The sequence below is a fragment of the Agelaius phoeniceus genome, chromosome 2 (assembly GCF_051311805.1).
Source record: "Agelaius phoeniceus isolate bAgePho1 chromosome 2, bAgePho1.hap1, whole genome shotgun sequence".
Taxonomy (NCBI): Eukaryota; Metazoa; Chordata; class Aves; order Passeriformes; family Icteridae; genus Agelaius; species Agelaius phoeniceus.
The window spans coordinates 87,246,866-87,371,703 of NC_135266.1; the positions used below are offsets into that span (position 1 = coordinate 87,246,866).

At 42.7% G+C, this 124,838-nt stretch overlaps 3 protein-coding genes across 14 annotated transcripts in view; 2 read left to right on the plus strand and 1 right to left on the minus strand.

Annotated features, from left to right (window-relative positions):
* The window catches only part of CLNS1A (chloride nucleotide-sensitive channel 1A), a 12,446-nt gene extending 4,347 nt beyond the window's left edge, over positions 1-8,099 (plus strand). The window contains exons 3-7 of the mRNA XM_054655032.2: positions 746-850; positions 1,594-1,704; positions 2,142-2,315; positions 4,671-4,755; positions 7,299-8,099. Of these exons, the coding sequence (XP_054511007.1) occupies positions 746-850; positions 1,594-1,704; positions 2,142-2,315; positions 4,671-4,738 (458 nt within the window). The 3' untranslated portion in view covers positions 4,739-4,755; positions 7,299-8,099. The remainder of the gene's footprint in view (positions 1-745; positions 851-1,593; positions 1,705-2,141; positions 2,316-4,670; positions 4,756-7,298) is intronic.
* A 2,191-nt stretch (positions 8,100-10,290) lies between these two features.
* On the minus strand, positions 10,291-22,425 carry AQP11 (aquaporin 11). Of its 2 annotated transcripts, XR_013180992.1 has the most exons (4): positions 21,831-22,425; positions 17,607-17,723; positions 11,360-11,683; positions 10,291-11,258 (listed from the first exon to the last, which is right to left on the minus strand). XR_013180992.1 is itself a non-coding variant. In XM_054654967.2 (3 exons), exons 1-3 carry the CDS (start codon positions 22,423-22,425, stop codon positions 11,631-11,633), a joined length of 765 nt encoding a protein of 254 aa, XP_054510942.1. In that variant the 3' UTR covers positions 10,291-11,630. The 2 variants fall into 2 exon arrangements, 1 of the variants encoding a protein (XP_054510942.1); XM_054654967.2 differs by having other exon boundaries at positions 10,291-11,683.
* PAK1 (p21 (RAC1) activated kinase 1) lies at positions 22,396-121,324 on the plus strand. Of its 11 annotated transcripts, none has more exons than XM_077174103.1 (16): positions 48,458-49,000; positions 76,255-76,349; positions 91,980-92,190; positions 96,945-97,045; positions 98,504-98,651; positions 99,786-99,823; positions 101,708-101,824; positions 102,138-102,312; positions 105,256-105,319; positions 106,199-106,247; positions 108,554-108,666; positions 113,921-114,038; positions 114,477-114,576; positions 116,362-116,558; positions 118,091-118,228; positions 120,111-121,324. In XM_077174103.1, the coding sequence occupies exons 3-16, from the start codon at positions 92,001-92,003 to the stop codon at positions 120,195-120,197; spliced, it is 1,635 nt and encodes a 544-aa protein (XP_077030218.1). In that variant the 5' UTR covers positions 48,458-49,000; positions 76,255-76,349; positions 91,980-92,000; the 3' UTR covers positions 120,198-121,324. The 11 variants fall into 11 exon arrangements, with proteins under 11 accessions (XP_077030224.1, XP_077030218.1, XP_077030214.1 ...); XM_077174099.1 differs by having other exon boundaries at positions 48,459-49,000; positions 76,255-76,333; XM_077174105.1 differs by lacking the exon at positions 48,458-49,000 and adding an exon at positions 49,158-49,304.
* Positions 121,325-124,838: the final 3,514 nt, after the last annotated feature.

The window sequence follows — 124,838 nt, forward strand, 5'->3', positions numbered from 1 at the left end:
GTGTGATTTTGAGTGGTGCCACTCTCAGTGGCACAGCCTCTTCTCCTGTAGAAAATAATTGTGCACTTCTGAGGCTGTCAGTGCCGTGTCCCCAGCCCCGAAATGAGGAACTGCAGCCATTTCTGTGCGGTTTTTATTCACAGAAAGTAAAACATTGATGCTTATTTATTCACGTAGATGGTGTACAGAAGTCAGGAAGCACCGGAGTTGTCACTGGTTCTGGGTGCACTTTGTATTTCTGAGATCTTTCTGGCTGACTAGGAATGTTGGAAATGGAGCAGAGATCCTCTGCATATGTCAGAGTCCCCTGTGAGGGGCCACACTGGAAGCTGGCTGATTTTGTGACAGTAATGTTAAGGATCCATAAAAAAATCCATGTGATTTAAAAAATGATAACAGGGAGTTTGAGCATTGTTGTTTGTAATAAGAATCAAGCAATTTTCCTGAAATACTTGAGTACATTGTGTGACCAGTACAGAAATCTTTACTCCTTAAGTTATAAACAGAGAAGTTTTCACATGTGTTGCAAGTGTTGTTGAGATGCTCTGAGAGGGCCTCATCTATCCATGTGGGTCTTGGAGTGTCACAGGGTTTTTTGGGAGAACAGAGTGGAGGTTTTGTGCCTCTCCTAGGTTGTTTCTGATTTGATTATGTGTGCATTCCTGAAAGAATAAACAAATGTGATTTTTTTTTTTTTTTTACAAAGTAAACATGTTTCTTCTAAATCTTTCAACTTTTCTTAAAGAGGAGACAAAAGAGGCTCCCATGACTGAAGGGGAGGGGGATGACAGCGATGATGACGTCGAACCGATTGCGGAATTCAGATTTGTACCTAGCGACAAATCAGCCTGTAAGTGCAAGTGGGAGCTGTGTTTTACTTCCAAGTCCTGGTTATATGTGGGAGACACTTGGGTGCAGAGGTGTAAATACCATGATCCTTCAGTGTCCTTCGCAAGTGACTTGATTCCTGTGTGCTGGAAAGAATAAAGCAAATTGTTTTATCTGGCTTGAAAAATGGACTCTTTCAAGCAGCTGCTTCTCAAGGAGAATTCTAGTGCTTTAAAATAGAAACTGTTGAGTATAAATACACAATATGGATAATCTCACTGTATACATTTGCAGAGAATATGTATGGGAAATGTCTTTTTAATTACAAATTCTGTGATATTTGAGTCAGTGACAATTTCATTAGAAACATTCTAATGCCTTGGCACTACTACTGGAAAGCTGTTGTATCCTGTGGATATGACAGTGGAGCTTACAGTTGGATTCAAGTTTTAGGAATCTGATGGTTGAGATGCTGCAAGTTTTCCTGCAGTAGGTAACCACAGACATAACTGTCCAGAGATAAAGCTTTATCATCAATGAAATAATGCAAAAGTGCTGTTAAGAGGCTAAAGCATCAGGCTGGATCTCTGAAACCTGATTTGTTTCTTACATGGCTTCTGGCTTGTTGGATGATGTTTTCAAATGCGAATTCAGTTGTGGTTCTGCTAAAGGAGTATTCTGACTCCCTCTGATCAGTCAGAGGGGGTTTCTTTTGTGTTGCTTTGGGGTGTTGGTGGAGGTTTGTGTTCACTTGTGTTCCTGCAGTGGAAGCCATGTTCTCAGCAATGTGTGAGTGCCAGGCCCTGCACCCAGACCCGGAGGACTCGGACTCGGACAACGATTACGAAGGGGACGAGTACGATGTCGAGGCCCGCGGTTGGTAACAGTTGCTTCCTTTGAAATACCTGCCAGCACTTGCATAACTGGTATCTGTCATAATTGTTTATTACTCATTTTGCCTGTACATCCCTTTTGTCACAGGCACAGTATAGAAATTCATAAATCTGCAGAAAACCTGTCATTCCTGTCACAATGACAGAAATTCAGCAAAAGCATTGTTCTGGCTCTCCAAAGCCCACAGACACAAGGAGCAGCCTTTCCCCTTCCCAGTGGCTGTGCTGGCCCGGGTTCAATGCCTGTGCTGCTCTGTGGTCAGTTCACATTGCTCTGTGTATTCTGTACCTGTGTAAGCAGCTTTTTAATGTCAGTTAATCTGGGCATAACTTTATGCCCAGCTGCTCCCCTGTTCCTTCACTTCTGCATGTTTCTGGCTCCTAAACTTAAGTCTGCTGAACATAAACTTGTTTTTGCAGAGCTAGAACAAGGGGACATCCCAAGCTTTTACACATACGAAGAGGGATTGTCACATTTAACTGCAGAAGGGCAGGCCACGCTGGAGAGGTTAGAAGGCATGTTAGCCCAGTCTGTCAGCACCCAGTACAACATGGCTGGAGTGAGAACAGAGGACTCCATAAGGGAGTTTGAAGGTAAGGCTTGCTTTTGTTTTACTAAACAATATGTCTTCATCAGTGACACTGCCAGTGGGATTGAGTGCACCCTCAGCAAGTTTGCAAACATGAAGCTGAGGGGTGCGATTGACACTTGAGAAGGATAGGATGCCATCTAGAGGGTCCTGAACAAACCTGAGGAATGGATCCATGGAAACCTCATGAGGTTCATCAAGGCCAAGTGCAAAGTGCTGCACCTGGGTTGGAGCAACTCCCATTATCAATACAAACTGGGAGATGAAGGGATTAAGAGCAGCCCTGCCAAAATGGACATGGGGGTGCTGGTGGGTGAAAAAGTTTCACCTAACCTGGCAATGTGCACTCACAGCCCAGAACACCAATCATGTCCTAGGCTGTAGCCAAAGCAACGTGGCCAGCATGGTGAGGGAGGACAATCTGTTCCTCTGCTCCACTCTGGTGAGACCCCACCTAGAGTGCTTCATCCAGCTCTGGGATCCTGAGCTTAATAGGATAGGGACCTACTGCAGTGAGTCCAGAGGAGGTCATTATGATGATCAGGAGTCTGGAGCACCTCTGCTATGGAAACAGGCTGAGACAGTCGGGGTGTTCAGCCTGGAAAAGAAAAGGCTCTGGGGGGACCTTACTGAGGCCTTTCAGTACTTAAAAGATGGGCATGGACTTTTTTGTAAGGCCTGTTGTTGTAAGACAAGGGGGAATGGCTTCAAACCAAAGGAGGTGAGACTCACATTGATAAAAGGAGAGATATTTTACCATGGGGGTGGTGAACTGTGGATGCCACCATCCCTGAAGTGTTCAAGACCAGGCTGGATGGGGCTTTGAGCAGCCTGGTCTAGTGGGAGGTGTCCCTGCCCATGGCTGCAAGGTCCCTTCCAACCCAAGCCATTCTGTGGTTCTATGATGTGGAAGTAGTGACTCTCCAGTTTGGCTAATCATAAAGCAGGACTGAGTGAATGTGATGCCCTGGGTGATACCTCCCTGCAGAAGGTGAGGGATCACCCACATGCTTCTGGCCCTGTGGGCACCATGTTGCCTGCTGTGGATTGAGGGCTGCTCTGTTAGAGTGAGCACTTCAGTGTTGAGAACACTTGATTCTTCTTGGTAGGATTTTCTGGAACAGTGGTAAGGTGAAGTTGATTTAGGATTAAAAAAAATTAAATTTATCAGTCTACACCAGGGTTGGGAAGCATTTTTCTACTCTAAATGAGTTGTAGTTTTTATTTGGGTTTTGATTTTGGGTTTTTTTTCTTTATACCCTAAATTATAAGTTAACAGTTATCTTAACAGAGTTCAGGATGAATTCTGAATCATTCAAACACACTGAAACAGAATTATTAAAAAAGATCTATTTTTGTGAAGGATGGTGTCTCTTAATTCTATTGATTATTCAAGTGTGTATTTAAGGAGTAAAATTTCTTTTTTTGTTGGGGGAAAGCCACCTGATTTCTCAGACTGTCTTTTCTGTGTGCTGTTTTCACTAGAGCAATGTATTATCTGGGAGAAGAACAGGGAAGTAGTTTAGTAGTGTTGCTTCTTTTTTTAATATAGAAATTGCAGTGCTTTTTATATGCCGTCATGTTTTTGAAAGATGGAAAATGATCCAGCAGTTGTGGATATCTAGGAAATAATAACTAATTTATTTTCATCCACAGGGAGAGGTTTTTAATCTTGTTTTGTCAGTTGTGTTCAGGTTTACTTTGTTCTGCAGTTTTGAATAAATTTATGTAAAGACAACCATAGGTGATAGGCTCCTGTTTCAGCAGTGCCCTTTGTTTGAAAATTTAGTCAGGTTTCTGAATTCCAAAATTCCAGAAATGAATATAAATTGAACAGCAGGTATGTCACGTGTCTCAGAGTCATCTTCATCAGTTTTGTTTACTTTTCTAATCTTACTTGCTACAGTACTGGTGCTTGGTTTGCTGCAATTACAAATATCCCCAGGGCTGCTCAGAGTTACTTTATTTTTTGACATTGTAGCATAGAGCAATCTTTCTTTTCAATTGTTTCAGAACAGGATACTAGAATAAAGTTATTCGAAGGAATCATGAAATTTGTTACACCAAAACTTCATTTACAACATGAAATAGTTAAAATCCAGTGTTTAAGTCTTTTAATAAGACAGGGTGAGGTGAGATTGTAGGAATCGGTGACATCTGTAAACGACTGACCAGCAGTGCTGGAGCAAACCCAGAAACTTGTGAGCTCATCAGTGTTTCCTTAGGCTGCTCTCAGAAGTTCAGTGAAGGGGTTTTCTGTCCTGGCTACCTCTCGTCAGCAGAGGGCATCCGCTCTCTTTCCCGTGAAAACGTCATCCCTCATCCGCTCGTTTACGGAGCACTGGCTGGTTTTTTTCAGATGGGATGGAGGTGGACATAGCACCAGTAGTTGCCGGGCAGTTTGAAGATGCCGAAGTCGATCACTGAGGAGGATGGGTGCTGCTGTAAGTTCTTCTGACTTCTCACATCAATGCTTTTTAGTCCTGCAGAGCCTTCCCTCTCTGGAATTTGTGTAGTGTATGTGATCCTACAGGAAGTGTCTCATGATGTCAGGATGATGGTGATATAGAAGAAGGAAAAGGGAGCTGTAGTTATCACAAATGTAGAAAGATGTTTAATGATCTGTGCCAAAATGCCTATTGGCATAAACCATTACCCTGCAGAGGCAGCCTGCGTGGATGTCCCTGTCTGGAAGACAGGTCAGCTTTTTAGTTGATTTAAGAATTGTCTCAAAGGCTCTTGGATGCTGATATATGAACACTGGAGGCAGCCCTGGGAAGTTACTGTCTTTAGTGCCTATTGTTTTGCCCTTGGTGTGTTGGATTTCCCAGGCTGTTCCAGGGGGCAGGACATTTCACAGCTCTCCAAGTCCATCTCTTCCTTCATTATAAGCAGAGCAGGAACAGTTCCTGGTAAAGTTACTGAGCTGTCTGGATGGGGCTGCTCTCAGGAGTGAACAGCTAAGAGACAACACCCTGCTCAGGTGGATGTGCCAGTGTGATCCCTTGTCTTCCATCACCTGTGCTTGCTTTTCTCCTCTTTAGTAGCTTTACAAGACGTGCCAGTGGTTCCTCGCTGGTGCTGGGAGGGAGAGTTAGAGCAGCTTTTTCTGGGGCTGTCTGCAGAGATGTACAGGCACAGTGGGGTTGTGCTGCCATCCTTACTTCAGCAGTACTCAGTCTGTATGTGCTGCTCAAGTGGTGCTGTGTTGTCCCAGTTCTTCAGCCTATCTCAGAAGGGAGACTGACAGCTCCTACCTTAAAGTGAGTGTCTAACTATCCCACTTGAAATGCTGGAGAGAGCAGCTGTGGAGCAGACAGCCACAAGCTCAGGGGAGGAAGAAGGAGAGGGATAGAAAAGGAGTGTGACACACTGAAAGAAAAGTGAGAAAATAGTTGATATAGGATTACAGTGTCACAAAGAAAGAGGCTGCAGTCCCTGAGGAGGGCTGTTGTGGAGGGGTGCTGCATACCTGCATTCCTCCTCTGTTGCTTATTTTTCTTTGCTGCTGCAGTTCTGAAAGTCTCAGAGTAGTCTGGTGTTCTCTTACTGACCTCCATCACTGCCACTGCTCCTGAATTGGTTTTTATTGTCTGGTGTAAGAGCTCAAACTTTAGTAGTCGCATTTCTACCCTGGGAAGGACTCTGCAGAACAGAGGAGTTCTTAAAAAAAAAAATATTAGATACTGGTTGTCCTGCCATTGGCTGGTCTGCCAGTTTGGTAAAGGACACACTTAAAAATCAGAGAGGAGCCTTTAGCTGTAGATCAGGTGCTTCTTAGTAAGTGAATGGAAATTTAGACTGATGACTCCATCTCCAAGATTACTTTGGTCAATGGTTTATTAAAAATAAATCCTGATGTTGAAAAATTCAAATTTGACTGCTTTATCTGTTATCCTGGTTAGAATTTAACTGGATTAAGGAGAGTTAGTAGCTGATAGCAGATCTCTAAGAGGCATGAAAGTGCTGGTGGAAGTGTTGTAGGCTGTTCTTCTAGAAAAGGATAAAATACACGCAGTAAGAAGTAGTGTTGGTTAGTGGAATTGTTACTCTGCCTTCCATGGTACAGCATGTGACTGTGGGAGATTAATGCTGTGAGAGGTGACTGGAGAGGATTTCCTCCTGTGCTTCTGCTTGTGCTGATCTCAGCTGAGGGGCTGATCCCTGGCAGAGCAGATCAAGTGACCTGCACGTGCAGTGTCAGGTGCTTCAGTGACATCACTCCAGGTAGCAGTTTGGGATGGCCCTTTTTAGAGTAACCACCAGCCTGTGTGGAAGTAATCTAAGGAAGTGTAGGAATCTAGGATCTAAGGCAGCAGCGAGGAACTGAAGGTAGAAAGTGACAAGGACAGCTCTTGGAGGTCTGTGCTAATCGCCCTGCTCAGAGGGTGACTTGGCTCTGCACTCTGTATGTAGGGGTGGAGAGGGAGCATGCTGTGATCCTGTGGGTACTCCATGGAGCAGCTTGGCCCTTTTAACCTCCTGAACTGCAAAATGATCTACAAGGAACATCTTGTTGGTGATCCCTTAGAGAGCAGTGTGCTGCTCTCCCTCCCAAACAATGCCCTTGTGTGATGCTGATGTTGCATGCGACCCAAATGAGATGTGACAGTCTCCTGCTGAAGCCCCTGGAGACTTGCTGGCAGTTGGTGCAGGACATTTCCAGTGTTCCTGCAATAAGTGGTGTTTTGTCTGTGGCATCACGAGGCTGCAGCAATTGTTCTGAAGCAACTGGTGTGTCTGCATGTTGGTGCAGCGGGGTCTGCCAGGCCACCCTGGTGCCTGCTGTGAGCACATGCTGTCCTTAGCTGACCTGAGTTAGAGCTGCTGTCAAAGGCAAAGATGCTCAGCACTTCTGAAAATTCATGGGCTTGTAGTAAAGTGCTGTCCTCTGACTGCAAGCAACAGATAGCTACTACTCTATGCTGCTTAATAACCTTTTATTTTAATGCCAATTATGTAAACTTGGGTGTCTTGTGTCTTTCAGATCCCTCTTGTGGCACTTCCAGAATAAGCTGTAAAACCGAAGGCATTGCAGTGACTATCGGGAGTTAACCTTTCTTTTGATGACCTAAGTTTAGACACCTAGGTCTAAAAATGCTTGTAGAGATGTTTAAAACAGGGTTTGACATTTGTGACCACTATGGGGTTATTTAAAAAAAAAACAAAATAAACAAAAACAATAAAACCTCTTGCATCTAACAGTTGAATGGGGCTAATCAGGGGTCATTTCATAGAATCACAAAATGATTTGGGTTGGAACAGACCTTAAAGATCGTCTGGTTCCAGCCCCACCTGCCATGGGCATGGATGCCATTGAGTAGATCAGGTTGCTCAGGACCCCATCCTAACCTGGCTGTGAACACTTCCAGGAATGGGGCAGCCACAGTCTCTCTGACTTAACTCTCTGGCCTTATAAAGAAGCCTTTGTAGGAATTCTAGGACTTCAGAAATAAAACTATAAGTAGAACAGAATTTTAGATGGTCCTAGAATTTTCCATATTTTTTTACCTGTCATTGACTCTGTGGAGTAGAAATGGGAATAGAAATGTTATGACTAAAAGGAAATAGGGTTGGCCAAGGATCAAAAGAAAAGCTAAATTAAAACCCCCTCAAGTAACTGGCTTTACCTTTCAGTGCTATCCCTTTCATTTCTCTGAGAGCTGAGCTTGGGTGGTAGAGGAGATGGAATAAGGTCTCTGAGGTCCGGACAAAGAGAACTGTTTTGTGTCTTTGTATTAAATGTTAACATTGTTAAATAAACTAAGATTTTTGTATCTCACAACCAGCTCGCTGTTGCAGTTCTCCCTCCTTTACTTCAGCAAGCATCTTGAGCCCTTGAGTTTCAGAACTCTCTTCTGTAACAAAAAAGTCTTCAGCGAAGCGAAAGCCATTTTCATCATTCACGTGGATGTGAGGGATAAAAGGGCAAAGCATTTGCAGGGTATGCCTGTGACAGAGTTAGCCAGACACATCCCAAACTTAGGAACCCAGCTTTAGATTGTCCTGCTGGAGCTTTCCCTGTTTCGCCTCTTGGTGGGAAAATTGGAAAATTTCTCCGTTGGAAAATATCAGGAAATTCAGGTTGTGCCTCTCTTCCCCCACTATTGAAATGAAAGTCTGGACCAAACTTCCTCGGTTTTCTTTTACTTTGAAGTTGACCTGTGATGTTTTGGGGAGGGGGTGGGGGTGAGGTATTGCTGTGTTGGTATATGAACAGTTTACTAGCCCTACACTCTGCTTACACGTTAGGATGTGATTTGGTTCCAAGGTCCATGCTAATTATACCCATTCTTTGTTGAATATTCATTAGGAATGCCAGTCAAATTAGGGATGTCTTAACAGTGTTGTGAACCACTCATGTAGCCGAATAAATGAGGTATTCAGCGTGTTATGCAACAAGACATCCTACAGGAATGTCTTTACCAGCCCCTTTGTATACATACAAGCGTTATTGTTAGGGATTCAGGGTTACAAAGGAGGATACAGAGTTGATTTTTGCACTGGCATTTGGAGAATCTTGGCACAGTGAGATTTTGGGACAGGTAAAACTTACTGGCACCATAATTCAGGCAAAGGGCTCATTGAATTCTAAGTCACCGTCCACTGTTGAAGCAGACTGGTGGGGGTTTTTTGGTGTGTGAAAATCTGAGTTGGGATGTGGTGTGTCTGTTGTCTTCCACATTAAATGGCAGCCTGTTACATACCCTGGCAGGTGGGCAAAGGTAACTCCAGGGCAGCTGGACTGTTCACAGTTCCTCTCAGCACTCTCACTACATCCAAAAGGAGAATTTGTGTTGTACTAATGTGGAGCACTAGGAACAGACATTTTGTGATGCTTCCAGTCAAATCAGTGGAGCAAGATTAAATGAGGTGAGGTAGAAACAAACCTGGATGAATGCTGAAGGTAGCATTGAGAAGTGTCTTGTGTGGATTGACAAGTTTTATTTTCAATAAAACTTTGTATTTAGGCAGTGGGTAAATGTTCTGGACTTCATAAGCATTCATTAACTCAAATGTAAAATATTCCTTTTTGCCTGCACTACCAAAACCAGTTAAATTCTTCAGTTCCTAGCTAAGGTTTATTTTTCGTTATTTCTGCTACTTTTGTTGTTTTGTGGTTTTTTTTTTTTTTTTTTTGTTTTGCATTAATTTAGTCAATTTAAGGCTTGTCTAATTCCTAGTGATTTAAAAACAAAATTTATATTCTAGTGTCTGTAAATACAGCAGCTACTTGTTAATAACCCAGATTTGTACCAATTTCTTTTAAACTATATGTTGTGCCAAAATAAACAAGGCAGATATGGAGAAGTCAGATCTGATTTGACCTCTTCACTTTATGGACTTGGCTTTTGCAGGCGATCAAAAGTGATGTGGAAGTAGGGCCTCTAATCTAACAAATCTTGGCTGCCTGTAGGTTTGTATATCTGTTTTTCTCTTTTCTTTGTCTGTTTTTATGCTCTTTGAGGTTTATTTTTGAGACCTTTATCCTGTGGGCTTCATGGCTTCAGAGGAGACATCAAATAATTCAGATTTTGAAAGACTTGTTTCCATAAGAAATGAGGTTAAAAAGTGGGGGGAAAAGTTATTAGGTATGGATCACTTTAAAAGGAGGTAAAAGAATAAAAAGCAGTAAAGCAAGAAAGGGAAGGTAGAAACCCCCAAAAGAATCTGTTTTAGAAGCAGAACAAGGTATATAAAAATATGTATTTTCTCAGAGGATCATATCTTTTCAGGCTCAGTGTATGGTCCTTGCTATGGAGAGTTTTAACAAGGAGAATTTTCCTTTAGTAGGTCTATCCACACTGCAATTGAAGAGCTGCTGAATGATAACTCAGCAGTTCTAGTTCTCTTCAGCATATTAGCAGGCTAATTGTTTTTATTATTAATAACTGAATACAGGGTCATGGATTGGACTCTTGTATGTAAAGCAGGTTCATACAGTTGATTTAATTTTGCAATATAATCTTACAGATATCTTGGAAAAATAAAACAAGAAAAGATTTTATTGCAACAAGGAAGAAATTACATGGAAATATTTACTTCCCCAACTCTTGCAAAAAAGATAGCTGACAATAGTAGCTGTTAAAGACTTCATCAATTTACTGTGAAAAACCCCCCATCTGATTTCCTTTCTCTTAAAATATGGTTTGTAAGGTGACTTCGATGATGAGGTGAAGGACATGATACTGAGATCATTGTAGAATTTGTTAACCATCTCTCCTTTCAAACGAAGTAACCATAAAAAGAAAAACTGAATTTACTCTTAAATTTGAGAAATATATTTTGGCATTTTTAAAAATTAAGCTACAGCCAGAAGAAGAAACCTTGTGCTAGAAACAGAGTTTCAGAGGATAGTACCCATCAGTGGTGTTTGCCTCAGCTGGGGCTATAAAGGGCATGCTTGTGTATGTAGTTTTCCTGTAGTTTTTATCTCTGTTATTTATTCTTCTGCATTGCAGATTCTTCTTTTTTTTTAAAGAAGTTGGTAAGAGCTCCATAAAAGCAAGGACAAATTGAGTACTGCATGATTCTTCCCTATATACTGTGCCTATGTGAAGAGACAGCAGTAATTGCTGATAAAAAGTTGAGGGTTTTGCCTAAAATACCATTTGATGTGTGTGTCTACAGAATTTTATGGTATTTTATTACTGCTTTTTCCAACCAAGGTGAACATTCAACAATCTCCAGTGGGACAGGATGTGACAGAGACTTCCTGGTAGGAAGTGAGGGGTTACTTACCTGCACTCAGGTATTAAAATTATCATTATTAAAAGAATGTTGGTCATACAGGCTTTAATTTTGGTGTAGGGTGCCTCTAGAACAGAGCTGTGAAGATTCTTCTAGGGAGTAGTGTAGCCTTTCTTCCTCTCAGAGGTAGGTATATGGCAAGCAGGAATATGATGATGTCAGTATAAGAAATCTTCAGCTCCCTTTTTGCAGGTGCCTTCAGTGGGAAGAAATCCAATAAAATCAAACCTTGAAAGGACAGGGTATTTCTCTAAAATTAATTTTGCATGCTAATAAAGGTCAGAAAATGGCACTTACGGCTAAAGTGACATATTTGTTTTTTAACAGTCCTTCACATTCATATGGCTTAACTGAAAATGGTGGCAGATATTCCCAAAATCCCAATACTCTCATTTACAAAATAATTATTTGAATACAAAGTGGTAAGTCAAATATTTCAAACATGAAATCTGAAAATACAGCATAAAGATGGCATGAAAGTCTGTCAGCAGTTCTCTGAAAGCTTTATGTCTGCAGATGTTGAAAATATTTTTTAATGTAGTGCTCCCAAATTTCAGGATTTCATGTCTCAAGATTTCCGAGGAAAGATTTCATCCCATATAAAAACCACAAGTATTGTACCTGAAATGAGAGGTTACAGAAAGGACTTTTATTTAAATGCATTTGAGAAGGACACAGTACTGGTATGGAAAACAAACATTGTGTTCAAGTATTTGAGTCTACCACAATACAGCGTTACCTTTTGCAAAGGAAGCTTCATCAGGCCATGCAAGTGCTCCCTGTGAGATAATAATCTTGTTTTTCCTAGTGCACTTAATGCTTTGATCTGTGCAAGCCAAGCCAAAGGCAGAGAGTTTGACTGGGTGAATCCACCACGGGCACCTTCCTGTTCCTGGTCAGGGCTGCTTTCTTTGTGGCTGCATGTACAAATGACTGAGCCAGCAGCTTAACCTCCATCCCTCACCTGAGATTGTTAGCTATGCCTGTTTTGATAACCACATCATTTTTAGGTGCTGCCAAGTGGCTGTAGGACAGTGGGTGTTTTTTTGAAGATCATTCTGATTTAGTTTATTCTGGAGCTGCAAAAATATTAGTTAGAGATAGTATACAATTCTCATAAAGAAACTTCTATCTCAAGTTGGAAGGGACCCATAAGGATCACTGAGTCCAAAGGGCATCCAGATACAGTTTATTTCCTTCAGTAAAAAAAAAAATCAGATTATTCTTTCAGAGGAAAAGAGGATCCTGCTTGAGGGTGTTGCCCACACATAAGCTTGAATTTATGAAACTTCTCAGATCACAAAAAAAGCTTATTAAAAGGGATTCTGTTTAGTCCAGTCTGCCACTCAGTGCCTATGCTGGATGGGTCAGTGAGACTTACTCTGGCTGAGTCCAAAAAAACCTCCGTGCTGGAGACTGTAGCATTTCTTCAGGAAACTAATTTCAGTGTTGCTGCACCCTTCCTCCTGAATGCTTTCCTGGAATCTAAGCTGAACTTCCCATGCCCCAGTTCGTGGCCTTGCTGTTACTTGTTGCCAAAAAGAATGGTTAATCTCTGTTACCCTTGTAACTTCTCTTGAAATAATGCTTGACTGTGCTTAAAACACGCTTTCATCTTATTCTTGCAGCCTAAACCAGTTTGGTTCCCTCAGCCTTCCCCCTTAGATCAGGTACTCTAGGCCCTTCATTGTCTCTGGTCCTCCACTGCCTGGATCCTGTTTTTTGACACATTGCTCTTGAACTTGGGGACTCCAAACCACCCATGCTCCAGATGTCACCTCACAGGCATTGAGTAGAAGGAGGCAATAATCACACTAGCATACTCTGCATGGTATTGGCCACCAGCCAGGTGTCAATCCATTGATTGTGACAGTTTGAGGTCAGTGGTTTAGCCAATCTTTATTCCATCTAACAGTCTTTTTGTGGGAGCCCACTTTGAACCAAGAATGCCGTGGGAGGTGGTCTCAATAAACCTTACTGAAGTGCAGGTACAGTGCATTCCTGCTCCTTTGTCATTCCCAATGCATTCATTACAGAAGGCCACCAAGCTGGTCAAGCATGGATTGCCCTCACTAAGTCTGTGCTGACTGTTCCTGTGTTTATCTTTGTGCTGTCTTCATGGTTGGAAATGGATTCCAAGACTAGATACTCCACCGTCCTCTCACTGCCTGAAGTGATACCAACTATCTTGTAGTTCCCTGGCTTTGCTCTCCTCCTCCTTAAAAGCAGGCATAGTATTAGCACATTGCCCATTGGCAGGAACCTCCTCCAACTGCTGCAACTTCTCATAAATTAAGGACAATTCCAACACTGGCCAACTCTACCTTCATTTCTAGGTGAATCCCACTAGAGTCAATGCATTCACAATCATGTATGTTGTTCCCATTTATTGTTCCCTATTTATTGCTTCTTTTCCAAAACCTTACTGATGTACACAGAGATTTGGGAGCAAATTTTGCTTGGGAACACTGAGTGGTACCTCAGCCTTTTCCATGCCATCCCTCTCTAGGTTGTCTCCCCCATCCACCAATGGACTTGCATTTTCTCTGGACTTTTTTGTGATTAGTAGATTTGTAACTCTGCATGTCCTTTCTCTTAATTCCAGTTGAGCTCTTCCTGGCTTTGTTTCCAAGTGTCTGTGCAAAGCTCTTATACTCCACCTTTGCTGCCTTTCCCAGTTTCAACTTCTTACATGTTCTCCTTTGTTGAAGGAAAGCTCTTTGTCTAGCCAGCAGGGAAAAGCTTTTTGTACAAATTCCCAGTCTAACACTATGTGACAGATTCCTTCTGCACATCTAAATCTATTACTGAGCTCTCATGAGCTTTTTCTAAAAATCACCTTTTCCCATTTATAGCAGTTTCCAAGGGAATTACTACTGACTTAGCAATTCCCTAAATAAGCAGAATTTTGTTTTGAAGTCCAAAGTCTGGACAGCTCTGCTATTTACCTTCCCAGTCTTCCTCTGCACCCTGAACTCCTGTGAGAACTACAACCCAAGTGGCCACATTCGGGATCCATTTTTCTCGGTAGGCAGGTAAAGTTCAGCATTACCACTCACTGGCCCTTTAGGATTTGAATTACACATAATTACTGACAGTTTCTAGGAACTTCATGGATTACATCCACTCATTGCATAAGAGTTTTTGCTCTGTCAGATGATGTCTGTGGAGCTGAAAACCCCTATGAGAACCAGGGTCTGGGAATAGGAGCAGTTTGTTTCCAGTTGTTTGTTGAAAACCACCTTTGCTTCCAAGTCCCTGAGATACTGAACACTTCACTAGACACAGACTTGGAATTCTTGTTTCTTTGCTTAAGTGTTCTGAACTTGCTGGCAGCCTCAGAATAGCCTCTCCTCTGAGCAGAAGGGTCAAAGTCTCACCTGTTGCCTTCTCCCTTGCTTACCCTCCTCCATTTACATCTACTGCTAAGTGACTGTTGTGGCACTTATTTTCTAAGGAATAGTATTAGTCTTTCTAGTAAAACTGATCTAAAGAAGGAGGCCTTCATTCTGGTTTTATAGTGTTAGAAATATAGCAGGAGGCTAGGCCAGGCTGGATGGCTTTGAGCATCTTGGTCCAGTGGAAGGTGTCGCTGCCCATAGCAGGGGAGTTGGAACTGGATGGTCTTTAACATCCCTCACTCTACAATACAATTCTATGATATGCTAAGCTGGCACCTGTCCAGGAAAGAGCATTTCATTTTATCAGCCTCATGATTATCTTGTCACCAACTCTTCCATTCATAGCTGCCATCTCCCTGGTACTGAAAGAGCAGCATTAGCACAGTCCCCATCATTACTGATGGTATAATCACGCCTGGACAACTAACATGAATTCCTTTGGCAGTGAAACAGAAACCATCTTTGTTCCACTGGTACTTACTGAGTCTATCTTCACAGTGCAGAACTTAGGCCTGCCTGTGCTAAGTTATAAACACTTGCTGGCATTATGTTTATTGCAGGAATCCAGAGTTTAATGCTGCTGTAGAATCACCTTCACCAGAACATTGGTGAGGCCATTTTGAAAAACGAGTAATTAACTACAGTTTCAAGATTAAATTCCTGAAAGACCATAAACCACCAGTAGACTTGTTTATCCTAAAAGAAAACCTCCATTTCATCCTTGTCTTGTGAAAGTGGTAATCAATCTTCCTTTTCTTCCAAGTGTCCTTTCTAAGAACAGTGTTTACGATGTGCTTCAGCCAGATCAGGATTCAGTTGTATTCTGAATGCTCTCCATATCCTTGCCCTTATGGATTTTTACCACGGCCATAAATGAGAATATATTGCACTTTCCACTGGGAATTTAAAGTTTCATGATATGTTAGTCCAAGGTACTACTGTGAGGTAGTTATTACAGCAAAACACAAAAAAAGCCTGTTGAAAGTATTTCCCAAAGTAAGAACAAAGTAATTTAACCATCTGAGAGACTGATGCTGGAAGAAGTAAGACATCAGATTAGCATAACATTGTGACTCTGCCAGTTTCTAGGAAGTCTTAAACAGCATTTCTGCTGACAAATGGATTCTGAAAGTAATTTTTACAATTGAATTTAAAATATCCCTTCCCTCATCATCTACTTCCATGATTCTGTTTAGAGGTTCTTTCTACAAGAATTTATCATCATAACAGGTCATTTTCTTAGATGCCTCATTATTTTGTCCAATCGTGAAAGAAAAAATGCTATTTCTATTATTTTCTTATTTTCAAAAAGTGTCAGAAAAAATTCACTTCATGTTAAAATTTGTAGATCTGCACTCCTGTATTCATCAATTCAGTTTTCAAATACAGCAATCTTCTCTATACTTGTACCTCAGACACTATTATTTGTTTTGAACTCTTGATTTATAAGGTCTCTTAAATGTATCCATGAAACATCCTTATTCTGTAATGAAATATTTTTATCACCAATAGATTACTCAGTCCTTCAGATGATCCACAGACCTAAGATCTGTCACTAAATGTTGGCTACAGTTGTGACACTGTGCAAGAAGTGAGGTGTCCTGAGTATTCACTTTTTAAAACTGCTCAGTCTGGAGGAGTTCCTTTCCCTCATAAATCAAGAGACAGCATTCAATGTATTTTGTGTGTATATTCTAGATGTTAACTTATGACAAGCCACTGTTTATGAAATTTCCTAGAAAGGTAACATTGCTCCCTAACCACATTTTAAGTTCCTCAAGTCATGGGTCCATTTCAGTTAACAACTGTTGATTCTCAATCACCTGGAGGTTTGCTGCAAAGCTGTTCTGCAGGACACATCTTGGCATGTAAGTAGGACATGGGGTTTCAGAATGCCTCCTGTTTCTTTAAATCACTTGCCAAAAGATTAAATCTCATATACTTACAACCTGGGAAATCTTTAAATGGTTATGAGGTTGAAATCAGTTAATGAAAGCTAAAGCTGAGAAATATTATGTGGTCTGTCAGGACCCGAGCAATGCTGATCAGCTGTGCCTATGACATTTCATTTATTACTCACTGGACAGTTACTCTGTTACTCAAGTTTACTCTATTGTTCAGTCATCCTGTTTAGAGATCTAATTCAACAAGATTATATCTAAGTGAATTTTAGTTAGGTTTAAACTTCCGTCTTTGTTTTTGGCTGACTAAGAGTCAAGGCAAGTAGAACACACACAGACATGAACTCAAGAAAAGGAAGTTTTTGGTCATAACAGGATCCCTTTCCAGTGTTTCCTGTGTATATTTTACATCCTGCTCTGCCTTCATCACTCTTCTACCTTCTAATAGGATTAACAGTCATGAAAGAATTTGGTATTAGCAGACTGCTTCTTTATATACCCTAAGCAGAAAGCTCAAGATTTGTAGGGACCAACTGTAAACAAACAACAGCATGAAGTAAGTATCACATGGACCATTTTCATCTGCACACAGCTAGAAGTCAAAATCAATAGCTTCCAAATTAAAACCAGAATTTAAGTTAGGAAAAACCTAGTTGCTAACACTTCTTATTCTTAAACTAAGAGCAGACCATGTCGAACAGTGACTAGGGGACAAACACAGAATGAGAACTGCAAAGCTTAGACACTATGGGGATAAAATATTTGATATCAAAAAAGTGGTAATTGAGAAAGCATATTTAAGGCACTTGTCCCAATATCTGTGGGTCATTTTTTTTTCTAAAATTTATCATCCCCATGTTTTCGTAAACTGTCACAAAACAAGACAGACACTGTGTGGTAACCAGTATGTTTCTCTTCTTGAAGTTAATCATGCTCATACTTTCAGGTAAGGACCATATGATCTTTAAATGACCTCCCTAATCCAAATAATTCTATAATTCACTAAACAGTGCTGCAGGTACTCTATACAGAGAATTAAAACATGTTAAAAATACACAGCCTGCATTTGCAAAATGAAACCACAATTCTGAATGATTTCAACACATACATTATAATTTACTATTTTCTGGATTTATTTAATGCAAAAGTCAAACACTCTCAAATAAAGAGCACTTATTTCTTGATTTATGAACCAAGTACTAAATAACACTTTCTCAAACACGTGAAGTATTAAGAACTTACCTAAGCATGGTGCTAGCCAATATACTAGTGAGTAACTCAAAAATTTGTCATAGAAACAATCTGCATGTAATGAAAATGCCAGTGCTGGGTTAAATATTGCTCCTGTGAGATTTCCACCTGCAATAAAATGTAAACAGCATTACATCAAACCATATTTTTAAATACTTACTTTAAATTCAAATGCACGATACTACAAGAAATCTATACCCTGCAATAAAATGAATTAGCAGAAACAGTTTGAACAGGTAAAACTCTTCTGAAGTTATTCACCTGACGACTCAGTAAACAGTTTAACTGTTTTCTCAAAGGCTTTAAAACATATGAAGGGTAAGCTATAACTTCCTTTATCTCTTTCTAGCAAATATTCTTTAAAGAGATAGGTCTGGCTAATGCTGAATGTTTCTATTGATAAAACTAGAAGCTATTTCTGTATCATGATTTTGGAGGAGACAGAAATTACATAAGCCATTACATTATAGCCTCGTGTCACATGAAACACATATGCAAGATAAAAGAAAAAACTTTCAAGTATTGTTCTTGCTAAGCTGACCTCTATACTTTCTTATAAGAATACTAATATTATTATATCAATATACAGAATGTTAGGATTTTCACATGGTATACAAACTGTGGAAAAACTCTATATGTTGTTCAAAGAAAACAAAAGCAAGTGCCACTCCACTGTCTTGTAGAAGGAAGCCAAGCATCTTTCCTTGCCTCTGATTTCAGATGTAAATGAAGTTGCCTAAACATTTCCTAAATAACAAGATCCAAACACGTTACACTGGGGAGTAAACTGTAATTACACTGCAGATGAACCTGGAGCTAAGTGTGTTTAATTCTGACATGTGTTGTTCCTCTCATTGCAATGCTGCAGAAAAAGCATTACTCATAGCTAAATTACCTGTATTCCTGTACTGTTAGCTACTAACCACCCCCTACCTGTTTTATCTATTAACCTATTACCATAAACTATTCTATAATTGCATCTGTATAATTCCTTACAGTTTACTCTTGACTCCTCCCCAAATAAGCTTGTATGAGCTTTGAACTTACCCTTTGTACAAATACCCTGCTGCTGTAATCCTCATTTGCTATGACTGTGCAATCATTTATCCAAAGTTTCAGTAAGGTCTTTGTCACTCTTTTTCGGTATTTCTCTTTCCATATTCTCCTTATTATTTCTTTCACTATTACTACAGTTAAGGAAAATCTTAATCTTTGTTTGCCTACTCAGTTTACTGTGGTTTTGCACTTGTTCTCAAGAACAAGTCAGATTTACTGTGCAGTCTGTTTTTCTGCACACTGACATATTAGCAATGTCCACGGTTGCCAGGAAGCCCAGCTACAATAATTTACTTTGCTTTAATCTGTTTATCACTCCACTGCTTCTGCTGTTCTATCCATAAATGTACAATTGAAAGCACAACTTCACTCTCAGGATGCAGTTGATAAATATTAAGCATTAGACAGAGTTTTAACTGCTGTATTTCTTCAATATTCATTACTAATAACTACTGGAATATCAACCATAGGCCAGGGGCACCACTATAACCTTACTTAAAATTATTCATTTAGCACCTCAGTCTGTGTAACAGAAAAGACAAATTGTTTTATGGCAGAAGAAGTGTAATCTCTTTGATGGGGTGTGCATAAAAACTTTAAAAGGGGAAGTAATGCCACACAGTGCCTGAGAAAGTATTTTTATGTTTTTGCCTTTATTAAAGGCCAAAATTGGGAAGAAACTCAGAATTAAAAATATGTATGTCGTTTGTACCCTGATATGTTAGGTTCAGAAAAATCTAACCAATTTCATATGATTCTGACCTAACTGTAATGCTGCCTGTAAATGAAAAAGCTCTCAAAAGGTGTATTTTTTAACACCTAAATAAGTACTTTCCCAAAGGAATTATACAAAAATATTCTTTACCATTTGTATATGGTCTGCATTCTTAGCTAATGAATCATTATTAAGGGTAATATGTAAAGACATAATGTTCTTTTTTTGGCCTTTATTTAGTAGAAAACAGAGTGAAGCAGTATGGGAGCTTCTGTGTACAGTATGTAATACTATAAAAATTTGGTTTGTGTAGGATAAAATGTAAAAAAAAATATAAATATTTTTAAATATGAAAAAGCATAAGAAAAATTAAAGTAACAGCTTGTGATTTTGAAAATACTGTATAACCTGATGTTATTTGTTGGAGTAAGGTGCATGGCAGGTCTATAAACAGTAAACTACGAGGTGCAGAAGATTTCCTGAGAATGATCCAGACCAGCTAAATTATGCATCTGTTTGTCTTCTCAGCCTGCAGATGAGAACCCACTGTGCTGGAGGCCACTATTTGTGACACTGGATTTGTAAGTGACTCTCCCTACTGCATGTAAGCAGCAGAGGTGGGACAGACATGGCTGCGGCTATGCCATGTCATCCACAGGATATATGGGATATGTGCAGCAGGCATCATCCATGGCCACTTACCAGGCGCCTCATTACCGCCCCAGCCACGACAGGATCTCAATACCTGTATATTTTTATAGTAGACAAGCAGATTGTAGTTTAAAAGAAATGCAAAGAAAAATGTCCAGGTAGCACAGGGTGTTGTGCACGTGATGCAAAAGAGGCCTGAGGTTTCCTAGAAGTACGTGCAGATCGATTGCACCGGGGAGTCCCAACAAGGCCAAGTTTATGGCACAGAAGGGCACTTGGTACACTCAGCCTTCACGTGGCACACTTGGCCTTCTCCTGCTAGGAGAAGATAGGAACCTGGCCAATGACACTGGGAGTGAATTCTTTGTATGAATTAGCTAAAACAAAGGCAGTGTGACACGTATTATTTTATATGACTGTTCGCTAAGCAGGAGAAGAATGCTAGGAATCAGGAATCCAGATTTCTATGCTTGTAGAAGAGGGAGGAGGATATTTGGCTACACTTCCACCAAGCAACTCAGAAATATATTTAATGTCCTCAAATGCACTGACACCCTACTTCTGCTTTTAGAAAGTAGTTTAAATTGCTAAGTTAATTTTCAAAATTCCCCAACGACTTTCATCTTTTAGGTATTAGCTAATCTCAGCTAAAGATAATGAGTAAAGATTTTTACATTACTACATCTAAAAATGTGACTGTACACTGTTCTGGATGCTATTATGTTAAATAGCATTAATACAGCTAAGCCTTTAGGACAAGGCATCAACAACATCCTGGATGTTTGCAGGTAAGAGAAGTGATCTCCCTCTCTCAAAGAGATTTGGTGATTCCCTAGATGACTTTTTCTGTGGTGGGGGCAGCAGCAACAGCAAGAGTTCTGTAATCATCTCTTTCACTTCTCCAAGCTACACAATCTCCTTGCCAGTAGGAAAAGGACTCCCAGCAGGGCAGTCAGTCCTTAAGTGACCTAACAACTCTTGTCACTACAGTGGGGACAAGAGGGAACATCAACAGTCCAGAACAGAACAGAAGAAAGAAGTTCAGACTGACTCCCCTCACTTCTCCCTTCCCATTGGTCCAGAGGGGATGCACAGGTGACAGCATCTCAGCTCTGGAAAGCACGAGGTGACAATCAGATAGGAAAGGCTACCTATATGGATTCACATGGCATTACAGACAAGGAAGGCTCTAATAAAACAGGCACCTATTTTTTCCCTTTTTTTTTGCATTTGGTCTCATAAGGTATTATTTCTGTATGCATTCCACAAATAACCATTCCCACTTATGATTTAAGGAAGTAGTTAAATAAACACTGATATAAATTATGCATTATTTAAATACAGAGCTTCCATATTACCTACCAGTCTGTACCCTGGTGTTGCACAATCAGCACTTTCTCCCGATGCAGCCAGCGGTGCTCTCCCAATGTCACTTACTAATCAGAGCACATAGTATGAAATCTCTCATGCTGTATAAATAGTTGGATTATGAAACAATCCTTCACTGAGATATTTTAACACTTAACCATATGTACTTGCAGACCTGACATCACTCTAACTGCATAACTCATTTCATTCTTAACCCCATACTTGCCTGGAATGCAACCAGGCATACTTTATATAAACACCAAATGAACTTTGCATACGTAGGACGACACAAAAAAAAAATCATCAAGAAAAGTGTAATTTAAGAAAAAGCATTTTGCATCTTAACACTTCTAAGAAAACAGTAAGAACCCCTTCCGTTACAGCTTTATTGCAGGAACAGAAGAAGAGAAAGTAAAAAGACTAACCTGCATACACGAGCATGGTGATGAGAAGAGCAATTAAATGGACTCTGTATTTGGGATTAACGCTTTCGGCTTGCAGGACGGCCAGCTGGAAAACGACAGAAAAGAGCAGTTCTATGCAGAACGCCTGCATCTCTGTAGTCTGCATGGGGCTGCTGCAGCCCTGTGAGAGTGCTCCAAGATGTGGCTCTGCCATCTCCAGACTCCAGATAAAGTGCATGAACACTCTGGCGAGCACTGCAGCCACGAACTGAGCGGCGATCTTGAGTCCCCCCATCCTGAGCGAGGTCCCGCCGCCCCACATGGGCTGCAGGGTCCCGCAGGGATTGCATGTGCTGCCGGCGAGGCTCAGGCCGTGCAGGACGGTGAAGCCGTAGGTGAGGGTGAGGGCGGTGTGCGGCTTCGGCTCCACGTTGCCGAGCAGGCTGAGCTCGTTCGTGCAGGCGCAAATCTGGAAGGTGCTGAACATCTCCACAAGGAAAGCGAAGAGGTGCGGGCGGGAGCGCAGCCGGCGCCGGGCCAGCCTCCGGCACAGCCCCACGGTCACCACGACGCCGGACATCAGCAGCAGGGAGCTCCCGACCCCACCGACAGCCATGCCGGAGCTTCACAGGCCCGAGGGCTCGCCGAAGGTCCAGCCCCACCACCTGCGGGGAGAAAGAAAGCAGGAGAGAGAGGGAAAATGCCCCCGCTTTCCCTTGGAGGTAGAAACCAGCTTCTGCTGGCACCTGCCAGGAGCCTGACTCACCCTCCGCTCGGCGGAGCAAAGGGCAGGGGTGAGGGCAGGGGGATCCCGCTTCCTGCCAGGGCACGGCTTAGGACAGGGAAGCTCTCTCCGCTTAGGACAGGGAAGCTCTCTCCCGGCGGTGGGAAAGCACGGGGAGGGGAGCGGGGGCAAGGGGGCTCTGCTCCCCCCTCAGCCCCTCCGCCGCGGGACGAGCTCCCCTGTCCCCTCAGCCTGCCGGAGGACAGGGAGCCGACGGAGGGCCTGGGCTCCCGGCCGCGGGGGAACGGGAGGGGAGCCGATTTTCCCGGCGGGATCGGCGTTGCGGTGTGTCCCTGGCTGCGGAGCGGCTCCAGCTCCAGCGCGGAGCCGGGTACGGGCTCGGCCGCGCCGCCCCCTCCGGCGGGCGCTGCGCAGCGCGCATGCGGGCGGGGCGCGCGGGGCGCTGAGGGAGCGGCCGGGCGGGCAGGGGGAGCCCGGCGGGGCTCGGGCCGGCCCCGGCCACGGCCCCGGCTGCCCGCGGGGATCCACGTCCACGTCCCTCGCCCCGCGGTTTGCAGCGAGCTCGAGAGAGAGACATTGGTTATTTATTTGGAGTTGCGCAAGCCTGCGTGCTCGGTGGTGTTCAGCAAAAGGAGCACGCCAACTATCAAAACTTTTTTTACTATTTATACATTGTAGCACACACAGGAATTACAGAATCAAAGAAACAATAAGGTTAGAAAAAACCTCTAGCATGACACGAAGTCCAACCTGTGACCGAACACCACTATGTCAATAAACCATGGCACTGAGTGCCACATCCAGTCTTTCCTTAGACACCTTCAGGAACGGTGACTCCACCACCTCCCTGGGCAGCCCATTCCAATGTCTAATTACCCCTTCTGTGAAGAAATTCTTCCTGATGTCCAGCCTAAACTTCCCTTGACACAGCTAAAGCCTATGGCCTCTTATCCTCTCACTTGTTACCTGGAAAAAGAGACCGACACCTACCTGGCTGCAGTGCTCTTTCAGGGAGCTGTGGAGAAATAAGGTCCCCCCTGAACCTCCTCTTCTCCAGGCTAAGCACCTCCAGTGCCTTCAGCCACTCCTCATAAGATTTGTTCACCGACTACAAGTTGCATAGTTCTCTTATTAATTAGTACTCTGTCTTCTATTGGTTAATGATTCTCTCACTTCTCATGCTAATTAATCTGCATGCTCAGTGTTTATCTTTTTGGAGTCGGTGTGTTTCTTGGGTCAGGGGTGTATGAGCTGGTGGTCGGGATCTCGCCCTGCCAAAATTACCTTTTACCCAGCTGGAGCTGATTCAGCACAGTTGCTGAGTTGTCTTTATTAGTTTCTTCCTTATCTTCCTTATCTTGTGAGTTCTGCTAAATGGCCTTGTGGCCCGTAAATTCTGCGTTGTGTCCACTATCAGCAGTACATCCTTCTTCCCAAGCTCCCCCTAGGTCTGAGGTCATGGAAACACATTAAGCTCTAAACCTTTACAAGGCAATTCTACTGACAATTAATTTGTGTTTCTAACACCTGGACATCACTTAGAGCTTGTTGGCTGCTCTGTTTCATGGATAAAACCTCCTTTTTTTGTTGATCAGGCTTGAAATATACAAAGATCAAACATTAAGGAACATCCTTTCTTAAGAAAATTTTTACATTCACCACATTTTGTAATCAGAGGGGTTTCTTTCCAGTGTTTTTGGGCACCTGGTGGTGCAAACCGCAGGTGCACAGATTGATTCAGCCTCTTCCTCCCACTCACTTGCTGGGAGAAGGGTGTTTGACAGAGTGCCCGGAGGAAGCAGGTGCTGATTCCCAGGCTTCTCCAGTGGAAGCAATGCTAAAAATAGGCATCAGCCTCATTCTGCTGAATGTGGTAATGTTGGCATTCATAGCAGGGCCCAAATGGCATCAGGACTGTCCTGGAAAAATAGGCTTGGGCTCCTTTAGGATAATTCTTTGGGCCTGGTAACTGAGAAGGGTGAGCCCAGCATGAGATAACTGGGAAATCCTTCCTGTCCTGTTAGGCTGGGGCTGAATTTTCCTTCAGTCTCTCCCTGCAGTGCTATTTTACAGTATTTGGAATGGGTTGTACCTCTTGCCACTGTGTTTTTCTGGTGGGAAAAGAGAAAAAAATGTCCAAGCTCTGAGCACATGAATGGTTGTGCCACGTGACATTGGTTATACTGATTTAGTTTTCACCCTAATAAAAATAAATCTATTTTGTGGTGCTTCTTCCTATTTTTCCTCCTCTCTTTTACAGACCGATGATATGTTTTTAGGAGTGTCCAAATACTGATTTTATGAACTCTAAAACTGAAGCACTGCAAGCAGCAGTAACCACTGTGCTGCTATTCAATGCACCTGCAAGGAGGGGCAAATGCTGAATGTTTTTCCAGAATTCCAATATCCAGTACTTTTGCCACAAGGTGGCATCAATGACAGTGTATCAGACCTTGCAGGAATGACTTTTGCCCAATCAAGGTCCGCAAGGAGGCAATACACAAATCTATTACTTCCAAGCAACAATAGCCTGCCTTTAATTCAAGGTCAACCTACCAAAATGATCAGTTGAAACATACACAATTGTTTCCCTAGAAGGGAGTGACATGACAAGCTCTTCCTCATTTCCAGTAGTGTAGGACCCTTGAGACATCTGGGCTTAAGAAGTCTGGTGATAAAAGAGTGTTTGGAAGGCTTTGAGAAATAGGGTTGTTTTTAACAGGAGAGGGGAAACACAGTAGTTGAACAGTGATGATATAAAGAGAGGAAAGGAGAAAATGACAGAGCAGTTAGTATTTGGCTTTTACTGTTTGCACAAGATTAGATGTCAAAAAAACCTGAGGCAAGGCAGGAGACAGAACTGCGTTAAGTCTTCACATAGTCTCAAAGCACCTCCATGAAAACTATGCATTGAAACAACTGTTTTTCCCATCAATGATGTTCTGTAGATGTGATCTGGAAGAAAAAAGGCCCGGTCTCTTTTAGAGCCCTGGACAGATACTTGTGCAGATGATCAGTCATGAATTTTCATTTTAAAACAGACTAATAAGATGTTTGATTTAACAGCACGGTCTTGAGGTGGATTATTGGAGTGTGGATTGGAATTGATTGTACCTTTTAGTTATCTGTACGGCCAGCTGTGAATATGTTACTTCCTGGTGTACATATAACTGGATTTTTTGACCACTAGAGGGTAGTGCCATTCCAAACAATTGTTCTTGGAGCGCTCCTGTAGGAGCTTTATTTTGTATTTTGCCACAAGGAGATGAGAATACTAGATCCCGTATGTATAAGTTCAAACCCTTAATTTTGTAATTTGTAAAACTGAGTGTTCAAGCCTGAAATGTCTCTTAAAATTCACTTTACAACATACAGGTTTTGGTACTAAATTAATTAGGCTCATCAGTTTCTTCTTCTTGGTGGCATTGGTGGCTCAGTCTCATTCCAGGTTGTCCTTGTGTATGCTCTCTCCTCCCTGAACAAGATTCTCTCATGCTCCTGCCTGCTCTGTACCAGGACATATATAATTTCCCTTTGGTCTGATTTGTCCCATTTTCTTTTCCCCTCATTTCAGAATCCCTCTACATTCTTTTCTCCATGTTCCCTTCCATGCAAATAAGTCTTTGTATTTTCCTGGCTATTTGTCTGTATTCCTACTTTCCTTCTTTGCCCAAGCCCTTGTATTTCCTGCTTTTTCTGTATGCAGTTAACTATTCCTAGCTGTGTGTATGGTTTCAGCCCCTTTCCTTCCTAAAATTCCCTCATCTACTTCCTTTTTCTATGGCAGGCTGAGTCATTCAGAGGGTATCAACATGCCAAGAATTCTTGGGTGGGTTTTGCAGGGGTGAAATTGGGCATTATCATGCTGGAAAATGCTGGCAAACACTTCCATCCACATTAACATTAAGGAATAATTGCAGAGGAGCTGAATCTGTAGTTCAGGTAACAATATACCAGGGAATCTGTGTGCCCTGTTTTCTCTCTTGTGGTTCAGCTGGTTTCCCCCAAAATTAGTCTGACATTTAAAGGTGCCTTGGAAATACAGAAAGTAAAAGTAGTCATAGTGCTTCCAAACAGAAAATCCTTGTTGAGCAGGCCCTGGCAAGCTCAGGCACAGCTTCAGCACAGCTTTTCTTAGCAAGCAGCTGTGGAGGTTTGGGACATTTCCCCTTTCTGGCTACATTTCACAGCAGTTGGATGCCAGAGGCAGGATTTGCACCAGAGGGCAGCTCTGGTGTGCAGAGAGAGATCCTGGTGCATGGGCAGTAGGGAAGAGCCAGGGATCACAGCAGCAGGGGATTTGCTCAGTGCACAGGAGTCTGAGCTCTTAGACAATACACCCAGGACTCTTTGATTTCAGGGCAAGAAATGCCACTGCCTGTGAGGGCTCTTGCCATGAGGACTTGGTGAGGGCATTGGCACAGATCAAAGTGTGGGAATTGTAGAGACTCTTTTTAAAGCTCTGCTGATACCAGCAAATTAAACAGCACCAGGGATGTTCCTGAGCACTGAACTCAGCTCTGTCTACTGATTCTCATAATCCTTACATGGTTTTAGTCTCGGCCAATGAGCAGTATCCCAAAATATTCCAGGGTGTGGGTTAGGGGATACATTACAAATAGGCAGACTGTGCTTTCACAGACTTTTTGGGGCTTTCATAGACTGGACATTGGATCCCCTGTGCCAGTTGGCCTCAGGGGCAGAGACTAGTCCCAGACTTGTTTAATTTACTAATGTGTGTATAATCACAGTGACTAGGCCTGGCCACTGGACTGAAAATCTGTTTTTGCAAACCCTGTTTGGTTTAGACACCAGGAACTGAAGGGACCTTGCTTCCATCTGTTCCCCTACTCTGCCCCCAAAGGTTACTGCCTCATACAAAATGGCCAGAAGGTTTATTTGCTCTGTGGTCATGACTGGCCACCTTGCACCTCTAGCACTGAGTTAGTAGACCACTGATTTTTGTTTTCTAATCATGCTATTTGCTTTGATGGGAAGGACTTTTTTTTTTTTCCCCTCTAAGTATAAAAAGCAATGTTATTTTATGAGGTGAATCATGGACACAGGAAATCACTAAACCACCTGATGTTCATAATCTCTGAGGTAACAAGATCACTAAAGGCCCACTAAATCCACTCTAATCAAAAAAGATAAAAGTTTAAAAAGCTAAAGGTAGAGAAGAAGCTTCACATTTTAGATGCTCTTGTTTTTCAAGGCCATTTCTCTTTTTTTGTTTGTTTTTTCCAACCCCTCTTCTGGATTATGTAATACAAAAATGATGCTTAGCTTTGCATTTCTTAAGTGTTGCTGTTAGCTGCCATAGCCTATTCATGACAGTGAAGTGACACTTGCTAACAAAATTGCACAGTGTGCAGTCCTTCATTTTTTGTTCCCATCATGTTGCTTTCCATCTGTTTGAAGCTTGTTCCAGAATCAAACTGCTTGCCTTAAAACAAGGTCCTGTATTGAACGGGGAGTCCATCAAGTGAATGCTTGTTGTCTCAATATGTCTGCTACACCCAACTTTAAAAGAATTTTTAAGTTACTTATGAACATACTTTACTTGATTATATGAGGTTACATAGAACCATATTTTAAGAACTGTAAATGCTGAAAAAACAGTAGAAGGCCCTGAGCTGAAATGACTAATTTTCAAGTATGTTTAGGACTACAATTTCCAAAAGAACCAACTTAAATCTCTGCTGCTGTTTAATATGCATAGTATCATAGATCAACAAAAAATATTGTTTTGTTTTCTTTTTACCTGTGTTTTTTTCCAGGAAAAAGAAATGTGTAAGTGCAAAGCACAATGTTCTACTGAACTTGTAAAGAAAGATCCATTTCTGAATTGTGCTTGCTCTCACTAATACTTAGCTTTCTCTCTATGAAGTACCATGAAAACCAACAAATAAATTACCACTGTGATTTAGAGTAGCTCCAATGAATATTTTTGTACCAATACAGTTACTAGGGACTATATTGTCTCATGTAGCACTGAAATATATTTAGTATGTCTTTGTGTTTGCAAGGCTGGGTTAGAGGCTTGAAACGCAGCAGTCTTTTCAACACTCTGTCTTTACACTCTTTGGAAACTTTTCAACCTGGTTCACACTCAGTTTTGTCTTTCTCCTTTAAGTATCTGGGTTGTGAGTGGCATTCACTGTATTGTATGAGCAGGAAGGCCTGTGCTAGTAGTGCTCCCTTTTGCACTTGTTACCAAAGCACCTTGGATTTGAGTTTGATTGTAGGTAAACTGTGTATTCAAGTGTAAATCATCTCTCTGTATGATGTTGGTGCACACCTGCCAAGCGTCCTTCTGGACCACTAATCAGACATCACATTCCCTCGACATGTATGAAAGCATTTATCAAAAAAGGTGTTAGCAAGCGTGCCAGAAGTTTCTTTGTGGGATAGAAGGGAGCTCTTTTGTTCTCCCTCTCTCAATTGTTACTGATAATGACTCATGTGTTGCTTACAGCCTTGAAAGTACAATAGCAGTAGTTCAGAAAGCAAAAGGGAGCTCTGCTTTTCTTTATGAACAGGTGATGAAAGATTTTGAGAGAAGGAGGCAGCCCATCTTAGAAGGATTTGAACCAGACAGCTACAGTAGCAAGCTTGACCAAAGGTGATTGGAGAACCAGATATAAAGGGAACAATCACAACTTGCAGTTGGCTCTGATGTTGTCTGCCTCTGTGCCAAAGGAAAGATTGTGGAACTGTGGAAAAGGAGCATGACTGATATATGCCTGTTTTTGTGTTTGCACCTTCACCTTGAGCTGTACCATGCCCATGTCCATTGTGGTTTCCTTCAGACAGAGCATTTTGTAAGCTTGTCTTTGTTGGAATTGCTTTTGATAAGGTGTGTTTGTTCATTGTCTGCTCCTGATGCCATGAAGCTGAAGCAAAGGAGAACTTCAGTGTCAGACAGGCAGATCATTTTGAGTGAGTGACTAGTGAAGTTGTTGCTTCTAGTACTAGGAGACATCTCATGCCTGTTTATCATTGCATTCACATAATTGCTTTGAAAGTTTAATAAGATCAAAGCCTTATTAACACAACTGGGTTTCTTTCAATTCACTCAAGCAGATATAGTATTTTTTTCTATGGGGGATTATTTTGTTTGCTTATATTTTATATTTAAATCCATGTAATTTTTTTGCAGCATAAGAAGAAGCATTGAGTGGTATTCCTTCCATAAAGAAATCATAACTCATTTGTGAGAGATGAGGTCATCTGGTTGCAAAGCATGCATGCTAGTCAAGAGATGTGCAGTCTAATGCTTATTGCATAACCATGTGTTGTGGACTTGTTTTGAATCCAGCTGAGCCTGTCTGCAGCCTTCTACTTGTCAACTGTCACTGTCAACACTTGGGTGTATGGATCATCATTGCCAAGTGGCATGCAGTCACATCTCAGATGGGATCTCTATCCCTCATGTAATACAATTAATTAGAAACAACAGTGATACCGGAATATTACATGAGCATTAAAAAGTGTGTTTCACAGCACTATTACAAGATGCAGTGAAACATTGCTCATTTTACTGGGTAGTAAATCAACAGATTTTTAAATGCCTTGGCTGAGATGACAGGAAGGCTGTGGATTATGTGGAGCCTCCTGACTACCAGGTTTTAACCTTAATCACAAAATCAAAGTATTGGCACTCTTGACAGATACTCCCTCCAGCCACCAGTTATTGGTAAACCCAAGAACTGTGACACCAGAAAGTGTAACAGATTTCCCGTGTGTAGAGCACACAATCTTGCTCAGGGGACTGGCTATGATTTTGCTGGGTTTTCTTTATCTTCAACTGCTCCTACTCAAGTGTTCTGGGCCTAAAAATTGAGCAATGGCTTTGCTATTTGCTGTGGACATGCTGGGCCCAATCTGAATCAAATGGAGCTTTGAAAGTTTTAATGAGGTGAGATGAGGACACTGATTATCAAGAGACCCTTTTTCCTCAGTAAGATGTTAGACATCATACTTCAAGACAGATAATAAGATGTTACTTGAAGGGTAACACTGAGACAGAAGATCTTAGAAACAAGTACTGTGTTAAGCCTGCTGCTTCTCAGTTATTCTACCTTTCTATGAGTTTTGACCTGTTGAAGGGTGCCACATTGAAGTCTCTCAAGCCTGAACTTCCATGTCACCTGGGGTCAGGTTCAGCCAGTGCATAACCACAGACAACTACTAATTTTCTGTAATGCCACTGGTTTCCCAGAATTGAAGCTTTTGTTATAAACACTCATTTTCTCCCACCTTCTTTGATTTCTAGTCTGCAGGATTTCAAAAAACAATTCAATATGTGACTGAAATGAGTTTCCAGAATTCTTAGGGAAAAATAGTCCTGAGAACCATGAACAGATGCCTTTCTTCTCAGTAGATAACATTTCTGAACTTAACAAATGAAATAGTTTTAGTTACCATATTATCAAGGAATTTGAGTGAAGTGCCATAACAATTTCCCAGTCCACCTAGGGGCCAAGTAACCATGAAAAACTACACTTTTAAAGTTTATAGAAAAAGTAACAACTCTGCTAACTGCTTAGATAACCACTTAGATCTCATAAAGAGAAATGTTTTTATAGGCATGTCAAGAGAACAGTGATACAATACAAACAAAAACCTATAAAAGCAATAAATTAACAATATTTTCAGGGCTAATTTTCAGGCAAGAGAAAATTTACTAATTAAATTTAGCAATGACATAAAATTGGAAGACAAAATCAAAACAAAGAAGAATTGGAACATCATGTAGGAAGCCTGCATAACCTTGAGGACTGGAGTAATAGAAGTCATATGGTCATGTACTGGGGACTAAGGAAAAAAATCTGATAGAAGACAGGAGATTTGCAGAAAGAGTAGAGGTAAAACATCTGGATTCAGTTGCCAGCTACCAGTGTACTGTGGACCAGCTGTAAGATGTGCCTAGATGAAGGCAAATGAAATCTTGAAATGTCTTTTGTTGCTGTTTCAGAATACCTGGAAGAAGCTAAAGCTCCACAGAAAGATGACCTGTTCAATGTAAAAAACAATATTGACACAAGAACAAATGGAAAGATGTGTGAAATGTGAAGTAGGCAATCATTGCTAAGCCAGAAACCAAACACATTTATTTTCAGCTCTGATTCCCATGCTTGTAGTAGCAGAGAACACAAATTCATGATTCAAGGATTCCTTTCCAGTCATGTTATCAGTTATGTTCTGAGAATCACAGCTGAAAAATGTGCGGGCTCATTTACTGTCAGTAGTACTTCTCCTTGCTAAAATACAACAACCTCCAAGAAACCTGGGAAGTAATCTTAAAGAAAAGCCAAAGTCAAGTTAGCAGTTACATCAGGGTTCATTAGGCTGTGCCAGAGCACCACTGACCCTGCACAGTTTGTCTAAACAATAAATATAAACAGGAAGAGGAGTTTTAATTGAGCGGAGGATCAAACAGACGATTTCAGTAATGCAATGTCTCTCCAAGTCTGCTCTCAGGAGATTCTTCAGCCCAAACTCTGAAAAGTGAAGTTGGACCCAAATCACACAGGGGAAAACTGACTTGCATATAAGAGCAAAACTGAAACTGAAGGTCAGGAAAGTGAGAAAGACATGTTTACTTTCAAAAGTAAATGTACCTTAAAAAGACAAAGCCTGAGCCTTTCTTAATGAGCTAGGGCTTAAAAGAAATCTTGGTTATGTAGGATTCTGCATCAATGTTTGCAAATGTGCTCACTCCAGACAATCCCATAATCTCCAACTGGTAATCCACCAATAACAAGGATAATCAATGCTAAAGATTTCAAGACACACACTTACGATGAGCCAGGGAACTAGATGTGGTAATGCTACATGGAAATTGAATTCTACTGCTTCTAATGAAAAGGGAGTATGGAGAAAAAGAAAGGTAGCCTTTTGTATGCTAAAGGATGCAATGCATTTAAAACAAAACATATTCAAAACATAATAATTTGCTGCATGGATACCATTGGGTGAAGCATTTAATAAGAATGTGTGAAAACCTAATTCCCTCCATGTTTACAATTTGAGATAAATCTACTGAACTGATATTAAGAGTCAGTAGACCATAACTGCAAATTTCTTCAGAAATGTGACTGATATCTTACCAGGGTAATCACAGCTCATATGGAGACCACAAAAAAGCATAACTTGCAAAAATATAATCTATTTCCTTTAATGACTTGTAATGGGGCCTCTGTTTGAGACTATTTAGTTTTAATTAACTCTAATGCTTTTCAGCCAGGGGTCTGTTTTGGGCTGACTCATCCCTACCTCTCCCTGAAATTTCAGAGATATTTAGTCATTTCCCAGTATGAAAAGAGAGGAATAAGTTGTTTTTTGGTGTTAAAATATCTTAGAAGCCCAGATGCTTTTGTGGTGTAGTTTTTTTGTTGTTTGTTGGATTTCGGGTTGTTTCTTTCTTTTTTATTTGTTTGGCAAGAGGATGGGCTGTGTGTCAGGTCTGCACTTCTTGTGCCTGTGAAAATTGACCTAAATTTGGCCAAGTCAGGAGCCTTCAAAAAAGAATCTCACTTTTCATGTTCTGGGGAGTTGTGCTAAACTTCAACAGTAAAATAAAACAGTGGGTGGGAGAATGACAGAGGCTGGGTGAGATGATGGGAGAGAGGGGACATAAACAGGAAACTAGGACTGGCCTTATGAAGGTGTTGGATTGGCTGTGGGGGAGTAGAGAGAGATTTACCTAAACAGTTTGATGTGTGTGGGGACAAATATATTGGACCAACAAAACAGAAATGACAGGATGTATGGGAAGTGAGAAACTGAGACTGAGCAAGAGATGTTCCCTATAGGACTGGAGAGATTAACTCCTCCATCTTCTAGGATATTATAAAAATAAGAAAGAAATGCCGAGGTTCTATCATGATGAAAATCAGAGAAAATTATACAATAAAGTAATATTTTCCCTCTTCAGTTTTGGCCAGCTTACAGTGAATAAGACTTTGGAACATGCAAGAAACTGGGGGGAAAAAAGGAATTGAGCTGCTGTTGCTTTAAAAGGTGGATTACTGACATATCTATGAGATATCTAAATTATGGTTTTGTAAATTCATTGTGGTAAGCTCTGTATTTCCAAAGAAGACTCAGCTTACTTAAGACTCAGATTGCATAAACTTGGTGCCTAAAGACAAATGACATCAATCTCCTCTTGAGCGAGTGTTCTTTTTTGAACCAAATGAGGAAGCTGGGACCTGTGGAATAACAGCACCAACTCAGGTAATTAAAATTCACCATAAGGAATATAGTCAAAGGGCAATAATTAAGGTGGTGCAGCTGACGTTCACTTTGGCATTTTGATGCCTTCAAATGCTTAGATTTGCAAATTTCAGGAGTGTTCTTTCAGCCTCCTTTTTGTGCGTTTAATTAACATTGTGTATTGTTTGTATGGAGGTAGAGCCTGGAAGCCCTAGGCAAGGATTCCAAGGCTTTGCAGTCACAAGACGGAATAGCTGTCAGAAGCCCAGATTTTTCAGTCACTACTGTCTTGGACTACATTTGAAAAATTGAGATGTATGAGCTTTGGAGCTGGGAGCACAAATAGCAGCGTGTAGTCCCTGATTTGTCTATTTAGACTGTGTGCTTTTTCGAACTGGAGATATGTTCTCTTTGCATAATCTCTTCTGTCCTTTGTTACCACCGTAGAAGTCTAAATTCTGTGCTGATAAAGATGGTTAGTAATAATTTGTACTATAAAACGTTTTAAAATCCTTAAGCCTCACTGCTTAGAGCTCCCCAGCTGAATGTTGCAGGCTGAGTGCTGTTAACAAACAATAGAGATTGTAATTTTGTTTCGTTGTAAGTGCTTGTGGTTTTGAAGACATCCATTCTTCTTTTCCTTCCCACAGAGCTCAAAGTGACTTGGGCGTGCAGTAGTGACTGTGAAAGTTTCTGGCTTCCATGCATTTCTTACAGTATTAGATAAGCTGCTTAGTTTTGTAGCACATGAACCAGGTAGAAATGTCTCCCTTGAAAATGCTTCGGTGAGTGTCACTCCTTGCCTTAGGCAGGCAGGCAGGCTGTCAGGGACAGTCCGTCTGTCTTGCTCTTCATCTAGCAGTCCCCTCTGACTGAGCTGTGGGAATTGGGCTTTCTCAGGTCAGGGAACTTGTCTGAGGAGCTCAGTCCCTGTGGATGCCAGCCATCGTTCTGCTACAGCTTTCTTTAGGTCTCTCTTGGAGGTCGGTGCATTCTTTGGCAGCTGTGTCTCACCTTTCTTCTTTAAACTTATTTGGTATGTTTAATACAGGGAGGTTTTGTGATACGCTTTGCTTTCTGCAGCATCCTAGAAGCCTGGATAAAAGATTTGGTGAAAAGGAAAAACAGATAACAGTAGGCTAAATACGTTGTGATTTGATTGTATGGAAGTCTGTAGACTTACACCTGGAAGGACTGTGTGACAAATGTGTGACTGACAGGACAATTTGGCTCAGATTGCAGGCATGTAGATGAACTGCAGGATCAAAACTTTCCATTCCAATTGGAATAATAAGAAAAGTCATCTCATGTGCTCAGACAAACATCGGTTTCATCAGCTGCCTTCTCTTGATCTGCAGTAAGTACCAGCGATCACACTTTGTATGATTACTTTGTTAGACAAGGGAGAAGTGCTGGTGTAGATGTTCCTAATGACGTCCCTCTCTGCCACAGAAGGTGACACCACAGCAAACAAAAATAGTGGGCATAGCTAACAAAACAGTTCCCTTGCAATCAAAGTGTAAATAACACTTTGACATTATGACTTCATTGCTATATAATACTTTCTTTGGAATTGCATTGCAAGCAAAAAGGAAAATTAGTTTAAAGAAAGCCCAAATCTCTGTGGAGCAGAGGTCTCAAGTGTGCTATTTCTTCATTGGCCATCTTGCAGAGCAACCAGCAAACAGCAGCTTAGCCTGTAAGCCTCTCAGGAGAACTAATCTGGCCTTGATGGAAGCAGAGGCTTGACAACAAATCTGGAGAATTTAGAAACAAGTGGAGATCAGGTAAGAAGTAAAAGGAGTTAACCAAAATAGATAGTATCACAACAAGAGTATCTTTATTTTGTGAAATAACTGATTTTTGACAAGGAAAATGGGATCTCTTGAAACTTCAGTGAAGTAGTTGGTGTGTTGCCACAAAGATAACTGAGCTAAACGGGCGAAAGTGAGGATTAGGGCAAGAAAGGTGACATAAACAGGTGAGGTCAAAGTTTCCTACTTATTTGGGATTTTGCATGATTGCATCCTGTGAGCCCGTTAAACTGGTTGTTTTGTGCCATATTTTCTATGTTAAACTAACAGGTCATGAAGGAAAGACTCATGGAAAATATGCAGGTAAACAGCAAAAGGGGTGAGCCCCACTCTGGTTTTGCCAAGCTCTGTCTGGGTTGACAACTAGCAGCTGTCTACTGACAGCTACACACACTGCATGTGTGTAGGCTGTGCACGGAGGTTTTTGGCTTATTTGGATGTATAAAATTGTATGTGACTGTGTGCTTGACATGGTCTGCTGGTAAGTCCTGGGCAAGTGCCAATTCTGCTCTGTGGTTTACTGTCTGTAAACCTACAAAACATTTTTTTTATACTATTTTATAAAGTAGACCTAGACTTAATTGACTGGTTTTGGAAATAGTTTGCAGAGTGGTCTTGAAAGGGAAATCTCTCCTTCCTCAGAACTTGCAAAGCAATGATTTCAGCTGCATTTCTGCTCACGCTGGATACCTTCAAATAATTGTGCTGTTAAAAAAACAAACCAAAACAGACCTAGAAGGTTGAAGAAGGGGAACACTTTGGAAATAGAGAACTTCCCATATAGGTTTTGAGGACTTGGGTTGCTTGCTGAGCTGATTTATTTTTTAAAAGCACTTAAGGTAATGCATTTCAGTTTATTTTCCCTTATGAAGTAAGCCTTGTAACCTGCTGTTTTTGTGATCTTCTCAGCCATCACATTACCCTCCATGGTTTGGGAAAGAAAACCAGGAAAAGATATAGGCACTGGCCATCTCTGATTGGAATTTGTTTAATAATAGCAACCTGCTTACTTCTTTTTCACGTTTCAACACAAATCTTCAGTTCTAGATTTACTTTTTAAGCCTGAAGACCATCTGCTGAAGGAAATTTAGCTCCTTTAGTAGGAAGGAACCACATGCAATTACTACCTAGACTAACAAAAGCTGAAGTGGACTTACTAGTGGTTTGAATATAGTAGCATATAAGCTGAAAAGAATTTTTTTAATAGCTTTAATTTGTATATATACATGGTGCAGGACAAAACAGAGGCGATGAACTCTTGTTATCCTACTCCCTGGCATGACATAAATGACTATCAAGGATACTGAGCAGAGGAGGATTTGGCCCACTCAGCTTATTAGGTTGTTTTCCTGGGTGTATTTTCAGTGCCTCTTTGTTACAGAGATTAGTCATGTATCTGCAATGTTGGATGGTTTTCCTCCATTTCTACAAGAGGATGTGCTGCTCCCAGTGGAAATAAATAAATAAGCACAGTAATTCCTGCTCTTTGCAGTACCAGTGGGTGGTTTGGATGTGTGTGTGTGTCATGCTGGAGCTGTGAGTTCAGGCTTGGCAAATTATTACTGGATCATTTAGGTTGGAAATGATTACTCATAAATATTGTTATGGTGGTGCCTACAAGCCATGGCCTTGCCATTGTGGGTGCTGATAAAAAACATCAGATGGAGGCCTTGATCTTGGTCTGTATAAGACATGATCCAAGTATGATTTTCACATATGGACATTTAATAGGATTTTAATGACTGTACAGCCTAGGCTGGGTGAATGTTTCATCTGTTTTGTTTTTAAAACTGAAATGCATCAGCCAAAGATTGTGGCATCCCTGTGACTGTACAGATTATACCCAGGCTAAGAGCAGAAGAAACAGGCTAGCTGTTTGCTGTCTTTTTCTGTTCATGAAGAAACATGACAACACAATGAAAAATTAGGATGATTAATAAAACAAACAGCATTGCCAGCATACGGATTGCTTCTTTGTGGCTGAGCATGATGGCACCATCCTTATCTTAAATTTTATTATGGAGGCTGCAGTGCTGTTCTTGTGTATGTTGTGTAGTTCTTCTTGCCAAAGGAAAGCATGGGAGAAAGCATCCCTGTGCTTGAGGGAGTTCCAGCCTGATGAATAACAAATTATATATGGTGATACCTGGTACCCCATTGCTCCAGATACACCACTATGCCCTGCCCAAGGGCATTCAGTGCAGCTGGAGATGCTGCAGGTCCTAGAGAGAAACTTCTTTGATCCATTTGAACAAGAAAATGTAAGCACCGTGCCACAGATATGATCTTTCTGTGAATGTGATTTATTGAATTTGTTTATTCGGTGGCATTCTCTGGCAGGAATATCTAAGGATCAAAATATTAATTTTGAAGCATTATTTTATTGGAATTTAGGTGTATAGGTTCAAAAGCATTGTCCTTCAAAATCATCAGCCCAAGAGATTTCTTTCTGGATGGCAAAGTTTCTTGCTCTCTGAATTTTTTTTGGCGAGCAGTTCAGCTTCTGTGTTGCTCTTAATTCTACCCATGATGCTCAAGGCATTCCTTTATCTGCATCCACTGAGGGTTGTGATCTGGAAGCTGTGCCCCAGGCACACCTGCCTCACAGGGGACAGCACTGACCTGAACAGACATCACAGCACTCACAGTCCCATCAGGAAACAAGTAAATAAATAACCACAGCATTGCAGTAAAGTAGTCAAGATAGCTTGGACCAAGACTAGATGTCCCTTTTCCCTGGGGTGTCTTCTAACCTTTATGCTCCTTCTTTTTGTCAGAGTAATTTCTAAATAGTTTGTTGCACTATGACAAAATTCCTGTAGCAATTTTTCTTGTGATTATTTCCTTGGGCACTTTTATGCTTTTTCGCAATTCTGCTTTAATCTTCGCTTCAGGCACTGCTGGGTACACTCTGGTGATTATTGCTGTGGCAGTTTAAGATGTGTCTGCTTGTTCTGCCCCTCTGGTGTGGGGTACTGCTTCACCTCACAGCTGTTAGAATGAGCAGGTGCTGAGGCTTCTGCCTGATGACAAAACCAAACCAGTAGATAGTTGATAAAGATGCATCTGAATTAAGACACTTGATTTTGGAGAGAAGCAGGCAAAATGTAGGCACATATTTCCTTCTGCTGACTTTGGTGGAGGGATGAGGGCACCCTCAGCAAGTCTGCAGATGACACAAAGATGTGTGGTGCAGCTGATGCACCTGGAGGATGGGATGGCATCCAGAGGGATGTGGACAAGCTCAAGAAGTGGGTCTGTGGGAACTTCTTGAGGTTAAAAAAGGCCAAGTGCAAGATTCTTCATGTGAATTGGGCAGCTCCTGGTATCAATACAGACTGGAGAATGAATGGATTGATTGCAGCTCTGAGAAAAAGACTTGGGAGTGCTGGTGGATGAGAGGCTGGACATGAGCTGACAATACTCACAGCCCAACTGTGTCCTAGGCTGTATCCAAAGCAGTAAAGGCAGCAGGGCGAGGGAGGGGATTCTGCCCCTCTGCTCTAGTGAAACCCCACCTGGAGTATTGAATCCAGCTCTGGGGTCTTCAGCATGGAGGGGACATGGATCTGACTAGCGCTGCAAAAATTATCAGGAGGTTGGAGCACCTCTGCTCTGGAGACAGGCTAAGAGAGTTGGGGTTGTTCAGCCTGGAGGAGAGAAGGCTCTGGGAAGACCTTCCAGTCTCCTGGAGGGGCATCTTCCAGTGCCTAAAGGGGCTACAAGAGAGCTGGAGAGGGACTTTTGACAAGGACATGAAGTCAGAGGACAAGAGAAAATGGCTTTAGACTGAAAGAGGGTATATTTAGATTAGATACCAGGGAGAAATTCTTCCCTGTGAGGGAGGTGAGGCACCCATCACACATTGCCCAGGAAGCTGTGGCTGCCCCATCACTGGAAGTGTTCAAAGCCAGGTTGGATGGGGCTTTGACCAGTTGGGTCTAGTAGGTGTCCCTGCCCATGGTAGGGGGCTGGAACAAGATAAGCTTTAAGGTCACTTCCAAGTCAAACCATTCTGTGATTCTATGGGAGCTCCAGCCTGAGGTACCAGCTAACAGCTGCAGAATGGAAATGTCTTAAACTGATGCAGCTGTTGCTAAGTGACTGAGCCAAATATAGCATTTTAGTTTAGCACTTAATTTAGCAAATTTCATGCATTAATATAGCATACAGGTGTTAATTTATTACATTAGCTATAAATATGTTTATGGTTTTTTTTCACTTTGCATTTGAGACTGTCTAGCAATAATGAGAGGAAATAAATTGAAAATTAATTTGTCTGGTTTCACCATTCTTTCTTAGCTGATCCTGTAGTATGGTTTGCATCTTGCCTTCTGATTCCTTAATTGCAGTTTGCACTTGAGAAAACCATCTAATACTTGAATTGCAAGCTAGCCTCAGTTAGAAGAAAATGACATAAATATTTGGGAAACCAATCAGGAAGCATTCAAATCTTCCTTGGTGACGTGCCTCCTTTAGTTGTACAGCTTGCCTCCTTCTGGATGGCAAACGTCAGTGTTAAGATTAGCCTGGCACTGTGAAAGTGCTTACTTGGCATTTCATCACCAGAGCAAGCACTGCTGGATTTGTGATGCCGCTCCTCTGCCAACGTCAAACGGGTTTAGGCACAGCAGCCCTCACATGTTCATGCTGAAACCTGGTCGGCTCTGAAACAGCGTGTTAAAACTAGAGCCAACAGTTTGATGTACAGCTGAGAACTCAGAGACTGAGACAGACACCTTGCAACTGGATACCCATGAGAATTAAAGAGCTGAACTGAAAGAGATTAAGCAGCTCTTTGTACATTCTCCCCTGCGAAGCGTAAAGAACTGAGAGCTTCATTGTTTTGTAACCACTTGTAAACTAAAGGGGGAAAATAATTACTTCAGCATTGGCTTCTTATGGATATGGTTTTATAGAATATGGTTTTATGGAAAGTAGTCTTCCCAGAAATCTAGCCACACAGGCAAAATAAGAAATCCTCAATACACAGAGGATTTCACAACAGAGCATTGACCATCCTGAAGTTTAAATGTTCCCAAATCTGGTTTCCCTTCAGCAAGTAGCTTTGCCCTTCTGTTTCAAACACAGTCTGCATACATCGGCAGTTAACTCACTTTCTGCACTGTTTTTTGAAAATTATTTACCTTGGACCTCAAGACCCTTTTTCTCTAGACAGCCATTTGCACCTTCATCTCTGTGTGTGATAAAGGCCACTGTCACCAGAGAGCCAGTTTCAGGATCACAGTTTCCTGCAGGGCTGCTCTCTGCAACGCAAAGCCTGTGGACAAAGGCTGCCAATTGCAAATGGCAATATCAAATGTTTCTTCCCTATAGTTCACCTGCCTGCTGAAGATTAGTTCTCTGTATGACTGCAGGCCCACATGCCTTCTACAAGGTTTATATTTGCTGCAATTGGAAGCTTTCAGAGGCAGCTTAAAGGATTGATTTTGTCTGAGAGCAGAAATGGGAAGTAGGAACTCTTGAATTCAAAAAGCATTATTGCAGCAGTTTTGCTGCAGAGCCTGAGGCTCCGGATTGAGCTCTTACCTAATTTTCCCCATCTGCAATACAGCTCCTAGGATGGTTTGGTGATTAATTTATGCTGATGAAGTTAATTACTTGCTAAGTATGTAATAATTTGATGAGAATCTCTGCATATCCCGGAAAATGTGGTAAAAAGAAAGGCAAAATAGCCATCCCAAAACCTCTTAATTAACAAACTGAAACAAGATCGTGAGATTCAGGATAGAAACCTCATCAGAGATCTTATGGCCAATTACAGCCAGTGCAACTTGACATCCCTCTGATTGCAGAGGCAACTTGACAGGAATGTAAAGTTAGAGGTTGGTATGTTCCTGAAACCTCAGTTTTATCCTGGCAATTTTGCAAGACCTATGTGATACGCTGAGGCAGCCACTGAAAAAGCTCAGGGGGTTGTATGTTGTTATTTAGCAGTTCCTGCAGGTATCTACAAGGAATCAATAGGAAAGGATTATGCAATAAAATAATTTATTAAGCTTTCCTGTGTCCTGCAGAACAATCCACGACTCATCAGCAATTTGGACAGCACTGAGATGTACATCATATCAAAGGAATTCTGCAGGGCCAGCTCTCTTGGCAGGCTTGTTGTGATCTATATCTCTAGTGTAACTCTGGTTATAGTGTGACCAACCAGTGTAATTAAATTATCAGTATCACTGTCCTCAGCCAAATTGCCCCGAGCTTGTATAGCTCCCTCTATTGGCTTAGTTATCAAAGTCACTGCAAAATGTGTGTTCCATCTCTCCAGTTTTTTGATGAGTTAATAACTTGAATTATCTTGCTGTTTCTATGATATTTTGTCTGCTCCAGGTCAGTTCAGATTATGTTGCTGAAGATCTTTACTTTGCACTTTAATAAAATTTTACTGCACTGATGTTTGAAGCTGCCATGAAATCTCAAATTCAATGCAGTTTTTCCAAAATATTTGAAGTGAGCTTCTCTATAATCTTTCTGTTGTGATCCACTTGGGTCCTCTTGGACACAATGCAAATAGGTAGAAGTGAAGGACAGAGGTTTCACATTTTCAAAGCTTGCTTGTGAAACATCCAAAATGCCCAGAGACACCATGTCTGTCAGGGCTCTGCAGTTTTTGGTTGCTATTCATGTAACCCAGTGAGGCAGAAGAGCAGAGATAAGGGAAAGAACAGGGGAAGATTCCTCTCTGCAGTTTATTCTCCAGGGTTTTATTCAGTCCAGTTTTAAATGGCTCAAGCTACTGAAGTGATTCAAGCTATGACATTTTGGCAGGGTGTGAAACAAAATCTGGCAGAGGTGCTATGACTGAAGGGCTGGTTTTGTACTCTGAAATGTGTGTCAAATCTTTCACTGGCTCCAGTTAAAACAGAATCAGCTCTTCAGAGTCATTCAATTTGAATAAGCTCAGCAAAACCCGCAAAAGAATCTACTTTTGTGGTGCCATTACACTGTTACAATCTCTCTCAGCCTCACCCTCCTCTATTTACAGTGTTCTCCCATGCAACTATGACTTTCTGCACAGAAAAATGAGCTGCTTTTGTTAGGTTTTGAGTAATAAATAACCGTGGATTAGTAGTCTCTGTCTGATGTCTCATTCAGACTGTCTTTTGCATTACCTAGCTATGCTTTTAAGCCCTGACACTGAAAGTGAAAACTCTCAAGAGGCATTCTTTAAAAAGTCAATAAAGAGAGGAAAACCAAATTGATTTTAAAATTATCTTTATTGTTACTTTCCTTGTATGGTAGCCCAATAAACTTGAGGAGTCCCTAATGAAAGGTAAATTTAGCGCACTCTTCTTTTTCCACACTTCCGGAATTCTGTCCCCTTGATGTTATGCTTTCTTTTTTATTTCTCCCCACTTATAGGTAAAAGGAAAAAAAAATAGCATATTTCAGAATAATTTGGATTGGTTTAAGTTTCAGTAGTGTATTCTTGTTTTCTTACTGGTTCAGCAGGAGTAGTTGAGCACAAGAAATGGGTAAATCTATTTCTACTGTGTTCTTCCACATTCTCACAGAGGAGAATTTTTCTCATCATAAACCACAATAAAATGAATGGAAAAGTGATTCTGAGTGTTTGTTATAAAACCATTGCAATTCTGTAAGCTGAATCCTGAAAGGAAAACCTGTCATAGACTTGTCTGCTGGGAAATCTGTTCTAGGTAGCAAGTTTACATTTTGGGCAGTATTGAGTTATCTTTTTCTGATTTCTTTATATTAAGGAGAGAAAATTAGAGTCATGGTTCTGGGACAGTGCAGAGAACCAGTTCACACCTGAGGCCAGGACAGTCAACCAGACAGTTCTAAGAGGGCTGTGCCACACAGTATCACAGGCCAGGACCTTGTACTGCTGGCTGAAGGAGAGCCAGCAGCCATAGATTGTTCTGTGATTTCTGCAGGTATTCTGTCACTTGGGAGCCAGGCTCTCATGTGCTTTAGATGTTTGCCTGTCTGCCATTACTATGCTACTTTCCACACTTCCTTCATTGGCAGCAATTCCTTCATGCTCCAAAGGCCCAAGTGAATGAGCAGTGTTTACGACCTCCCCCTTCCCTCCCCTCCCTCTCAGCAGTGCCCCTCTTGCTCTCCCTGGGAGCCTCGTTCTTTGTCTGCTGCTGCCTGTGTTTTGTAGAGCAGAGCTGCTGCCATGATTCTTCACTACAAAAGTGGTGAAGCACTGGAATGGGATGCCCAGAGAAGCAGTGGATGCCCCATCCCTTGGAAGTGTTTGAGGCCAGGTTGGATGGGGCTCGAGCGACCTGGTCTAGTGGAAGGTATCCCTATCCATCGCAGGAGAGTTGGGAGAAAATGGTCTTTAAGGTCCCTTCCCACCCTAGCCATTCTGGGATAATTTCCAGTCAAGATGGGACATGGATCCCTAAAAGAGTGTCTAGACTGTTTTCACATTCAGCCTTAGGTTGGCTGGTGGGATCAGGGAGGAAAAGGACTTTCAAAGTGAGGTGAATGATTAAATAAGGCTGAGAGGTGGAAGGAAGGGGAAAGGAGAGGAAGTAGGAATAAGTAGATGTTTCTTAATACAGCTGGAGAAGAATAGGGAAAGGCAGGGATAGGTCTTTTTTAGACTGCAGGCAGAGGGAAGTTTGATGTAGGGAACCGTAGCTATGACTGCAGTTGGGAGATTGAAAGACAAAATTCTGAACCAAATTCCTGGTTTTGGAGCACATCAGTACTGTTTTTAATATCTGGAAACAGGCTCTTCTGTTACGGCACTCATCTCCACAGATTATTGCAAGATGTGGGATTTACACATAAATGGTCAGCCTGTGGTGTGAATTCTTATAGCTCCAGTGACTGCCCCAGTGTGTTTGACGTTTATACTTTCACCCACAATGAAGAGCTCACAGCATTTAAATACGTTTTTTACCTGAGATTACCAGTGCCTAGTGATATTTTTCCAAAATCCAAACTATGAAGATTATTGAGAGAACATACAAAACCTAAGCCAAAGCTATGATCCTGTACAGCTCCAAAGAAACTCACAGCACAGGGTAAAACTCCCCCCTTGCTTTTAAGCTTGAATTAGCAGCATGCCTCAAAACTCAGATATATGTGCTTAAATTCAGCTGTTAGCTAATGAATCAAAGACTGACCTCACTGTTAAGCCATTGCCCATCTGTATTTTATGACTTCCAGAGATACACAAGGCTTCCAGAATCAAACAGTCATTTGTGGCTTCCCTAGTATTCCCCGACTTGCTGACTGCTCACCAAAGCACTGAGTGCTCTTAGCTGTCTCTGTGCAATTTCCTGGCTAAAGGAGATCTGGAATGTAAAAGTGTATTCATCACCAGAGGTTTTGCAAGATTCCAGGACTTCAATGAAGCGGTAAGAGATTATTTAAAATTGGAATGGCATGAAAGTTCCTCTGAGTTTTCAACCAACTATAGGGTAACTTAACCAACAAGTAAGTAACCCATAAGAAGAAGCAGAATTATTCAGGCTTTAAGCATCCAAAAAAACCAAACCAAAACAAACCCAGACAAAAACAAACAAACAAAAAAACCCCCCACCAAGTTGTAATAACTGTTATAACTGTACCAGACAGATCCTGACCCTTTACTGCGAGCCTCTCAGTACAGAAATGGAGAACTAAGTGGCAAGTGGGAACATGTAGAGTATGATGCCTTAACCATTTATCCAGAGCGAAACAACTGCATAGAGTCAAATACTGAGAAATGTTTTTGCATAAGCTGGATTTTCGACTTCAGTGCTAAGATCAAGAAGTGTAACCCAGAGCCAGCTTTGCTAAGATGATGACCCTGCTTCTTACTCCTGTATCTGAAATCATTCTAGGGCAGAGAAATCATAGCAAACCTTTCTACAGGATGGTAGGAGGTGCACGTCCATGTTAAATATGCATCAGAGGTAATGTGCTATTTGTATACATTTTGGAAATGATTTTAACTTCTGTTGTGATGGGTATTACATACCATCTAACATCAGGATATTTAAGATAGGAACCAGATGCTACTCTGTGCTAGTCAGGTGTTCTGGCCCTTTTCTATTTTTTACTTTGCTTTTCTGGCACGAAAACTCCCTAAAATTTACTGAGGAAATGAAAGATTGTTGCTGTCGTGCTTTTGTGTGTTTGTTTAGCAAAAACATTTGTGCATCATAAATTTGTGTCCAGAAACACATTCCTCACTGCTTTAGTGTACTGCATAATCTGGACAAAATGAAAAGGAAATAGTTGTGATTTGAAAGTGTTTTACATACATTTTGCAGAGCTGTAGAAACTTACATGATATGTAGGGCAGTGATGAATCATAGTCTCTCTTCTTCTTCACGTCACACCACTATAACATTACTTTGCTGGATTGACTTCTGATTTACTGGGTGAGAAACCTCCAGGCAGTACTGTGCTGCCCCACCATCACCTTCAGTTTTGCTTGCTGGTGCTTGATGTTTCTTCATCTTCACAATATGATATTTAGCTGAGGAACTCAGTAATTTTGTGTTGTATAACTATAGGACTCAATTTTTCTTTTTGTCTTTTTCCTTTCCCTGCTACTAAAATCTAGAGATCTGTAATTAGTTTTCAAGTCATTCATGAACTCTGTTTTCTTCCATGTAGGCTGAGTCCAATTTGTCTCCATTTGCTTGAGCAGATTAAATGAGTGGACAGGTTATTGCAGGTGACTAAGTGGGCACATCCTAACATGTTACTGTCCCTCAGCTAAGCTTCAGCTCCTGTGATTTCACATGCTCTTGTGTTCCTCCTGCATCGTGTCAGCCAAGGTATTTGGGGATTTGATCTGGGTAAAAACACCTGGGAAAACTCCTAGGTGGACCAGTTCCTTGATCCCTTCCATTACACAGCTGCACAAATAGCTGTGTTGGCACAGTGCAGGGAGTAGCTCAGGAACAGAGATGCACAGCAGAGTAAGAACTATTGATACTGGTGCTGCTGACAAAGAAGAAATCATCAGGCTGGGCCCCACGGTAGAGCACTGCTTGTTCTGCTGTGTGTCTGAAGGGGAGGAAAATGCAGCTCTTATGTGATCACTGTGAAATCAATTCTTCAACTGAGTTGGTCTTTAAGGCTGGGGTCTGGTGCTAGGCTTCTTCCCACAGAACACAGGAAACCCTTTTGAGGTGTAAGAGATCCCCTTTTTCCTCCATATTGGAAAAGGGTCATCTGACTTGAACCTGAGTGCAAGGTAAGATGGATCCTTTGCCTGAAAACCCCTGAACACTTAGCTGTGAGTGCTTAGAAATGCAAATAAAAAGATTTACATTTCACTCATTCCTTTCTGAAGTACCAAATTCTGGTTTGCAGTGGTAGCTTTCTATCCTCTTCTTATGCTGTTCATGGACGTCTTCCTCCTTTCGTTTAGGAACTCCCTCTGAAATATTCAGCAATAGTTTCAGACAAATGAGTCTTGAACTTGGGTAAATTCAGAAATCTCTAAGTATTGTAATCCCTGGATATCCTCTTAGGATTCCACATTACTACAGAGTAGGAAAATAGCAAAACATAAGGATTCTTAAGATTTTGGTGAGATTTGTTGGCAGCAAATATACAAAGGTTTAATAAAAATAATTTCTGAACTGAGTTAACCTGTGTATTGATTGTCCCTCCATTGTCTCAGTTGTCTCTTCTCAAGGCAGAACACGCCCAGCTTCCTCAGCCTTTCCTCATAAGAGAGATGCTCCTGTCCCCTCATCGTATTTGTAGCTCTTTGGGCAGGTGCTTTGGGCAAACACTACAGTTACACAGCCCACTCCAGGAGCTCCATGCTTCTCTTGGACCGAGGAGCCTGGCACTGGTCACAGCACTCCAGATGGACCTCTCCAGGGCTCAGTAGAGTGCAGTACACCTGGTGTACATGGACCAGGCCTTAGGTCAACCACTGTAGTTTCCTGACTTATCCATTCTCCGTGTGGTTGAATGAATGTATGTGGTAAAGCATCTTGTCAAACAAGTATGTTTATGGAGTATTTTGGGCTGTTCTCTTGTCTGGCTTCAAAATTTATTTTTTAAAATTGTCAGCATGCATCCATGCTTCTGAAAAGGTTTTGGGATTTCAAGCATGGTACAAAAGGAAGCCACTCTTCAGCTCTCAGTTCAGGGCCAAAGGGTAACTCTTGGGTTTTAACTCCAGCTTTGATGGAGCCCCCTTTATGGATCCAGCATTTAGGCTGAGCTGCGTGGCTTTTGCCTCAGTTTGTTCCCTCCCCCCAGCAGCAATCCTGTAAATTCCCATGTGTCTCTGGGATTCTTGACACGGTCTGATCCTGCCTTTGAAGTGATGGGACTGATACATATTACCTTGAACTACACAAAAACCTTCGTGCTGAAACCAGACTACGGGCAGAGGATGCTTGAGGGAGCTCATGCAATCTGCCCGTGCGCGTGGATTTGAATCCCATGTTAAATGTATCCGACAGAGGGAAGTGCTTCCGAGTGTGCGATTCCACAGCAGGTTCAGCTGCTGAAATCAGTTCTGTGGCATTCCCACTCTCCCTATCAGTCCCAGACTCGAATTCTCGCTTCCTCCATTTGTTTACTTTTGCGATGTTAATTTTCTGCTGGTTTAGCTCCCGAACAAACTTATCACGGGAACTGATAAATGTTGGTACAAGGGGGAAGGGCGAGACTGTGGCAGCGCTGTCTTAATCTGTCGTGTGTAGGGCATGCTGTCTCGGTACAAAGCTTGCCTCCCTTTTGCCTGTAACTATCCGCTTCACTTCAACATTTCCCCTTCGCACCTCTAGGGAGCACGGCCCAAGAACACCTCAGCATGCCCGTGCTCTCTTCTGGAGAGCCCTGCGCTGTACGGGCAGACAAACCCCTCCTCTTTTTCTCTCCAGGCACAGCCCAAGCGCTGAGCCGAAAACTCCTGTTAACTAGGGTGACAAGTTTCCAGCGAGCTGCGGATCACGGGGAGAGGGAACACCCGGATCCCGGCAATATAAGGTATAGACGCCTCGGCTTGTGCAACACAGCAGCAGGGCAGAGCCCATTTTATTCTTGCCTTTTTTGGATCTGCACGCACACAGACCTCAGCACAATGGAGCCGGCTCCGCGATAGCGCAGCGCGATACGAGCAGCACACACAGAGTCATCGCAGCACACATAGAGTCATCGCAGCACACATAAGAGTCATCGCAGCGCCGCTCGCCAAGGGTGCAGTTGCCGGCCATCCACTCCCCGCGCGGCAGCCCCGCTGATGGCGTGATCGCCAGACTCCCACGTCCCAGGCAGGCCAGCGCCGCTCCCGCCCTCTGCCCGGCGGAGCTGCGGGCCCCGGGACCGCCTGCAGCCGCAGCACGGCCGCAGCACGGCCGGAGCACAGCCCGAGCACAGCCCGCGGCTCCCCGAGCCGGCGCACCACGCTCCGGAGTCCCGCTCTCGGCGCCGCGAAGGTACCAGCCCCCTCCCAAGAAAACTTTCCCCCGCGGGCCACTCGGTGCGATGCCGCGCCCCGGCCGCCGCCGAGCGGGGCGGGAAGGACCTGCCCCCGACCCCCGCTCCGCTCCCCGCCCCGGCGGGCCCGGCTGCCCACCTTGGCGGCAGGGGGGCTGCGGGGCGGGCCCCCCGGAGCCAATGGCCGCGGCAAGGCGGGCAGGGTGCGGGGGGCGGTGCCGGGCCGACAATAGGGGCGGTGTGGGCAGCGGGGCGGGCGGGGAGCCGCGGGAGAGCCGGGCAGCACCTTGCGGCGGGCGGAAGGTGAGTGCCGCCGCGCCGGGGAAGGGGATTTTCTCGCTTGTTTTGTAACCGGGAAGTTTGCGCAGGGGTTGAGCGGACGGGTGCGTTCTTCTTCAGCCTTTCTCTTCCTCCCTCCTTTTGAAATTTTCTTTTAGAAGAGGGTACTGACCCTGCCTTCCCCTTCCTGATTTCCCCCTCCTGCCTCCCCGCTCCTGCCTCCCTGGCTCATTCATTTAACAAAGGGAGTTGTTCTCAGTCCCCGGGCTTTGCGAGCGGGGAGCCCTTCGGGGCCACATGTTTGGGGTCCCGGCGCAGAGGTTGGGGTGGAATCGGGGCTCAGCCCGCAGTTTTTGCCAAGCACCCCGTCCTGGCTTCGGCCGGAGGGGCGGGCGCTTTGGGCAAACACAAAGAATTGAGGAGCTGGACCCATGCTGGGCGATGGGGTGATGAAGCCTCGGGCTTTGTGTGGCTGGTGAAGGAGGGGTGGAGAGGTGGGAGCTTGTCTTACAACCCCTCCGCCCGCGGGTGTGTACGAAACCGTGGCTTTTTTGCTAGTAAAGTACTTAAAAGCAAAGCTGAACTTCGGGATCGCGGCATAATTCTGACTGGAGGGAGTGTCAGGTGGTCTCTAATCCAGCCTCCTTCAAAGCAGGGGCTTCTGCCTGGGGAGTGGGGAGCAGTGAAGGGACATCGGAGATTGGGTGGCACCTCTGGGTGCGCTTGAATGCACCTGGGAGCTCGATGGAGGAGGCAGCACCAGCAGGACGAGACTTCAGAGGCAGTAGCGCTCCTGTCTTCTGCTGTGCATGGAAATGCCCCAATCCACAGCTCTCCCATGCCTGCAATCCCCTGGTTTTGCTGCTTTTGTTATCCAGAGGGCTTAAAATTCATGATTGTTGGGAATAGCTGGCTGCATCCGTATGTGTGTCACGGTGCATCTGCTCCTGCTGAGCGTTCCTTGATTCTTATTTCAACATTGCCTCCAGGAGTTTTTTTCTTCAGGAGCGAGATTTATAAATAGGTGTCAAACCCTGGCTCTTGCTTAGGACTGGCTGTAAGGCGTGTTACTTTCTGTGGTAATTATGTATGAGAGATGCATGTGTGTAAGAGCAACCATAAAAGCTGTTCAGTCAGCCACGCTTTCCATTTTCAAAGTGAAAGCAGGTATTGTAGCCGGGGGAAATGTCGGGCACAGACGGAAGAATGTTTGTTTTCTTTGCTCGCAATTACTCTTTGCCCAGTGGCTTAGGGATGCCTTTCACTGAACCTCCTCCCCCTTCTCCATACTTGGAATTTCCCGGTGCTGCTTCCACATTACCTGGCCAAGCAGGGAGCATCTTCCTGTCTGCTGCTCCAGTATCTCTTAGTGTGGGTGTGCTGATCTTGCTCTCAGCTTTATAGGGTAAGGCTGGAAAAACTCCTCCTTGTGGAACAGTTTGCGTGTGTGTCCACTGGATGCTTGGAGACTGCTTTTCCCTGTGCATTTTTTTGTGGGTAAGTCAGAGAAATGAAGCTCATCTCTGCACGGGGAACAGAAGGTATGGTGGGAATTTGAATATTTCTAAATACTGATTCTGCTTAACTCTGGATTGTCTGTCTTGTGCCACAGAACAGAATTTGTTCACAACTGTACTGTATAACAAAGCTGGAGTCTAAGACTGGGCAATAAACTGCCAGGTGATTTTTTTAGTCTTTTTTAAGTCCTACATCTTTAAGTGGGATGATATAACTGCCATTCTTTGATTTGGAAATGAAAGCAAAAAATAAACTTGAAGAGGAAAATGCTCTTGTAGCATGACAGCAAGAATGCTTTTACTGGTTTCTGAGGAATACTATGTGGTCTGGATGTTGCTCAGAAAAAAAAAGAATAGGGAAAAGTAAGGCTTTTAGTTCATGCTTTTCTGTGCATCATGGGGATATAGGAGACAAGTCCAATATAATTGCCACAAGTGCAAATATATTGCTTGTTTATTGTGTTTCTGATTGCCTTGCTTGCACTGGATTGAAAACTGATGCTAGCTCTCTTTGCTTGAGAGGTCAAAGAGCTGTTTTATTATCTTTTCCAGGTTTCTGAAGGGAGACCTTTTATCTCAGCTTTGATTACAGGGCATGAATTTCACCAGTTTGCTGACTAGTGTCTTGTCTTTTTATGGAGTATGGCTTCTTTTCTTCTTTTTCCCTTTTGTGCACCTGTCTCACTTCCTTGGTGTGGGAAGGTTTGTAATTTAAAAAGCTTGTTGCTATGATCCAATTTCCTTATATGCTTAAGAGCATACAGAACAACCTAGAGCTGAAATAAACTTTTTTCAGTTGAAAAATACAGAAATGATCCAGAGCTCCACCCTCAAAGTGTTCTGGTTTTACAGTTCATCCTGTCAACAGCAGATAACAGAAGCAAACAGACTTTGTAAAGGAACTGACCAGTCTTGGTGAGGATGTGCAAGGCACAGACTGAAACTAGACAACTAAAAACTAGCCATATTTCTTAAAAGGCTAGTCAGCCATTGGCCCTCTGACAGGTACAAGAATGCCTACTGTTGGCTTTTTACCTTCATGGGAAGGAAGAATAATACTGTGTACCAGAATTGTACTGTGTCAAAGAGTGTTTTTCTATACTTGGCCATGAGCCGAACTAATTTTCTCAGCCTGATGTCTTGGCTTGTATAGGAATTGAGGACAATATAAGCATGTTCTGCTTGATGTTCAGGGCTTTCTCTTGTGGAAAAAATAGTCCAGTGTGTGATTCTTCTACTTGCACAGCTGTCACCTGGGAGGAGCTGCTTTGCACCCCTGTTCCCAGAGATGGGAATGGCTAGGTTCATTCCCCTTGGTCTCAGCAGAACTGGGACTGTCAGCCAGTGCTCACTGATGTAGCACAGAAGTCAGTGATCAGTTTTTCCTATCTGAGGTTAAGGCACATGATGCTCTTTGGGAATGAATAGGTTAAAAGTACCTGATGCTGCTTGCACTAATCAGGTTTTTATGCAAACTGAAGTTCAAGTTTGAAATTCCTGCGCTTGGGTGCAGTTATGCACAGCATGTGCAGATGGGATGTTGTGGCTGTGAGGGGTAACACTCAGTGCTCCCGTGGTGATGACTGCTCCTGGCTTTGTGCAGGAAAGGGAGCTGACTTTTGTCCCATCTCACCTCAGGCACATCCTCAGAGGTATGGATGTCTTTGGGTCCTTTAATGGTCTGTCTTCTTTTTGGCACATGACACTGGGGTGCACATCGCAATTTCAGGGCCCTTCATGGGATCCATTTGATGAAAACATGGATGCTCCAAGCTCAAAACATGGTTGCTCTGAGCTGAACATGTCTCCCCAGGCTCCCAGTATGATCTGCAGAGAGAAAAAGGTCCTTTTAGGATGTGCCTCGTGTCACCCTCCTGTACGTGTTTTTAAAAGAGGTCAGAGAGTTGCACTCTAAAAATGCTGATTCCTCTTGCAGTCTCCCTGGTCTCCTCTGTCTCCCATGTGTTGTGTTGTATATTGGAGCAGCTGAGAGGAATTTTACCTGCTCCTCTCACTTTGGGGATGCAGGCAGCATTGCTAACAAATCCATCAGCAAATCCATGTTGTAGCGTGGCTTTCCCCCTTTCTCTTCATTTTAGCATTTTTTTTGTTGGGATGGGGGAAGAGGAAACAAAAAAAAAAAAAAGCCATCTAAGAAGTGGATTTCCAGGGGAATTTGAAGAAAAAGTCCAAGTATTCAGTTCTGGTTTGTGTACTAATACACTCTTTCAGGCTGGCAATCCAAGTGTTCGGCTTCCACTTGTACACTATCAATCTCTTGAATGTAGTCTGAGATGCAGGTTAAACAATAACTTCCCCTCCATGGTTTCTTTCCTTCTTGCAATCTGTACTCTTTGGACCTGCCATACTGCAAGTTTGTTTTACTCTTAAGCTGGTCTAACTGCCTTCAAGCCATATTATTTCTTACTTCCTGTCAAAAGTCAGAAGTGGTGCCGAATCAGGCAACCTTGTATCATCTTAGGTTTAAAGAAAGGAAGAGAAAAAGGTGACTGGTGTAGAAAAAAAAGTCCTAGCTTGTGAAAATTGGGCCAAATCATAAGATTGCAGAAGTAGTAGCCAAATGTACTTTCTGGAAAGAAATAATTTCCACCAAAGTAACCCTTTGTGATTCAAACTACTGTGTGAGAGACAGTGGACAAAGTACATTGTGACTGCCTTGCAGCATATGACATCTAGCTGCAAACATTTCCTTGATCTCACTGGATCTTTAGCTATGGGACTGTGAGGAAGTCAGGTGGGGAGTATGTGCTGCAGGCAGGTGGGGCATAAAGACTTGTGTCATACCTTTTTTTTTTTCCTTCTTTATCCATAAAGTCTGTCCACCTGTAATCTTAAAGGAAAATGGGGGAGGAAAATAATTGCTATTCAGATTGTAAGTGTTTTGGGAATGGAGAAGTCTTTCAAGTTTACCTTAAGGCTTTGTTTCCTGCCCTTGTGAGCTTGCTGCGTGTAGTTACAGTGTCTGTCCATGGCTTACTGCTGATGGCGTTTGATGACTTTCCAGGTGGCAGCAGAGAGAAGGAAAATCAAGTCCAAAAGGTTAGGAGACAGTTTATCAGTCTGGCTTGCTGAGGTCACAGCACTGCTTTGAGTAACTTACCCAAAGCATCAGCAGGGCTTTGAACTATCACCTTTCTTAATGACTATAGTGGCACACCAGTATTTTACGAGATGTTTCCCTTACAAGGCAAAGCCCATTTCTGAGGGCTGATGTTCTATTCATGAAGTAAGAGCTGGAGTGAGAAATATTTTTAATTGAACCAGTGGCTTGCATCATGTGGGTTTTTTTTCCCTGTTTTGTATGTAGTGTGATGCAAAATACCTTGTCACTTATTTAGCATGAAGAAATCACAAGATAGATTATTATTGGTACCTACATATTCCCAAAAGCACATTCTCTGCTGATCCTAAAATAAGAGTGGCTTGGCCTCTTAACCCAGTCTCTTCTGTGGAAAGAGTAGAGAAGTGATTCCTTTTGTAAAACTTGTATGTCATTTCCCCAGCCATCTGTAAGTAAACATTATGCAGTTTTGCCAACAAGTTCAACTTGAAGGCTTTGTACCAGGATGATTCTATGATTTGCCTTTAGTAGGTATGTCAAGAATGTCTCATTTAAATCATGCTTTGAGAGGATAGAAGTCACAGCTGGATGTGGAATTCATGTGCTTCCAGAGTTCAGACTTGTTTGGGGTGAAGCAAAAGCTGATTTCCTTCAGCAGCAGAAGGGAGGGATATTCCAGCCCCTCTTTCCCAGCTCTCTGCACACTACTGAAGCTGTTGGATTCATTCAGCTCAAGGCCCTGTCCTTACCTGTATGAGGTGTTTGAGGCTGTTATGGAGCTCTCTAATGCCAGCATGTGTCAAGGTAGAGGAGGGAACAAAAGGAGGCCAGGCTGGTAATGTATCCTCTGCTCTTCTCGCTCATTAAACTGGTCACCTGAGCCTGAACTCCTGTGTCCCTTCACAAGAGAAGGTGGATTTGTCAGGTGACAGCTGCAAAGACCAGGGAGTGCACAGCACAAAGAGGGATTAGCAGCAAATGGACACATCAGGATTCCAAATGCAATATTGATTAGCTCATTAAAATTAATAAGACACTCAATTATCAAAGTCCTGTTACATTTTGCTGTTCTTCTGGAAATAGAACAATTTATCTGTCCTTATCCTTTCAGGAATACCTCACACAAGACAAATTTTAATGTCATTTTCCTCTGCAAACCACAGAATGTGTTAACTTTTAATAGAGCCCAAGTTTGTCAGTGTTTTATTTAGTAAAACATTGGTTTTGGTAGGGCAGTGTATTTAATAGACTTGAAGATGCAGGCATAGTACTAAAAAGTTTCTTTTATTGTGATCTAAATTAGCATATAATTGAGCTAATGTTGTTTTAGGTAGGGTCAAAAACTAATATTGGGCAGATATTCACATACTGGCCAATTTTAGCAAATCAGACAAATCTGTCTCAACAGCACACAGAGGGGAAAACTCTTTGATTCAAGCTCTGGAACTCAAGGAACAAGTATGTGGTACATAGAAAGGGCATTCTCTTCCCTAAAAGGGAAAAGAGTGAAATTTTCCCCAATTCTTCAGAAATACATATATTACCTCCATAGTACATAAATGCAATTTTTAAAGCTACAGATTTAATTGCTTATGGAACCTTAAATGACTTAGAACTGGATTTGCAATGTGAATTTCTCTGCTTTACTAGGTGTTGTGTGGGATTCTTTTTTTGTTTTGGTGTCTTTTTTTTTTTTAATGGTATCTTTAATAAAGGCTTTGCTTGAGAGGGTTTGAGCTGCCTGACACAGGGCCAATCTTCCTGAAATGAGAAATTGCTCTGGAATACTCAATTTCCATGCAAGAGAGAGGCTGGAGGAAGATAAAGACTAAGATCCTGCAATGGTTGCTAGATGGATGGCTCTTCTCATTGATGTGGTCATTGCTACTTCTTTTTTCTACAAACATTTGATTGAATTTTTTTGCCACATTGCTCAGGAGAGCTAATTTTCCTGTTTAACCACAAAGTGTTAACCACAATCTTATAGTTCCCATCCCTGTTTTACCCTGCTGTTGTGCTCATCTTCAGTCCCACTTTGGAATAAGATGTGTGTTCACTTCCAGTGTTGTTTCTCTGGTCTCATGATCACAGGTGATAACAAAAAAGCTTTGGGAGCTAAACTCAAAGCGAGACCCAGAAATGAAATGGTGATAACACCACGTAGTCCTTCATGAAAACCATCCCCTTTCTGATAATCAAAGTCATTGGTAAGGTTCTTTGGTAAAATGTATGCAGTTGTGGGTGTGCGTTAAGGTGTTTGATGCTTTCTGTTAAGCTCCAAGATTCTGGAGATGTAAAAGTTATGCAAAAATATGTGTCATATAAAAAAGACTTCTCCCACTCCTATCTGTAGAGAAAAATGACAGAATTTGATCCAAATGTTCCTTGAAGACTTAAATAAAGAGATTTAAGTACACAAAGGCTTTGGTTTGAGCCTCCAGTTCCTAATTTTGGGTGAGAAAGTGATGGTATCCACTACCTCTTAGCAGTGAGTTACTAGCATTATAACTTAATTCTCCAAAATCACTAAAGTCATGACTGAGTAGCCTTAAAGAAAGCCAGAGAAGTTGTAAGGGAAGGAAGGAGAAGAAACTGCAGCACCAGCAACAAGTATTGTCTCACAATTAGCTTGATCTAATATAAAAATCTGCATTTTAAATTCTGTCTCATCAAATTTCTTATTGTTGCATCAGCCTATACGTCTTGGTAATCAGGTAATCTGGGAAAAATTGCAGTCTCTTACATTTGTGTATGCTATAAATTCTTTTGTGCAATTTTGACTCCCTTGGTAGCAGAGAGAATGAGTAAAAAGGCTGTACCATATTCACAGCAATCAGCAGGAGTCTCATCCACTACCATGCCACAGCCAAAAGACTCTGAAGAAGTGAGACTGGAAGTACTTTTCCAGGCCTGCTTCAATTCCTTTGCATATATTCCTGAACTAGATTTTGGAGAGTATGAATAAAATTAAACTGACACTTTATCTGGAGCTGTAACCTCCAATGTCAGACTTGTCTCTTCCCATTTCTGGGAGCCCTGACAACAATACTGAACTTAACTTGCAGTGTGTATGGGGGAACTAACTTTTGTATTCTTCCTGTTTGGTTTCTTTTCTCTGCTTCCATTCCTTGATCATATCTCTTAAACTATTGTTTGTCAGTTTGTTGGTTTTCCTTTTGCCTTTCTACGGAAACCTTGTTCATCTCCTGCCTATCTTTACTTTCCCTGGTCACTCCTAAGACTGATGAGAAACAGATTCTTCGTAGTTCTGTGATCCTGAAGATACTGGGCAAGCACAGATGAGCAGCAGGGAGGTGAAATACTTTGTCCTCCATCCCAGTACAAAGCATCTTCTTTGGGGCTTGGGAGGAGGATGAAGACTGGATAGGGGAAGAAACCCATTATCTTCCTCTATCAAGCAGGTAGTTTTGGTGATAAGATATCTGGAAATATTTAAATCTAGATTTCATTAGAAAGGCTGAGGAGGGAAGGGTAGGGCTGGGAATGACAAAAGCAGGACTTGATTCAAGAAGAGAAAGCAAACTACTCGAGATTCCTTCAGGGCTCTCCTGCAAGACAGAAAATATGCAACAGTGTGTCGGCTGTCTTTAGATGGAGGCAGACGGTCACAGGCGGTGTTTGGATTCCAGGTTCAATAAAGGCACATCCTTCCCTTAGAGGAGGCAAAACAGTGTCACTTGTTAGAACTCAAAATCCATCTCTAAATGCCTCAGTGACTTGTCATCAAGTGACTCACTGCACTGTCATAGTAGAGCTTCTGCCTTTCACATCTGAGTTATACTTGCTGAAACAGTGCCCTGCCAGCTCATACTAACAGTCCCCCCTCCCAAGCTTGTTTCCTATTGACTCACAGTGAAAAGGGGATTTGGGGGTGTCAGGGCAGGAGAAGGCTGCAAGGGCAGATCAGAAATCTCATTACCTTGTACACTTCAGAATGCCAGCTTTTCATTTGTTTTGTGTGCCTCTGAAACAAGTCCTTGAGTTGCAAAAGAAAAACATTCAGAAGTGATGAGCTGTAAAAAATTGTAAGAATTTAGTCATTTACTTTGTCCAACCAAAAATGTCTTTTCTTTCAGGCAAAAGCTTCTTTTAAAGTTATTTGCTGCTTTAGAAAAATGCTAATGTTGAAATGCTTTCAGCTTGATTTCCTTTATCTCCTGCAGCTCATTAGATGATCATTGAGATAATTTTTTTTATTAGTTTAATTCACATAATCAATTTTATTCTAGGTGACCTTTGTGTTTTTTTTAAGAGCCAATTCTTTCTAACACTAGGTACATCCTGCAGGAGCCCTTCCTGCCTTCTGATCCAATACTTATTCATCCTGGGACATAGTCCAAATGCCACCAATGGTGTTTGTGTAGGCTTTTTTTTGTTTGTTTCAAAAACATTTCATCACATGATGACATATGGCAGCATTAAATGTATAGATGTGCAGTTTAGGATGTAATGGTCATGAAGATGAAAAGAATCTCACCTAAGCAGCAAGTTGCTTTCTGCTTTTTACATCATACCTGCTTTAAATTTGGTATTACAGTGGATGCTTTGTGTTCCTGATGATGTTGCTTTTTGAATCCCACCCTGTTATTTTGGCTCAGTATTGAGGAGCAGTGACTTCAACAAGGTGATCTCATCCAATGTGTGGTGTAGCTGTGTTTGTTTTTGAAAGCTTGAGATCCTGTTCCATCTGCACTTCCTGTAGCTGTAGGTAAATCATCTGAAATCCAAGATGATGAGCATGCCTGATCTCTGTGCTCTGAATCTCCTTTCTCATGAGTTCATGTGCTTCCCTTCCATGACAGGGCTCTTGTGAGCGTTTCTTCTTTTTACTGGGGTATGAATGGGCTGAGCAGGGAAAGGGTTCTCTGTAAACATAACTTGTGCTTGTTTCAGCAGAAAAACTCTCTCTGTGAGGGCTCTAAATTGCTAATGAATTAACTACAAATTTTGGAGGAGAGTGTGGTTGGCTTAAGATTCTTCTCAACTAGCATATGAGAAGCTTGTGTTTTGCTTTTTTTCTCAAAACCAGCTTGCACTCTCCTCCTCCCCCAAACTATAAAGCAAGGATGTGGTCATTGGCAGCTGTTTTCCTTTTGATGTGGTCAACTCAAAATTAACATTAAAAGTATAATTCTGAACTTGCAATTTCTGGGAGACTGAGTGCATGATGAAAGGACAGGAGGGATCTCTCTCCACCTGCTGGGAGTGTGCTCTTTGCTTGAGTTTCTTAGGAGCTGAGATTGGAGGATGAAGCTTGACACAGCTGAGCTCATCGTGGCACACAGCCATCCAAAGGCAAGGGTGCTTTTCCCTTTCAGCACTTGGCTGTGAGCTGACCTGGCAGGAAACTTTGCAAAGCAGTGTGAGTGACTGTAGCTGTGGTGTAGTGTTAAAGATCACGGAGCTGCCTGCAGGTCTGAGCACTGGGAGTAAGGTCTGTGAGACACACGGATCTGAGATCTAGCGGCTCCTCAGAACTGACACTCAAGTAAGTGCCTTTTAATTCGGTCATTGTGGTACCTGCTGTATACAGCTTTTTATTTTGCTTATTTTGTTCCTACATCCCTCTGTCCCCAGGCTCTCTGAACCTCTAGCACCTGCCCAGTCAGCTCCTGAGGGACCTGCTTATGCTGCAGAACTGAAAGTCCTTAATGCAGAATGGATTTTATAGAATCATAGAATTGCTTGGCTTGAAATGACCTTAAAGATCATCTAGTTTCAACCCCCTTGCCCTAGGCAAGGAATCTTCTACTAGAGCAGGTTACTCAAAATTCCATCCAGCCTGGTCTTGAACACTTCCAGGGATGGGGCTTCCACAGCTTCTCTGGGCAACCTATGCCAGTGCCTCACCACTTTTATAGTAAAGAATTTCTTCCTAATATCAAACCTAAACCCACCCTCCTTCAGCTTAAGCCCACCCCCAACCTTGCCGTGTCACTCCACGCCTTTGTTATAAGTCCCTCTCTAATCTTCTTGTAGCCCCCTTTAGGTACTGGAAGGTGCTTTAAGGTGTCCCTGGAGCCTTCTCTTCTCCAGGCTGAACAGCCCCAGCTTTCTCAGCCTTTTGAGTTTGACTCTTCTCTAGCTGGTTCTCTGTCTTTAATAAGTGTCTTTGTGAGAAAGACCCTGACAAAAAATCATGACTGGATCATGTATTTCTCCCCATCCCTTTGTTATGTTGCTCTGAATCCTTCTTTGATTCCATATGGAGGAATAATTGTTGTAATCCCTGCCATGCTGTAGGGACTTGTGTGCTTTGCTTAGTGGGTTCATTGGTTAGTGTAGCAGAGCACTTTTGGGACTTTCCCATCCCCTACCTGGATAATGTCTTGCGTCGTGTAAGTGTTATGTGTATTCTTGAGAAGTTTTTGAGAATTGAGAGAATGATTATAAGCTGGGCCCAAACTTCTTCTGGTGTTCAGCTGGAGCTATATTTTTACTCTGAGACAGAATTATGTTGCTAATGCTGCAGCCAGTCTCACAAAATTAAATAATCCTACTGTTTTGCTGTTCCCCTTCTACCTTGCAGTCCTCCACTTCATAGCCAAAGTGCTATAGTTTAGGAGTTGTATGAACGTTTGATGGCTTTTTCATGGAGGTGCTGTGATTCTTTGTCACCTTCTACCTAAACACTGCCAGTAAAGGCTCACAGTGAGCATAAAACACAACTGTGCTGGAGAAATAGTATGCTTAGTTCTGTCATATAGGTGTAAAGGGCAAACAGGGAAGGAAGCAGCAGGCACAGGAGGAGTAGGAAAACACATTTCTGATATAGCATAATGCCATTTTATCTCTGAATACCCTGCAATATATACAGAAAGACTTCAGCAACATCTGTGCCTCAGAATTCATAGCCAAGATGAAAACAAAACTTTCATCTGGCAGGAACTGTGCAGGAGGTATTTGGTAAGATCTGCCTGGCATGAAAGAGCAAAAGCCAAAAGTTGTGAAGAGCTTCTTCTTTTTTTTTTTCCCTTTTTCTTGTCTTTTTCCCCCCCTACTTCTTTCCCTTTTCTTTTTTTTTTTTTTTTTTTTCTTTTTCCTCTCCATAACCAGGAAGCATAACTCTCTCAGTAGCCTCTGTGTTTCAGTGGGAACATTCAGGGACTGTCTTAGCAGCACTTGAGAGCCTAACCTTGAGAACAAAAGTAGTGTTTCATGTGGTTACGTAGTGAAAGATGTGGGTAGGCATCTAGTGGGAATCCAGAAAGCGCGTGGGCGCTTGATTCCCTCGGAAACTGTTGGGATTTGGCACCTAAGCTGGTAAAGTATTTTAAAAAACTCTTAAATATCTTTTTGAAAATTGGGTCTGATGTTGCTAATCATTGTGAAGGGTGGGGGGATTTTTTTATTGTGATGTAATGGTGGCTTTGATCTTTGTTACTTTCTAGTAGATAAACAGAAGGAAGTTGAAGGAAAGCAACAGAAGTGACTTTGGGATTGGAGGGATTGACGCAAGAGGAAGATAAAAGCTATGTACTTGTGTAGTTTTTATAAAATGAGTGGGAAGGCAGGACTGCTATGGGCTTCTGAAGGGTATAAATGCCAAGGAATGGAGGGTGTGGAAGAAAGAAACTGAGTCTCTACTCTGCAAGTGCTTGTGCAGGCAGGTAGCCTCACACACAGCCTCATTCAAAAGGAGAATTTTCATAGACCCTTGTGAGTGTCACAGGGACATGCTGCTGAGGAACAGAGACACTTTGTGTGGCAGCAAGGAAGGTGCCTGCTTTGGTACTTCAGTCAGGGTACACCACTAAAATATGCAGTTGTCTGCACTTCAGATTGGTTGGCATCTACAAATGTCATCACATCACACAAAAGCTGCTTCCCATTTGTGCTGGCCTTCCCAGACAGGAGGAGCTTTAGGAAACTCCTGTCCCAAACTTGGATTGTTAGTGCTTGAATCTCCACCCTGCATTACAGCTGGCTGCCATGGTGATACAGTTTAATCTCACTGATCTCTTGTGGTATCTGAAACTTTCACCAGGAGGGAAAAGCAGGGTGACAGCTGCTCCAGGGCACAGGTTGGTAGGAGGGGAACACCAGGTAGGTAAAACAGTCTGTCTTGGGACTGTTCTTCTGAGATGTTAGGACATCTCTTATTATAGTCACTAGGTCATAAATATTATATTTATGTGTAAGGATATAATCCAATAAGATTTGGGCATCTTGGGGAGTGCTTGATGTCAAAGGTATAAGAAAGCTACTTGAAGATGATAAAGCATTAGCAGAGAATATTGAGTCTTAACTGCTGGAGGTGTTGGGGATGTTCCTGTGTCAAGTGCACTTTTTGTAGCCAATAGATCTATAAACTAATTTGAGATAATTACTAAAGGAAAAATTAGACCAAATAGAGAAATGTTAATAAGTCACCAGAGCTGGATGGCATTCAAGAATCCTGAGGAGCTTGAATGTGAAACTGCAGAACTGCTGGCCAAGCTGTTTAATTTATCACTACAGACAGCCACTGTGCCAGAGGACTGGGGAGCTGCCAGTGTGATTCCCAACTGTAAAAAGGGCTCTAGAGGGGATCCTGGGAACAACACAACAAAGAGTCATGCTACCAGGAATGGAAAAGATCTCTGAATATGTAGAGAAACGTTAACTGTTAATGGGAAAGTCGGTGTGGCTTCTGAAAACGAAAATCCTGCTTCCCAATCCCATGAAGTTCTGTGGGCTGTTAATAAGGAAGGGTTAAAGTGGATATAAGATGTTTGGATTTTCAGAAAACTTCTGTCAACACTTGAAGCTCCTGTAAGTTTGGAGGAAAGGCTTTTTTATGGTTTGAAAGCCACATGGATAATAGGAAGTAAAACATTTGGGACAATTTCACATCTTATGATGGAGAGGGAAACATCACTTCAGCAGCAACCACAAAGGCCATCATCCTCATGGGAAAGTGATGAATGATACCATTTGGCTTTGGTATAAATGCTCAATGCACCCATAACTTGTGGGTGATGTGCGGTTCTGGTCTCCACATCTCTTGCAGAGCACACAGTGGCATTGCAGAAAGGGCAATGAAATGGGCTACCTTCCAAGAAGAAGCTAAAATAATTGAGACTTTGATTTAAACCTGTGTTCCTTCCTTTCTTCCCGTATGGAACAAAGTCAGCAGGTAAAGGTAATATGAGCCATCAGCTCTCATGCTTTTACAACCAGGGAACTTTTGATTAAACACGATGGGCTTTGATTTTAAAATAGGTGGAAGACCATACTAGTGCAGTGGAGAATTGGTGACTGTAGCCTCAGAATAGGTAGAATTTGGTGACAGGCTTTCAGGCACTCACCTGTGCAGGGAAAATCCCACTTGCACTTTGCACAACTCTTGCCTTTACAAGAATCTCTGCATGACCCTTCCTTTCCCCAGGGCTCTCCTGTGCAGTTTTTCATAGGAAGCAATTATCCAGGTGGCTGGCAAGTGTTCGACACTCCCTTGTGTGCACAATGAGGTTTTTTTTTAATTATAAGTGACTTATTCCTCATAGAAGTAATTTTTTTTTTTTTAATGCTGCCTTCAGCAGGGTGTGCATGTGAACTTTATTTTAATTAAGGGTGAGGAATCTGTTTTACATAACTATATCCCAGATTCTCATGAGAGAGTGAAAACAGCCCTGGGGGATTGATGAAAAGGACAGTGAAATCGGGTTGCCTCACCGATGGGAGGCCTGATTCCAGTTCTGAGGTTTTCTGTACCTGTGGGACTTGCTCCAAGCTGGTTGACAGCCAGAGGAATTGAACCAGTGCAGAAGCACTGCCTCCTCACAGCTTTATTTTGGGCCACTAATTTGTGGTTCTGGGCAGATACTGGGGTGGCTGTTGCAGCTCTGCCTGAGGTTGTTGTCTCTGTAGTGGGAGTGGCCAAATGGGATGTGAATCTGCTTCCAAGCCCTTTCACCCATGTCCTGTTGCTGGCTCAGACAACTTCTGCCATGTTGCCTGTTGCCACGGTATTGTATTGGAACACTTGGTTTACCCATCTCCTTGGAACAGGGGTGCCTGTTATGATCAAAATGTGATCCCCACCAGCCAGCTGAGTTGCTAATTTACTAGCAGCACTAATGGGATTGGGTCAAGATGGTTCTCTGAATCTTTGAGAAAGAAAACAAATGGTGCTGGAGGTCACAAACAAATGCTCTTGGCTAAAATTTGTTCTGAGTTGTAAAACCTGGAAGGGACAGGGAGCAGATGAGCAAAATGTTTCTGTACCATTAAGGAGGGAAAATCCAGGGTGTGTATGTGGCCTTTTGTTTATCTATTTTCCTGTTAAGAAAAAAAAAGTGATAAAGGTGTTAAAACTCAGCTGTTGCTGGAACTGTACTGGAAGTGGAGCATATAAATAAGAGGATCTCTTTCACTGTGCGCAAAGAGAAATATGAAAAACAAACCACAAACTCTGTAAAGAGGCTAATGAAGTTTGTGAGTCAAACCTGGCATGTTGTTAGCACCTGCTGCTTGTTTGTGGTGACTGAAGCAAGCACCCCTTTCAGGAAGTCTTTCATACTGGAGATAGTTTTGCTCTCCTGTATTCAGAACCTTGGTGTGTTTGAAGAAGCTGAGCTGGTGACAGACTGCACAGCTGAGACCTTCAGCTTGATTCCTGCTGAATCTGGTGGTAACTGGCAATTTTTTCTGATGCCAAAAGCCTAGAGAGATTTGGCATGATGCCACTGCATGAGGACAATGTTGGTTTTGTTCTATTTCTGTTTCTGCCCCAAGAGCTGGCTCTAGAGAGTGTCTAGAAATTGGCTTCTCTTACCAGAATCTTATATGAATCAAAGGAGAGTTTTGATGCTCGACTCCTAATGTTTCATTGAAGTGGCAGTTCATGCCATTGATCTGGAAAGTGTTTAGAAATTAAAATTGATGGGAATTAACTGATGATGCTGGGGCTTTGCAGCCCCAGGTGGGCATCTGCCACCAATCTCCTGGGGAAGGAGAAAACAGATGAGCAAGGAGGTGGGGCAAAGATAAACCTGTGGGAATAGATGTCCTTCAGCTGTTCAGCAGAGCAACATAAATGAGTGCACTTTAGAGAGAAAGGAATGTGATGGTCGTGTCACAGCTTGGATGTGCTTTGCTCTGGGGTGAATTCATAGGCTGGAGCATGTGCTTTGAGTGGAGGTCAACAGATTCAGCCTGATGTGAGGTAAGTGGGGAACAAGGTCAATGTCAGTCATGGCAGTCTGAGGGGATGTGCTGAGGGCTTTAAGCACCTCAGAGTGCAGAAGCTGTAGAGGAATGTCTGATGGTGAAATTTTTTTCCAGAGAAAGAGGCCTGACCATTTTCTTCATCTTAACAGAACTTGAGGAAATGGCCTCAAGATATGCCAGGGAAGGTTTAGATTAGATATTAGGATTTTTTTTCCCTCAACAATGTTATAAATCATTGGAAGAGACTGCTTAAGGAAGTGGTGGAGTCACCGTCCCTGGAAGTGTTCAGAAAATGTATTAGTATGGCACTTGAGGACATGGTTTGATGGTGAATGTGGTGGTGGTGCTGGATTGATAGTTGGACTTGATGATTTTAAAGGTTTTTTTTCCAACCTTAATGACCCTATGATTCTGTGACATGAAAATCCTATTCCTGGCACAGGTGGTTGGAACAAGAACACTGTAAGCTGTGCCAGGAGCAGTGATGCAAATCTCTGCTTTATGCAACTTGTGCCCTATAGGGAGTAGGGTAAAGTACTGTAATCGCTTGGTAGTTTAAACCAGGAACAAATCTGTGAGGCTCCTTCAGGTGGAAAGGCAAAAGAGAGCGAGCAGTGCCAATATCTCTGATTGGGAAAGTTGCACAGAAGATGGGTAAGGATGGCAGAGCACTGCCAGTTCCTCCTGCTCTCTGAGCTGTTTCCATTCTGAGAGTGGTGCCAGCTGCAGCAGCTTCTGCCTGGCAGCCTGTTCCAGCAGCAGATCCCTGCTCCATGCCTTGCTCGAGTCACTTGCAAAATTAACAGAGGGTTGAAGGATTGCAAGTGCAGAACCAGAACAGGACAGAACCCTGGAAGATGTGTTTCTTCTCTGCTGTGGACCTGTGTGACCTTTCTCAACTCACTTCACCTCTCCTCAGTTTATAGAGGGGTAGTGGAGCTACTGTGCACTTTCAGGTATTCTGTGTTACCTGGCAGAAGTTGTTCTTTCACCTACATTAGTAATGTTTTATCACTGAGTAGTGTTTTATGCATGAATACTTTTCTGTGCAGTGCTTAAAATTTAGAAAAAGGTCCTGAAATTTTATGAGCCTCTTGCATAGGCAGAGCTGTCCCAGGGGGTGGAAGAAGGAGGAGTTGTATGCTTTTCTGGAGAAACTCTTGTGCATTTTCTCTTCCAAAATAATTTCAGGGTATTTATTTATATTAAACCTTCATTAATTTACTGTACATTGTGAAACAGCAGATAGTGGGCTCTTTTGGAAAGGTGTACAGATTAGAAGATGCTTCAATACATAAGTCATGAGCAAGGACATAAGAGCACCCTAGGAATCATATGAAGCATGATGCTTTCTGGGCCTGCTACACAGCTGCAAAGCAATCGGTGAAGTCATATTTTGCCCACACAGCTCTCCTAAGCCTCAGTACTTTGAGTTTTACTTTGCTTGCTTTGGCTTCTGAGGCAGCTGGTGTCTGGAGCTGAGGCACTCCGGTGCTTTGCTCAGTGTCCCCAAAAGACCTGCAAACTTAGCCAAGCTTTTGGGCTTGAAAGAGATGAGCTGTGTAGCTTGAATTGCAACTGGTGCCTCTAGTTCTGGGAGGCTGTAATGACTGCGACCTTTTGAGATCTTGTTCAAACTGTTTTTGTTGCACTCAGACAGGAATGTTATGTTCTTTGTTCCATCTCCTAAAAGGCAAACTTTTCTGTATAGGCCGCTTGTGGCTTTTAGAGTTTGATATATATGGGTCAGGGGAGGAAGCAAGCATAGACTGTTGGATGTTTTCAAGCTGCTGAAAAAAATCCTTCTGAGTGCATGAAGTGGGTTTCAAGATTCCAGCTGGATTTTTGCAAATAACCTCGGTCTTGATTAGGAAAAGAAATAAGCCCCCAAATGTGGATTGCTTCCAATTTGTCTGCACACAAGTGAGTGGGCTGACTCTTCTCTGAGACAGACCTGTGTGGTAAAGGGTTACATCTTTAATTATGAACCCCTTCTCCTGGAAGGAGACATGCAACATCTCAGCTACCATTACTGAAATGTCATTTTTTTCAAGCAAAATAAAAATAATGCATTCAGTAGTTAAAATTGAGGTAAAAGCTTGTGCTGTGTCTTGGAAGGGCTCTTCTTGATGCCTGTACACCTTTAGATATGTGTCTTCACAGAATCACAGACTGGCTGAGGGAAGGGAACTCCAGAGGTCATCTGGTCTAACTTGCTGTAATCAAGCAAGGCCACCCACAGCCAGTGACTGTGCCCAGACAGCATTTGAATATCCAAGGATGGAGACTCCACCACCTTTCTGGCCAGCTTGTCAGTGCTTGGTCACCTTCACAGTGAAAAAGTGTTTCCTGATGTTCAGAGGGGCCCTCTGTGTTTCCGTTCGTGCCCATGGCCCCTGGCACTGGGCATCACTGGTAAGAGCCTGGTTCTGTCTGCTTTGCATCCTCCCTGCAGGTATTTATAGACATTGACGGGATCCCCCTGAGCCTGCGCTTCTGTTGGCTGGGCATTGCCAGCTCTGTCAGCCTTTCATCATTGAAGAGATGCTCCCCTCAGCATCTTTGCAGCCCTTTGCTGGACTCTCTCTGGCCTGTGTGCCTCTCATATAGGAAAGCCCACAACTGGACCCAGCACTCCAGGTGTGTCTTCACCAGTGCTGAGGAGAGAGGAAGGATCATCTGCCTTGAACCTGCTGGCAATACTTGGCCTAATGCAGCCCAGGGTGCCATTTGCCTTCTTGGCTGCAAGGACCCGCTGCTGGCTCAACTTGCTGACCACCAGGATCCCCAGGTCCTTTTGTGCTTGAGTGTTTTCCATCTGGATGAACCCAGCACCTGTAGGTGCCTGTGATTGTTCCTCCCTGAGTGCAGAACTTTGTGTTTCTCCTTATTCAACTTGGTGAGGCTCCTGTAGGTGCACCTGTGGTTCCCTGGGTCTTCTGGAACATCAGGATTGACATTTGCTTTCCTCCAGTCTATGGGCCCTTCTGCCAGTTGCTGTGATTGATCAAAAATTACTGAGCCTGGCCTTGCAATGGCATTCCCGGATACATCCTGTTAGGGCCTGTGTACTTATTTAGAGTCTCTATCTGTAGATGTGAACAGAAACTTCTAGAGGAGAGCTAAGGCTTGGGAATCAAGCTGCTCTTTGGTCCTCCTTTCTTCTCTTCTTTCCCTCTCTCCATTGCCTGCTGACCTCAGTCATCAGCTACTGCTAGAGGCTCTTTGCTTGTGTGACAAAGCTATTGTGGGTTTGGCTTTAGATTTAAAGCCTTCAGATAATGTGGCTTTAAAGCTAGGACACCTCTTTTGCAAAGGTTCTTGTGTTGTGTGGGGCCGCTGCTGAGGTGGTGTGCTATGTACATACAGAATTTGGTGTCTCCTGTGCAGTGTTTGCTGTTTATTCCCGGCTCAGGAAGGGGCTCTGCCACAAGGACTGGCTGTGCAAATTCAGCTCAAACTGCCTTAACTCACACTATTTACTTTGGAAATTACAGTTTCAATTGCTGCTGATAACCCAGCTGATTGTTATGTTTTACATTTAGCACAGTTTTTTTAGTTCTTTCCTTAATGACTTATGTAAATAATTTTAGAAGACTTTGCATTCATTTTGGAGAAGCTGGCGTATGGGGCTGCAAGGCTAGCAGCAGGTGCTGTAAGTAATCACTCTTCTAAATTAAGAAACACTTTCTGAGGCAGTAGGTTAATTTCTGGGTAAGCAGCCTGCATACAGATTCTTGGAATCAGCTGGATCTTGACCCAGCAAATGACTCAAGGCTTTGTGTAGATTTGGGTTATCTCACTGAAACCTTTCAGTTTTAGAGGAGACTGAGGCTGTGCTTGAATGTCTGTTGAAACTGTGTTATCACGTTGAAATCTGTGTCACCTGGCTTTGTGCTTGTCTTTGTAGCTCAGTCTTCACTGCTGTTGGAGGTGTATTTGGAGCATGGACAGTGTCACGGCTTAGCCAGGTCAGGCTGCCTGGAGCCAGCGTATCTGTCATAGAATGGTTTGAGTGGGAAGGAACCTCAAAGATCTCCTCATTCCAGCCCCCTTCCTTCTAGAAAGGTCAGGAAAACCTTTCTAGACCAGGTTGCTCAAAGCCCCATCCAGCCTGGCCTTGAACACTCCTAAGGATGGGCTATCCACAGCCTCTCTGGGCAATCTGTCTCACCACTCTCACAGCAGATAATTTCTTCCTAATATAAAATCAAAACCTTCTGCCTTCTGTCAGTTTGAAGCCTTTTCCTCTTCTCTTATCACTACATGCCCTTGTAAACAGTTCCCCTGCACATTTCTTGTAGACAGTATTTGGGTACTGAAAGACCACAGTGTTCATGAGTGGCTTATGCTGAAGTCTGTGCTGCTGTGGGTTTCTCTCATTAGTACAAGAGCAAAGTACTGCTTGAGAGCTTTATGCTGTTTCTTTCTCCACCTTTGTGCCTGTGAGAGGATTTCTGCAAAAGTATTTCCTCTGATATCACTAGTGGAGCTCTCATGGGATCTCCAAGCAGTAACTGTTGACCAGATTGTGCTCAAGTGCTGCTTGTCACTTTTGCATTGTCACAGCTCTGGATAGCCTTGTTCTTGCTCAGGAGTTGAAAATTGCCTGCAGAAGTGTGACCCACTTATTGTAAAACCACTCTTGAGTCTGTGAGGCTGATGGGGCCAGTGGTGTTCGTGACTTGAAAAGTTACATGATTTTCATAGGCTCTGCAGAGGGGGAAACTGGTAAACTCTGAGGAAACTGGTAAAATGTTAATTACTGTTACTACACAGAGTATGATTTTGGAACACTTTGTCTAACTTGTGGAGTAGAAAGGTCCAATTTTTACAAGCTCAAGCTCTCTTTAAAATCTATCTTTCTGTGTGAAGATTATGCCAAAAAGTAATGTGAAAGGTGGAATTTCTACTTACATGGAATCCCATGTAAAGTGGAATAGAACAGGAAAAATGCCCTTCTATAAGGATTCAAGGAGAGACCTTCAGATAGCTGGAGAGCTCTCGGGACTTTAGCTGGTCAGAGTGACCCTGAGATACATTAGAAAGTCTCTTTGCTCAGCCTGGCGCTCGAAGAAGGAGTCAGAACTCTTCAGTTCTCAAGGTTGTTTATTATATCTTATCTGTAAAATTCTTTCTCCTGTCCAGCTGAAGTCCGCTCAGCAAGACAGTCAGAGGCACTCTGCCTGCCCCAGGGCGGTGTTGTCTTATACTAAAAACTACATGTACAATATTTACAACTACTTTCCAATACCTATCACCTATATTAGACAGTGAGCTTCTACTCTAAACCAATCTAAAAGTGCCAACATCACAGCAGAAGATGGAGGCCAAGAAGAAGGAGAAAGGCTGGACATGCCCAGATTCCTCCATCTTGTGTCCTGAACCCCCATTCTAAAAACCCCAAAAATCTATTTTTCACCCCATCATAAATTCACTATCATTCTCCTTAAACTGTCATGGCTTGCAGATCTTCATCTAAGGTTGGTAACTTGCTCCATGGGTCACAATCAAAACCACAGGCATTTTGGGCTCTGTGCCAGGGTCTCTTAGACCCCTGGCAGGGGTCTTGGCAGTCCAGGACAGCCAGAGGGAAATTCTGAATTCTGCCAGAGAGGAAGAATGGTTTTTTGTTGCCTCTATACAACTGTAAGCTGGGACTTGCCTATCTTTGGCTTAGAGTTGGTGCTTCTTGTGCTGTTGGATGTTCAACCTAATATCAAACTGGTGCTTGAAATCATATACCTGCTAAAAAGGTCTGAAGCCACTTCCTGCACCCTTTAGCTTGATTTTTTTGCTATGGTCAATCATCTTCAGACCAAAATGCTCTTAGGCTGGAAAGTCAGTGTTGGGATACAGCCCTTTCACATTTAAAAAAATTAATAATCCAAATGACAGACTCCTGAAGGTAGAACTCATTTCTTGTGAACAGCATAACAGAACGACATGGCTTTTGTAATTTTTTTAGGTCTGTAATCTCTTCTCCCTTTGTAGATTAAAAATTTACTGACTTCTTTGCTCTGAAATGTTGAAGAAGAGGAACAGTTTTACATGTGCAGAGTGTAACAGACAATGTTGTACTTCTTCTCTATAATGGAAACTAGATGTGTAAGCAACTTGGCTTTTTGATAGCTCAGCTTTGCTTGAAAACCGGAATTCTTGGGTAGCTCTGAAGGCAAGCAGTCCTCTTCAGGTGACATTCTGGTTCTGTGGGAATTGGGACTGAAATATTTTTAAAAAGAAACGGTGAAAACACTGACTCTATGAATCTTCTGACAGTGGATGTCTTGTGGGTTTAACAGATAGATGATCCAAATGCATATTGATGCTTTCAGATGATCTCAGTGTATTCTTTGGGATGCTGTGAGATGTCTGTAGGCTTGGAATGGAGAGGTGCAACAGGCAAGAGCTGGATGGACAATGAGTTGGTGATGGGAGCATAGAAACATGCTGATCTTGGACAGGCTTTTCAAAAGGGGTCAGAATTTGAACTTTCTTCAGTTCTGCAGGGAAATGACTTAGCTCTGTGTGGGCCACAGGAATTGACAGCATCAGGTAAATAAGTGACCAGATGTTCAACAGGTGTCTGGAAGGTTGGCTTTCTGAATGGACTACTGAAAAGAAAGCAGAGGATCAAAATTCTCTGCTCCAGACTTGTAGATTTTGATAGGTAGTTTAAATAGGCAATTTAAGAATATTGTTTTGCACCTTTCTCAATGACTGCCCTAAACTCAGTCTATCCAAATATTTTTTCCAGGCGGCATGAAGAATTTGTAATGCTTTCTGTTATCAAAAGCAGAGCTTGAAAGAGTCCTGCACCATACCAAAGATATGAATGCTGTGTTAAGGAATTTGGGCATATTAATAAAAACAACATATTACTCTACCACTCTCTCCTCTGAAATTAAACGTGTCAAACAAATTGCTGAAACAGTAGACGGAAACTTGGCAATTACGTTTGTGTGGCAATTTGATTCTGTTCTCCCAAAATACCTCTGGAGAGCATCCAACTGTAGCTCTGCTCTGATCCCAAGAGTACCCTGCAGATGCCCTGAGCACACAGACATGTAAGCAGCAAGCTCTGGCGGCCTGATCTGTGTAGTTGCTAGAAAGCTTCAAAATCTGCTTTGCTCTCAGAGGACTTTCCATTTGGGAAAGGAACTGATACCATTCCAATTTTAACTCTGGAAGAGGAAGGGAAAATAGAAAATCTTCAGAGAAGCAAGTTTTTGTCTAGACTGTGGAGCCAGCTGGGTGTCTTGTTCTGTCTTGTCAGGCTGCCTTCTTGTTTGAGGCTGTGTCTGAGTGGTTGACAAGTGCATTAACTCTGGGAAAATAAACCCACTTTTGGTGTGGCAAATGAAACCTGGACTCCCGTGACCATCCTCTGCCACAGTTGTTTCAGCACTGCTTTACTGACCCATAAAAATGCACAATCTTCTCTCCTTGTCCTTTCCCTCTCATCATTTGAAAAGCTTTCCTCTGTTTTTGCCTTAAAAACTACTTTTGAAATGAAAGTTCCCTTTTGTTTCACTGACTATAAAGTGTGCATGATAATTACAGGACAATTGCTGTGTAAGGTGAGATACTGCAGCGTTTCTGCAGGACAAAACCTTGCTCCAAGCAGGAGCAATTCAACCTCTCTCACTCAAACCCCAGGAGCCAGGGACGAGGGATTTCCTCAGTTTTGTGCTCAGCAGTGACAGTGGTATCTGTGTGGATACAATTTATTGCACTGTAAGTAATAGTTTAATGGCCTTGCACGAGATAAATGCTGCTTCATGCTGGTGTGTGGTTTTCAATAGTATGGCAGAGAATTACTTAGGCCTTTTAATCTGCATCATTCAAGAAGGCAATATTTTAAAAATGTGATTATGATATCAAAGGTTTGTGAAGTGAAGGGCAGAGAGGCTTTTGTTCCTCCAAAGTTTTCCTGTCTAGAGAATGTAAGTCATAAGCATGACAACTATGGGATTTTTTTTTGTTTTTGCTATTTGATTTGATAGTTTTTTTATTCTTTGAGTCAGGCTTCTTTCCTTCTCCTGCGTTTGGATCCTCTTAAAATGACTAGTTTCAGGGAAAAATGCAAGCATAGCAGAATACCTGCTGTGGAAGTCTTCTGTCATTTGCTAACTAATTGCTGCTTTTAGAGTGGTACCTGTCTTGTTTCTTCAGCAGTATGTCTACTTAGTTGTGCTCTTGCTTCAAAATAGCTCATGTTTCATTCTCTGAAAGCCCACTGTCCTTGACTGTCTTTTAAACTTTTTTTTTATTTTTATCATTTGTTTGGGTTATTTTCTGTTGGTTGCTGTCAGGGAGATGCTGTGGTAGCTAAAGAGGCTGTTCCTCTTCCCTGTTGTATCCCAGTTGTTGCATTGGTTATTTACAAGGATGCGACCTGACTTGCACCATAGTTGTTGACCCTGTCTTGTGCAAAGCCCTGCTGCCTCCAAGGATCCAAATAAAGGATCTTTTTAAAAATTAGATGCTACAGACCCTATGCTGTTGTCTGTAAAACCAGGGGCTTTGGTTTGGGCAGGACCCAGGCCCCCCATTCAGAGCAGCGGTACTGTACAAAGCCTTTGGCCCCTGGAATACCTGAGTTCCTCAGCTCCCTGGAATACCTGAGTTCCCTTGATCCCTGAGGGATCAAGGCCAGATTGGATTGAACAGGGCTCATAGACATGTTTCCCTCAGGAGAGGCACTCAGCTCTGGCACATACTTACCTGGTCAATATTTGCTTAGTTAAGAGTGGGAAGGGATGGGAAAGTTCATCAGCCAGTGGTAAACTGGTTTTCTGAGCATCAATACCATTAGATTTGGGTTCAAAGGCACTGTGTGGGCAGAAACTGGCCTCTCAGCCCTCAGTGCCTCCTGGCTGTAAACCTGTCCACCTTGTCCCAGGTTGTGTTGGGGATGGCAGTAGCTATTTTAGGGCAGTTCTGGAGGCATTGGGTGGGAAAAGATAGGGATTTGGGTGCTAGAAAAAAGTTCTAGAAAAGCTTCTGAAGGTGGGGGTATTATTGCACAAGTTAAATGATACCCTGGATACAACTACTTTGTGGTTGGGGCTGTTTTAAAGTGTGGTTTATTTGGCATTGAACAGCTGTCAGAGAGGTGGTTTTAGCCACTGTGCTTTTAAATTCAGCATGCTAAAGCCCTTTGGAGTTGTGAGAATATGTGTATGTGCAGACTGGTGTTGGTTGAATTCAATTGTTACAAAACACACCCTTGGAAACCTCATCTGGGATGGTGTTGCCATGTCCCTCACATTTTGCCAGTTTTCAGAAGCTGTCAGGTAGTACTGTGTGGGAAGTGTTACAGGGATAAATCCTGAAATCCTAATTTGGGCTAAACTCCCACTGTTTTCAGTGGGTGGCTTGCTGGCATTAAGGCCAAGTACCCCCCGCTATTACAGATGACCTTTCTGTCCTTTAAAAATCAAGGAGACTGAGACTTGATGCCTCTGTCTTGTACTAGAGATCAAACTGCAGGATTGCAGCCCTTAAAGTTTGTACATGTGCTGAGATTTGTGAACAAGAAGTTGGTTAACCAAAAACATTTCCAGTAACTGTTCTTTAGATTCTCAGTAGTGCTGGTGAAATGCCAGAGATCTGGAAACAGAAATTAGCTGGTGACGTAGAGCAGTGCATGAAGAAGACACTAATTCCATAGGGGAAACACTGATGTTCTGAAAACTCTACTTTTCATAAATAGAGAATATATAACCCCATGTATTTTAAATGGAAAAATTTAAATTCTTTCAAATTACCAGCATAAATTTATTGAAATTGTTTGCTCAGATAAATGATTTTTATTTTTTTAGGATAATGTTTCTATGAAATCCCTGCAACTTTTGTCACTATATTGCTTTCCAGCAAAATTGAATTAAATGTATTTTAGAAGTCAAGAGTCTGAAAGTAGGTACCTGGAGTTCCTGACTATCACCAAGTGGTTGAGATCATAAGTTGTTCTGGCTTTGTCTCTCTATGGAAAAAAGAGGGAAGATGTTGTGTTTGTGTTGGCAATGCTTAATAAAATCAAACAATATTCAAACAGTAAGAAAAGAAAAAGGCCTAAATCCCTCCAGAAAATGTTGCTGTGCAAACCTTGGCTGGCAGGTCTTCCCAGCTGAAGAGCTTCTTTCCTACATCTCAGTGGAGCATCAAAATGAAAGTCTGACTGAACCCAACTTGATGTCAGCCTCAAATATTATGTAAGGGTACCCCAATAACTTGCTCAGTTGCTAGTGAGGCTCTGAAGCCCACACTGTATTGTTTTTCTTGCCCATTTCCCCTTAGGTGGTCATTGGCTATTCATATTTCAAGCTCAGGAGGGCTCTTCTGTCCCATCACTTGGACTCCAAGGGGGAAGAAGCATTTTCAAATCCTTCCATGCCCCGCTTTACCTCTGCATTCACCCTCTGGATTGTGTACACAGCTCTCTTTTTCCTTTTTTTCTCTTCCTGAGAATATGTTTCTTGTGCTAACTGAAGTTGCAGAAGCACCTGGAAGGGTTTCATCTCATGCTGTGTGCTCTCTAACTACCTGAATTGCCTTTCCTTTAAAGACTTGATTGAGTGGTAGGAGGAGGGCCAAGCAGACAAGAAGTACTTTGGCTTTCTCCCCCTCTTGTGCCTCCAAGATCACAAATGAGGTCTGTGAGAGCTGGGACAAGAGCTGGCATCTCCCTAGTACTGGAACTGTACTCCACACACTAAAATTCATAATGAGGGTGTTATGGTACTGATCCCAGCTCTTCTGCTGGTTTTCTGCTCAAGGTTGTCACAACCACTTCTAATTTGTCTTCATCACTAAACTGGGGCCTTGGATACTGAGGAGTAAAAACGTGCTTCAGACAAGTAGTCTGAATGATGTTGTGTGTCTCTCTCCTTTAAAGCCTTCCTGTCAGTTTGTGTGGCTTGTCATTGCAGAATTGTAGGTTGACAGGAACCTCTGTGTGGATAGTCTAGTCCAATTCCCCATCTAATGTAGTGGCAGCTGAAACGGCTCAGTGGCATGTCCAGTGGGGTTTTGAGCATGCCCAAGGATAGAGATTCCCATTATCTTCCTGAGCAACATGTGGTTTTCTGAGTTCTCTGGTTTTGTGTCCATCTCCCCTCATCCCCACCCAGAAAAAAAAGTGTGGTTTTGTTGTGGGGTTTGTTCTTACATTTAAATGGAATTTCCTGTGTTTCAGTTTGTGCCTGCTGACTCTTGTCCTGTTGCTGGATACCACTAAGAGGAGCCTGGTTTCATCTTCTTTACATCTCCATCAGGTATTTATGCACATTGGTAAGACCCCTCTGAACTTTTTCTTCTCCAGGCTGAAGAGTCCCAGCTCCTTCAGCCTCTCTTTATATGCCAGATACTCCAGTCCCTTAATTGTCTTCGTGGACCTTTTGCTAGACTCTCAGCAGTATGTCCACATCTCTGTTGTACTGGGGAGGGAAGGACTTGTCCCAGCACTCCAGATTTGTCTCACCAGCCCTGAGCAGAGGGGAAGAATCCCCTTCCTTGACCTACTGGAAGTTGTTTTTCGTAATGCAGCCCACATGCTGTTGAACTTCTTTGCTACAAATATGGTTTGGAGGCTCATGGCACACTTGATGTCCACCAGGAATCTCAGGCCTTTCTCTGCTTTTTCTGCTTCCTTTCTGCCTGTTGGCTCCCAGTCTGTGTTCCTGAGCAGCAGGGCTTTGCATTTTCCCTTGTTGAACTGCACAGGTTGGTGTTGGCCCATTTCTGCAGCCTGTCCACATCCCTCTGAGTGGCCTGCCTGGTCTGTTAGCCACCATTTCCTATGCTGTATCATCTTCAAAATTCCTAAAAATTGACTTTCTGCTGCCACCCATAATCTTTCCTTTATAAAGAATTCAGAGCCCTGGGTGAAGCATGTAATGAATCAAATCTCTCAACAGTTCTAGAAAGTACATTGCTGTTCACTTGGGAAAGTCAGACAGCGATGAGGCAGCTTCACTAGCACTAACAGAACATTAAATGCTGTGCCTTGTAGTAAAGGACTTCATTATTATTATTTAGGACTTTCATTCCTTGAATCTCTGATACTTCATGCAATACCAGCTCTTGCCCTTTGCTAGCACCATAGCAACCTGCTATAAATGTCACTATATAATGTGGCTTGTTGGCCAAAAGCTGGACAAGGAATGCTTTCTAGGGCAGGAAATCCATGGGGTCAATAAAAAAAGTGCAGTAGAATGAGGGAAAAATCCCACTGTTATTTTATAATATTGCAAAGTGATTTTTCTTTTTCTCTCCAAAACTGTGCCCTAGAGGAAATAGAGGCATTAACCAAAATTCTCTGAATGCTTTATCTATATCCCCTCCCCCAAAACCTACATCCTAGGCACGTCTAAACCTCTGGGCTAACAGATGGTGTTGAGAGGGGGAGGGAGGGGGAACAATTTGCATCTAAATAGCTGAAATAAGAAAGGGTCATGTCCCACAGACCAGCTCCACTCACCTGCTGTTTAAATCCCCCTGAGAAACAGGCAAACAGGCTTGGTTTTTTAACGTCTGCCTCGGCTGTACTTGCTCTCTGAAACTTTCTGCCCTAAAAAAGCTGCAATCCTCTGCATCTTGCTGTATGGATTCTGTTCTGCCCCCAAAAGGACGAACTTTTAAGGCTTTAGTTCTCTAAATGGATTTGACAGCTGTGTCACTTCTGTTCAGCCCTCCCATCAGAGTGACTGTTGCTGTTGGTTAGCGTAATTAGCACGAGCACTAATGATACAGAAAAGGTTCAGAGCAAATATTACCTCTTCTGCCAGCTTGCTACTCTCAGGGCTGCCTGATTGCACCTTCAGAGGTGCTCTAGCCATATGGTCCTGTGGACTTGTGATGCAATATTCTGTGCTGGGGTTGTGTGTGTAGGTGGGATGGGCTTTGGCTCTAGTGACCTCCAGGCTGCAGCCCAGTGGGGATCCTGATCCTGCAGGACTGTGGCATGGTGTTGGATGGCTGTGCTTAATCCTGCAGGCATGCAAAGCCAACGTCCTCTGGCTTCCTGACTGTGTCCTGTTACAATTTCTCAGGTCTAAGAGCTTGCTGCTTTGTAATGATTTTGTTTTGGAGTGTAAGGGTCTTTTGCCCATCTCTGTTACGCATTCATGGAGACTACTCTGGGGCTACCCCCCTGTCCTGGCAGCAAGAATTGTGCTTTTGTCTCTTCAGGCAGAGTTTCTCAAAATTTAAGGCTTTGCAAAGCCTGTAATAAGAAAAACCTCCCCCGTTCTTCATAATCATGGACACATTCACAACCCCAAAACCATCCTACCTTATTTCCCAGTGATATTTGGAGAGGAAAGAGGGCTTTTCATGAAGTTTAGTCTTAGTACAAAACACCAAGATGAACAAAACCTGGTTCTACCCATCAGTTCCTTGGGCTTCCACACTCAAATGCTAAAAATAAATAATATGACAATAGTCCAGGTGGTTCAGGAACTTTATTACTGTTGTCTCTTGACAACATCTTCTCTACTTCCCAAGAAGGCAGAGGCATTGAAAGGTTGAGTTTGGCAGACTGGAAGGCTCTGCAGGATAAGGAGTGGTGAAGATGATGTCTGGGGACTCACCACTGTCTGCTGTGTGTTGATCTGGTAGAATAAAATGTCTGCAAAGGAAGTTTTCTATTTCTGGAATTGCAAGACCTTGAATCTCTTCTTTCTTCAGCACAGGCCTGGAGGGAATAGGTGAGGTTAACCTTTGCTAAGCTCCTGGGCTCTCCCTCCCACAAGTGTCTTGGAAGAGAAAATGGCCTTAAGAACTGTCTTTGTTTTTTTTCTTTTTTTTCCCCTCATTTAATTCCCAAGTGTATTTCAGTACTGTGGGTAGTACTGGTTGATGTGCATTAGGGCAGCATGGATCTGAGCAACAGCCTTGTTTACGTGCCTCTGGGGAATAAGTTTATTTATTTTATAATTTAATATAGATTCCACATAATAGAAACAAGATCCAGTGTACAAATGCTTACAGAAATAACTGGGCAATGCACAATACCAAATTATATTATTTTAGAGCAGTCTGTGGTACTTCATAACTTTCCACAAATGTGTTTCTTTTCAGTACTTTGTCACTTGAGGATAACTATGTTTTATAAATGGTCATATCACATGATGCATACTCACTGTCTGGGAGTAAACAAAGAAGTGAGTTAACTCGGGTGGTGCAAGTTACATACACACATGCACACATCAATGTGTGTGGATATACATGTTTATACATCCACACTCTCTTCTGTAGGACAGACCTCTGCCCTGCTCCTTCTGCCCCCTTCCCCAGTTCAGTGATGCAGGCTGGTCACTCGCTCTGGCAGCTGTGCTGCTGGTCTTTGCCATGGATAAAATGCTTGTTATGCAGCAGGACCCCACAGACCATCTAAGAGCAAATCCAGAAATGAAAGATACTATTGGAAATATTTATTTTCCCTGTTTTTTAAAAACAAGAGCATGTAAATTGTGCATCTGTAGCAGAGGTGCACTTTACTTTTTGACAAAGGAGGCAAAAGGGGAATATATGAGGAATTAGGTGCCCTTTGAGGTGAGGTTTGCAGGTAGTGGGATCGAGACTGGGGAAACTGGATTTCACAGACTCCCAGAATTGTTTGTGTTGGAAGGAACCCCAATGATCATCCAGTTTCAGCCCCTTGCCTTGGGGACTGCCCTCTACTGTGCCAGATTGCTCAAAGCCCCATCCAACCTGGCCTTGAAGACTTCCAAGGATGTGATATCCACAGCTTCATGGGCAGCCTGTTTCAGTGCCTCAGCACCATCACAGGAAAGAATTTCTTCCTAGTATCTGATCTAAACCTGCTCTCTGTCTTATGGCCATTCCCCCTTGTCCTGTAACTCCATGCCCCAGTTCAAAGTCCCTCTCCAGCTCTATTGTAGCCCCTTCAGGTACTGGAAGGTGCTCTAAAATCTCTGTGGAGCTTTCTCTTCTCCAGGCTGAACAATCCCACGTCTCTGAGCCTGTCTGCATAGCAGAGGTGCTCTGGGCCCTCTGACTGCCTTTCTGGTCTCTTCCAGTTTTTTTCCAGCAGGTCCACATCCCTCTAACACTGAGGTCCCCAGAGTGGGATGCAGACTCCAGGCAGGGTCTCACCAGAGTGGCACAAAATGGAGAATTGCCTTCTTCTACAGTGGCCTGAGATGTAGGCTGCTTTTATTTTAGCAGGTTTCTTTTATTAAGTGGCTTACCAAGTGGCTGACTGACATCGGAACATTTATTTCTGTATCTTCCCAAGCTATCTCACTGGAAGAGGAGTTTGCTGTACAGAAAGGACCATTCTGGTAGTCTACAGTGTTACTTCAATCACTTTCTCTGTGTGGAAGTAAAATACTAAAGATGTGCTGGATTGGAACCATGCCTAAAGCAATTCTTGGCATAATGGGATTGTTTTACTGACTTTTAATTAAAATAGAGTTCTAACTAGATTGTTTTGAGCATACATACAGCTCTGGTTTGTTGTTGTTGGTCTAACTGCCTCCTAAATTAAAGGTATCAATATTCTAATCCACCTTCTCCCTTGAGATACTGGCATTAAAAGAGGGTGTGGAATGCTATGTAAATGATTTACAGGCATGCAGTATAGAAAATGGTCTTTAAAGGCATTAGCCAAAACTTAGGCCTCCCCTTTACCTGTGATGTCTTGACAGAGAGACTGATGAATTGTTATTTTTCGGTATGTATTTATTTCTCTGTCCTGACAGGTCTTTTAAATGGTTAGAAACGTAGTCTGAGAAAAATGCCAATAATCTCAGCCTTTGAGGAAGAAGCAGTTAATGAATCTTCACGGAAATACCCAGAGCCAGATGCTCTGTGGGGAAGAAAAGGTTGGGAGCCATTGGACCAGGGGTTGGGACAATACATCATCTCAGATCTAAGATGGAAGCTGTCTGCTGACAACACAAGATACTAAAATGGCAGAATTACAGGCTTATTTGCTTAGGACTACTTTTTGAGAGCCCATTTTAAAATGTCATGATCTGGGATTTGACTACTTCTATTTAAGATATATTGGTTAATTTTTGTCAGAAATAAAGCATTACTTTTTTGCAGATTTTTAATTATCTTTACAAATTGAAACCCTTTGGGGAAGTTTCACCTGCGTGGGATGTAAATTCAAACCATGCTGTAAGTTTAAAGAATATATCTTGGGCTCAAATCCAACTTCTTACTTCAAAGCTAAAATGGACCTTACAAAGTAGAAGGCCAAAAGTTTAGATGTCTGTTTTATAACATTTTAATAGAGTAGCAGAGACTGACAAAACTTTTGTCAATGTAGAATATTTAAGCACGTCAGATAAAACTAGCTGTACATTGAAGAATGTTCACAGGAAAACAAGAGTTATTTCCAGCCTGAAGAGATTTTTCTTAAAAATAAAAGCAGCCAAACATGCATACGTTGGGAGGCTGTGAATCAGCACCTGCAAATACCAGCAGGAATAACCAGGAATGGAACACAAAGTTGGATGGGGCCCTGAGCAACTTGATCTGCTGGAAGGAATTGCTGCACATGGGCTGGACTTAGTTGATTTTTAAGGGCCCTTCCAAACCAAGTCTTTTCTATGATTCCTTGAAAACTTGCGCCAAAAGAAGCAACGGGAAAGAGTGGAAGAAGCAACCTCATCCTTGCGAAGGAGACAGTTCACTTAAGCTGTGTTGTGGATTGATTTGAAGGATCTCCTTTCCCTCAGCAAATGTATTTTACTTCACTGAATCCCTCTGCAATGAGTATAAGAACAGGAAAGATGGAGTTAGTGCAGGCTGTGCCACAATATGAGTATGAATTGTTAGTAAAGAGGAAGGCAGCACTTGCCTTGAGACAAGTGTAAATGGCATAAAGTGAAGGGGGAAAAAATGGTTTGGGAAGTGCATCTCCATGCATTGCTCCTGGGTGTGCTCAGGGACCAAAGCTGGGATTTCTTGAGAGCTGTGAAATAGCTGTTTCCAAAACTGACAACCCTGTTTATAGCTTGAGGTTTTTTAGCAAACAGAGCTGTTACTGTAGAGGTGAGAGGTGAAATTATGGTGTGCTAGTTACAGAATTTAAAGTATCCTTTTATATTCTCTTGCCTTGGATAGGAAGAGGGAGTGTGGTCAGGTAACCTGAGGTGGGTGCTGGGTTTGTGTGGCCAAAACACTGAGAGAGCTTTGGGTTGTGGGTAGGTACCATATCTCTATGGCAGCCTGCTGCAAACATTCTTGACTCTTAATTGCTGGATTTAGGGGAGGATGATCAGAAAACTGTACCTGGACTTGCTGCATGCTGTGCTCTCCTAATTCTTATACTGGTGGTCTTAGGAGCAAGTAGCTGTAGGACTTGAGCAAGATGACTTAAAGCAATGGGAGGGAATACTGTACTGAACAAAATGCCTTAACTCATACAACTTCCTAGAGCATCTGTCTTTGGTTGTTGTCTTCATTTGGGAAATCAGTTGAGTTTTATCTACCCCTTAGCAAAGGTACAACATTGTCTATAGAGAGATTCTCGTCTGCCCAGTAGTGGCCATAAAAAGATTGTTATCATTTTAACTACACAAAGGGCAAACTATAACCTGACAAAGCAGTCTTGAGATGAATAAAACATGCATACTGGCAATCCATCGTAATCCATCCATCAGTGAAATCCCAGTTCTGCTGAATGTGCAGTTCATATTGTCACTAATTGTATGATGTAGATGCTTGTCCACTGAGAATTGGATGGAAATTAGCAAGTCACTTGCTTCAGATGCTGACAGGGCTGTGAATGGGAGCTCAGTCAGTCTCCTCTGGGTTGGGTTTTATGGCTGCAGTGTTGCTGCTTCTTGAGAAAAAAATTAATTTTAAATAGGTAGCAGTGAAGATCCATGCATCCTGCTGAAAGCTGCTTAGGTCACTGTAGCAAGAACAGAGGGTAAGGAGATCTGTGCCCCAGAAAAGCACAGATCTTTGCTCAAAGATGTTGAGGAAAACCTTGCCTGCTATATCTAGCCTTGCAATTAACTCCTACTCCTAATTACATAGTGCCTTAAAACGGGCCTGCCACTGTAATAAATGATGTTGTTATATTTCCTTTTGTTCAGTGGAGTAAAAATAGTTCACTTGGCTCATGGGCTTTATTTAACTGAGCGCTAATGCAGACTTGGTTGTAATATATTGCAGGAACAGCAGTTCCTTTGTGCCAGTCCTATAGAGCTTTCTTTTCTCTACTGACATACAGTAAGTATGATTGGAATCTGAGTAAATGATGTGATAAAAGGCTTGATGGTGCTTCCTAAAAACAAACTGCTGCTCATTAAATTAAACGATGATGATTCTTAATGGACTAGTTAGTGCTCTGCAGTGCATTTGGTACAAGTAAGGAAGTCTAGGGATGTGAGACCTTGCCACTGTGGCCCCTCCTGTATGTTGTAGAATCATAAAGCAGGTAGAATAGGGAGTTTTGCTAGCATATAATTATAAACACAGAGGTGGTGTTCTTGCAGCAAAGAAGACCACTGTGACAGTTTAATTAGGGGAGAAACCACAAGCCACCTTAGGCTTTTTCATTTTGCCTTGTAAGTGAACTGCTCATAGAGCATTTCATGTATTGCACTTGAAGGGGTAATCATTGTAAATCTGAAGCAGATTTATGTGCAGTTCTCAAATTGCTTGTCTTCACTGATATTAAATTAGCTCTTGCAGCACTTGGTATTTGATGGTGCTTGTCTCTAAATTCAGTTTTTCTACAAAAACCTCATATTTGATGCAGAGCTTATCCTGTCTTTGGAGAACTATTCATTCTCTCCTCTTTTCCCACCTTTGAAGAACCAAAACTTTTAACAAAGCAACATGAAACTGAACCAATCTTTGTGATTTTATTTAATTGAAATCTACTGCCAGTATGAAAATCCTGGCTTGCAATTAAGGGAATGTGACAGCTTTGCCAGTCATTACATAAATACTATGGAGCACTGGGTTTCCTACTGTCATTAGCTGCAGTCAACACAATGGAGCTATACACAGGAGCAAGAACTACTCTGATGATAAATGTTTGCATTTCCAATTAGCACTGAACTGTTGTGGCATTTTCCCCTCAGTCTAATTGAGGGTCTTGGGTGGTTTCATTCACTAATGATAATTGGGTTGTCTTCTTGCTCTTTACTTTCCCAGCAGCAAAAGAGTTGAATGCGTTTTGCTCTTAAGAACATTGGTTTCCTCCTTGCAGGTCTCTGTGTCTCAGTGTTTCTTCACTTGAGAAAAAACTCAGCTTTTACAGGTTAATGTAAACTTTCATCTATTTATGTCCTGTGGCTTTTTGCTAACCACTGCATTGCAGTGTCCTCTGTGCCTGTGGGATGTCGTTGACTTGATCTGAAAATGTTCTCATTTTCTTACATGTTTCTTACCCCCACCCCCATTGCTAAGTGACAGATCTCTGGATTTAAAAAGGTTCAGTTTTTGCAAATGCTAACATGTATTTAAAGTGTGGATACATTGCACTGGGAATTATTCCACATTAGGAGATAGCAGGGCTTAATTCTGAGCCCTGTGTCCCATGTCCATCTTCCTGCATTGGAAACTTTTGAATGGAATAATGATTAATGATTCAGCTGCTCTCAGTTGCTGTTGCTGCTAATGTGTAGTTAGGACTCTGAGCGAAGTAACTTAGGCAGGAGTAGTGGGGGTGGTTTTAACTGTGTGCATTAATATAGTCTCTTTTTGCTGCTTCTAGTAATTTCCTCTGGAGCACAGATTTCCTCCAGGAAACCTGCTTGTATGGGTTTTGGATATGCTTTAACATAAGAGGCCTTTATTTTTCCCACCCTGCTTAGCAAGCTCTGAGTCCAGCAACTACTTTGACTTGTGTGGTTGAAGCCCTGCCCTCCTGTGAGCAAAAGCAGAACCAGAGCCAAGGCTGCTCTGTGCTGTGCTGGAAAAGGGAGCCTGTCCTGACATCTGCAACAGCCAACTTGCTTGTTCAGGCATGTAGGGGGAGGGGAGGCAGCACTTCTGGAGATGAGGAAATAAGGCGGATGATTTGTGGGCTGAGAACTTTTAAAAATTATACTCTTGGTTCTTTCTGTTGCAGCTTGGATTTTATTTTTTTCCCTCCTTGAATATGGATGCAATTTATTTCTCTTGGGCTGTTTAAAAGCATGTTAGGAGTAGGTAAATGCTTGATGAAAATGAGGAGGCTGCTGCCCAGGGATGGGATCAGGCAGAGCTGATCTCTGCAGTTCTCCAAGTTTGAGTACTGGAGCACAATTAAGGGGAGTTCATCACGTGTTCCAGGTACTTGGGCATAGCTGGCATTGATTGTGAAGTGGTTATTGTTTGACACAGCCATTTATTTGTGCAACAGCTGAAGCCAAGTCTAAACACGGCAATTTAAGCTGGCATTGCCTCTCTGTGGTTTTGGATTCAAGCCTAATGTGGTGAAAAGGGCTTGACCTGCCTCAGTGCTTCTAAAACCCTCAGTGTGCCTGGGTTACTGTCACAGTGGTCATGCATGGGCCCACACTGGAAGATGGTGAACATTGGGCTTTGATTCTTTCTAACAAAACAGAAAGAAGCTTCCTTAACTTGAATGAAAGGAGAACTCTGTTGCTAGGAATCGAGTGGTTATAATTAGTCTGTTCTTCTTTAGAAGCGTATCTGTGCAGTAGGATGGGTTAGCATGGATATCTGCCCAGGGAGAGATTTTGCAGCTCTCCTGCCCACTACAGGGATGTCCACGTCCTCCTGCAAAATCTGGGCTAGGGAATCCCACCTTGCATTTAGCCCAAACTGCTGGGATTGAATGAAAAGCTTTTTTTAAAAGGACCGTCCAGACTTTCGGCTTTTAAAATTCCAAGCCATGGGACTGTCCAGCTTTTCCTGTTGAGTTGTAAGTGGTCAGTCATCCTTTATGTCTGGCACTATGGAAATAATGCTGGCAGTGGAGCAAGACTGCAACTGGTAGTTGGCGATCTGCCATGAGAGTGTCTCCCTTTCCCCTCCTCACACCCACCCACCCACCCACTCGTGCTGTAGCAGTGGATGCATTCTCTTCTACGTTTATACTGATGTTGAGAGATTATTCTTTCATTTAGTTTAGCAATTTCATCTGCATCTTTAGGTGTTGGCAGCACCTGCAGGGATCTAACAGGTAAGTTCTAAAAAGACATCAGTAAACATTGCTGTTTTGTAATTATTTATTTGAACTTTATGCAAGCCCGTATTTAGTCTGTTGGGGTTTTTGTGTTGTTTGTTTGTTGTTATTTTTGTTTTGTGTTTGTTGTAGTTTACATGTAAATGCAAGGTCTGGGCTGGTGCTTTGCTGGTCCTTGGCTTTTTTTGGTTTAATTGGCACGTTTACACAGAGCTCAGATGTGCAGTAACTGGTTGGGGAGACAGCTCCATGCTAGGGTTTCTGAGGGTTTTTTAATCACCTCTAAATGCGGTGATCGGTCTTTCCTCCCTCAGAGTGTGTTGCAGCTGCCTTTTTTGTGACAGCATGTGTTCCTGGTCCCATCTGCTGCTGGGTGGAGGAAGAAGACACCTCTTGCCTCTTTTTCAGGTGGAAGGCGTGGGGTGCCTTTCCTTCAGCGTGAGACTGGTGTTTGAGACTTAGTCCCACGTAAAGTAATAAAAACGAATGACTGTCTTCATCCTGTGTGGAAACCCAGCTGGTAAACTCTGATGTTACTTTTTCTGCTGGGATTTGCATGGAAGCGTGACACACAGGGAGAGAATCTGCTGCTTGCAATGTGTTTGAACAGAGCAGGGCACAGCCTGTGCTCTTTCTCACCAGGGCAGTGTGAGGGGGAAGGAGGTGATTTTAACTGTGTGTGCTCACAAGCAATTTCTAGCCATGGGGTGGAAGGATGCAGGGATACTGGTGCAGAGGTAAAACACTTGTTCTGATAAGGATCAATTCAATTAAAGGTTAAGACTCTCTCTTTTTTTTTTTGTTTGTGAGCAAGACACTCTTTCCTCACCCTGCCAACAACAGAATACTAGTGTCTTGGAAAAATGGGAGATTTCCTTCTGGTAGTAGGCAGAGAGGAAAGAGCAGTTGCTGAGCATCTTCCTCCTCCCCGTCTTGTTTAATATAGTTTATTCTTCTGTAAGTTGTAGTGAGTAACTTACAGCTACTCTCTTGCCAGACTGCATGAATTATAGATGTCTCTTTTATGAGTTTTCATGTTGACTCCTGCAATTAGTATGCATTGGACGTAGTTATCTGTATGGCATCTACTGTAGCGTAGGTTTCAGCCTTTCTGACTTTTTAATTGCTTTCTGTTTTAGCAATCAGTCATCTGTCTGTCTTGCTAAAGAATGCAAAGAGAACACAAGCAGCTTGATGGAAACCTAGAGTTCAGCATGGAGCAGCAGGTTTGAAATGATGTGGTTAAGTGGAAGGAAAAATTACATACATAGAGGGTCTTTGTTCTCTCTTTTTTTCTGCTTGTGTATGTGCTAGAGTAGGGTCAGAATGTCCTACCTACTTTTGGGTCCCACTCTGCAAGGCGAATGTCTCAGGAGGCTGTGCCTGTACTACAGTTTATGCCTGTAGTTTAGGAATAAACTTCACAATTTCCAAGGCATATAGATGTGGCACTTGAGAGTGGTATTTGGTGGTTAACACCATGGTGCTGAGTTAATGCTCGGACTTGATGATCTTAGGGTCTTTTTCAACCTTAATGATTCCGTGATTGTCTTTTGTGTTACATCGTCTTAACAAAGATCAGCGGACCTGCATGGATCTTTGCATCTGTGAATGTACCCTGAGCTCTTGGATGCCACTCTTGGCACCTGTGGGTGCTGTTTTCTGTTCACTACTTCTGCTTGTTCACTACTTCTGCTTGCGCCATCTGCCTACGTCTGTCTTCTTCCTGTCTGCATAAGTGTTTTGTAGGTGTAAAAGGAGAGTTTGACAGGTTTGCTGTTGGACTCTGTTGAGTCTGGGGCAATGATATGTAGCTAATGGCCTGCAAAAGTTGATTGGAAGGGATAGGGGTGCATTGAAGGCAACCATGACTTGACTACAGCAGTCACAGATTGCAGTATGTAATAAAACTTACCATTATTACTGTGTGCTGAAACAACTCAAACTTTCAGTACTCTCAAATGTCTGCAGAAACAATAGTCCTACATTACAGCTATGCCTTCCCTAGTGGTGTCTGTGGAGTTTGGTTTGAGTGCTGGTATTTTAACATATATAGTAGTTGAGAATAATTGTGTCTGCAGCTAAAATGTATTCCCCCATCTAACTCTGGTTGAAAAGTTCATGTGCTGTTTCATTGCTTCCACTGTTCACTTAATCACTCCGTGGAAACCTAAGATGGATTTCTCAAGGCAGAGTCGTGCTGGTGTGAAGAAGGAAATAACTCAGAGCAGCGATGCTTTGCATTCCTGTTGGAATGGAATGGCTTGTGCCAAGCTGAGTGACTCATTTCAGTGGCCTAGCGCTGATGTTCTGCTGGCTGGGGAAGCGACTGCCTGGTGCTCTGAATTCGGGCAGTGCCTACATGAGGGGGTTTGTTTAAAGCCCGCTTACATGTGAATTGGCAGGAGATTATTTTAGGAAGAAGAGAATTTGCACAGCCAGCTGGACTGCAGTGAGGGAGATGGCTACCACTGTAACCACTTGGCCTGGCTCTGGGCTCTCAGCTCTGCCTTGGGTGTAGAATTCTGTCAGGACAGGGTTTCATCTGCCTACTTTGAAGCCAATAGAAGTTGAAAGTATAATGATGTTACATTTGACCTCTGTATTGCAGTGGGAGGATTTATTTAAGCAGGTTTTTGATTTTCCCTTTAAATATATAGTGGCACAAGGCTTTTGGGAACCCTCCAATGCAGCTATTACAGGAGGGAACTTCTGTGGAATCAGTCTCTTAGTTTTGTGGATCAAGGGATTTCTCTTACCCCCCCCATCTCCAAACAGCTCATGTAACTCCAAACATAAGACTTTGATGAAGAGAAAGGTCTGTGAACTTGAATGATGGAAGGAAAACGAGAGGGTGTACTATAGGCTTTGCCTACAGCAAAGGTGCAGTTATCAAATAGTTGTGAAACAATAGTGGTTGTAAAACTTCTCAGCAGTTACTTGCTCTTTCAGGGAATAATGTAAGATAAACAAGAGCTTGTACTGCCAGTTTCTATCCCTCTGGTAAAACAGTAATTCACTTGTGCGCTATCCTTTCTGACTGAGAGATTTTGAAAAACTTTCTTATATTGAAGAAACTGAGAGCAGATGTCCCTGGGGTTACCCTGGTGGAACTGAGGGGGAGGATGCTTGACATCCAGAGACTTTTCTTATACTCTTTTTTTTTGAGGTTTTTCCTTATGTTCTCTTTCTTTCTCCCAACACTAGACCAGCCTCTGCCTGTAATCTGGGGCTTTTTTTATTCTTCCTCTCACTTCTTTTTCTCCAGCCTGGAGCCACATACTGCTCTATTTTGATCTGATGTTGCATCCGTTCCCAACTTAGTTAACTTTACTCTTTCTCCTGCTTAGTTCTGTGCCTCTGACAGCAGGTATACTGACCTCTCTGCTCAGTGGGAGAGGGACCCAGAAGTGAGTCAGTCTCCATCCCAGCCATGCCTGCAGCTCCAGGAAGTCTGGCTGATGGGGAAATCTTTGGATGCACCTTTATTCAGACCCCTGCTGGGGGTAAATCAGGCTGTTAGAGCAGCAAATGTGGTGCCTGGGGAGGTCTGTTTGGCAGGCAGAGGGCTGCTAACATTCCTTTTCCTTCTGCTTCCCTGTTTGCAGTGTATTCCTAGCACCTTCCTGGCAATTTGCTTTTTTGTGGTTAAATAAGATCAAAGCAGAGAATGCATCTCTTGTAGGACACTGCTGCTTATGTTGTTTCAAATGGTTTAGTTGTGCCAGTTTGGTTCCAGCCGCTGACACTAGGATGTGCAAAGCCCATCAGGAAGGGCTCAGTATCTTCATGCTTCACAAGATAGATGTGCAGTAGTGGCTGCCAAAATTATCAGCTGGGTTTTAGCTTAGACTTTTTTCCACTGCTTAGGCAGGGAGAGTATTCATTTGCACCAACCACTTCATGGCTGGCACCCCAGCTGTCACTCTGTTCTGTTCTGTTTTATACCCAAGAATGGCATGAGGCTGAAGTGTGAGTGGTGGGACATGTGCAGGGCACATGTGAGGACACACCCAGACAAGTGCACAGATAATTTCCCCCCACCCCTCCCAAATGCCAAAGCTGTCCCACCATTAAAATCAATCCCCAAATGCTAGTCTGTCATTTAATATTCCTTTGCATAGCTGTATTGGAAGGAGAATGGGGCTAGGGGCAGACCTTTTACAAAGTTCCCTGTGTGTAAAGACTTGCCCAAAGCCTTACAGGCTGTACTACACTGCCAACCCTCCCATTTAAGGGCAGCTGTGAACAAACTGGGAATCAATCAATGGACGCAAAGGTGGAGCTGCAGGCCAGCCATGGCTTGGCAGGCAACAGGGAAACTCTGCTCTTGGCAAAATCTGGCACATTGCTGCTGAGTGACTTCTGTGGGCAGTGTTTGCCTGCCTTAGTTCCCCACAGCAGCGAGAGCAGTGTGCTCTGGGTCCAAAGCTTGCCAGTTACACTGAGGATCAGGAGCTTGGCTGAAGAAGACTTTTATGGCTGGCTGGGTGCTGTGTGGCCATAGGACTGTGGTGTAGTGGTGAGATCTGTTCAGTGTGACTCAGTGTCACACTGAGTCCAGCCTATGGAAAGCGGCTCCCTGGCAGTCAGCAGTGATCTCAGCTTTGTAACTAAACTTCTTACTTGCAGAGAGCAAACAGCTTCTGACTTTTTGCCACGCTGCAACTTTCCCTGAGTGAAACAACTTCCCTTACTGCCTGTGAAAGTGGTAAAGCTGTTGAATTGCTTTTTCCACCCAAACAGAAATTGTTCCCACTTTGGTCTTTATTCAGCAGTTAACTCCCAACTCACTTTTGAAAGAAAACATAGTGCAGATGAATTCTAGTTTCCAGAAGGATCTTGCTGCAGCCAGGCTGTGCCAGGAGTAATGCTGATCTCATTTGGGTGGAACAAGTTAGTTGTTGCAGAATAATCTATTACCCTGTTCCCAAGCTTCCGTCTTTAAATCTGCACAGCAGGGATTATTTACTTATGGATTTAAGTGTGTGTTGGGGATCTGGTTTCGTTTGACCCTCCCAACAGAACAAAATGCAATCAACTTCCTGGCAGTTGGAGTTGCTCCTGAAGTTTGCAGTTACTGCAGGAAGGCTGGGGCTGGCTTGGCACAATCAAGGGCTGTGACAGTGCATCTGAGGGGGTACAGCTCAGGGTTTTATGGCCACTTCTACTTCTGAACCCACTCAGCAGCTCTTTAGCAAAGGAGCCTGAGCAGCTGCATCAAAACTCTGAGTACAAACTTCATTCTCTGTGTTGTGCTGTGCTGGAGGCTGATGCAAACCTTTTGACAGTTTTTAGGAGAACTAGCATGGATCTGAGAGGTATTACAAACTCAGCAACTTGTTGGCTCCTCTCAGGTATCCTTCCTCTTCACTATGCCGTATTAACCTTCTCACCCTGACTTCTGCTCCATAGTTTCTTTGAGAATTTGTTGTATCCTGAAATAGGCTTTTCTCAGTAATCAATAATGCAAATGCTCAAACATAGTCTTAATAACAGGAAAAAAAAGACATCTTGGGTAGAATTTATTGTGTTGACACAAACTTTTATGCTGGGTTCATGTTGCTCGTTATCCTTGGAAGAGTTCAAAAAGCCAGTGGGTGTGGCACTTGGGCATATGGTAATGGTGTACACAGGAGTGCTAGGTTAATGGTTGGGCTGAGGTTGCAGGTCCATCTGCAAATACCCTGCTTGTGGTTTACTTGGTAGTGTGTGGTTCTAGTCCACAATAAATAAATAAATAAATAAATAATTATGGCTTCTAACCTGTTTTCTTTCCCAATTCCCAGTAACGGCCTCCCCAGCTGAAGATGTCTAACAATGGAGTTGAAACAGAAGACAAACCACCGGCTCCTCCAATGAGAAATACCAGCACTATGATTGGTTCAGGAAGCAAAGATCCCGGGACTTTGAACCATGGCTCAAAACCTCTGCCTCCCAATCCAGAAGAAAAGAAGAGGAAGGATCGGTTTTACCGATCTATTTTGCCAGGAGACAAAAGTACAGTATTTTATCTCTTCTTATAAATCTTCTGTCTTGTTGTTGCAGGGTACATAAGGTACAGTCTGTAGATATGTTTTTTCTAATGATTAAACCTGTAACATTTAATCCATCTTGCTTTTTTTCACAGGATCATAGAATACTAGAATTATTTGGGTTGGAAGGGACCTTAAAGATCATCTTGTTCCAACTTACTTGTCATAGGCAGGAATAACTTCCATCAGACCAGGTTCCTCAGAGCCTCATCCAGGCTGGCCTTGAACACTTCTAAAGGGCAGCCATAGCTTCTCTGAACAACCTGTACCTGTGCCTCACCACTCTCACAGTGAGGAACTTCTACCTAATATCTAGTTTAAACATGCCCTCTCTTGTTTTTAATTAATTCACTCTTGTCTTATCACTCCATGCCTTTGTCAAAATCCTTTTGCAGGTCTCTTTTAGGCCCCCTTTCTTGTAGTGGTTTTTTTTTTTTTAATTTATTCTGCCTTTCCTATAAATTATGAGAACAGTGTCCCTGAAAATCTGGACTAGCTCTGGGACTAGCTCTGTTACTTCCCAGCCTGACTTGTCCGTAAACAAAAGGTCTAGAAAATCATAAGGTTTTGTGCCAATTACAAGCTGGCCAATAAAGCTGACATTGGCAATTGGTGGAGAGCAGAGGGAGGTCTTTTGCTTGTTTTGTTGTTTTAAACAGCAAATAATTTGAGTTATACAAGACTAATATACAATTTCCTACTAGACCTGTCATATTTTGCCTCATGGCCATTTACTCTGTTCTAATGTCTGGGTCAGGCATTGTCTACTTGCTTTTAAGAACATTCTGTCACTGAAAATTCTTGCATATTTCTTGTGAGCTGAAGGAGTTTTTCATGTTCAAGGGACTGTAACAGATGGAAAAAGAGATAGGAACTGTGAACTGTACATGAAATTCTAATTTTTAGGATGAGGATATTTTAAAAAAACCTCTCTCTCCTATGAATCTTTTGAAGTGATGCAAAAAAAAAAAAATCTTCATCCCCTAATATGTGCTGGCTTCTTTTTATATCTGACCTATTTTTTTGGAATTCCTCTTCGTAATACATCAGCTTTTTCTGTATTGCAATGATTTCTAAGTCAAGACTAAATACCTTCAACTCCCTGGCCTTCAGGAGAGAGGCTGCCTCCTAATTTTTATTAGTGAAAAGACTAATTTAAATGATAGCTTCACTAATTTAAATAAGCAAGGTGGTGGATCATTTTCTACAAATTGAGTGTGGCATTCATTATTATTATCCTTATCTGATACTTTTGGCAACTTTGGGTTGTTTTACAAATGTGGGGTTTTGAGCCTGCAATCCAGAAACCCGTGAACTCAATGTTAAATTTTGCTGGGTCTGGGTTAGAACTTGCCATTATGAGTATGAATCCTAAAAAAGCTGCAGGATTTTTGTGTTGACTTACATAAAGGAGAGGAGTTTTTAAATCTCCAGGATGAACTGTTCCAGAGATTAAAGAAATCACCTGAAACTTGTAAAGGAGTAAAAGAAGTAGAACCTGAAATGCTAGTTTGAGTTGGATTATGAAGGAGAACTACGAACAAGGAGAAAAATGAAGGTTTGGGGAAAATCAGCAGACAGACTGTGACTGATCCAAAGCTGCCCATGTTTACTGAAGATGGGCCAACATGGCAGATGCTTCAAGACATGAGAGATTTTTGTTTAGCCAAGCCCAGCAGAGCCTTCTGTTGCAATACACCTGCCCAAACGAGAATGGCTGCTTCTGTCCTCTAATTCCTGTTGAGCAAAAAATTCCTTTAACACTGTCACCTTCACTTCAAATTTGTTGATTTCCATCTTATGAAAACAACTTCTAGTCTCATGATGACAGCTAAATTCCTATTGTGTCTTGCTGCTTAAACGTAGGGAAATTCTTCAGTGTTCACAATACTTCTCTTCGGTTTGTGCCTGAAATGACTCGGGTGTTATTTTTTAGTTTGGCTGAACTAAAAGGGAAGTTGGTTTCCATTCAGTTAGAGGAAAGTAATTTTGAGCAAATCTGTGCTACCCCTGTACATGAGCAGAAGTGTTGTGTAAAGGACACATGGGGCATAAATCCAGGGCCTCATGCATGTTTGCACACTTGCATTGAATATATCCCTTGCCAGGCAGCTCTGAAAGTGTCATGCTCTGCCTGCAAAATTTAGGATGTAATTTGTAGTCCTCATTTCCTCTGTCCAAGCCTAAACCACAAATCTGGCATTTAAAAAACCTGTTGGCTTAATACTGGGTGAGTCCTGCCCAATAGGATGCAGGGCTTGTGTGACTTGTTGCTCTCAGCAGGACTTGTGAATATTTTGAATTTTCCTGGGCTCAGGGGACTCATCAGTGCCTAACTGAGGGTGTCAGTCTGGCTTGAATGGGGCACATTTATCTCCTTTGAACTTTGCTGAACTCAGCTGCAGCTTCAAACAGAGGCAAGGATTTACCCACGAGGTGACAGTGTGCAGCAAGCAGGAGCCCTTTCCACAGTGACTGGGAGCACTTGAGTCCATGTTAGCAGTGGTGAAGACCTTTCTCATCTCAGTGTGCTTCAGGATGGCCTCACTGCGTGGTCAGACATCATGCTTCACATTGCAGCTCAAGTTGCCAGAACATTGTAAGAAAAATTTATGGGAGGCTCTTGTAACAGCATTGAAATGGAATGAGAAGGTGATGAGGTGTTTGTGGGAATAAAGCCTTTGGTGGTGGTAGGTTGTCTTAAATATATGATATTATTTTGCTTTTGTATTTTTTTTTTTTAATTAAGATTCTTCAAGTCTTTTTAGCTCATTGCAAAGATAATGCAATCACTTTAAAGGGACCTTAGTGTTTAGCCAGACTGGGAGTGCCTTTCTCTTTAGTTCTTTTTCCCTTATACCACCTGGTTACAAAGGCAATTGTATTATTAATGGTTTAATAATGTTTAGGCTTCTAGATCTGTCAGATCTGCCTGAATGTAGAAATAAAAAAAAACACCTAAGACTCCTGGATAGCAACTTAATGCCCTTAAGCTTTGTTTAGGAATATGTTCAACTCTGCTGTGGCAGCTGCCCTGGACCATGTGTGGGTGTTCATTGTCTGTGCAGAGCTCTTGTGTAGTGGTGCTGGGCTTCTGGGCTGAGATGGCACCTCAGTCTTTGGCTTGGAAGAGTGGACTGATCCTGTGGGCAGACCTATGGGACATGGTGGCTCTGATGGCACTCCCTGCACCTCTTTGCCTCTCGCTTTCCATCCGGCGCTAGTGTGTGCAGCAGCCTCTCTGCTGCAGATGCTCACCATCTGCCAACCAGCAGCTGCTCCTGTCTCCTCCTCGCTCCCTTCTCAGGGATGGCTCCTCCAGCATTGCTCTTTTCCCCTTGGCAGCTCTGTCACTCCTCTGTGACTCAGCTTCCCTCATTCCCTTTGTTTTAAAGAGGGATCAAAAACAATCTGTTCCATCTTCGTGTCCCAAATGGAGCATCTGATCCTTTTCGTTCTCCAAAATTACTCTGTACAACTGTAGCTCTGTAATGATACAGAGAATAGTGCCAGAGCTGGCACTGAAGGAAATTGGATTCAGTCCTTGGGGCCAGCCTTGAGCCTCCCTACACAACTAACCACAGTAGTGTCTTAAAGAATTGCTACACTGAGTGTTAGCCTTGCAGGCTTCTCAAATACCTGGTGTTTAGCCTTCATGTTGCCAGAAGTGCACTGGGGAATGTCAGCCACAAAACAAATTCTGTTTGGCTTTGGATAAAAAAGGGGAGCAGCTGGGAAATGTGAGTGGTTTGCTCACCTTCTCCTAGCTCTGCTGATTTTATAACTGCAAGCAGCAGCAGAGCCAACTAGAATGTGGTTCTTCCTTAAACTAATCTCAATTTCTTGAATCCAATAAATGCTAAAAGGAAGGTGGAGTCTTTAATACATAATGAATATGGATGAACTTAATCCAATGCATAACGATAATCTTGTTTGAAGACCTCTGTTTAATATTTGCAGGGTGCATCTGCTTTGATGTATTTCCTTCCCTGTTTCTTGGTGACTTCTGCTCCTCACCTGCCAGATTCTGCTATCTTGCTCATGTCTTTAAAGCTGGTTATTAAAACTATCTTTAGTTCATTTTGTGAGCGCAAAAAAAAAATGAAGTGCTTTTGCTCATAGGATTTCATAGCAGAATCAAACATATTTAGGTTTCTTCACAAATTTTGCGGAAATAGGATGAAGGAAGCAATTTCCAAGCAGTATTTGTAGTTAATTTTGTCCCTGGCTTTTGAATGAGAGGCAAGTATATATATCTGAAAGCACATAACATTGTTTTGTTGGGTTTTTTAAAAGTTTCTTAAAACAACAAATAAAAATGTGTTCAGAACTGACTGGCTTCCACTTTCTGCCACTGTAGAGCTTTTGACTCTGACCTGTGTAGTTTGAGTGAATATTTTAGGTAAATAGCTCTCATGCTGTTGAGTCTAGATATACCAGTTGATACTTTACATACTGAAAATATCAGTTTCCTTCTTTTATGTTTTTCCCGTGTTACAGGACTTTTATTTCTGTTATCCACTCACTGTGGCTGCTCTTAAGTGTGGACAGAAAATTTTTAAACTTTTTGTTTGTCTGCTTCAGATCAAAATCCTATGACTAGCAAAAATGGGAGGGGGGGGGGGGATTGTGTAGGTGAAGTAGAAGCTATTGGGGAGATTTTTAGATCTTGATGCATGTATGGATTTTTTTTATTGTTGTTGTTTTTGTCTCTTGCAGCCAATAAGAAGAAAGAGAAAGAGCGGCCGGAGATCTCCCTCCCGTCAGACTTTGAACACACAATTCATGTGGGGTTTGATGCAGTCACAGGAGAATTCACAGTAAGTGAAGCTGCAGGAAGAGAGAACTGTGTGGTTTAGCTTATTGCTAGGAGGAGCCAGGGCCCATTAATCTTTTATATATTAATGCTGGAAGGGCTATTACCATCATCTAGTTTGATCTCATTTGAAACACATCTGCAGAGGTTACCCACTAATTCATGCTGAGAGACTGTCAAACTTGGCACATCCCAGGAGCTCAGGTTGCCAGCAAACTTTTCCTTTCTTGGTTTTTTGGCTGCTGTGGTCAGCTATGTGTGGTATATCTGTCTTCCCTTCCCTTCTCTTCCCCTCCCTTCCTCCTCTAGAGCTGAAATAAGTCTATAGTACAGCCTCTGTTCCCCAAGTGGGGCTCTGAGAGTTTTCCTTTGGGAGGCACACAGCTGTGTACAGCTACTTAGGACAGAACATGTATGTGCTGCCCTAAGGCTAAATACCAGATGCTTTTATGTGTGGTGGGGTTTTTTTGTTTATTGACGTGCTGTAAAATACTGTAAAGACAGAGTTGTATTTCATCATCATCATTGTATTTTCACTCTTATTTTGGTTATTAGATAGTATTTCCTAGCAGCAGAAGTTGTTTGTGAACAAGGTGTTTCTCCCTGTCTGTAGTATGCTGCTTTTTCAGGGACTTTATTCCCCTACCCTGAGTCATGTGCTCACATGTGTTTTGCATGGCATCCTCTAGACTTGCCCAGGTTACCCCACCTGTACTAGTGGGCCATTACCTGAGGGGTGCATCCAGCCATCCTTTGAACAGGGAGGATAACTTCATTGCTCATGGATCCCAGTCTCTGCCACTTTGTCCATACAAACTGTTATCCCTGCTGGTGAGGAAGGGCACAAGTCTGGCTGTTTTTCAGGTGTGTTTATCTTTTGGCTGAAATGATGTCCCTATTATGAAATTCTGACCTTCAGATGTGGAGTTAACACCTCTGCTTTCCCAGCTCTGGTTACAGAGGGCACCATACTGCTGTTACCAAAGAACTCTAGTGCTACCAGAAGACCCAAATGGGTGTTGCATGTCCATTGTGCTGGAGGCTATACAGTGCATGTTACTTCTGTAGTCTTTCTTGGGTATACATAAGTACATGAATACCTGTGCATAAAGGATTTTGTGGTTTGTTTTGGTTTTTTCTTGAGGCTTTTCCCAAAGTGCAGCAATTGGTTCTTCTCCTTTCTGGTTTTTGAATTTTGCTCTGCAAAGGACCTGGGAGTCACCCAGAGACCCAAGAGCAGAGTGACATTTACATGCCCAAGTGTGATTTGTAACACAGGCAGTGGCTAGGGACACACACATTCACCACCTCATTTTCTTTCCTCTCCTCTTCTGTCCTCTTTTCTCCCTACTTCCCTCACAATACTGTGTAACTCCAAAAGCTGGGGCAGAACTGTGGCAGTGGAGTTATGTTTTGTGCACGTTAGACCAGCTTTGTGTTACCAAGGTGCCTCTTCCCACAGGGAATGCCAGAGCAGTGGGCACGCCTGCTGCAGACTTCCAACATCACCAAGTCAGAGCAGAAGAAGAACCCCCAGGCAGTGCTGGATGTGTTGGAGTTTTACAACTCCAAGAAGATCTCCAACAGCCAGAAGTACATGAGCTTCACAGGTACATGGTGATGGTCTCATGCGGCTGCTTTTTCCAGCTCTCTGTGGTCAGGGCATGTGGGGCTTCTTTTGTTAATGGACAAGTAGGTCTCTCTTTTCAAGGAAAATGTGAATGAGATTCTCTGGCTGCTCAAGCACCCTTCTTCCTTTAAAATGCTCTTCTGTTAATCTGGATGCCCAGCATAGCTGCAAAAGAGGAGGTCAGTCAACTGTCTGAGCCTCCCAAACACATCCTTTTTCTGATGCTCACAGCCACAGCCAGCATCTGGAAAGCAGATCCCAGACTGCTGGGACTGGGTTCCCCCTGATGAAAGTCCCTGGAGAAAACAGGCAGCTAAATTTTGTACCAGTTTCAGTTTGCAGGGTGGGTGTGGATGTTGCTTTTTGTGTACTTGGGGTGAGAGTCTCTCTGCTCCCATGTGCCATGGTTGAGGAATGGGCCTCAGCTGCCTGGGTGCTTGAAAATTGCTGGCTGGGTTCCTCTAAAAGTTGAAGCTGCCAAGGTTTTGTGGCTCTCTCTATGGGTTATCTGCCCTCTGAAGGACATCTCCAACCACCACTCCTTTTCCTTTCAACTGCAACTCCTTTCCTTTCTAAATATTAACCCCTACTTTGGTTCTTTTAGGGGGATAGAACCATGTCAGAAGATCTGGTACTAATTAGGAAGGCTCCAAGCAGGGATAAAAGCACAAATATTCCCCATATGTGCCTGGATAGTCAAATGAGAAGCCCATCAGTTGACTTGTGGGGTCCTCTCTGCTATTCCAGGAAGTTTAGGTGGCTGAGAATGAACATTTTGCAGTCAGGAGTCAGCTGCCGTGCCTCTGCTGGGGACTTAGTCATTGATAATATTTTGTGTACATGGATGGAGGACAATATTCATTCAGGTTTTGCTCTGGGCAATTCCACCCTCCTGCTGCAGGGATTTGTGACCCCTGCATTTGTCTGCATTCATTTACCCTCTGTTCCTATATCTTCCAGGGTTCAGCTGGTTCTGGGAAGCTGCAGTTAGGGAGCTAAGTTTGGGAGCAGCCTTTTTTCCTCCCTTTTCTAAAGAGAGCTTGTTCCTTGCTCCTCTCCCCACTTTTGCTGCATATATAACTCATTTATAATGGCATTATTATCTGTCTTTCAGATAAATCTGCTGAAGATTACAATTCATCTAATACGTTGGTAAGCTTCACATTCTGTCTTGAGTTTGGGGATTAAAAAACTTGCAAAAACTAGTTAATTACTTGTAAACTTGTAGTTTGCTTCATGTTTTAAAATCTGAACTATGTATATTTGTATAGTGAGTACATGTTTATAAAAACAGGAGTGCTCCTTTCACTTTTTTTTTTTCAACTGGTGGAGAATAAAGCAGATGGAAGTAGGATTTATAGTGAATTAGTGAATGGAAATTAGTGAATTAATTAGTAGAAATAGGTCTGTTTTCATAGAAGTTGGTCTTTTTCTACACCCAGAATTTGATAACTATTCTGCTGTCAGGTTTTATTTCTCTGTAAACTGTTTTATAACAAAGTTTATTTACTAACCTGTGAGGTCTGATTTACTAAAGCTAATGTTGATTAACTAATCTCTAGCAGAACAGGAAATAAAAGGTTCTCCTTCTCTCTGCTTGACCTTTACTCAGTTCTTGCCAGGTCAGACACCACTCCTATTTGCTTTGTTAGGAGACATGATACATTTTTGTTTGTGCCTGTGAGATAGAAGAAACAAAACTTTCAGTTTAAGATGGTTCATAAAACCCCACAATTCCCTCAGCTCTTGTTTTCTCATGGCCATGTCATTACCTAGAATTAGCTTGTTTTTCTCCCTTCCAAAGGCAGCTTATTCAGATCTGATAATTTAGGACTCTGGAAAAAGAAAAGGAAAATGTTTCTGCCATTGTTCATAATTACACGTCATTGTACATCAGTCCTCAGAAGTTTCAATATCTGAGGTTGGATTTTTAAGTAAACACTGACAAAAGCAATAGTTACCAGTCTACTGAGATACCCAATGCCCTCCCTCAGGCCAGTCTTTAATTTTGGGGATATTCAGGAAATTCCCAGTACATAGTTTTTCCTTGTAGTTTTTGACAAGCTCAGTTTTTGTGTTATGGCAAGAGCGTTTTGACAATTATTTGTCAGGATGATGATGACTTCAAGTATTTTAGGCTCGGTGAAATACTGTGTTGCTTTCCCCCTCTTTCTGAGGATTTTAATACTTTTCCCCCCACCACTCTTAGGGAGGTGATGATGCACAAACAGAACTGGTCTAGTGGGTTGAGGACCTTACCAAGTTTATTCTGAAATGTTTGTAGTGTAAAGGATGTAATGAACTTCTAATCCAGTGTCACATGGATAAATTTAAAAGTGACTTTCATTCCTAATCACAGTATTGCAGAAAATTCCAGATAATTTTTTAACCACTTGAAAAACTGTTTTTAAACAAAATAATTATTCTTATTTTTCCATAAATTTTTATGGGAAGTAATTTAAAAAGTGATTTGGAAAGATTTTGCCAGATTCTGCTTCCAAAATCTCACATTAATTAATTAGTTCTCAATCACCATACCAGAAGTGATGCTAACCTGACCTCTTAACCTTTGGAGAAACAATCATTAAGAGTTTGATGTGAATTCTAGCATTTAAAGTCTGAAATCTTCATACTGAATGGTCAGAGTTTGAAGCAAGCAAAAAGCCCTAAGAGACAGTATAAATAGGGACAGATATTTCCAAACTTGGATGTCCCAAAATTTGCTGGTCAGCTGTGTGGGTGTTGGGAAAGCAGTGAGAGAGCCCAGGTCTCCTCAGGTCCTTGGGAAGAGGATTGCTGTCACTCAGGCAGATGAGGAGCATGAACAGTTGTGTCAGGCAGTGTTGGACTGCACATCCATTTCCCATGAAGACCCAGGAACCTTGGGTTTTGAATTTTTCAGACACTATAACTCACCAGCCCATTCTGATTATTGCTTCAGTGCAATCTCTGTTAGGAGCTTAATCCAATGTTTGTGATTTTGTTTATAATGTGTGATTGGGTTTTGATTTCTGCTATTTGTGCAATTCCACGCAGAATGTGAAGGCTGTCTCTGAGACCCCTGCAGTGCCCTCAGTGTCTGAAGATGAGGATGATGAAGACGATGCAGCTCCACCCCCTGTGATAGCTCCACGACCTGAACACACCAAATCTGTGAGCAGAAATTCTTTGTTCAGCCTGCACTGCTGCAATCACAGTCAGGCCTTGGCTGTGGCTCTTTGTCCCTCTGCATGGCTTGATGCTGAGCCCTTCTTGGGAGCAGGAGGGAGGCAGTGGGAGCCATTCCTTCTGGCAGAGTACCTCAGTGTTGTCACCTGCCTAGTTGTGGGGTGCATGAGTCTTTGAGTAGTGATGCTAATTGCTAACAAAGCAGCTATAGAAATGCATCCCTGACAACAACAGTAACAAGATGAATAGAAGTATTTAAATCTTCACCTGACTTGTGTGTTTTTCCCAACAAAATTAGATATACACCCGCTCTGTGATAGACCCTCTTCCTCCGCCTACCAGAGATGTGGCCACCTCTCCTATTTCTTCTCCCTCGGAAAACAGCACAACAGCACCCGACATGCTGGTCAGGAACACGGAGAAGCAGAAGAAAAAGCCAAAAATGTCAGATGAAGAGATACTGGAAAAATTAAGTATGTCCTTGTTCTCTAAAAAAGTTAAATTCCAGGTCCTGCTGTGTTGGTTTCTCAGAATGTCAATAAGCTGAAACGTTTCCCTGTTTTGCAACCCCTTACTGAAGACATGGGCCCACAGTCACAACACAAAACTGGGGGAAGATGTAAGGGGTGAGCTTGAATTTAGGCTGAGCCCCTGTGATACTGGCTGAAGTCTCCAGGGAGCTGCAGATCCTCAGGCTCTGCAAAACAAGCCCTGAATAAGTATCATCTATTTAACTATGAAGTCTGAGATCATTCCACATCTTATTCTGCAGCTCTGAAGCATGAATGATTATATTGTGATGTTAGGCATAAGGTGTCTAAAAGATGGAGAGAAAATTAATGCATCCCCAAGTTTGCCTTCTTCAGTATCATGGTGTAAAGTGGCTTGGTTATTTTTAAGTGCTTTAACATTTTGTGGGTAGCCAAATTGGTGGGTTTTTTCTGAGAAAAATTCATCAAGTCTCTCAGATGTGTCCTCCTGTCTTTAACAGTTTCTACCTTCAGTGCAAGTGCTCCCTTGCTGCCTGGTGGTTTTGGGTTATGCTGTGGTATATCCAACAGCTGAACCAGCTCTTTGATGCAATTGATTGCTATCCTCAGCCTGAGCTAAGTTTTGTTAGAGTAGAGCATTTCTAATTCTTTGAACTACTAATCCTGTATTAGTTACATCCATGCCTTGCTTGTCAGTTGACTTAAATTGTGTTAGCACCTCTATGATAAATCTGGCCTCTTTGGTTTAAGGATATATTTGTCAGTATTTTAGGAGTAAGAGTCTAGTAGTTAGATGAAGACTTAATCTGAGGATACAACTTTAAAAAAAGTTTAAAATATTAAAATGGTATCTGAGTAACTAATTTCTCTAAATAAAGCCTAAATTAACTTGATGGTTTATTAATTGGAACGGCTTGCTGTTGGAAAACTCACACCCATTGTTTCAAAACACCAGCTTCACTAACTCAATTAGCAGGATTTTTGTATCATTAAGGATTCAAGACATTTTTGTGACCAGGCAAGGCGAGCAGCAACTGTGGCAGGAAAGAAAAGTGCTATTCTAATAAAAATACACCCACTTCAGTCATGCAGAGAAGTGCAAGTGCTACTTTTGGGAGTGTTGGGAAGCAGATGTACCTTCTGACACCTTGCTTGCTCCAGGTGTCAGCTTCTATATGTGGGCTAGTCAGAAAAATGTTATGAAGTTTTAATCTTTAGTCTTAATCTAAGCAAAAATGTCTTTCCACTGAGGGCAATGGAGCTGTAGTTGTGCAGACAAGCAATCTTTGGACATTTTAGTTTAACTAAAATGATTAAAACTGTAAAGCAAAAATATATTTACACATACAAAATATGTGCTAAATGGATGCAAAGGTTAAAAGGAGGCTGCTCAATCCTTACCTCTCAGCAGAAACACAGCATTGGTGCTAACATTAATGAATCCTCACCTGACTCTTTGGAAGGTAGGAAATGCAGCATTAAACTGGGCAAAACTGGCAACTGCCACTTGTCATCACTGCATTTTGTCCAGTCCTTGCCTTGGGGAAGCATTTGCAGTCTGAGCTTGTAGCCTGTGTTAGGCTTTGAGGGAAAATTTCTGAGTATTTGTCCAGAAATACCAGTCCTCAGGGCAGACAGCATTGCTTCTGTAATTGTAGAGTGGGTTTTGTGAAGCCAGATTTCTCTTCCTGCCCTCCTCTCCAAACACGGGTGGTATTCCCTACTTCTGCCTTTGTCTGTCCTAAACCCTGTGGGCTTGGCTGCTCTCCAGTGGAGTCTGAAAATAGCCTGCTCCTGCTCTGCTTGCTACTGGATTTCTTGGCTTAATGGCCAGGAGCAGTTTCTTTGGCAGTATTGATCTGTTCGGGCTCAGCCCTGGACCCTGTGACAGCAGCACCGTATGTCGGCAGCTTCGGGGACTTGCAAACACCAGCTCGGGTGCTGCTCTGCGTCCCTTGATCCTTTCAGCCACCCTGGTGCTGTTAGAGAGGAGACTGGCTCCCAGCTGAGCTCTAGAAATTGCTGGCTCTGGTTCCTTCCCCCTAAAAAGGGTGTCATTCCTGCCTGCCATAGGGGAGTTATCAGTATCAGTTAAAGTTTGCAGCCACTTGGAGCCCCGTGCTGCGGAACACCAGGCAAAGTGCTTTTCCCTTTGAGGAAGGCAGTGAGAGACTTCTGGTTTTAGGAGAATGGGCTGAGGTGGTCTCAGGTTGCTCTCCAAAAGCAGAGGGATGCTGGTAACTGCTGCTAAAACCTGTGCTGCCTGTCAGTCTCCTGGAAAAGCAGCTCAGCATTGCCCAGGAGACAGGCAGGGGAGGTTTGGCTCTCTCTGGAGGCTCTCTCTACCTTCTCTCCTGAGTCATGCAGCCCAGTCACTGGGTCAGTAAATGGTTGTGGTTGTGCTGGTACAAAAAGATCATAAATGCTTTTTTTGCTGCTACAAATTGTCATGCTGTAGGGAAATCTTTGACTAGTTTTATAACAGACTGTTGCCTCCAAGATGATTGAGAGCCCAGCCTCCAAATTCATAGACATTGCAGTGCAGGGACATCTTAGATCATCCAGGGTGTTAAAGCTGGGAGTGTAAGTAGCAGGTTTCCAACAAATTACTGTTTTTCCATGTGTCAGGCCTGTCTATCCCCATCCTGCACCTAGTAATGACTGCCAGTGAAGGTTAAATGTTCTTAATGTGTGTGTCCCATCATTTCTGGAGGGAAGTTCCTGATACAGGGGAATGCTGCAGCTGGGATATGTGTAAATAACTGAGGACTTCCTTGGTGTCCATGTGCCTCTGGATTTCTGATGAGTGGCTCATGAGACAGAGTCTACTGTGGTCAATGGAGCTGTTCTTACAGTTAGCTCTTGTAGCTGTACGAAAGAAAGCCTTGAAGAAAATCCTCTTTTTTTTTTTTTTGTTTTTTATAGGAAGTATCGTGAGTGTGGGCGATCCAAAAAAGAAGTACACGAATTTTGAGAAGATTGGACAGGGGTCAGTATATGCTTCTTCTCTGGCCTAAACCTTTCACTTTCTTATGCTAAGAAGAATTCACTGAAACCAGGCTAAGTTAGCTTGCTGGAAAGGCTGTTTGGGATACTTTAGAAAGTTTCTTTTGTTTGGTTGCTTATTTATTTTCTTCTTTTTGTTTTTATTTCTGGCTGTTTTGCTGGGTTCCACATCCCCTCAAATCTTCTCCTGTTCCCGGCAAAGTCACAGGGACTGGGTTTTTGTGGAATTGTGTTGTAATATAAGAAATTATGCCATTAGATAATCAGGTTGTTAAATACAGCTACAAGCAGGGAAAGAGCTGCAAGACCATCTTCAGTGTACAGATTTGCTTCTGAATCAGCTCTCCTCAAGGCATGTGCTGTGCTCCTCTAAGCAAGGTAGGGGGAAAGTAGAGGTTGTAGGAGAGACTGTACTGAGGCAAAACACAGATCTGCAGTCAGATCCCTGTGCTGAGGCTCAAACTCCTGTTTTCCACACTACAATGCCCCATTTGTTTACTTCAGCTGATCCTGTTGCTCTGTTATCATGTTGGGCATTCTGCAAGCCAGGGTAGTGTGGTCATGCCACTTGAAATGGAAAATACTCAGTCTTACAGTTTGCTGGTTTAGCAGCAAGGGTTTGGATGACCATAGTGTTCCTTATTAGGAACTTTTCTTCCCATAAATCCTCTGGCTTCTGCCTCAACAACAGTCTTGTCTCAGAAATATTTCAGATTATGTTTACCACTGGAATTATTGCATGTAAAGGAATGGGATTGAGAGCACTTCAGAGAGACAAGTGGGAAGGGGCATGTGTTAAGCTCTCACTTTTACTTTGAGACACTAACAAATAATTTCTTTTTCTTTTCTCTGTTTTGTTTAGAGCCTCAGGTACAGTTTACACAGCAATAGATGTAGCTACAGGACAGGAGGTAAGTGCTGCCAGAGTACCACAGCAGTGGATTTTGGATTGCATGCCAAAAGTTCAAGTTGATGCTACAAAATAAAGACTGTCTTTCAGGGATTCATGACATCTTATTTTTAATGAGGTCTTTATTTACTTACTAATGAGACATGGTTGAGTGGTCTGAGCAGAGAACTGGAAAAAATGACTTCACAAGTTTTGATTACTGAATCATTTTGTATTTATAAAGATTCTTTCTGTGATTGCAAAGGCTAGAAGCAAATGTTTGGACTGGGCAGTTCCTCAGTAAAAGTTTCTCTCTTCTTCCCCAAGATTGCTCCCTGTCTTCATGCAAGCTCTTGTATTTGCCCTCTGCTCTTTGCTTCCTACACTTACAGGACTTAACTTGCATAGAACACACTTAACTTGCAGACACCCTTTGCCCACTTACTTTCTGTCCTTGAATTGTGAGACAAGGAATGCCTATCTTTTCTTTTTTTCCCTCACAAATGTTAAAAAGTGCCATACTTACTGCCTGCATCATAAACTAGTAGTGATGGATAGGCAGCAACTGTGGAAACCTTTATTTCTAGATGGAGGATTTTTTAAAAGATGAAAGTTTGTATTATTCCAGATATATTTATGGAAGTCTGCAACAATGTGTGTCTACTTTGCATTTGTACAATGTAACAGTTATTCACCAGCAAACTTCATAATTGTACTTTTTGCTGAAATTCCTTCCCTTCCTTTTTCAGTTCCTGAAGAATTAATACACTTTAATTGCAGCCTTTAAGGAAGGGTTCTTATATTTATTTTGAAGCAATGAGAAATTTTATAAGAAGAGGAAGTTCTTTGATAATTTTCTGCTTTCTTTCTGGACCCCTTGGGTGACTCCATTGTGAAAATTTGAACTCTTGTATTACAACAGACTTTTAAATCATTCCCATTACGCTAGTGTGTTCAGGCCCTGAATTTTTAAGTCTGCATTTGGGATCACTGTAACTTTGTAATGCTATTGCTTGTTCCTTTCTGTGAAGTGCACTGAACTCAGGAGCTCAGTGCAGGGAAACACTGGGAATTTCTTTATCTGCATAAAATGCCTTCCCTTTCTTCTTCATCTTTTATTCTTCCCTCTGGTCTTGTACAAAGAGCAGCCTGGGGTTTTTGTTTTTGTCTTCTTAAAGTACAGCCCTCATGAGTACTGTGGAAAAGCAGCAAGTCTGTCTCCTCTTGCCTTCTCGTGTGTTGGGATTTTTCTATAATCTTCCCTGCTATACTATCAAAATGCTAATTGTATCCATCTATATTGGCACTCTGTGACTTGTTTTTTTTTAATCCTTGCTTTTGTGAGTTACCGTAGTTGCTGGCTCCAGTTCATTCACCCAGGCCTCTTTCTCTGCATGTAGCAGTTTTGTAAAGCAGTTTTGTAGTTTCACTTCATTCCCTTTGCCTAAATATCGTACCAAAGGCTGTTGAGTTGTAACCTCTATGAATTATCTCTGCCTCCAGCTGTGCTGAGCAGGTTTACTGTTTGAAAGAGCCTCTCAGGGCCAGGGGCTCTCACAAAGTACTGGTAGTGTGGAAACTTGAATACAAGAGTTACAAACATGTTGTAACTCTTCCTTCCTGCTCTTTGCATACATACATGCAGAGCAGGCATCCTAAAACAGGAAGAAAGTTACTAAACCAAAGGGTTGCAGCTGAGAAATCCATCCCTCTTGCCCTTCAGGCATGACTGGACATAAAGCTGACTCAAATTCATTTCTTTTCAGCCTTTTATCTTAACATTGGTGCTTCTTTCTCCCAGGTCTGGTTGTGACAAAAGAAATAGAGTTATTACCTTGAAGTACCAAACCTGGTTGTGTTATTTACCCACCCTACTTTAGATTTCTAGAAGCCGAAATATGCATGGTAACAGGGAAAAAACACCAAAACAATTTCAGAAACATCCAGGTAGAAATAAAATACATAATAATCCTTTCAGAAACAAAAAGTTTACCACTCCATACCAGAGCAAGGGGATCTCTTCTTTGTTACCAAGAAACTGTAGATGGGAGGTGGCTATCCAGCTGTGACACTAAAGTCCAGTATGAAAATTGCAATTCCCCTTGTTCTTTTTTTCATTAAGTATCATCCAGCATAAGTGGAAATGGACTGGCTGCAGGAACCTGCAGAGTTATGGAATGGTAATTCAGTAGCTGATGATGAAACAGTGACCTCATGATCCAAAGGTGTTTTTCCTCCCTCATGTGGTTGTGGGACTAAATTGATTGGTACTGGCAAGTTTCTGGGGACTCCTGCAATAATGCTTTACTTGATCTCTTTTCACTGCAGGTTGCAATCAAACAGATGAATTTGCAGCAGCAGCCCAAAAAAGAACTGATTATTAATGAGATCCTTGTGATGAGGGAAAACAAAAACTCCAACATTGTCAACTACTTGGACAGGTATGTCAGTATTTGCAGGGCTCACAGAGGGACACTGGAAAACAGTTTCTTGTCAGTGTCTTAAGGGTTCCTGGCTCAGCTTAATGCAGGTGTAGGACAACCTTGCACTGCTTAAAGCATTGTGGCAGTGTGGGTGGCCTGGCAGTCTCTCTCCAGAATGAGAAAAAACAGGTATCTGAACCAGTGTTAATGGGATGTCTAGGCTCTCTTGAGAGATGCTGGCAACTAAGGTCCTGTCAGGACTTCATTTTTCATCTCTCTCCTTTGCCAAATTTGACACAACAAACTTGCTGCTTATTTCCTTCCTGTTACTAAAGGAGAAGTAGAAACACTTTGAAATGTATTATTTCTATTTGCTTTCTTCTTCTTCTCTTCTCCACTGAGCAATGCTGGTGTTCTGCTGCCAGAGGAGCAGACTGCTTGCAGGGTTAGATGCAGTGCTGTCCCTGTGACTGTCCACTGAGGTTTGTGCACAGTAGCATGATAGCAGTGAGGGTGAATGGCATGTGACACATGACATGAGGGGTGGGGAGACCTCAACACAGCTTTGCAGTACTTTAGGGGACTTTTAAGAAGAGGGAGAGTGACTTTTAAGGCAGACAGTGATAGAACAAGAGGGAACAGTTTTCATACAAAAGAAGGTAGATTTAGGTTAGGTATAATGAAGAAATTCTTCCCTGTGAGGATGGTGAGGCACTGGCACAGGCTGCCCAGAGAAGATGTAGCTGCCCTGGCAGTGTTCAAGGCCAGGTTAGATAGGGCTCTGAGCAGCCTGGTGTAATGGAAGATGTCCCTGCCCATGGTTCCAGGTTTGGAACTAGGTGGCCTTTAAGGTCCCTTTGAACCCAAAGCATTCTATCATTCCATGATGCTGGAAGCCCATCAGGCAAAAGCATTTAATGGTGGCTTGAATTCACCATCAACATCACAGTGCTGCCTTGTGTCAAGCCTGTATCAGTCACTTGTTCAAATTCTAGCTAGCTCAAATTGAGCTGCAGCAAGATTTTCAGTGCTGCACTCCACATGTGAATGTAGCAGTTCTGATGAACCACAGGTTTGCCTTATTGTAAGGGTAAAGACTGCTTGGGTAAGGTGGGCTGCAGACTTTAATCTCAGCAGCTTGCATTTTTTGGAAGATAGAAAAAAGGGATGTGACCTAGAATCTCTGGAAATTTGAGAGAGGATTTGCACACTTTTTTGCTCTGTGTGTATATCAAAATCTAATCAGCTGTTTCTTTAATAGGTTTCTTTTGCAGGCTTTTATTGTCTTAGCCAAAAGAGGTAGTACTTACAAACTGCAGCAGTTGATTTGCTGAATTTTTGTGGTGCTGTGTCCCATACAGAGCTGTAAAGAGCTACTTTGTTGAGGAGACAGAAAGTCTGCTCCTGAAATTTTTATGAGAGGTGTGTGTGCAGGGATCTGATGCTGGGCACACACCCTCTTCCTAGACAGAGGACAAGAATGTTACCAGTGTAAAATGAAACAAGTGGTAATGAATTGCAGCTGGGCTAGAACTGTTATTTTCCTCTGGCTCATTAGAGGCTTTGTTTTGACAAAACTGAGAGTTCAGGCTCTTCCCATTAGAGAGAATCACTGTGTACATTCACTTCCTTGTCTAGCCAGTGCATCCCAGCTGCAGGATAGCTCCATGTCCTGCTGTCTTGTTCAAACTTTAGGCAACAAAAGCTGCTGCTTTTGTCCTCCACTTTCACTAATCTTTTTCAGAGGGATTAGCTTTTGTTTGAGTGCTGCACATGGACAGTACAGCAACTGGAATAAACATGGGGCTCCTTATGCCTCTTATGCCACTTCAGCTCTGCAACTGCAGGATTCTGTTGCTGGGGAGCTATGTCCCTCTTTTCCAGCCTAAATGTGTCTGTGTTTCCCAAGTGCTGATATTTGGATGGCACTTGCTGGCTTCTGCCTCCTGCTAAAGGAGATGGAGGAAGGATGTGCTGATCACTGCAAGCCTGGTTTCTGCTTTGTGGTTCTGTTACAGTATCTGCCCTTCTGAGTCCCTAATGGCAGCTGCAAGGTAGTTATTGGCATAAACCAGCTCTCTCAGCCCCTGCCCTTATGCAAGGGTTTCCTGTGCTTTGTCCTCTGTTAACTGCCTGGCCTACTTGCTTGTGGTTGAGCAGCTTTTCTGCTGCAGCCGTAGTGGCCAGCGTTGCACAAAGGTGTGCTCTGATATTTAGGATAGTGACATGGCCTATTTCAGCTGTACTTAGGAGCTGGATTTAGAAGCATCTGGCTCTGAAGACAGTGACATCAGTCTTCTGTACAGACAAACAGCCACTTGTGCTGAGTTACCTGCTGGAGGTGCCAGAAAGAGGCCCTCAGAGCCCTGCTTCTAAACTCAGCCATCTAAACACAGGCATCAGATGCCCAATGCTAGTCAAAGCAAACTCCTGCCCTTTAGTTTTGTTCTGAACAACTCCTTAACTTAATAAACCCCCAAATAAGTGGTAGCCTTCTTTACCCCAACCCCAAACTGTAGTAAGGATGGATGGATGGTCAGTGAATAAAGCTGAAGATGTGAGACAGTCATGCTACAAGAACACACTGATTCCAGGCTACGTTCATGTTTGCATGTTGGAGGCAGGTTACTCATGCAAAATTCTGTAATGAATGAACTTGCACTTCTGGGCAGCTCCAAATTCCATCAATTTCATCAATAAAGAATGTGTATTTGTGATGGAGAGGGCTTGGTGAACAGCTTCCTAAGGTATCTAAGTGGAGGCTGAGGAACACCTTACGGGATCAGATGTTACCTGCTCTTGCAGATTGATGAAGAGAAAGCTGTAGATTTCCTCACAGATTTTTCATCAGGTTTTTCTTACAGCCAGCTTGCTCTGGAAGGTGACTGTGGGTGACAATATGTGACACCATGCTGTGCCTGATGTCACATCACAGCAGTGTGTAGGTGTGTGGGCTTCCTGGTGGTGTCTCTAGAACTGCTGAGAGAGTGGGTTTGAGTCATGCCTGCAGTGGGCAGCTCAGTGACTAAGACTGGCAGGAGAGTGGAAAGATCCCTGAGACAGTAGCACCCTGGAATGACATTCCTTTGGTGGCAGCTGACAGGGAGCCACTGTTAAGTTCCCCTCCCTGTGTGTTATGTCAAATCTAGCAATTATTGAGTTGCCAGGATCTTGGCACATGTTTGTGGCTGCTCATGGCTCAGCTTTGGTTTCACAGTGTGGTTCTTGGCTCGCTCCATCTGTTTTGGCTGCAGAGAGATACCAGCTTGCTCCCAGCATGTGGAACCTGAGATTGTCATGCAAAGAGCCCATTCTGCCCTCATTCTTACAGTCAAGTGCATTTGAGCTGCAGAGAGTGCTACTGGCAGTAAAGGGAAACCTTGTGATGTCCATGGTGGGTGATGTGTTGAGAGGGTGCTGATAAAATCTGCAGAGAGCCTGATTTGGCAGAAGTGAAGAAGTAGCTATGGCATAGGGGCAGGAAGGAAGAATGTGGACGGAGTTGGGCTTTCAGAGCCCAACAGAAAGTAAATGACCCACAGAGTTAGCAGAATGCTTCTGAAAGCAGTCTTGCTGCTCCTCTCTCACTCAGAGGGGCTGCTCTGCATGTGGTACTGCCATTGCTGGGGTCTGTAATGCTGGGAAAACAAAATGCCAGTGCATCAGCTTCTGTTCCATAGTGGAGTTTGAGACCACTCTGCTGCAGGAGCACAGCCCTGTGCCCTTGGGCTTTGTATCCTGGAAGAATCTGCAGATGGCACCTTCCTACATAGTCCTCAGCATCAGCAAGCCAAGACACCAAACCCACTTTGTCTCCGGAATTAAAAGCTATAACTATAATTAAAAGCCATAACTATAACACTGCTGTCATCCAGGTGTAGCTCAGGCCATTATTACTATTTAGGAGGATTTTTTTCATAAGCTTAGTGTTGTCAGTGTGTCCTTTGGGGGTAGATACCACACCTTGCTCACTCCTGTGATGTCTCTTATCTCTGTCTGCTTTCCATGCCAAGCTTAATGGCTTCTTTCTCCTTTACTGTTGCTTTCTACCTAGTTGTTCCCTAGTACCTATCCCAGCTTTTGCATTTGGCTCCTGCCAAATCCATTCCTCAGGAGGATCAGTGTTTTATAGCAAAGCAAATGTGTCCTTGATGAACTCTAAGCCAGATGAAGCTTTTAATTAGATTCTGTCCTCTCACTTTTGACTCATCTGTCCACTCACTTGAAAAATGAGAGGATAGGCTGAAAAGGTGGGTTTTCATACTGATGATTCCTTCCTTCAGGAATGTGTCATCCTGATATATTTATTGGTCATGGAAGTCTGTGTTGATGGGTCCAAAAAAGGGCAGAAATAGTTGGTGGGGTTTTTTATTTGTTTGTTTTTTCTGTGTTTTCTTTTTTTGTTGTTGTTTGTTTGCTTGGTTTGGTTTTTTAATTCTTTTTGTTTTTAATGAGTTATTGCTGAAGTCTTCATCCTGTCTTCCACTTTTAAACATGGGTACACACACACTCAGGAGAGAGGAATATCCCAAGTGACTGAGAAAAGCCTCTCTCATCTCAGCTGTCTCCTCCCCATCTTCCTTTTTCAGAAAAGACCTACCTTTTGGGGGTTTCCTTTTTTAAGTCTTTAGAACTGCTGTTTTGTCCAATAAGGTGTACTCTTTTGCCTTTATGAATGGTTCTGAAATTTTCAGACCAAGCCACAAACTAGTTTGATAATGTGGAAAAGATTGAGGTGATTTTCAATTGCACGATGCTTAAAAATGAAGTGCTCTGAAGTGATCGGTTGTGGGTAAGCATCTTTTGAGTCACAGCCCAGAACTGTCCCTGGGCTGAGGCAAAGCAGTCAATTGCTTAGGACAGCAGGATGCCTCAGCCACCTCTTCCAGTGCAAGAGCCACTGCTGTGTGACAAATATTGGGGTTGCATGCTTGGGCCCCATCCTTGAGCAGTAGCTCTTTGCCTTCTCTCCCAGCAGCAGGAGCAGTGATTAAAGTCAGGTCTGCATCCTTTCCATGGCAGAAATACTCAGCCTTGCTTTTATGGACAGGAAACTTGTAGCCAGCTCTCCCACTACATCTCTCCTCATCATTCTGCACTCACCCTTCTCTTTGGTCATTCAGGTTATGATCAGATGCTCCCATGCACAGAAAGTACCAGGAGTATGTGGTTCCCCAATACTGTTAATAGCAGCTCTTGTTTTTATTTCACTTGTGAGAGAGCTTTACTACCCTGTGCATTCTGATTTTAAAATCTGGCTTGGGCTCTTCAGTTACCTTGTAGGAGAAGAGCTCTGGGTGGTGATGGAGTACTTGGCAGGAGGCTCCCTGACCGACGTCGTGACGGAGACCTGCATGGACGAGGGACAAATCGCCGCCGTGTGCCGGGAGGTGAGGCAGCACTCGGAGGGACCTCTGCTTGGGAATGGGACATGGACTTCCCACAACCTCTCACTGACTCCATGGAAAGGCTTCCAGCTTCTGTAACGTGACAGTCATCCTTTCAGTGGGTGGATTTCACCTGGGAGGATGCAGCATACAATGCTAGTGCAAGCCTCATGTTTCACTCCAGCGGCAGGAACTAGAGTGGGAAATGGGGGTGGGATCCTCTTGGTTTTGTCTGTTCTTCAAATCTTTTGGGACTAACTTGTCCTCCTAGGATCTGCTGATCCCAGTGTGACATCTCTCTGTGGCCCTGCACATACTGAATATATGAAAGGTCCTAACACTTACTACCAAAAATGCACAGTCTGTTTGAGTTCTTCACTTGGCTAATTGTGACTGGTGAATCATTTCATGCACAGTAAGAATATCTCAATTATTTTTCAGTGTCTCCAAGCCCTGGAATTCCTCCATTCAAACCAAGTTATTCACAGGGACATCAAGAGTGACAACATCCTGCTGGGAATGGATGGCTCTGTCAAACTAAGTATGCAGGGAACATTACTGCTGATGATTTATCAACCCGTGCCAGTTATCTTCTCTGGGCCAGGCATTTTAGGGAGATGGGTGTTTGAGGTGCTTGATGCTGTCATGAGGAACAGGCTGTAGAAATGCTACTGTAGATATTTCTGTGGCATTTGTTGTAATGGAGATTGGCAAACACAAATCCTTGTGAACTGATACCAGACTTGAAGTGAGGCTCGGGCTTCGCTTATCTTTGGGCCACCTGTTTATGTGAACTAAAATAACAGTATTTTAATGCTACTCCAGTCCAGAAAGCTGGGTTGGAAGGTGTAAGGCTAGAAGTCTGTATTTATGAACAACCTCTTCAGTCTGGAAAATACTGCAGGTACTCAAGGGCCTGGGGAAGTGGAGGGAGAATTGAAAACTGTGTAACTAGAAATCATTTAATCTTACAATGCCAACCCAGACTGGAGCTTAAATGTTGTTCCCTCCTTGTGGTATTGCTAGTAATGAAAATCTTGGGACTGTTCTGCCTGTTGGGTGCTAAGGTAGCTTTGTGCTCTGTCCATGCAGAAATAACCCTGGAAACCAGTGAATTATTATCTTCCACCTCTAGCTTTAACAGAATGGTGCTCCCTTTTTCTTCCTCTCAGTTCTGTTGGCTAGCACCCAACAGGCATAAATAAATCTATTTTTGTCGGCAGCAACAGCAGATATGACTCAAAATTCACAGAGTGCAGATATGCTGAGTAAGGTGGGGTTTTTTTGCACATAATTGCTTTTTAAACTAAAGCTGAACTTTGATAGAGCCAGGTCTCAGGAGCATTAGCAATGAATAACTGACGGGGGCCAAAGTGCTCTACTCTTATGGAATAGCTTCTTTAAGCACAGTGTGCTGGTGCCAGGCTGTAGTTTAAAGTTAGAGAAATCCCTGTGGATATGATGCAGTAACCTTCTGGATCTGAGCTGCTTGTTGGCTCTGCTGGAAATTTGCCCTGTTTATGAACCATATGTCCTTTCCTGGTATTTACCCTTGATGAAAACTCAGCTAGGAATCAGTTTAATTTTCATAATTCTCCCTAAAATTAGACCTGTGATGCCACAGGGGGTCAGGATGGGCAGTGCATCTTGCTGTGTTGATTCTGCTGGGCTCACAAGAACAGATTTAATTTTCTTCTGGTGAGCCAAATACAAATAAAGCATAGGGCGCAGCAATCTTTGTATGAATGCCCTCCATCTTTGCCTCTGTTCAAAGAAAATAATCAAAATAAATTTAGGTCCTTTAATTTATTGCGAACACTCTTTGCTCTATAAAATAAATGCTTCTTGAGGGATGATATGTCTACAGGGGAAGTAATACCCATGGACTGAAAATATCACCAGACAGTGCAGCCTGTGGTCAGGAGGGTGTATCTAGTTCAGTCTTGCATTAATTCCTGTTTTCACATACCCAGGAAGGGTCTTTAGACCATATATTACATAGTGTGTAACATCTGTGTAATGCTGCAACACAGGTGAGTGTCTTAACTTCTGTGTGTGGTTATTTCCTGATCCCCATCTTTCACACAGACAAATCAGCAGCTCTAGAATCCTCATGGCCTCAGAGAACCAGGTTTAGAAACTTAGCTCTAAACACCATCCTCTGTGTTAGGCACAAAACCACTCCTCCTGTCACAGCTGCGGCAACAGCACACCAGACCATGCAGCAGGGTGAAGCATACTGTAGCTCTGGTGTCTGTAAGGGTTGTTTTTGGAGAAACTCGCTGATTCCTATGTCTTTTCCCTCCACCCTGTTTTAATTTTGCAGCTGACTTTGGCTTCTGTGCCCAGATCACTCCTGAGCAGAGCAAGCGCAGCACCATGGTGGGCACGCCGTACTGGATGGCCCCGGAAGTGGTGACGCGGAAAGCTTACGGACCCAAGGTGGATATCTGGTCTTTGGGGATCATGGCCATCGAGATGATCGAAGGAGAGCCCCCCTACCTCAATGAGAACCCTCTGAGAGTAAGAGAGTGCTTTTCTCCTCAGGTCTTCACTAAGCTGCTGGTGGAGCTGAGCTCGTGAATCCTCTGGTGTGGTTTCATCACCTCCTGCCCTGTCTTAACTCAAATGATCCTGTGGCCTCCTTACATGTCATAGTGAGAAAACTGAGATAGTCTTACTAAAAAGCCATGGTTTGCTCTGGGTAGCAGAGGTGTGGGTTCTTCTATGAGTTAGATCATGCACACTCATAATTACCTGCTTTCTGGGATGCTAATAGAGGCAGAAGTTCTACCTTAAGGCAACAATGCAGTCATGTCTTCAAACTTTCTACCCTGGCAATGAGAGAATTCTCCTCTAAGAAACCTGGTGTAGTGGAAGGTTTCCTGCCCATGGCAGAGGTATTGGAACTAGGTGATCTTTCAACCAAAAGCATTCTATGTTTCTGTGATTCTATTCAGTTCTATTCTAGTAGGAGCTTTTTCCTACGGGCAAATTTTTCCTCCTTGCATGCTCCAAGTGAAATTCAAAGTGTAATAAGCCTTTAGACAGGGCTTAAGCCTCCTGATGTCTTTCCTTTGTTTAATTATTAACAAAAGGAGGTATGCTGTCAGCGTGTAGGGACATCACTGCTCTTAATATAAGCCAGGTTTATGGCTTTTTCACTCGTTACACGGGTTGGAGGGATCTAGAAAAATTCTATTTAACTTTTTTTTCCCATCTCTTGCATTGGAGGGGATTTTTGGGACAGAAGTGTAGCAGCCAAGAAGACTATAAGGAATAAAACAGTGCTGAGTTAAAGTAACAATACTTTGGCTTCATTTAACTCAATTTATGCCGATTCCCAGGCTACCAGACTGTTCCCATGGGATGTGTTGAGTGATGTGCTCAAAAAGCCTGTATATTAACAAGTCTCTGACAGATTTCTGTTTCTTTTGAAAATTAATCCAGGAAGTTTCTCACATGAAATCCTGAAATAGATGAATTTTGAGTCTCTCGATTCTCAGAGGAGGATGTATGTGAATGCTTTATCCCCAAGCAGTAGCAAAACTGCTTTTTTCCTGCAGGAAAGATGCCCAAGGTCTGCTGGACATCCTTTGTGAGGAGCCAGCTGCATCTTTATAATGTTGATGTTTTAGGCCTTGTGCACTCAGGCAGAGTACCAGCAGAAAAAAATCTATTTAGTCAGGGTTACCTTCCCATGAGGATATAATCATTACAGGAGTAGTGATAGAGTCGTGCCAGTTAACTTCCCTATGTAAACAGGGTCTGGAATGTTGGTTTTGTCCTTGTAATCTCAAGAGAGGGCTGCAGGATCCCAACCCAGATTACAAGGGTAAAACAATAAAGGATTGGATCTCATCCACAAAAAAATAGGGCTGGCACAGCTATTCTGTTTGCTGAAATGTTGGCATTGATTCGTGACCCTGACAAGGTGGGGTTTTTTCCACCCTATTGAACTGTGGGGAGGGAGAGGAGAAATGGGTGTCTCTAATCCAGAGATGGAATCTAATCTTCATAACCTCCTGTTTCCTGGGTGCTTGTTTTTGTCTCAGGCCCTGTATCTCATTGCTACTAACGGGACTCCAGAACTGCAGAATCCAGAAAAGCTTTCACCCATATTCCGAGACTTCTTAAATCGCTGTCTTGAAATGGACGTGGAAAAGAGAGGCTCTGCAAAAGAGCTGCTACAGGTATGTGATGGGGAACAAGACTGGAACATATAATCACAGAATCCTGAGTGAGGCCAGGCTTAGGGGTGAGATCTTGTTTGAGGTCTTTAAGACTGCATCAGCTGAAAGCACAAAGGTAAGGTTGCCTCTCAGGGGAAAAAGGCAACTGAAAACCACAGTCCTCAAAGAAAAATCTATAATAAAGTGATAACAGACTGCTCCCTTTCCAGTACTGGCTACTGGCAGCAGCTGTGCAGCATGTTCTGTGTCCAAACTCAAACAATAGCTGTGTCCCAGGCATGCCAGATGCTGAGCCCCCCAATTCCTGTGGTTTCTTCATGTGGCTGGTCATGACATCTGTGTGTGTTGTCTTGTCATGCTTGTTCCAATTTGGACAGCAAGAAGGCTTCTAGCTATCAGATATTCTGGCTGTCTCCTTTTGGGATGAGGGATCACTAAGCTCTTTGAAATATTCATGGCTTCAGTTAACTAGAGCAGTTCACTTTTACCACATTTTGCCTGATATTACTCCTTAGAGAGATGATGGAACAAATCTTGTGAGATATCTTAATTATAGAATGGCTTGGATTGGAAGGAACCTTAAAGATCCTCTGGTTCCACTTCCCCAGCCATGGGCAGGGACACCTCCCACTAGACCAGGCTGCTCAAAGCCCCAACCCACCTGGTCTTGTACAGTTCCAGGGATGGGGTATCCACAGCTTCTCTGGGCAACCTGTGGCAGTGCCTCACCACCCTGTAATCAGATATTTCACTGAAAACCTGGTGTCAGTCTGAACTCACAGTGAAAGTTGAGGACCAAGCTGCCAGGATTTTTATCAGCATGGATGAGAGGAGTGTTTTGTGCATTCTTTCTGTCAAATTTGCCATGAGGGTAAAATATGTAAGTCTTTATAAAATAGATCTGTCATTAGGAACACTCAGACCTTAAGTATCAGACAGTTTCCATTTTGTTTTCCTTTCTCTCTACTAATTTGTGTAGTGGCTTGGATGTGTTGCTGCCTTCTGTAACTATAATGAAGCATAAACGTCTGACAATATGGTAGTAGCTGAAAGATCATTTTTTCTTCTGGACTTTTCAGTCCTAAAATATCAGAAAGAAGTTACGTTCTGTTCCTCAGAGCAGGAGAACATTCTGACTGTAACACTTCAGCCTGTTATTAACTACCTTGTGGCCATGGAATGTTTACTTTTTATTTTTTTTCCATCTCTGAAGCATGTTGCCTTGGATGATTGATTCCTTCTGATGCTCAAAAGTCTTGTGGATTATTGTTGCTTTTTGTTTTCAGAACAGCTTGTGGACTTGCCCTTCACTCTCACTTGAGAGCTGTTTTGATAATCAATATTGTTTTATTTAAAGAAAAGCATCTTTGTAGGAGACTGAATGGTGCTGTGTTGTGCAAGCTCTGTGCTGCTCTCCCAAATTTCATCTGCTTTGCAAATTTGTGATATCTGGTAGAAGGCCAAGGCAATGCTTTCTCCAGGCCTGTGGCAACAGGGAACAGGGAAATGAGAGGTGATTCCTGCATGGAGCCCTGTCCCTTGTGTCTGAAACCCATGGGCTGATTTTGGTACACCTTCTCTCACACTGGATTTCACTATAGATTTTGCAGCTTTATAGTTCCTCAGGGGAATTTGCTGAGTTTTGCTCGATCTTGAACATATGCAAGCATTGGATAATTTAGCATGTGTTGGGTGCAAATCTCTTCATCACTTCAGGCAATCCCCAAAATTTTGTCATAGAATCCAGAGCTTCTGGATTGATGTATTCAGAGACTAGAGTAGGTTCTTAGATTTCATATGGGTTTAGGTGAAAGTGCTTGGAATAGCCACTTCTGGGGCATATTCTGAAAAATCTAACCATTTTCCTTTTGTTTTGTCCTAGCACCAGTTCTTGAAAATTGCAAAGCCTCTATCCAGTCTCACTCCTCTGATTGTTGCAGCTAAAGAGGCAGCCAAGAACAACCATTAGAGTGGTGAAGTCAACACAGTCATCATGTCAAGACTTTCAGATGTTCATTTCAGAGACTGAATTACTTGCCCTTCTCCCCTTCTGCTCCTTCTTCACAGGCGTGTTAAAACCTTGACTTGCCCTGGAGGGTGGCAGAGGCATCATTCACTGTATGTGGAAGGGCACACAACAGGACATGGCTGATCTTACATGGTGAACTGTCCCTCCATCCTCGTGATGGGGACAAGAGGGGAAGAACATTTTGTATGGGTGAGAAGATCTTTCTGAGAGCGTCTGAACCTGACCTACACGTAGTGAAGCCAGTTCATTTTCATATTTCTTATGGTGTTTATTTTTAAAAATAATGTGGAGCCTTACACCATGTTTATCTTATTAAATTAAATCTTTTGCTGGCTGCACTTTGCCTGCTTCTGCCAAGCTGCTGTTACACCATGGAGGCTGCTCTGTGCTTTGGATGACTCAAGGAGGGAAGGAAGCAGGCAGCAGCACTGTGAACAGCTGTCAGCTGAGAGGGGAACAAGGGGGTGAAGGTGCATCCCTCCTGCAGCACTGCTGGATACTTGGAGGAAGCATGGACAAAGCCTCTGTGTGCTGCCTGCAGCCATTGAAGAACTCAGTTCATGGATGATCTCTTTGCCAAATGGTGTGAACTGCCCCCTACTCCCCCGTCCCCCTTTAGAGGCAACTCTACTAGTTAAACAAATCTCAAATAATTTTTGTTGTTCTAGGAAATAAATCACAGGAAGAAAATGACAGAGAGCTCTTTTAGGGTTGTTTTATCAGTGCTGTGAGGCTTTTTAGAGATACTGCCCTGTGTGATTAACAAACAGAGCGGTTACTATTGTAAAGACAAGATTTGCCCGCAAAATATATTGAAAACTCTTGTTTCTTAGAGCAAGTCCAATGGAAAACAAACTGATGATGAATGCTGCTTTCTCTGTGGAGATGTGGGGACACAAATTTTTTGAAATGATGGTTTCTTTATGCTACTGATTCCTTGGGTTGCCCATAGTCTGTAACAAACAACAGGAAATCTGGAACTACTAGAAGAGGGACTGGTTGTAAACACTGGGCTGATGTTAAACTGTATACTGATTTTTTAATAAAGTGACTGCTGCGTTTCTTAACTTTGGGATAGAGGAGAACTGGAGAATTCACTGTCACCAGACAAGTCTGTCATTGCTTATATGGTCACCAGCTATTTGTATGTGTTGGATGAAGTAATTTAACCTTGTTTTTTACCTCTTCTTCTACAGTCCTGGGATAGCAAGTGGCTCCCAAGGGCCACTTTACACATAGTGAAAACCATACAAAAAATGTTTATTGTGACTGTGGGAGCTGCTTTCTCTGTACTGCTTTGGTCACATATGGGGTGAGTTTAAACCTATTCTGGAGTAACCTCTCATCGTTCTGTTGGACAGAAATTCATTCCTTCATGCTGAGACCTGCTGCTGGCTCAGCCCTTTCCTCCCTGGACCTGGGCTTTAATTAAATATATTTTTCTGGTTTAGCCCCACAGTCCATGACAGCTATTACACTAGCTTTACTGGGTGTAGGTACTGTGTGAGTTCTTTTGCTTCTGAGGGGCCTTCTTCTATCCTTTGTGCTCCAGGGCAGTCACTGTTTGACAGAAGGCTGAGGGGTGAAGTCTGTTCTCCCAGTTTGCAGCCTCTCTCCCTTTGTGTGTGTATATTTCATCTCCAGTATTGTTAAGTTTCCTCTCACAAAGCTTGTATCCAAGGATGAATTCCTTGGGCAAAACAGCAGAGCTGCCAACCTGGAAAGGGATATGATCTATTGATGAGCTCATCTGCTTGGAGCTTAGATGGAGATTGTGGAATGGAAGGCCACTATGCTTGAATAATTCCCTTTGAAAAGGACTTTGTATTCCCTCTGGAAGACTCAGGATGGCATATGTGGGAGGAATAGAATTAGAATTACTAGATCTCTCTTGATCTAAAATCTCATTTGACTGGCAGATTTGGCAGTTGACTATTTTTCAGGCAGCCCAGGGTTCAATTTGATCCACAATGTGTTTAATGTCTTTGACTTCTCTTTGATTCCCTTCCCCACTCCCTTCTCTGCATCTCATTGAGATGAAAACCTTAATGCAGATGTGCCCTATCTGTGAGCATGCACGGGAGTTTATTTTCCTGCAGCAAGATTTCTGCTAAACTTCCCCAAAAAGATAGAAAAGGTTATTTTTATGTGTTTTAAGTTACTCTTCTGGATCCTCTATTGCATAATGAAAAGGGATCAGCAGTGACTGTTTATCCCTCATCTTACAATGTGCTTCTGTCTAGTTGACTTCCACATGGACTCAGTCATGCCTGGTTTCTGCTGGCTGCTGGAGAGGGGTGTTGCCAAAGGTCTTTCTTTCTGCTGGGAAAAGCTGCAAGACTGTGCCCATGCTTGTGTGTCACCGTGTCCCAGGCTGTTTTGTCCCCACTCATGTTGGGTGAGTGGGAAAAAGAGGCGATTGCTACAGTGTGCCTGGACCTAGTTTCTAGTTACCAGACACATCGTGGTTTTAGGCTCTCAGAAAATCTTTCAAAGTCTTTTTTAAAAAATGGTAATTAGCCTAATCTTAAGAGAACAGGTTTATTTTGTTCTAGTTGTTCTGAAATGCATCCTTTCCTCCCCTCTCCTTTCATGTGTGAGTCGCCCAGCATCAGCACCTCTGCTGGCTCTTGAAGAGCCCTTCCTGTCTGCAGCACACTCCTGTCCAGAGAGGGCTCTTAAATAGTGACTTTCTCACTTAAAATTTAATCTCCAGGGCTTATTTTCGGAGAATGTCTTGTCCCTGCTGTTACTTGAAAGTGACTAGAACTTGACAGCTTCTTGGTGCCTTTTTCCCCCCTAACTTTCTCTTATTCTAGAGTTGAAACCATTTTTAATCACAGCTCTTAATTATTAATTTGCCTGCTAATATTAAAGTTCTCTCTTCCATATTAGAACATGAAATATTCAGTTGTTTTGACTGTCCTTCCAGAAAGCTGATTTCCTTTTTGGGGGATCTCAAGCAATCTTATACCAGAAATAATTTCATTCCTGCAGTCTTGGTGGAGGGAAAGGACAAAACTCATCTTTTCTTAAACACAGAGAATTGTCTTATTTGAGCATCAGTTGGTATCTTCAATAAGACTTTTCCTATGTTTCAAGAATGGGCATTGATTCTTTGTATTACTTTAGCTATTAGGGTTTTTTAAAGGTTTTTTTAACAAACAATTTGACTTGTGTCCAAGAGTTTGTGTGTGAGAGGGGCATGGAGACCATGTGGGAAGAAGGCAGGTTATCTGGACAACACTCTCAGGCACATGGTGTGATTCTTGGAGTTGTCCTGCTCAGGGCCAGGAGTTGGACTCAGTGATCCTTGTGGATCCCTTCTAACTCAGGATATTCTGTGAGGCTGAGGGGGAAGAGTCAGGACAGGGGTGGAGGGCACAGCAGAACTAGCTGCAGCAGCAGCAGCACACCTTTAGCCATCCCTGAAATGTCTTCATTGAATGGATGTGTTTTTAAGGAGCATAAATCTGACTGATTTGTTGCTACAGGCACTTCTCTAGGCAGGCATTATGCTCCTACCAAGCTGCCTTCCTCTTTTAAACAAAAGGGGTGCAGGGATTTCTCTGGCAAAGGAGGCTCCTTGAGAAAGGAGGTTTCCATGGAGACACTTACTTGACTTAAACAATCTGGCAAAGGCTTGAGAAGAGGTTTGGTGGGTAGACACCACATCGACACCACTGTTTTGCAAAGCAGCTGGAGTTGCTGCAGTGTTTTGTTGCCAACTTGATGCCCCTTTTCAGGGGGTTGGTTTTGAAAAGTGCTGAGAATGTTGCCTGGTCAGGATTGTGAGCAGTATAAAAGTCTGTGCTTAGCTGAGATGTCTGTTAGTATCCTGATCCATCTGTCTCAAAACACTGCAGGTCGGTGTAAGTAGGGCACGCTTGCAGCAGAGTACTGTGCAAGAAAGGATTGCAATAGTCTGTAGTAGGTGCTTGCTTTCTTAGAATAAACCCACCCTTCTTGGCTGACAGCAAAATTGCTTCTGACCAGTTTCTAAGAATAATACTTGTTTGAAGGCCACTCCTAATTAAGAGCATAGTCTATTTGTCTGGTGAATGACAACACCTTCAGTGTAAAAATTGCTAAAGGTGAAATGATTATCTGCTTGTCTTTCCCCAATAACAGCCTAAGACTTTTTAACAGCTTCTTATTTCAGCTGTAATAGAGAGCCTGTAAATGTATTTTGGGGTCATAAGCCCAAGTGGATGGAGCATATGTATAATGAATGCTGTAGGATCCCATAGTTTGTTGCTAAAGACAACTCACTGTGGCAAAGGTGGGACCTTAGAGAAGCAGCTGCCAGGTTTGACAGGGAATGGCCAACAGCAACAAACTGCAGTGCAGATGGGAGCTGGACAGAAACTTGCTGCCAGAATGGAGCCTACAGTGAGTGGTGGGAAAGAGAGAGCTGGTCCAAAGGGTGGGATGAAGCAAAGGTTAAAGCTCCAATTACACAGTTGCTGAGGAAATTCAGGGAGTGCCACAGCAGCCTGCTGAGGGGTGCAGCGTCTCTGAAGGAGGAGAGCAAAAAGGAGCCTGAGAAGGGAAAAGGTGCTGGAAGTGGAGAGTGGAGCA

Coding starts and splice junctions, on each gene's coding strand:
- PAK1 (XM_077174109.1), top strand. CDS start 92,001: ATGTCTAACAATGGAGTTGAAACAGAAGACAAACCACCGGCTCCTCCA. Junction 105,320..106,198: donor TTTGAGAAGATTGGACAGGG/GTCAGTATATGC, acceptor TGTTTTGTTTAG/AGCCTCAGGTACAGTTTACA. Junction 114,039..114,476: donor TCGCCGCCGTGTGCCGGGAG/GTGAGGCAGCAC, acceptor ATTATTTTTCAG/TGTCTCCAAGCCCTGGAATT.
- AQP11 (XM_054654967.2), bottom strand. CDS start 22,425: ATGGCTGTCGGTGGGGTCGGGAGCTCCCTGCTGCTGATGTCCGGCGTC. Junction 17,724..21,830: donor CACCATGCTCGTGTATGCAG/GTTAGTCTTTTT, acceptor ATTTTATTGCAG/GTGGAAATCTCACAGGAGCA. Junction 11,684..17,606: donor TTGGCTAGCACCATGCTTAG/GTAAGTTCTTAA, acceptor CTCTCATTTCAG/GTACAATACTTGTGGTTTTT.